The 144,179-nt window shown below is 37.0% G+C and overlaps 5 protein-coding genes across 5 annotated transcripts; 3 read left to right on the forward strand and 2 right to left on the reverse strand.

Annotated features, from left to right (window-relative positions):
- Nucleotides 1-11,270: 11,270 nt before the first annotated feature.
- Nucleotides 11,271-86,279, forward strand: LOC127412307 (microcephalin-like). The gene is made up of 15 exons (XM_051648556.1): nt 11,271-11,417; nt 11,803-11,863; nt 18,153-18,244; nt 18,339-18,457; nt 20,230-20,317; nt 21,463-21,574; nt 21,657-21,788; nt 23,307-23,399; nt 23,502-24,662; nt 27,308-27,408; nt 41,632-41,669; nt 44,624-44,786; nt 44,935-45,012; nt 82,301-82,538; nt 83,155-86,279. Exons 2-15 carry the CDS (start codon nt 11,809-11,811, stop codon nt 83,205-83,207), a joined length of 2,523 nt encoding a protein of 840 aa, XP_051504516.1. The 5' UTR covers nt 11,271-11,417; nt 11,803-11,808; the 3' UTR covers nt 83,208-86,279.
- LOC127412312 (angiopoietin-2-like) lies at nt 45,147-68,779 on the reverse strand. Its single transcript, XM_051648561.1, has 9 exons — nt 67,911-68,779; nt 61,833-61,988; nt 60,469-60,590; nt 57,977-58,161; nt 56,985-57,112; nt 54,219-54,320; nt 53,424-53,590; nt 50,308-50,438; nt 45,147-48,071 (listed from the first exon to the last, which is right to left on the reverse strand). Exons 1-9 carry the CDS (start codon nt 68,184-68,186, stop codon nt 47,911-47,913), a joined length of 1,428 nt encoding a protein of 475 aa, XP_051504521.1. The 5' UTR covers nt 68,187-68,779; the 3' UTR covers nt 45,147-47,910.
- Nucleotides 86,280-88,337: 2,058 nt separating the features above from the next.
- On the forward strand, nt 88,338-121,296 carry LOC127412315 (1-acyl-sn-glycerol-3-phosphate acyltransferase epsilon-like). The gene is made up of 8 exons (XM_051648563.1): nt 88,338-89,134; nt 102,493-102,559; nt 105,664-105,779; nt 106,502-106,591; nt 107,003-107,093; nt 111,700-111,861; nt 117,958-118,081; nt 118,990-121,296. Exons 1-8 carry the CDS (start codon nt 88,916-88,918, stop codon nt 119,213-119,215), a joined length of 1,095 nt encoding a protein of 364 aa, XP_051504523.1. The 5' UTR covers nt 88,338-88,915; the 3' UTR covers nt 119,216-121,296.
- A 15,028-nt stretch (nt 121,297-136,324) lies between these two features.
- Nucleotides 136,325-139,772, forward strand: LOC127412324 (transmembrane protein 14A-like). The gene is made up of 5 exons (XM_051648576.1): nt 136,325-136,443; nt 136,564-136,645; nt 137,002-137,103; nt 137,211-137,298; nt 139,586-139,772. Exons 2-5 carry the CDS (start codon nt 136,570-136,572, stop codon nt 139,617-139,619), a joined length of 300 nt encoding a protein of 99 aa, XP_051504536.1. The 5' UTR covers nt 136,325-136,443; nt 136,564-136,569; the 3' UTR covers nt 139,620-139,772.
- Nucleotides 139,773-139,797: 25 nt separating this feature from the next.
- Nucleotides 139,798-143,301, reverse strand: LOC127412320 (glutathione S-transferase 3-like). Its single transcript, XM_051648572.1, has 6 exons — nt 142,839-143,301; nt 142,069-142,120; nt 141,769-141,901; nt 141,502-141,643; nt 141,236-141,361; nt 139,798-140,228 (listed from the first exon to the last, which is right to left on the reverse strand). Exons 1-6 carry the CDS (start codon nt 142,923-142,925, stop codon nt 140,097-140,099), a joined length of 672 nt encoding a protein of 223 aa, XP_051504532.1. The 5' UTR covers nt 142,926-143,301; the 3' UTR covers nt 139,798-140,096.
- Between the last annotated feature and the right edge of the window lie 878 nt (nt 143,302-144,179).

A 144,179-nucleotide genomic window follows, 5' to 3' on the forward strand; every position in this document is an offset into this window, starting at 1 on the left:
GTTGAGTCAGGCTGACTGCCCCCTACTGACATGGCTTGTAAATAAATAAAGTTATATGTACTTCAAGCTTAAGTTGCTCCGATGGTAGGAAAATACTTATTTTTATTACAGAATTTATGTTCATAATATGTTGCTTGCGAGTGTGTGTGTGTGTGGGTGAGAATGAAAGTGAGAGAAAGAGTGAGTGAGGGAGTGCGAGGGTGCTTTCCAAATAATTTTCAGATAATATAGAATTTTTTTGTCACTCTTATCTGGTTTACTTTGCCAATGTCTTTGTTTTATTTGGTTATTTTACTGTGGTAGCCTGTATATCTCTTTTAAATAACTTAAATAATTTGGTGAAGTGATACCCTGACGCGGTCAAGACCTGGAACTACTTCATAGCTGTGCATTTACCTTAGAACTTCTGTCAACCAATTAGAGTCAAGCATTCAACTCTGTGGAAGGCTATAATAACACCATATTACTGTAATAACACCATGGTTAATTACATCAAAACTATGGATTCCACCAAAAGCATGGTAAAAATATTACTATAGGAAAACCATGGTTAATTTTCATACAGGTTAGTCTTCCAAGACTTTGGCAAAAGGAGCGATACAATAGACCTTTTTCACACTCGGGATTTGGAACACGGAAGTAAACGTTTGCAGGGTAAACTTCGAAATCCGTGAATGGGAGTGAATGGGAGATCACAGCAAATATTATTTTAACTTACCCATTTGCTCCAAGACCAAAAGACAAAATCCACTATTACATTTGAATGAATTTCCAGAATAATAAAAAAATAGAGAGCGGTGGATTAAGACAGTCAGATGGGAGAAGATGCCAGATTTACTGTCACTCTCTCAGCAGCTGTCATAGAATCCACCTCACAGCTGTGGTAACTCATTTTTTTAAATTAATTCCAGGGTAATATGACACAAAGCATAATGTTATAAATCAACACTCAATATTTTAAAATGTATAGTATAAAAAAAATTGTGGAACCGTGTCATCACAGTCTGTGAAAAAGGTCTATCTCTAAATTGAGAAATATGTGAAGAGTCTCATTTCAAACAAGAATGAACACTGTTCAATATTATTATTTTTATTTCACAAGTGGGTCTCTTACAATAGATAACTAAGCAAGTATGTCTTCTGAGTTTACAATTAACCTCTGCTTACCAATTTCTAACAGTGCAATATCATTTATAGCATGGAACTAAAAATAAGGGAAATGACAAACTGAAAAATAGTACAGTACAGTGTTTTACAGTAAAATAAATAAATAAATAAAATGTTTCTGACAGCCAATTAAATATAATAATAGGCTGATGGTTGCAGTGTATGCAAGCACTTAAGCAACAACATGATACCAGACTTTGTATATTTTAATAAAATAGTAAACAGTACTGAAGATTGGCTGTTAAATATCCGATAATGACTCAAATTTAGCTAAATGTTGCACTATAAACATTTCAGGTTTTTAGCTATCTTGTGTCTGTTATTATTTTGTTAATAATTCATTGTATTTTAGCTGTTGGAATAGTTCTCTAGTGATAATTGAGAATTTCTTACTTCACTCTGATTCCTATTGATACCTAACCTCTATTTCATATTTTCCATGGATATATGGAACTCGTAGCATGTGACAGCTAACCGATGTATGGTTGCATGTAGTTTTACCAAATGCAAACATACTGCAGAAACATTTATTCAGAGAATTCTGTCATTGCCATCCTTAGACATTACATGTGTTGTCTGTTGGTGCCAAGTTATCAGCGGGCTAAACTGTCCCTATTGTTTTGTTACATGATACATTTTATCCATCATCATTTTCATCATAAAAAAATAAAATAAAAATGTTTTAATTTTTTTAATCATTTATTTTATTCTTCCTCCTACCACTGCATCAGCCATTGCCACTGCCAGTGTTGGGTAAGTTACTTAAAAATAGTAATCCACTACAAATGACTAATTACAGTATTTCTATAAAAAATGTAATCAGATTACTTTACTAATAACTTTATTGAATAAGTAATCACATTAATACTTACCTTTAAGTTACTTTCTAAAACACTTTTCTGCTCAACAAATTCAAAATAATGTATTTCTTTCTTTCTTGTTCATTGTTACACACAAGTCATACACTCAGCACCTCATATTTCTCCTTCGCAAAGACTCATTTACGGGGCCATAATTCATGTATTCTACATAAATAATATATTGTAAATAGTGCTGTCAGTTGCTTAACATTTTTATTCGCAATTAATTGCATAATATTTTGTAGTTAATCGCGATTAATCGCAGATATTTATAAGTGCTGAAATTTGACTATATACTTCTTTTCTTGTCAAAATGTATTTATTTCCATCTTAGGAAAGAAAAGAAAAGAAAACAATATCTAGCAATATAATGCTTTATTAACATTTTCCAAACAAAGCCTTACATAATATGAAGACAATGCACTAAAATAGCACCAATTCAAGTAAAATTAAACATTTCCCAAAGTCTAAGGGGGAGTTTGAAAAAACTAGTCCCCACATAGGTTGTATAATCATTGCTGTGGGCATTAAATCTCTTAAACTCTCATCCTCCACAAAATTAATTTGCCGGTAGACAGTGGCTATCCACTTTGTTACAGCAATTGTGAAGCTGCGTTCATGATTCGCATCAGGGCATCAACTCCAGCATTGTGCACCGCTTTGAAATCCACATGAAAAGCGTTTGCAAACAAAAACGTCTCATTCTACGTTCTGGTGATAATTAAGACTTTACTTGCTTATGTGTCACTTGACTTGACTTATATAGGCAGAAAAATACTTGATTTCTATCAAAAGTCCCATCTGGGCTTGCTTTGTGCATCAAATAGTGTTAAGAGTATCTTTCTCCATTATTTTATCACTGACAGGGAAGCGCTGTTAAAGATTCTTTTATTTATTTAGATAACAGCCTCCACGGCTCTAACATAAGAGAGAGTGTAACGGTCAACTAGAGCGTTAAGAGTGTGTTCCGTCCATGGAATGTCTATGTGACCGCTGCGTTATGCAATGCTATGCTAAGCTTGTAGGCTCTACATAATAGAAGGCCTCTGGCGCTGTGGTGTGTGTGTCAGTGTAATGACTCCAGATGGACACATTACAAAGGTTCCGCCCTTCACACCATTGTTTATGCTGTATTAACGGTAAATGCGTTAATTGCGATTAAGAAAAATTAACACGTTAAACTTTTTATATTAATTGCATGTGTTAACGCATTAATTATGAGTGTTCTAATTGTAAATAAGCAAAACCCTATAATGTACATAAAAGTAATTAAATTAATTGAAAGTCAGTAACTGTAATCTGATTACAAGAATTTAAAATGTACTACATTACACTACTTTTTTTTTTTTACTAAAAAAGTAATTAGATTACAGTTACTAATTACTTTGTAATTGGATTACACCCAACACTGGCCACCGCTAGACTTGTTTTGGACTTCAAAGATGGCGCCGGCACTGTTGCATGACGTCATCACATTCCATGATCAAGGGCGTAGATTTGGCTTGAACACTGGGGAGTTGCAGCATGAAGCATTTACATGTTTCCACTGATCATGGTATAAATATTGGGGGGGGGGTTGTACTTGCTTGTTTTGATTATTAGGGTGGTTACCTTCCTCCCATCCCCCCCTGGAACCTATGCCCTTGCCTAAGATGATCTGTTTTTATTGGTCTGGCATCTATTGTTTAAGCTCTTGTGATTAGACACAACTTTACTGGCCCCACCTGCTCTTGCATCTGGATTTACAAATGTACAGATGAGTTTTGCTATAGGTTTATCACAAAACTTGGGGAAAAAAACTTGGCAAAAGTCAAGGCGTGAAGATTTTAAAGTCCCTGTGAAGTGCCTTGACGAGTAAGATTTGGTGTACTGATGTATTTCCTACTAAAACACACACATACCAATTTCCACTGTGCTGCTCTTGCCAGAGCCACTTACTGGAGAAGCTTTAGAAGCAATCTCAATACAACCAGATTTTCCAAAAACTTGAGAACCAAATGATGATCTCAGTGACAACATTAATCCATAACCAGCCCACAAACGCACACAGCACATCACGGTCTTTGCTTACGAAAAGGCTGGAGCCGTTGTGCAAGTCAAATGGAGATGAATGAGAAACAAGCAAGTAAAATATTATATATTCATGTTTTGAATCACAATATACTAAACATAAAGAATAAAGAACACTTACTGGAGTTGTACATCACAAGAAACCTCTGGCTGCACAAAGAATATAAATAAACTTCAGCAACTTTCCTTGCGTGCCGCTCCCGCATTGGCACATCCCATTCAGAAGTGGTCATTCCAAGTCAAGCCAAGTCAAGTGGCTTTTATTGTCATTTCAACCATATACAGCTAGTACAGTACACAGTGCAAGAAACAACGTTCCTCCAGGACCATGGTGCTACATAAAAACAACATGAAACAACATAAAACAAACACAGAACTAAAAGACCTACACATTTCTACATAAAGTGCATGTGCAAACATGTGCAAACAGTACAAGACGGTTTGCACCTATGCCCTATTCCCTTTGAAGACAATCATCCTCCACTGTGAGAACTTAGGTTGGCTGAAAGGTGATAACGGTCAGTCAGAACTCACTTTTGAAGAGATTCTCATTGGAAATTCTATTTGGAACAACACTACAGCATGGATTGTGCTCCCTTTGAAGTGACCTGTGAAGGTATGATCAGCACCAGTTAGAACACAGACAGACGTGCTAAACAGTTTTAAGGTGATGGTGTTTTCTCATATAGCATTTGATTGGACAAGGTTTCTCAACCTCTATGTGACATCATGGATGTTCCTGAGTCTGTTTTGCAGAGGAGAGAGACAGTAGATTTGAAATGCTTATATGTTCTGAAAATGAATTTTGTCAATATTTAGAAGCACACTAGTATATAGATGACCTTAGACTAAAAGCAGTGTATGTGGCAATTCAATGCCTGTTGAATAAATATCTGTACATACTGTATATATACAGTCTTGGAGAAAATATAATAAATTGTATGAGTTGGCTCATACAAAAATGTAAAACTTTTACTCCCATAGAGAAAGTTTAACCCTTAACCTAAACCTAACCATAAAGTCTAACCCCTTACCCAATCCCTAAACCTAACCATGATTTTAATAGGAAAATAACTTTTGCGTTCCACAGAAAAAAGGAAACATCAGGGTTTGAGATGAGACGAGGGAAGCGTTTTACAGGTTATTGACATAAATCAGTCATTTGTTTCGCATAAAAAAATCAATACACAGTTGCGTTTCTTAAAATAGGGTTGTGTAGGAGGATGGCTAAAACTTGATACCTGCTTTGTATCTATTTGAAATTCTGTTTGTTGATTGGTTGGTCTGTATGTGAATAAAAGTCGTTATTTTATCGTATGAGCCATATTTTACAATATGGTACGATTTTGAAAAGAAAAATATCAATATTTAAGTCCTTTTTTACTATCAGTTTCAACTTTCACATTCTTCTTCTTTTGTTTTTGGTGATTTGCATTCTTCATTCATATCGCCACCTACTGGGCAGGGAGGAGAATTATAGTAAAAAGGGACTTAAATATTGATCTCTTTCTCACCCACACCTATCATATCACTTCTGAAGACATAGATTGAACCACTGGAGTAATATGGATTATTTTTATGCTACCTTTATGTGCATTTTGTAGCTTCAGAATTTTGGTACCCAATCAGTTGCATTGTATGGACCTACAGAGCTGAGATGTTCTTCTAAAAATCATAATTTGTGTTCACCAGAAGAAAGAAAGTCATACACATCTGTGATGGCATGAGTGTGAGTAAATAATGGGTGAATTTTCATTTTTGTATGAACTATGTTTTAAACAAAAAAAACAAAAATTGTTATTACCAAAGTACATAGTGCATAGTGTATTACTAAGGTATAATGTGTAAAACCATGGTAAAACAATTGCACATAAGCGTATAATAAATGGTTACTTTGGGCCTATGTATTTATGACACAGTTGTGTCTGCTGCATCTACTGTATGCATAATCTGTGGTCAGTTTAATAGTGTGCCAGGACATTTTGAGATGCTAGTCTGCCAGTACACCATGTAAACAGAGGCAAAGTGGATATGCTATGAACATAGAAGGACACAGCTGTGCAGAAGAGCTTTGGGCAGATGGCGAGAGCTTTCTTTACTTGCTTTGTTCACTGGTCAATCGTGCATACTGCCTTTTTTCTTTTATGGTCCTGTCGATTCTGTGCCAACTGTAGCGTAGAGGAGAAAAGCTAGCAGTTGTCCCACCTATCAGCTTTTATAAAACCCTGTGCCCATTCACTTTAGTAACATAGTATCAAGCTGTCTCTGAGCAACTGTGCTTCATGCATCGGTTCTCTGGTAGCTAAAACCCACCTTTCGCCAGAATTAATTGGATTACAGGTAGATGCCAATGCATGCCAACATGGACAAGAAAGCAGCTGCCAGTGCTTTGAGAGTTCTGGCATCACAGTGCAATCAAAGGCATCCCTAATCAAAGTGTTATGAACCAGACTTGAAACAATGACAGGTTCCTCACTAGCTTTTCAAATTTGTCCTGTCTATTAAAGCACGATGTTTCAATGCACTAGAAAATAAAAGCAAACTGGAGTGTGTTTTCCAAAAGCATCATAAACCAACTATGGTCACAAGTTTGATGGTTACCAACATACAGTAGTTCAACGATTTGGTGTTTTCCCGAAACCTGGAACTACTGCTCTCCGCCTGTGGTTAAAAGAATAGTTCCTTGTTAGTTTGCTGTGTGGACATCATTTCACTTCACTGAAGCTTCTTTATCTTTCATTCTGTCAAGTCTTTGACCACGTTTACATGCATTTAATAAAATGGCTTTTTCTGGGGTTTCGCTGAAAAGTGCTGTAAACACAAATGCAGCCATTCATGGGATTAAAGGCTGCTAAAGGAAAGTGCTTTATCACACACGGTTTCTGTCAGAGAATACTGCTTTTAAGTGTTAATGTTAATACATAAGTGCCGTTTATATGTTTTTGAAGAGTGCGCATGTGTGTATGTGCTCAAGTGCATGGGGGGAATCCCGAAGTTTGATGTAGAGGGAAAACCATCTATTGCAGCATATATATCTGCACAGTGCATGCAGCTTTCCTGTCTTCAGCAGCTTACTCGCATTAAACGGCTTTCTGGTGTACATGTAAATGAGCTTTTATCATTTAATATTTGCGTAAGTTATCACTCCACCTGCTGCGTAACGTCATAAATGACAGCCCTTTGTTGTTTGTTGAACCAGCGTGGTTGAAACGATAGATGTGCCACATAGTTACTATGGTTTTTGAGAAACAGTCATCACTTGCTAGTTAATTTCTCCAACAATGCATCATACTATGGTGTTTAAGCAGTGAGTTACGAAGTTGTATGGGAAACACACCCCTGATCAGCAATATAAGTGCTTTAATAGCACGTGTTACATTTATACTCCCCTACCTAATTCACAAAAACAGTTTTGATGCTGTAGTTCATTTGTTGAAGTCAGGTTAATGCGCAAGAACTCATTTCAGAGATATCTGAGGTGTTATTTGTGGGTGGGACATGTCCCCACCAATTTTGTTCCCACCACTTTTTAAAATAGCTTTCATCTGGTATGTGTCCAATACAGAGAAAACCTCTCCAGTTCTTCAGTTGGAGTTTCCACTTTGTTTGTGTGTTATTTTTATGAGTGATGACCCGGCACTGGAAATTCTTTATTTTGAATGTTATGACGAGTGCTTGTTGTTTCTGTTATCAGTGGCGTTGGGTGTGAGCGGTATGAGCACTCAACTCGCTTCGCAAATCGACACCGAACGGGCAGGGGGGAGAATTTATAGTAAAAAAAAAAAAAAGGACTTAAACATGGAACTTTTTCTCACCCACACCTATCATATCACTTCTGAAGACATTGATTAAACCACTGGAGTCTTATGGATTACTTTTATGCTGCCTTTATATACTTTTTGGACCTTCAAAGTGCTGGCCACCATTCACTTGCATTATCTTGTATGGACCTATAGATCTAAAATATTCTTCTAAAAATCATTGTGTTCAGCAGAAGAAAAAAAAGGTCATACACATCTGGGATGGCCTGAGTGTGAGTAAATGATGAGAGAACTTTAATTTTGGGGTGAAATATCCCTTTAAATTAAGTGCTGAACTATGTATTTTTCTACTTTCAGGACTGACAGGCAGATGTAGAGAATTAATGTAAATTAATTATGTGAAATATTTATTTGAGTGCTTGAATTGGCCATTAAGAACTATTAAAACAGATCATTTAAAATAATCTTTTACTTTGCATAAGTTCATTATGTTTTGCAACTTCCCCTACTTAAACAAACATGTATCCATCGTTTGCACTTAACTTGTGCTATAGTGACCTCTACTGACAGAGTATGTACTTATAAAAACAATTTGCACTTGAACCCATTAGATCAGTGGTTCTCAACCAGGGGGCCGGGACCCACTAGGGGGCCTCAAGTTGACTTAAAACTTATTTAAAATAAGAAATATTAAAATAATTAAAATAATTCAACTTAATTAAAATGCTAAAAAAGATGTATGCCCACAAATTATAAACAGACTTTTTCTGAAACTTCTTTCTGAACATCTCATGAACAGTTAAAACTGTCTCATTGAGCAATAATTATGTGCAATACACAGTTTAGTCTATTTATATGTATCCAACATACCTCTTCTGCCATACATTCCCTTGCGCTATCTGTATATAACAGATTTGTATTTGTATTTTTACATACGTGTGTGTGTGTGTGTATATATATATATATATATATATATATATATAGTCTTATTGTGTATTCTATATATATTTATATTTTCTATTCACTTTTTATTTTTGTCCTATTTTTATTATTATCTCTGTCTTGTTGCTGTATTGTTTGTGCACTGGAAGCTTCTGTCACCAAGACAAATTCCTTGTATATGTAAGCATACTTGGCAATAAAGCTGATTATGATTATGATTCAAGAATCAAAAATGATCCATGATTAATTATTTTAATCACACAAACATCTAGTTTTGAGCTAGGGGGCCTTCAAATATTGTCTTGGACAATGGGGGGCCTTGGAGTCAAAAAGGTTGAGAACCACTGCGTTAGAAGACATATACGATTCACATAACAAGGATCATTACTTTATGATTCTTACATAGGACAAATACAAGTTCAGCTTCAAAATAATTTATTGGCATGACTGTTTTTTACACAATATGAGCCTCATTCATGAAACACAAGCATAGCAAATAACTGTAAATCATTCGTAAAACCATTTTAGCGTAAAGCTTGAAAGCATAAAGTCTCACGCACTGAAGTGAATATGATAATTTAGTTAAGGATTTACACAACATATTGTTCTGCTCATTTCCCCCAAATGAGGCCAATATTGGCAATAAAAACAACAACAACAACAACAACAGTGACAGTGACAGAAAAATAAGATGGTAATAATAATAATATACAATAATAAAATAAAGTGAGTAAACTTTCAACCAGGGTCGGGAGGGTTACTTTTGAAATGTATTCCACTACAGATTACAGAGTACATGCTGTAAAATGTCATTTGTAACGTATTCCGTTAGATTATGCAAGGTCAGTAACTTATTCTAAATACTTTGGATTACTTCTGCAGCACTGGGAGATTTTTTCACTTGTTTTGACTATAAAAACTCAGTACAGTAAGACAAAATACACATGTTAAAAATACATTCTCTGAAAAACCTAAATATCTTATGCAGTGTTGTTTCTAAAACAAGATAAATCTAACTGATCTTGTTTTAAAGATTTTTAGATATTTTTACAGGAAAACAATTCAAAAATTATTATCAAGAATATGATTTTTGCCCTAATATCAAAGGTCTTACTAGAAAAAAAGAAATTATGATCCAACGTGAATTTTCTTGATAAAAAAATATGATCGTGCCTGGTAACATGTGCAGGTAAAATGGCTAGAAATAGCATTTTAACTTAGTGTAAAGCTGACAATTTACACAAGGTTTATTTCTATTTCTTCTGCTCCAAACTTACTTCAAACTTACTTCTCTGTCTGCTCGTATGAATGTAACACATCATAAGAAAGTGTTTCACCGCTGTTCAAATGCACTTTGGATCGCATCATTTATACGTATAAATGTCTTCCATCTGAAAGGACTAAATATTAAATGAAACAAATGACAATAAAATGCAAAGTAATCTCTTCAGTAATCAAATTTTTTTTTGAATGTAACTGTATTCTAATTACCAATGATTCAAATTGTAACTGTAGTGGAATACAGTTACTTATATTTTGTACTATAATACGTAATCCCGTTACATGTATTCCATTACCCCCCAACCCTGCTTTCAATAAAACATTACTGAACATTAACCCTTGTGCATCAAAAAAAAAAAAAAGTTACTCAGAGGTCCTTAAAGGACAAAAATGTCCACGTCAAAAAACTGCCATAATAATATTATATATTAATATTATTTTCCACTTTCAATGAGTTAATTTTTTTAACCAACATCAGTCCTGATCATAACTACCAAATATTAATTCATTTCAGGATTTTAACTAACCCTAACCCTTTAAATGCCAGTTTGTTTACATAATGCTGCTGTTGTTTTTTACACACATTTCTCAATAACACATACAAAACACACTTTGACATTCATACCAACACTCCCAAACAATTTTAGCTGCATCATTTATTCAATTGGCTTGCAGTGTTCTATAATACAGGAAATAGGAAAAAAGCATGTATTTGCTCCATAGGCTAAACATGAGAAAAATGGTGCTATCTGGTGAAAAATATAAAAAATTTACATTTTAAAGCCAGGGCTCTGGATTGAAAGCATAATATCATAGAATTCATGATTTTATGCTTTAATGGCACTGGGATCAAATATTGCCGTTTTAATGGGTTTCAATGGGGACATTTTTGTCCTGAAGGTTCTGAGTGTAACTATTTTGTGTACACAGTGTATTATAGATGTATTATAGGAACTGAGGTTGAAATACCAAAGTTACCCCCAAAAATACACACCTTTGCCAAAATGATCGAAAAAAACAAAAATGAAAAAGACAAAATGTCCCGAAGGTCGCACAAGCGTTAAGAAAATTGTACTGAACAAATCAAAGCAAATTCAAAATACTCTCATTAAAATTCATATGGCAAGCGGCCAAAAGGTGTGAACCAATGGGGGCAAAGAACGTCACAGAATTCCCATCATGCGCTGCAAAAGGAACTATTAGCGCGAAAAAAAAAATCCCCACACTCCTCCGTTATAGCGGCGAATGATCAAATGAAAACAGTTTTGCATGTTTTCTAAATAAAAACAAAGATTCACACGATAACGCAACGATCATGGATACTTCATCAGTAAAGGTGAGTGATAAACAGCGCTGTGTGCTTTTCATACCGACAGTCTAAACGTTGTAATGACACAGACTCTAGTATATGCTGCGTTTCATCAGCTGCAACATTAAAACAGTTGCTTTAAAAAAATAAAGTTACATTGCTATTCTTGCTCTTGCTTTACTTTACTTTTACTTCTATTAAAGTCGACTTCGTGGTTTCACCTTCCACCAGAAGAATGTTGTAATCTGGCATTTACATATAAACATGTTCCTCATTTTGACAAGTGCTATTAAAGATTTAGATGGTCAAAAGAAGTCAGTGTGTTTGACTTAAGTAACCTCTGTGATGGATGCAAATGACATCTGTTTGGCCTTTTATGATTGTTTTTTTTTCCCCCTGTGTTTTTGTGCAGGGTTAGATGAGACCTTCAGAGTCAATCATGACAGGAAGCATTTCCACTACAGTCCTTAAAGGTATTGACTTTATTAACTCTTTACATTTTAGGGTCATTATCAAAATATGGTGACAAATATGTTGCTTGACTTTTTAGTCATGAAAAATATTTCAAAAGACATTATTCCATAACCTTTTATTAAATGATATGAAATAGCTGGACTCTTTATTGTTTGACACTTTTTTTTTTTTAGAAAAAAAAAGAGAGAGAGAGAGAGAGAAAAAAAAACACTTGTTCCCTTCAGCTGGTACACCACTTGTATGACATTTACAGTTATTTATGTGTTTATTTTTTTTTTACTCGTTTTGTCTTTGGTCAAGCATTAGTGCAAGGCCTAATCAGTGTGCAAAAAAGAAAAAACCAAGTAATTCATAATTTAAAAAGAATGTTTGTTCCTTGATTTCATGTCATTGGTGTTATAATAGACCTTTTTCACACTTCGGGTTTTGGAACGTGGAAGTAAGCGTTTGCAGGGTAAACTTCAACAGCGGTGAATGGGAGATCACAGCAAATCTTAATTTCACTTACCCATTTGCTCCAAGACCAAAAGACAAAATCCACTATTACAGTTGAATGACTTTCCAGAATAATAAAAAAATAGAGAGCGGTGGATTAAGACAGTCAGATGGGAGAAGATGCCAGATTTACTGTCACTCTCTCAGCAGCTGTCATAGAATCCACCTCACAGCTGTGGTAATTCATTTTTTTAAAAACTAATTCCAGGGTAATATGACAGAAAGCATAATGTTATAAATCAACGCTCAATATTTTAAAACATGATTATATAAAAAAAGTTTACTAGATTTACACTACTAAATAAGGGGGAAATGCGTCATCACAGTCTGTGAAAAAGGTCTATATCAACTTCCAAGGTCAAAGTTCATAGGAAGAAGAGGTTGGTTTTCCCACCATGTTGAAAAAGTTATTAAATTAAATTATTTATTTTTTCCCCCACATGACATTTAAATATGTCATTGGTGTTACATTGTTTAAAGTTCATGTGAGGTTTTTATTGAAAATGGTTTTTTATTTTTTTTTATTTCACATTAATATTTATTGATTTTAGTCTTATCAGTGGTGTGTTTTGTGATGCTATCAACACCCTCTTAAAAAATTGATCTTTTAAAGGAGACCTATTATGCCCCTTTTTACAAGATGTAATATAAGTCTCAGGTGTCCCCAGAATGTGTCTGTGAAGTTTCAGCTCAAAATAACCCAGGATCATTTATTATACCATGTTGTAAATGCCTCTTTTTGGGTGGAATCAAAAACACGCTGTTTTTGTGTGTGTCTCTTTAAATGCAAATGAGCTGCTGCTCCCCTGCCCCCTTTCCAGAACAGGGCTGTGCCTTTACAGCTCCTGCTTCGGATACTATAGCAACAACAGATGTACATGTAAATACCAGAGTGTTTTTCAGCCATTTAGCAGCGAGGGATGAGCAACACAAAATATACTGTAATGACGTTAGCCATGCGCTATAACGAGACATGACATTTTAGGGGGTTGTCTTGCATCATGCGATTTGCAAACATTCACCAAATATAAAGTGCGATACTTACATCTTCAGGATATAAAGCTGGAACACGAACAGTTGGTACTGATCCATGCTTGAGAATCAAATATTTAGAAAATCCTGCTTTATATTGACCCTCATTCACAAAGCAGTCAGGTGTAAAATGATTTGCTCAAACATACTCAAATTTTGGTATGTTTTGGGGCACATTTGCTTCAAAAACAAAACTTGTCCACCGCGTCTTCAGTGGCTCTGATGCCAGGAGTACATGAAGACTCTTATGTTCACTTTTACAGCCTACAACAGAACACGTATGACGCTTATGAAGCTGAGACATTATTCTTCTCAATGTAACTGCTCCAGCATGGAAAAAAATGGCGGACTGTGTGTCGATCATTCAGGGGAGGATCTATGATAATAGGATGGAGTCCGTCACCAGTCGTGGGCGAGGCCTGCTCTAAAGTGACGTCACTTTAGAGCGGATACCAAAACCAGTCATTTTGAGACACTGTTTTTGATTTATAGAAATATAAGAAAGAGGAGTGGGTGGACTTTTAACATTGTAGGGTGGTTGTGCACACACACTGCCGACTCACATTTATGTTCAAACACCATGTAAAAGTGAATTTTGCATAATAGGTCCCCTTTAAAAGAATGTCACTGGAGTTACAACCCTTCATTCATTAAACAAAATGGAGTAATAAAATAAAGAACAACAGTCAAGAAAAATGTCAGTATTTTAAAAGTAAACATTTTTGAGAATGACCACTAACATTATGAATCATACCCACTTATATCAGTGAACATACCATTTTTGTGAAATGACATTTAAAATTATACATTAAAATTTTTTTATCTATATCTAAACTCCTCTCACTTTCAACAGCTTTTATTTCAGCAAACTTAACATGTGTAAATATTTGTATGAACATAAAAAGATTCAACAACTAAGACATAAACTGAACAAGTTTCACAGACATGTAACTAACAGAAATGGAATAATTTGTCCCTGAACAAAGGGGGGGTCAAAATTAACAGTGAGTATCCGGTGTGGCCACCAGCTGCATTAAGTACTGCAGTGCATCTCCTCCTCATGGACTGCACCAGATTTGCCAGTTCTTTCTGTGAGATGTTACCCCACTCTTCAACCAAGGCACTTGCAAGTTCCCGGACATTTCTGGGGGGAATGGCCCTAGCCCTCACCCTCCGATCTAACAGGTCCCAGACTCAGTGGGATTGAGATCCGGGCTCTTCGCTGGCCATGGCAGAACACTGACATTCCTGTCTTGCAGGAAATCACGCACAGAACGAGCAGTATGGCTGGTGGCATTGTCATGCTGGAGGGTCATGTCAGGATGAGCCTGCAGGAAGGGTACCACATGAGGGAGGAGGATGTCTTCCCTGTAACGCACAGCATTGAGATTGCCTGCAATGACAACAATCTCAGTCCAATGATGCTGTGACACACCGTCCCAGACCATGACCATAACGGACCCTCCACCTCCAAATCGATCCTGCTCCGGAGTACAGGCCTCGGTTTAAAGCTCATTCCTTCGACGATAAACGCGAGTCCAACCATCACCCCTGGTGAGACAAAACCGCGACTTGTCAGTGAAGAGCACTTTTTACCAGTCCTGTCTGGTGCAGTGAAGGTGGGTTTGTGCCCATAGGCGATGTTGTTGCTGGTGATGTCTGGTAAGGACCTGCCAACAAGACCTACAACAGGCCTACAAGCCCTCAGTCCAGCCTCTTTCAGCCTATTGCGGACAGTCTGAGCACTGATGGAGGGATTGTGCATTCTTGGTGTAACTCGGGCAGTTGTTGTTGCCATCCTGTACCTGTCCCGCAGATGTGATATTCAGATGTACCAATCCTGTGCAGGTGTTGTTACATGTGGTCTGCCACTGCGAGGACAATCAGCTGTCCTTCCTATCTCCCTGTAGCGCTGTCTTAGGCATCTCACAGTACGGACATTGCAGTTTATTGCCCTGGCCATATCTGCAGTCCTCATGCCTCCATGCAGCATGCCTAAGGCACGTTCACGCAGATGAGCAGGGACCCTGGGCATCTTTCTTTTGGTGTTTTTCAGTCAGTAGAAAGTTCTCTTTAGTGTCCTAAGTTTTTATAACTGTGATCTTAATTGCCTACCATCTGTAAGCGGTTAGTATCTTAACAACCGTTCCACAGGTGCATGTTCATTAATTGTTTATGGTTCATTGAACAAGCATGGAAAACATTGTTTAAACCATTTACAATAAAGATCTGTAAAGTTATTTGGATTTTTACAAAATTATCTTTAAAATACAGTGTCCTGAAAAAGGGACATTTCTTTTTTTGCTGAGTTTATTTATTTTTCATCCCTTGTTCTCACTTTGAAAATATGAAGTGCAATATATTACTAATTCCTGTTAAATCATGTAGCCTACCGTTTGTGGCCAGTTGTTTTTTTTTTTTGTTTGTTTTTTGAGAGTCAGTGACATGATGCTTTGTCTTTTTGTTAGGATCAAGGGTTAGTTGACCCAAAAATGACAATTGTGTAATCATTTACTCACCCTTATGCCATCTCAAACTTGTATGACTTTCTTCTGCGGAACACAAAGATATTTTGAAGGATGTATGATGTGTTTTTGTTAGGGGTGTGAATCTTTGGGTTGTAAGCGAATCGATTCATGGTTCATAGGTTTTTGTTTTGTGATGTTTTTGTGGCTAAGTTTACCCACAATTAAAGCATTTTATTTCAGTTGTGGCCAAGCAACGACTTGGCAGCTGCATCAAATAATTTATATGCTTTTGACTTGAGAAAAGAACACTTTTGCAAGCTGTCATTTGCTCGCGATAGACAGTGGCGTCCGGAGGACAAATCAGACTAGGGATGCTCTGATCAGGATTTTTGCAGCCAATACCGATCTTCTTGTCAGCTGACTGGCTGGTACCGATCCTGATTATTTCACCTTTTCAATATTTTGTAAGCTAACAAAATATTTTCTATATTAAGATAGCCCTATAACAATTAAGCTTTGTGTCAAACTAAAGACAAGCTGATGAGCCAAAACATTATGACCACCTACCTAATATGCTTATGGTCCTCCGCGTGCCACCAAAACAGCTCCGACCCACCGAGGCATGGACTCTACAAGACCCCTGAAGGTGTCCTGTGGGATCTGGCACCAAGACATTAGTAGCAGATCCTTCAAGTCCTGTAAGTTGCGAGCTGGAGCCGCCGTGGATCGGATTCCATCGGAAATCATATTTCAAGATCGATGCATGTGAATCGGAAGGATTAATAATCGATGCATTGAGAGAGTGAATCATTACCCCCTAGTTTTTGTCCAAACTATGTAAGTCAATGGGGTCCAACACTTTCAAGTTCCAAAAAGGACATGAAGGGAGCATAAGGGTAATCCATACAACTCGAGTGGTTTAATCCATGTTTTCTGAAGCAATACGATCAGTTTTGGGTGAGAAACAAACCAAAACTTAAGTCTTGACATCCGCATTCTCTTTGGCGTGTTAATGAGAGAAGCTTGTTCACACACACTTCCATGTGCTTTACCTACACAAAACAGACACATTGTTGCCAGGTTTGTAGTTTTTACATCCTGTTGGGCTATTTTGAAAATGTAGTCGTGGGTTAAAATGATAGTCGCAGGTTGATCTTTTTTTGTTTTTTAGATATTTAAAAAATGTACAGTGATTGCCAAAAAGTTGATGATGAACACTAGAAAATGAAACTTCATCTTATTGATGTATAATTAATGTGTTTACCATACTTTTTAGACACCACTGTAACACCATAGTATTCATTAAAGCACCTTGGTGATACCATGGTGAAGGAATATGCTAATCATATTAATATACATCTCATATTGATGTTTAACCACTTGCGGCACCAAATAATCTCTGTCTTCAAACCTGCACTGTGTTCCAATCAGGCTGGATGGCAAGATTTAAAGTAAATAAAGATTTAAAGAAATAGTTCACCCAAAAAGGAAAATTCTCTCATCATTTACTCACACTCATGCCATCCCAGATGTGTGTGTCTTTCTTCAGCAGAACACAAATGCAGATTTTTAGAAGAATATCTCAGCTCTGTAGGTCCATACAATGCAAGTAAATGGTGACCAAAACTTTGATGCTCATAAAAACTTTGAAGCAGCATAAAAGTAATCCATATGACTCTAGTGGTTTAAGTCATGTCTTTTGAAGTGATCCAATCAGTTTTGTGTGAGAACAGACCAAAATATAACTTTTTTTTTTTTTTCATTATAAATTTTGACATCGGCAGTCTCCTTGGTGATCAAGATTTCAAGATCGATAACACTTCCTAGCACCATCGAGTGCTCTGCGACATGCGTCAAGCAGTAGGAAGTGTAATCGAGCTTGAAATCATGATTGTGTCCAGGGACTGCAATGGCAAGATGTACAGTGAAAAATTAGTTATATTTTGGTCTGTTCTCACCCAAAACCAACATCATAGATGGCATGAGGGTGAGTAAATGATGAGAATTAACATTTTTGGATGAACTATTAACTTAAGTTGGTCCATTCTACATTAAAACTAAATTGTGGTGCTTAAAGTCAATGTCTTGGTGATGTAAGTTGTAACCCTTCTTGCGTAGAATTATGTGCATAATTTTTCATAGGACTGAAAACATAAATGCAAAGATTTAATTTCTAAGAATTTGGCACATCCATTTTCAACGACTTATCAACTCTTTTTCCTTTTCCTCATCTCGTACATCCTTATTTGTCATTGTCTGTTATTCACCATTTGCCATCTGTCTCCCTGTAAAGATGTGGTGGCGTATGTTGACGTGTGGTCTGCCAGCAAGATGGAGGATTACTCCAATCCATTCATCCAGCAGCTGCAGGACATGGGTGCAGAGGTGAGGACACTTTATTTGTACAGTCGAGTTTGAGTGAAATTTAAAGATGTATTGAGATAATTGTACAATAAATGAACATCTTTTGAAATCACAGGTATCTAAGACGCTCAACAAACAAGTGACCCACGTAGTCTTTAAACATGGCCGCCCATCCACATGGAAGAAAGCCCAGAAAATGGGTGTGAGGATTGTGTCCGTCCAGTGGGTGGCAAGGTGAGATGAGACACACATTATCAGTAATCATCTGCACATTCAGTTCAATATCCAGAAAACCAGCAGTTAAAATAAAAAATAAATTATATATATATATATATATATATATATATGTGTGTGTGTGTGTGTGTGTGTGTGTGTGTATTAGACCCCTTCATTTTTTTTCACATTTTATGTTGCAGCCTTATGATAAAATGCTTTAAATTATTATGCTTTTTTCACATCAATCTACACTCCATACCCCATAATGACAAAGCAAAAACCTGATTTTTGATAACTTTGCAAATTTATTAAAAAGATAAATCTGAAATATCACATTGACAGAAGTATTCAGACCCTTTGCTATGGCTCTTGAAATTTAGCTCAGGTGCATCCTATTTCTCTGGATCATCTTTAAGATTTTTCTACACTTTGATTGGAGTCCACCTGTGGCAAATTCAGTTGATTGGACATGATTTGGAAAGACACACACCTGTTTATATAAGGTCTCACAGCTGAAAATGCATATCAGAGCAAAAACCAAGCCATGAGGTCAAAGGAACTACCTGCAGAGTTCAGAGACAGGATTGTGTTGAGACAGACCTGGGTAAGGCTACAAAAACATTTTGGCTGCATTGAAGGTTCCCAAGAGCACAGTGGCCTCCATAATTCTTAAATGGAAGAAGTTTGGAACAATCAGGACTCTTCCTAGAGTTGGCTGCCTGGCCAAACTGAGTGATTAGAGAAACTTGCAGAAGGACAACCATCACTGCAACACTCCACCAATCTGGGCTTTATTGCAAAGTGGCAAGACGGAAGCCTCTCATCAGAGCATGACACATAAAAAAGCACCTGAAGGACTCTCAGGCTGTGAGAAACTATATTCTTTGGCCTGATGAAACAAAGATTGAACTGTTTGGCCTCAGTTCCAAGCGTCATGTCTGGAGGAAAACAGGCACCGCTCATCACCTGTGCAATACCATCCCACAGGTGAAGAATGGTGGTGGTAGCATCATGTTGTGGGGGTGTTGTTCAGCTGCAGGGACTGGGGGACTGGTCAGGGTTGAAGGAAAGCTGGATACAGCAAAATACAGAGATATACTTAATGAAAACCTGGTCCAGAGCACTCAGGAACTCAGACTGGCCGAAGGTTCACCTTCCAACAGAGCAAAGACAATGCAAGAGTGGCTTAGGGACAATTCTGTGAATGTCCTTGAGTGGCCCAGCCAGAGCCCGGACTTGAACTCAATCGAACATCTCTGGAGAGACCTGAAAATGGCTGTCCACCGATGGTCCCTATCCAACCTGACAGAGCTCGAGAGGATCTGCAGAGAAGAATGGCAGAAAAATAGAAGAAGTCTCCAAATCCATGTGTGCAAAGCTTGTCGCATCATATCCAAAGACTGTAATCGCTGCCAAAGGTGCTTCAACTAAGTACTGAGTTAAGGGTCTGAATACTTATGTCAGTGTGATATTTCAGTTTTTTCTTTTTAATAAATTTGCAAACTTATCGGGTTTTTGCTTTGTCATTTGTAGACTGATACAAAGGCTGCAACATAACAAAATGTGAAAAAAATGAAGGGGTCTGAATACTTTTTGAATGCAGAGTGTGTGTGTGTGTACACATTGCCCTGTTCTATATATAGATATACAGCATGTTGGTGCATTTCAATGACTCTATCAGTGATCTTGTTTGTTGCATTTCTTTATATGACCTTTAGATGTCTCTGGCCCACAATACAGTCTTTCCTTGTTTATTCTTTTTTTTTTTTTTTTTTTTTCTGTGTTTGCAGATGCAAAGAAAGTGGAGAACATGTAGATGAAGATCTTTTCCCTGCTCAGAATGAAGTGTCCAAACAGCATTTTCTGAATAAAAGAACAGTAAGAAGCTTTAACATAAATTTCAAAATATGTCAATTCTTTATTTAGCTGATTACTACTGAGCCCCTAAAAGGATAGGGAAATTTAATTTCTAGGACAGTTTTGTGTTCCCTCACAATAATTAGTTGGGTTCTCTTTAAATGTACATATTTTATTTTTTTATTTATTTTTATTTTTTATTTTTTTTAAAGATATGTCATAACACTAATTTTACTAAAGTAAAAACACAAGTTGTGCATTTTTAGGGGGGATTTTATGGTATTTAAACCTTATTTAGCTCTACATTTCACCATTTATTTTCATATAAAATAAGCGCATTTTATGTTATCTTCACTTCAATAAAGTGGCAAAAAAATTCTAAAATAATAGTGTCAAAATATCAAAATACTGTATGTGATGCATTGTGGGTCTCTGGTGACATCTGCTGGAATAAAAATAACAATGTCATGAAATCACAAATATGTCCAGTAGATGGCTTCAGTGCTCCATGCATTGGCTGATTTCATGCGTGCGTTTGTGTGTTTTCTGTATTGTAGATGTTTTAAAGTCTCACATCTTCATTTATGTGTGATTTGTTTTCTGCATTATGTCTGATTTATTGATTTTTATCTGACAAATAAATAACAGAATGCTCTGTGTTGTAGTTTTTCCCATTTATTTCCTATGGTGGGTAATTTTTGACCCAGAACAACACGAGTGTTACTTTTTTAGTCACAAAGCCTCAACTAATTGTATTCAGTCCAAATTTCTTTTGCTGTGTTCAGATGGCAAATGTAGGAAAAGTAACCAAGTTTTAGACCACTGAAATGAAGGATACCATTTTTATTAAAGAAACAAAAGGAAAAATGGGTCAAATATGACCTGAACAGCACATGAGGGTTAACCATTATATTTGTAGTAAAACCATAGGAAAACTAAAACTATGGTAATAAAAATTATAATCATTCTGCCAATAAATTCCAATTTCAGAAAAAACTTCATTAATTCAAGTTTGAATTCCACACCTTTTTGTAACCTCAAAGTAAAATTCAGGAATTGAATTTGTATTTAAAAGTCAATCTCAATGAAATTGTGAATAACGCTCAACCCCAAGTTCACGTGTCATTATAGAAATCGTTATTGCTTTTGTTTGTTTGTTTTTGCAGCACCGTTGCATGCAGCCAAGAGATATTCCTGCAAAAACCCCTGAGAATGACAGACGGATGAAAAGAAAACTAGACAAGATGATGGAAGGCCTGATCTCCTCATCCCCTGTCGGTAAGGGCAGGAAAAGTTTCTTTCAACAATTCAACAGATTTGTGAGATTTGGTGTTCATTTGTGGTTTTGTTTTCGATCCAGTTTCTGACACGTCACCGTTCATTATTGATGAGGAGAACGGAATATTGTACAGTCCCTCTTTAAAGCGCTCTGACAGCATGGCTCAGCGTCTGAGAGAAATGAGAGCTCAACGTGAACATCTCTCACCCACTGGTATAGAACTACTTTTTCTTTTTGAGTAGTATTGTGTTTACCAGAACTTTGTACTGTATCTAAGACTGCAACTTACAGCTATTTTAATAATTGATTAATCTGGCCATTATTTCTTTAATCACATTTTTAAAAAAACAGATTCTATTTCTTATATCTTATTTTTTAAAAAGAACAACATTGTTTTTGTCATCAATTTTTTTTTTGCTGGCCTGGTTGGGCCAGTGGTTCAGATTTCAGAAGTTTTCTTTAACAGAAATGTTAAAACTAATTTGGTTTTTAATGGAATTATACAACTATAAGTTCATAAATGCACATTTGCTGGAAAATTATACAAACCATTACTGATTATTGGCCTATAAATATTAAACCATTCTAAATGGAACTTCCAAGACTTTCACAAGTCATTCAGTTTCAACAACTCATCTATGTTAGCCAGCTTGATAATGTTACCTTGGGAAATATTTAAATTGGCAGAATTTATAACCACAAGGTTTATTAATATGTCGCAGAAAACCAAATGTTTTAGTTTGCAAGGCATAAAAACAGATGTACAGTAAATATAAGGTTTAGCAACAACACAGCAGTGGCTCTCACGCTCTCTCACATCTTGTCCAATGTTCTACTTAAAAAAATAAATAAAATAAAATTGCAACATGAAGGCTTTAGGAACAATTATGAATGTATGCTATAAATGGTATTTAAAATATAAACAGTGCATTAGAAAAATAAACAAAACAAAAAACAACTCTTTACACACTTTGAAATCAACTTAAATTAATTAGCTTAACTAAATTAACAATAAAAATAAAGAAAAACAGAACCACAAACTAAAGGTTAACTGGTTTGGAGTAAAATATAATTACTTGCATTACATGTTGGATTTCGATTAAACATGGCTATTTTAAAACAAGTTTGTTGTCCAATAACAAATGTTTTAACAAAATAAATATTTAAGTTGCTATATTTGGTGCATGTGTGCATTCTATGTGAAGCATGTGAGGTTACATGGCGAATTGCTGTTTTGCGAAATGCGAATCTTCACATGACTTAATTTATAGCATTTGCAGATCAAATATAATTGGAAAATGTGAGTTATGCAATGGGGAAAAACGCCTTCCAACTGCTTTGAACCACACAAGCAATCTGTCGAAGCGCCCGATACTGTAACGTCCATGTGAAACTATGTTCTTGTGACTTTCTTTGAAGCATTTAATATAAAATTGGGTCAAGCACTTTTTTCTGATTCGTCTTCCTCTGTGACCTCCCCTATTTTTCAAATGAGTTGGTCCATAGAAATGTATTATTCCTACTACCTTTAAGTGACAGAAATGTAGGTTCTCCGTGCCCCAGCACACATACCTGGGGAATCGATAGATTGACTATTTGTATTGTTTTTTGCTGATTCATCATTGCAACCCTAACTGAACCAGAATCTTATGTTTCTCAAGTACATACAATTTTTATTTTTATTCCAACTTTTATTCCATTGTTGTAAAATTGTTTGTTCTTGCCTCTCAGCCTCACAGATGCAGGACAGCGGCTCAGGATCTGATGTGTCTTTGAGACCTTCTCTGGGTGCCTCACCAACTCTCTCTTTCTTGCAACAGTTAGGTCAGGGAAACCAAAATCATGTATTTATATTTGGTAATTGGATAGAAATGTTGCATGTTACATGAAACTGAAAACGTTAAACCACCTCGCTTTTTCTTACAGAGGATGAGCCTTTGGAAGAGCATTTGGATTGTTTCTCAACTTCTCATTATCACTCCTCAAAGAACAAAGATGAAAGGGAGAACCAGAACTGGAATAAAGAGAGAACAGCGAAAATAGCTAGTAAACAAATTAACCAGACACCTGAATCAAACACATTGGCCATGTGTACTCTGTCCAGTGTTGAAAGAAATCCTAAAGTCCTATCGTTATCTACAAAACGATCAAGAAGATCCTCTGTGAACAATACTGGAGGAAAGAAGCAGGCCACTTTAGAGAGTTTTGTTCATAAAACATCTTCTGAATGCGAACAAAACTCAGACCTCAAATCTCAATCTGAAACTGAAAATACTGAAAGATCCAGAGGGTCATCTGGTGGTCCTGAAAGACCTGAAAGTTCCTTGCCTGAAAACCTTGTAAAAACAAATAAAGTCAAATTGATACAGCACTCCAAAGAAGTGCAGACCAACTCCAAACGTGCCAACTCCAGGAAGTCCTCTCCAGCAAGCAGCTGTGTCACAGAAAATGAAAATATTGTGCAAAAAATTGAACCAAGCACTCACAAACCTGTTCCTAAAGTCTCCAAGTCTCAACAAACTTTTTCTGCATTCCATTCAGCAGACATGCTTGGTAATCCTCCTAGTAGAGAAGTTGATGATGGTGAGGTGTTTGATGACTTATTCTCGCCAGCCAACAACGCCCCCAAACAGAGTGTTGTTTTATGTGGCTCAACCTTAGAAGCGGTGCGCCTGTCCCCTTTTGACCTGGTGGATTCCAACAAGAAGAGAAAGGGTGGCAGAAAGCGGAAACACGAAAATATTGAACTTAAAGACATAATAATTGGCTCATCAGGAGATAAAATAGAGGAAACATCCATCGTCCCAGAGACGCCCGAATCAAGGCCTCAACGTTTGTGTGTGGGGATGCCTGAGGTACCAGAGACGCCCAGGGTTGTAGAAACAAAACATGAGCCATTGCAAAAGAAACAAAGAGGACGAACCAGACTTAGCTCTGTTCTCTCTGAAGGGGAAGATGGTAAAAGCTCAGTTAAGCCAAGTCCTGCTGATGAAAAGAAGGTACCGATAGCTGCCTCTCTGGCGTCATCCACAGCGGTTAACGTCAAGTTGCAAATACAGAAGGATCTCGAGACGGACCCTAAACATGGTATTGACAAGAGATCTATGGGTTTAAAAAGTGTGTGAATTTTATGATGTGAATTAATAAAGTATTTGACGAGAATAATGAAGTTAAAAAATTGAAGATTTTTGGGGATGTAAAGTGGCCCCAAAAATATTTGCACACTTAAAGGCGATGTCATTTTTTTGATGTTAAAGAAAGTCTCCTACTCAAGTTAAATATGCGGAGACAACTATAAGTAAGCCATTTGTAGGTTGATTCCTCCAAAAAGGTGGAAAATCTGTGGCATAGTCAAAAAATAATTATATTTGTTTGAGCAGCTTGACATAGCATCTTGACCTCATTTCAAGTCCAAAAGCTACTGACTACGGTTGGCAAATTTTTGGTATGTCTCATTTCTTAAGTTTTATCTATATATTAGCATTACATTGCCCATCGGCCACTGTGTTTGCTACTTATCAACATCGTCCATTAAAAAAACACTTACACTGGCCTAACTAATGGTGTGAGTTATAGGAGTTACAATGGCAGGGGAAGTGTTAAAAAAAATAAAAAAAAACCCTGTAAAAACGGTCATTATTTTTGCAATTCCATTTGGTGCAAATTTTATTTTAAGACTAGTGTTGAAATACACTCACCTACCACTTTATTAGGTACACCTGTACATCTACATATTCATGCGATTATCTAATCAGCCAATCATGTGGCAGCAGTGCAATGCATATAATCATGCAGATACAGGTTAGGAGCTTCAGTGAATGTTCACATCAACCATCAGAATGGAGAAAAATGTGATCTCAGTGATTTTGACCGTGGCATGATTGTTGGTGCCAGACGGGCTGGTTTAAGTATTTCTTTAACTGCTGATCTCCTGGGATTTTCACACATAACAGTCTGAATGGCCAGACTTGTTCAAGCTGACAGAAAGGCTACGGTAACACAGATAACCACTCTGTACAACTGTAGTGAGCAGAATAGCATCTCAGAATGCACAGCATGTCAAACATTGAGGTGGATGGGCTACAACAGCAGAAGACCACGTCGGATTTCACTTCTGTCAACCAAGAACAGAAAGCTGAGGCTGCAGTGGGTCTACCATCTGTGTACCTCAGCAGAAATCGAGATTCATCAGACTAGGCTATGTTTTTCCAGTCTTTAACTGTCCTGTTTTGGTGAGCTTGTGTCCACTGCAGCCTCAGATTTCTGTTCTTGGCTGACAGAGAGAACCTTGATGTGTAGATTAACAAAAGCTCCTGACACGTATCTGCTTGATTTTATGCATTGCACTGCTGCCACATGATTGGCTGATTAGATAATTGCATGAATAAGTACAGTAGATGTACTGGTGTTACTAATAAAGTGGTTGGTGAGTGTATTTATCTACCAAATTTTGGCCAACTTGTGATTATCGGCATCGACTTGCCAGCTTAGCAAACAACGTGAAGTGCTGATTCGCCCTTGTTTCAATTCCAAAAGTCTTGTTTACGGAAAATAAATATGTTGAAAGATATGATTTTAGTGAATTTTGAGTGAATTGTAAAATAAGTGTTTGTTTGATTTCAATGTTTTGTTTGTTTCATTTGTTAATTTTTATATTGCCATTATATCACCCATCAGACACATTGTTTTCTAGATATCGGTGTAAAAAAAAAACACATTTCGAGCCACTACATTAAGGAATGTATTGGTACAACTTGAGCTCAATCAACAGCATTTGTGGCATAATGTTAATTACCACCAAAAACCGTGGTTACAGTAAGACCCTTTCAGTGGATGTCAATGAGGCCACTCCATAAACAAAAGTATAGGCACAAGACAAACATTTTAACTGTCAACATGATTTTAGTGTGATAGAATCACTGATTTACCAGCATTAAGATGTTTACCAGATTACAAGGTTTACTGGTGCTATGTCATCATGACAACGAAGTTGTAAAATTGGATATAACGTTACAAGGATAAGGTTAGTAAGCGATTTTATCACACTAAAACCATGTTAACACAGCAAAGTTTATTTTAATGTTTATGGGTTCACTTCCATTTTAAGTGCCTTACTGTGCTAAGAAACCTGTGCAAAGTTTAGGGGGACTGGCTTTATACATCCACTAAAATCACCTTGAGACAGTTGTTTTAAGTCACTGCAAACATAGCTCAGAAAAGTTAATCTAGTTTTGAATTCTAATCCAATGCAATGAAATTCATGGATTTTTAAGTGTAGCTAAAGCAACCAAATGCCTTTCGGAGCATATTGGAAGTACACTGGACCTTGTTTATCTGTAAATACAGCTGAAGTTATACATTTGAAAATGTAAAAGCCTCACATCAGAAGAAACATTTGCATTCTAGAGGCTTCATTCAGATTGATACTAAACTCAATATCTGTGCAATATATCCTCAAAGGGAATTTGCTGCTGTTTTGTGATGTTGTGAAACCATGCTGAACTGTGATAAGATGGAATTTATGTACTTAAAATTTTCTTATACTTAAAGGAAGGCAATATCCTTTGTATTAGTTGAAGAAACTCACAATAAAGCATGCTTTTAAAATCTTGCACTGTAGACCAAACCTTGAAGAAATGAGCTTATCTGCAGCTCAGCTGTGCCACTACGCACCTGCGGTGTGCTGCTCTCATCTGAATTCAACTTTCTTTTTTTCTTTTGCATAATTTCAGTTGTAGGCAAAGAAAATAGAAGCACAACTGATGGGCTCAATGAGAGAAGTTCTGAAATGTGTACCAAATGGGCAACTATGAAAAAGGACAGATACATGAAGGTAAAGTTGTACAGTTTTTTTTTTTTTTTTCGTTTTTTTTTTTTTTCTTGTTTTGTAGATTGTATTAAAGACCTAGTCTTTGAATTCATGTAATGTAAATGAAACAAACTTTATGAGACAGAAGTACAGTAGTAGGAGTAGTTTGTCTTTTGGCAGTGATCCATTTTTACACTTTTAATTGAGCAAGCTGACAAGGTATTGTCGCAAGTCATCTCACTCACTTCCTCTCGTTGGTTAAGGTTTTTTTTTTTTTTTTTTAAACTTAAACCAAAACTAGACTTTCATTTCTGAAACTGACAGTGATGGTTTAGCCCAGTGGTTAGTAACTGGTTTTGCTTCAGGGCCCAGATTTGTAGTGGTGACTGAACAGTACCAAAATGATTGAACAAAAGTAAACTAAAATGTCTTAAAATTAAGCATTGAAATATACAGTATTAATATTAGGACTGTATATGGGTGTTTCTTCAACATGTGACACTTTTAGAGCTGTGGATATAGTGTGTATAATTTTATTCATGAAATAAAATGTCCACCATCTTTGTCTTGCCGAGGCTAATTTCATAGCTAACATTTTATGTATCCTAAATACACAAAATTAAATAATATTTTCACAGTTTTTGGTATAAATAAAGCTTGACTGGAAATGACGTCCAATAAAAATATTCTGTTCACATGTGATATTTACCTTGATTTTTCTTTTTCTTCAACTATCACTTCATCTCATATTTCATCTCAAGCACGCTCTTTATTGACAACTGTGGGACAGTCATAATTTTTTGAAAAATGTATAGAAATAATTTTCCCACAATAAATATTTAATTGGTTCATGGTTATGTCACTGTTGAGGTTGTCATAGTTTTACACATGTAAGACGTTTTCATTTTTAATAGGTTCTTCTAGTTTAATACTGAAGGTCTGGGTCAAGGCTAAAACTGTTAAAATCTGTACATAAAAGGGATTTGAAAAGTACCAAAAATTAATGATGAAGGCCTAGTAAAAAAAAAAAAAAAAAATCCAAATCAAGTTTTAATGTGACCTTCATAGAAAAATCTTCTGACAAAAACAGAAAAGGTGAAATCTATGTGTTTTAATAAGTCACCCTCTGGTACATGAAAGTGCTCAATGTTGAAGAAACCAATCATTTACAGCACAAAACCCATTGTATTTCCACATTAACAAGTGAATCAGTATTTAACATAGTCTGTTTTCTTTTACCTTGTGTAGCTGTATCCATGGTTTTCGAGGGTAAAGGCATGTCACACAATCTGTCCATGTTTTCATCTGCCTAATTTGGCTAGCCTCTATTAAAGGAATATTCCAGTTTTAAGCTTATTCGACAGCATTTGTGACAATGTTGATTACTCGTCCCTCCTTTAAAAAAAAACAAAAATTGAAGTTACAGTGAGGCACTTACAATGGAAGTGAATGTGGCCAATTTTTGGAGGGTTTAAATGCAGAAATGTGAAGCTCATAATTTTATAAAAGCACTTGCATTAATTCTTCTGTTAAAAGGTGTATTATTTGAGCTGTAAAGTTGTTTAAATCATCATTTTTACAGCCGTTTTAGGGTTTGTTGACATTAAATCTTCATAGCTGTACTGAAGTTGTAAAATTGGCCAAAAATTTACTCAGAAAAGTTTAATAAGTGATTTTATCACACTAAAATAATGTTAATACACATATTGTTTACGTCTTGTGGCTATTCTTTTGAAATGGTGAGTATTTTAATGTTTACATATTGGCCCCATTTACTTCCATTGTAAGTTCCTCACTGTAACCCAGATATTTGCTTATTTTAAAGAAAAGAGGGGCAAGTCAAAATAATTTTTATGTGGTAATCAACATTAATCCACAAATGCTGTCGATTGAGCTTAAATTTAGGGTTATGACATGTGACAGCCTTTGAATTAGCCATGTCCCGTCATTCCAAAACTCCGCACTCCAAAGACCAAAACCGAGCAAAAGAGCAGCATTGTTTGTTCCTGTGGCTGTCAAATTCAACAGTTCAACATATATATATTCATAAATATTATGAATCACAGCCTCAATGTTCCACTTCAAATACAACACTATGAGAACAAGCAAAATGATTGACAGGTGAAAAGCGTAGATATCTACGGTCCGCGGACGCATTTTTGTATGCTGTTTACAAAGTCTAGAGCTGTCACAGAGTCCGGTGAGATATCTCAAAACCCTTATTTCATTCATATGATAGGAAAGTTTTTTGGAAAAATGTTTGCATACTTTTCCATGAAAAAAAATCGCTTACAACACCTTTATTGAACCCGGAATATTCCTTTAAGGGACTGATTTGTGGCAAAATGCCGTAGAGTTCAATTTGAGGTCTGCAACAACACTAAGATTTTTCTCCTCCCTTTTAAAAGTTGATAAGCCTGTTTTTGGCTGCACAATTAATCAAATAAATAATTGAGATTACAGTTGCCACAATAAACTAATTGTGGAAAGAATCAATTATAGCAGTCAGTGTAGATCTACTCATGCTGCATCAAACTTTTCGATTTCATTTTCTATTTAACATGGTTTTGTTTGCAGGGGTTTAGCAATTTAACTGAGCATTGTAAGTTGCTCACTTCTCTGTATAATTTATTCAATATTTTAGTAACTGTTTTATTTTTAATTCCACTAAGAGTGCCAATGTGAACCTGACTGTTGAGGCACTGTCTTAATTTACTGATAAAGCGGCTATAAAGTATTTTAGAAACAATTCCCTACATAAAAAATATGTCATGCATTTGATCCACCCAACTGTATTGTAATATAACTGATCAGAATTACAATATGACGGGAAATAATCGACAATTATGATATAGGGTTTTATATACTGTATATGATTATCTGCTTTTAGCATTCATGACCCTATCAGAACAGACCTGCAACTCATTTTTGGATCAAGACCTACTCTTAGAAGTATATCCTTCTATAAGAAATCCTGGATTCAGGGTTTTCACGGTCATGAAAAACCTGAAAATATCAGAGAAAATTAAAATGATTTCCAGGCATGGAAAATTCATGAAAATCAATAAAGTCTTACTAGGTCATGTACATTTCTATATTGAATATAAATTTTTTCTCATTATGCATTGGCTTAAAATTGCTCTTTGTGAGTGTAGTCTCTATAAAGTGATTTTAAAAGTCCTTATGCCGAAATCTGACAAGAAAGGTAATGGAAAAGTCATGAAAATCCATAGATCAAAAGGAGTGGAAACCCTGTGGATTCCAAGCAACTGTTTTGTATGTGTAATATTTTGCCCTTTTTACAATTTAATTGGCCTTTATTTTATAAACAAGAAGAATTGTGCTCTTCATAGTATTCTACTCAGGGTTCCCATGCGTCCTGGAAAACCTGGAATTTTGCGATGCAGTTTTCCAGTCGTGGAAAAATAGAAAAATACCTAAATGTCCTGGAAAATACTTGAGAATAATAAAACTGTTTGACTTTGTCGCTAAAAAGGTTTTTGTTACATGTACAAAAACATGGTAATGATCAGGACTCGGGATAGGGGTCAAATACACACATATGTATAATTTTGTCACTGTTGCCGGTTTACTGTCATAAACAAAGCCCTGTCACGTACATTCTCTGCTCATCTGCTGTCATCTCTGCTTTGCTCCGACGAAATAGTTTAAGTAGTGCAAAATCTATATATATATATATATATATATAGATAGATACAAAAAACATTTAATTTGTTAAAGGTCGGAATGCTCCTAAATTAGCCGTAAACACTTCATCGCATTCTGTCAAAAGGTCCAATAAACCACAAAAGGCTATACAATTTCATTAAATAAATATTAAATCTGCGTGTGCTGCATCATGGTCATCAGGTACGCTGTGTGTGTGTGTGTGTGTGTGTGTGTGTGTGTGTGTGTGTGTGTGTGGTAGTAGTAGTAGTAGATGACAGAGCAGATCGTTCTGAAGCGTGCAACACATACAGACTATATTTATCTAATTATATCTCAGCTCTCTGGGGTTTAATAATCACACTGAGAGGTGAGAAACTACCATCAAAAACACACAGAAAAGCCAAAATAAAAGCTCGATTTAAATGGACGCGTGAAATGGGGATAAAAAACAAAAATATTATACTGCTATAGAGTAGGGTTGCTCCGATAGCAACATTTTGGCTTCAGAATGATACCAGCCCTGGTACCTCGGTATCGATACTAAATCGATACTATAATCAACAAATAAAAAGCCTCAGAATTTTGATGAAATTACACAGAAAATGACTTAAGATTACAGCATGAAGTCTAACAGATGCAAATTATGCATTTTCTGTTAAAAATTTTCTGGATTCCATGTTAAATGTTTTAATTAAATGTAAAGATCAAATGGTGTTTAATCAAATTGATATATACAGTTTTAATCAATAAAAATATAATAATTATAATGTATTTTTAGTTTTTTACAAAAAATTGCAATTTTGGTAAAATAAAATGCTGCACAACAGAGCTTCACAGTATTAATGAAAATATTAATGAAAAAAAATCTGGTCACGTGTCAAAAGGCTGCTTGCGTTTGTGATACTGCTTACAAATAATAATAAACATTTAATATTATATAATTGTTATTATGAGTATTATTGCTACTTTTTGAATATTACATTTTTATACAGTAGTTATATTTTTCTTCAATTTCACGCATTCATTTGTATAGACTTTTATTTTGACAGACCTTTGAGTTATTCCTGTTTTTTCCTGGTTACTTATATCAAGCTTACCATTAATGCTGGGATACTCCCGTCACAACGCTGGAGCTGAAATCTCCAGAGCTGCACTGGAGGAGTTTGTTTAAGTGCTAACAGCAGTGTGTTGAGTGTGTGTGTGTGTGTGTGTGTGTGTGTGTGTGTCATATGACAGAGCAAGCGGCACCTCTTCTTTCTATTCCGTATATTATTTCATTAAATGACATCCTTCTGCTGTTTAATGATCACACTTGGCCATATCCAGAGGTTTTTTATTTTATTTTCAAATTGTCATTGATTTCATCTCAAATTTGTCACATCTCATATCATTTTGCTAATGACAGCATACTGTAATACGGTACTGAAATTAGCAACAAGATGATATAATACCGTTTTAATTTTTTGGTATCGCGATACTTCGTTTGTACCGGTAAACTGCACAACCTTACTATAATGTAATTTTTACTGTAATTAAATAATAATAACAACGTATTAAAGAAATCGTTCACATCTGTGATGTTCTATTGTGCAGCACTTCATTTGATTAACATCTCTGGTATTTCAAATTTTGTTGTGAGGATTTTGTATAATTTTATTTGGTAAAAATAAATACATTTAGATAATTCTGTTTTATTTGAATAAAGAATGAATTCATTTAATTAGAAATTATTTTGATAAGATGTAATTAAGCTGTCGAATACGGAAATTCCGAAAAAATAACCATCCAATAAACACTATACACTCCATGACCTCTCGTGTGTTTTTTCTTAAATATTATAACCGTAGGGCACATAAAATGTCCTGGAAATCTGTGCCTTGAAAAGAGTGGGAACACTGCTACTGTTGGTTCCTGCTGAAGATGAAGCTTTATCCTTACGCCTCTGTCCCCATGGAGCGGTGTAGCACGGCCCAGTAATGGAGCGTAGTAATTGGCTTTGAAGCAGTTGTTATATGCATGTCTCTTTGTTGCCTTCCTGACTTCCTGTGTGTTCTCTTTGCGACTGTGACATGCACCTGGCCATGTTCTCTTTTTGCGTTCCCTCAGCCTGAACAAAACTCCCTACTACCGCAGAGCTTTCATCTGTAGACACCATCTCTGTTTGATTTAATTTCTGCTTGAACTGTGTCACTGAGCAAATTCAGCTTTATCAGAAGTTCACGTGGGGTTTATTCCATTGTGGTGAAGAACTCACAGATGGCGTTTGTCATTATTTGCATTGCCTTACCTCATCTTTGATTTGAGTTGAATATACCTATTTGCGATAGCAGGTAGACTGTAGATGAAAGTATCGGAGTGGATGACCTCACCGCAGATCCTAATGTCAGGTGTGATCAGCCATGCATTTTTTTTTTTTTTTTTTTTAATGATAGTGAAAGTCACAAAGGCCCTGTTTACACTTGGAAACATTCATTTCTGGCATTCCTATCACAAGTGAGCCACAAATAGGGTCTAAAGTTTTTCGTGCTCCGATTACTCAAAACACATTCGGAAGTCGTCAGAAACGCTACATTGTGACTACATTGCATTTTTAGTGTAAATGCCAATGTATCCTCATGCATCCTAGACAACAAAGAAGGGCTACCTGTTCACCAGTCAATCAACCACTGCACTAAAACAAGGTCTTACCACCTATTTCCTGTTTACGGTTGTTACCAAGAAGGCTGATATATACTGTGAGTGCTCAATCCTACTTTTAGCCAAACACACCTAAACCACCAAGTCAAGGTCTTCTGTTACATCAAATCCGAAAGTCCGAATTTTTAACTTTCTATTTGAAAAAGTGCAATAGAATGGCACTTGAATTCGGACCGACTCAGAAACTAAAAGCACAGTAACACTAGGCTTTGAGCATGCAAAATAATTTCAGACACTGCAATAGACAGGATATGATGTCACGCTCAAGAGCTTCTGGTTTTATAAAAAAATCTAATATTCAAAATGTTAAAATATACCATCTACTTGCTTTCCTGCAACAATAAAAACATGCAGCTTTGAAATATGTATTTTTGGTATTGAGCCAAGAGGTCAGTGTGTGATGTTTCAATCTTTTATTGGCCACACGTCTTCTCGTCATCCAAATTCGTGGGTGAGAGTTCAGCAAACTTGAGCTTTGGTACGCAGCAGTATAATACATTTTGGCATTACTGGTCTCCTGCATTCGGATGTGTTTGAAAAGTGAGTGCAGCGCGAAGTGTTTTTTGGGCGGTAGCATTGCCATTTAATGCACTTTTCTGCCATCGGGCCAAATGGTTCTCATGGCGGAACAGTGCAATTCTGTACCGATCTGGGCTCGTTGGCATTGTTACGGTTTCTTTGCACTGTGAAAATCAGGATTAAAATTGGCTGACTGAGTAAGTGAAAAATCATGAGTTGCCACATCTCTAAAGGGGTTCCGCCGTGCTTCCACCTGTTTTCTGTCCTGAGTATGGTTAGCTAACCGTGCTGAGTAATCTGGGCCAGGAAGTGCTCAAGTGGAAATGCTACTGGAACCGTTACTCACCGCACTTTTAGTTGCCTTGTATGTCATCATCCAGTTTTTGAGCAATGGAACACCTTTTTGATCGGAAGTAGGAGCGGGGATGTGATTTTTCAGATTAATCGGTTATTCCTGTTTTTTTCCGACCTAAAAATGTGACCCAAGTGAATTCTCCATAAGCTGTGCATTCTTTGTAAGCACTTTTCATCCAAGCGAGCTTCATTAAACCTTCCCTCGGATAAAGGCACTGCTGCGTCATGCACATGCTTTAGAGCGTGTGAGACAGAAGCTACTGATTTTCATCGTCAGCACTTTATTCAAGTCAGTCAGGTTTATTTGAATGAATCCAGGGAAATAAAAGCTTAGAAATGATTGGATATAAAACAGGTTTGAACTGTTGTTGTTAGGTTAAAAATAGCTATTGTTGGGGCCTGGGTAGCTCAGCGAGTAAAGACGCAGACTACCACCCCTGGTGTCATGAGTTCGAATCCAGGGGGTGCTGAGTGACTCCAGCCAGGTCTCCTAAGCAACCAAATTGGCCCGGTTGCTAGGGAGGGTAGAGTCACTTGGGGTAACCTCCTCATGGTCGCTATAATGTGTGTTTCTCGCTCTTGGTGGGGTGCGTGGTGAGTTGTGTGTGGATGCTGCGGAGAATAGCGCGAAGCCTCCACACTCACTATGTCTCCATGGTAACACGCTCAACAAGCCACGTGATAAGATGCACGGATTGGCTGTCTCAGATTCTGAGGCAACTGAGATTTGTCCTCCACCACCCGGATTGAGGTGAGTCACTACGCCACCACAAGGACTTAGAGCACATTAGGAATTGGGCTTTCCAAATTGGGGAAAAAAAGGGGAGAAAAAAAAGCTATTGTTAAAGGGCAATTCAAGCATTACAGTCTTGATATTTGCATATTCATGTGTTTTGCCACTTTGTGACATCACCCCCCCCCCCCCCCCCCCCCAAAAAATAACATGTCCCCACCACTTTTTATATCAATGTGACAACACAATCTGTAAAAACTCAAAATTTCTGTATGCACAATACAGAAATTATAATAGCTGCAGATTGAAGCCTTGAAGGGTTGGCACTTGTGGTGAGCGGAGCGGGGCCGAGTGACGATGGTGCAGAGCGAGGCCGGGATGGACACCTGGGGCGAATTATCTCGCCCAGCTCTTGATGACTGTGGCTTTATCCCTCGCCCGCCAACACTGCAATCACCAACAGCTGGGCGAGATAATTTTCCCCAGGTGTCCATCTCAGCCTCGCTCCACACCGTCGTCGCTCGTCCCCGCCCCGCTCGCCACAGAACTCTTAAGAACATGTAATATTAAATTTTTATTAATTGTAATATTCACATTAATGTGGAAAAGCCAGCATGATCCTTTTACTCATAAGCGCCACTTACAGTACAGACAGACATTGTAGGTGAGGTCGACCGATAGTGGATTTTGCCAATACTGATAACTAAGGTGGTGGGAAAGGCTGATAACCCATTAATGGCAGATAGTTTTTTAAAATCGATTTATAGAATGTCAAAAAATATTCTTTATTTACTTTGGCGGGCAAAGACAAAGAGTCCAAAATGAAAAAAATCCCAGATTTATTGTTTAACACAAACTCCCAATAGTACCCAGAAAAATTGAAGATTTGGTATAAACAAGCCCAAAACACAATATAGAAAACGTTTTCTGGAAAATCAATAAAAAAACAAAACGATATATTAAATAACCCTATTGTAGTGCATATTTTTGGAACTCCAGTCAGTGAATTAAATACTTTCGAAATTAAAACTACTTCCTCTTTATTTGGAACAAGACAAACAATGTCAAATTAAATAAATAAAAATCAACCTTACCAAAATGCTAAATATAACAGTATGCCACATTTCAGTTTAAAATGTTGTTGACCAATATTATTATTATTACAAACTACTCAAGAAACTTAAGATCTTCTCAAAGCAATCCAACAAAGAAAATGAAACAAGTAAAAAAACATATCCAACGAAAATAAACACTTCTTGAAGAAAATAAATATCACTTGAAAAATTTATAAATAAACAATAAATGAACGAATTAATGCAGAGTTCAACTTTTGGCTTTCATAATATTGTTTTGCGTGCTTCATTTTGAGGTGGTAAAACAGAATGCTTGAATTATGAGTGATTATTGTCGTGCAAAACAGTTTGCAGGTTACATTTTTCTGCTCTGTACACCATGTCACACCTGTTTTTATAACAAGCTCCTCTTCATTTTCTGGACCTGTTTGCGAGTCGCCCCGTTCTGTGGAGATTTCTTTCACTATTGGGGGTTTTGCCAAGTCAAAAATGATTGAGTAGCGCGAGTGATCCTGCTCTGAGCTCTCCTTTCTCTGGAGCACAAATATCGGAATGCCTGCTGGATTCGCATGCACTTCGGGCCTCCATACACAGTGCATGCCACAGTCACATGAAACAATCGCGTGTCAGATGAGTATAATGTTTTGTGCTTTTAAAGCGCCAAATGCGTGATGAGGGTCATTAAATTTGCCTGGGCGACCGCAGAAAAATGTTCAATACCGGAAAAACCCTGTCCATGTTTCTTCAATTCTCTCAGTCTCATGTGAAGCCCTGCCCACTGATAGATAAGCCCACACTGCACACATGGATATTTATATATCGCGATATACACGATATAGCAATATCTCTATCGGTTGAAACTTTATATCGTCACCACGATATATATATATATCGTCATATCGCCCAGCCCTATTTCCAAAAAGCAACTATTAATATTATTCTGTAAAACCGATATATCGGTCTACCTCTACATTGTAGAGGGAAAACCATCCAAAAACACTTTGAAACCTGCAAACTTTGACCTCTGAGACATTGGTATATCTATCAAGGCAGCATTATGGATTGAATTAAGATTGAAATCGCAATATGGCCTTGCACGATTACTGCATACTGCATTGACCACTTCAGTGACAGTCAGCGATGCGTGAGCTAGCACCGCCCTCTAGCAGCTGTGTGTGGAACATGCTGAGCAGCGCATCAAAATGAGATGATCTAACGTTTATCATATTACAATTCAAATTGCAAAACTTTTCAAAGGGAGTTGTTAGCTGTGCCTTCATTTGCCAGTCACATGCCTGTAGGAGATATCAAGTAGGAATATCCCATACCTTCCTTCAGTTGGAACGTAGCATTTTTGGTTTAATTGAAAATTGACAGGTGTGTTGACACTAAACTGCAGCGGAATACAGCTATACCAAAAATGTGCAGTGTTACGATTTTAGCATTTTACAAAATTAGGTTCCTGACCCTGGTGACAATGTACAAAATTTGGATACGTCCATAAATGCAAGATGAGTCATCAATATTTATGGTCAGTGAAGTGTTCGTAAAAGTCGTTTAAAAGCAATGCTTATTTTTGCAACTCTATATGTTGATGCTAGTGGCGCAGAAATTATTACACACTTCAACTTTGACTTTGATGTAGATGCTGTCATGTGGGCTGCTAGACTTGCTTGCAATCCTTCAAATCTAATCTATAAAGTTTTTGATAGTTTTGTTGGGAAAGGCCAAAACAGAGGTTGACCCTCCTCTCTGTGAATAAAGGCCTCATATCAGAGTGCATGTACTGGCCACCAATGTTGATGTGTCATACTCTAAAGAATTTCCTTCATTTGTGCAGAGCTTATTGGAAACAAGCACCCATTGAAGTTCACTCCAATTCTTTGTCCTGGGTTCATGCTCCTGTACATGTCCTGTGTTCTGCACTGGCAGCAGGTCTGTACTTCAGTAGTGACAAAAATAACTTACCAAATCAGCTCAAATCTCAGCTTGTCCTTTCCACATGAGAGACCTCACTTTCCAGCCTCTTTCAAAATAAACCTTGCCTTGGCATCTCCTACCTTATAGCATCTTGCAGTCTTATGGATTTACCAGAGACATTATGTGTGGAAGAGACGAATCACACATACACACACGAATGGAAGACATTGTAATGCTGGATCGATGGCGACTGTAGTCCCTCCCATCTTAGAGTTAAGAGTCAATCGCCTTTTTGATAGAGGCAACGCAACACTGGAAGTCCCTTTGAAGTTAAAAGAGCCAGTCGCCTGTTTGTTTACTGTACAATGCACATGTGTCCAATTTATGATACCATTGTTGACAGTAGTGATGGGCATTTTCGAGTGATTTTGTAGTTGAGTACTCTGTCCCACAAAAAACAAGTAATGATTACTCAAATTAAAATGTCAGTTAAAAATATCCAGTATCTTAAAGTTACCAAGAACGGTTTTCAAAATAAGCAAACGTCGTCAACCTATGCTTTTCTTTTGAAAAAAAAAATAAAATATTTGCACTCACCTGGACTGTACATAGAAACAAATAGAGCTGTTCAGCTAGTAGTCCAAAAACCCAGAAGAGAGTTCGCCATGGGTTTTCCTATGTTTTTTATAATGGGGCTTTTCAACTTATGAGTAAATAATGTCTGTAGTAAACATTAATGGACGATATGTGGACATTTTATTCTACAACATACAGTAAATTACACACAGTCATACCTCAAACGTGAATTTGAAGCCGTATTGAATACTTTTTTAAACACACGGCAGCTTCAGAAAATACGTGTGCGGTTTGAAAGTGTGTAATTTATGTTGTAGAACAAAACATCCAGGTATTGTCAAATAATGTTTACCACAGACCTTATTTTACTCATAAGTTGTAAAACCCCATTATAAAAACCCATAGGAAAATCCAGAGGGACCCATGGCGAATTAGCCTTCTGGGTTCATCTACAAATTGACATCATGGCTAAACAGCTCTATACTGACTGCATTAGGTTAATGCACATATATATACTCTGAGTCTACATAAAGGCTATCACGTTTTTATCATTGCACATGTTATTATTCAGAAAAAACAAAGTGGTGAATGTTGGCTTTTTATAAAATGCGCTCTGCCCATGTTAAGATATTTATCAGACATACACACATACTGATCTGATAAGTTCTGAGTTCTGAGTTTCTTGTACTGCTTCGCATTTCATTTCCACCATAAAAACAGATCCTTGCATGACTCCAGCAACAGCCAATAGAGTATTTGTATTTTGAGTTATTCAATAAGAATCAAAATATTACAAGTATTGCCACACTTTGCTTGAAAGCACAGACACCATCATATCTTCTTCTCTCATGCAACACCTCTTCTCCACACATTGTAGTGGACTCATTTGTAACTGTAAAATTTGGTGAGCGATTCAGAGGAAAATTACAGTATAATTTAGCACTGCCCATGGCAAGCAAATACACAAAGGAAAATCCATTTGCAATATTCAAGTAGTGTTTTTAATAGTCGACTAGCTAGTGCAGAACGATTACTCGATTGGTTTTGGAGATTTCTTTCTTCTGGGAATAGCTGCCCAGAGACGTAACTAATATGGCCGCTAAGTGACCTGACATGCCTTAAAGGGAATTTAGATTTACTCAAAGAAACATTTGGGGGTTATCTCAGTGTTTGTTTTGCGAGGGACACTTCTTATAATGAAATATAGTGAACATAATGGCTTTTGCCCAGAAACAAAAGAAAGGCATGGTAAAATATAAAATCTCCAGTTGACCTTCCTAAAAAACATTGCTGTCCAGTCTTACTTTAGCAACTGTTGCTGTCCACTATATTGTCAGACTGTATTTTATTATCAGATATTTTTTTATATTTGTCTAATGCAAATCTATTTAGTCCCGTGTGTCTGATTAGTTTAAAACAGTGTTTTCCAAGAGGAGAAAATATGTTGATGTAACTTAATTGATTCATGCGGGATCTACATGATTAAATCATGTAAATTCAAATCATATTTTTTCCCCAGTGTGTTCCAAACCAATATGAATTTTCGTCTTGTACAATGGCTGTGTTTAGTGCCTCTCTTTAAAGCTTAAAGGACCCAAAAGTATCATAAAAGTAGTCCATGCGTCATATTCCAAGTTTTCTGAAAACGTTAAATAGTTTTTGGCAAGAAACAACCCAGAATTTGTCATATATCAGCGAAAATCTTGATGTCCCCTGCACGTTCCTGAGTGCTATGAAAGAAACTTGTTTATAGGGACTCATGTTATAATGAAGGAACTAAAAAACAACTCAATTTCTTGCGTCAACACGCGTGCCACTGTGAACAACCTTGTCTCTTAGCGCTAATGAACACACAACGAATGTCAAGATTTTCGCTGATAAATGACTTAAAATCTTCTTTTGTGTTCAGCATAAGAAAGTAAGTCATACTGGTTTGGAACAACATTAGGATGTGTACAGGTTTTTAATTTGAACTATTTCTTTCAACACGGGCCTTGGCTGATGAACAGATTTTTCCTCAATTCCATTATTTACACAGGTTAAAAGTTTTGTGAACATGCCTCAGTATAATTCAAGTGAATCAGAAATATAGTATATTTGACATGAAAACTTCAGAGGCAAATTATACAAATTGTAAATGCTGTTACAACATTCCCTTTTTTTTTTCAACCACAGAAATATTTCCTCCTAGAACAGTTGTACGTCAGATTTTACAAGTCATGTCTTTAACTTTTATTAACCGGAATGATCATGACACCTGGCCATGTGTTTGTGTCATGTGTCAGAAAGCATCTTTGTAAACATGTTATGTATAAAGCAGTTTGAGCTGCCCTGCTCACTGATGGATGTAAACCTCAGCTTCCTGTAGGGGAATAGAAAGGAAGGCCATTCATGTGTTTGTACTTTGGAGCTGTTGTACAGGGGACGGATGAAGCTGTGCCACACTGTTCTGTGCTTAAACTGCTTCCCCTCCCCGTATGGCCTTGGGCTTTCATTTCCTCTTCGTTCACCAAATATGCAGATATCCGGCATGTGTTTACTAGTTTATGCTGCCTACATCAAAACAACAGCCCAAGAGTACGTGTATCATAGGTGGTAAAAGTTAGTTGCATAAAATAAAAAAATAAAAATACATTTTCAGTGTATTAGTGAACAGAAGTGAAGTGCAAAATATTCTATCAGTTTTTTCTCTTTCTTTCTTTCCAGAAATATAGATCCTTGGTAATGACAAGCATGCCCACTGAGTAAGTACAGTATCTGTATTTGTCTATTCTGTAGTTCTTTATCTAAAAAAATGAAATTTATGTCATAATATATTCACCCTCATGTTGTTTAAAGCCGTATTACTTTCTTCTGTGGAACACTACTGTAAATAAGATGTTAGAAGTTTAGGTAGTGACTGAGGCTAACATTCTGCCTAACATCTCCTTTTGTGTTCCACGGAAGAGTGAAAGTAATACGTGTTTGAAACAAATGGCTCATTCTATAATTTACGGTACATTCAATGTCCATTGATGATAATTATATATTTTCTAACCATTTTCTTCAGAAATATCCCATTTTATCCATTAAGGGAAAGCATGTTATAATATCATGTGCACCCTATGTTTTGTTTTGCTTGAAATTATCATGTTTCTTAATTGACGGTTTTTGCGTTGTCCGTGTTTGAAGTGAGTGGGTCTTAATTTCAAAATAATGAATAAAAAATGTGTCAACATTATCTATATTTTATTTATTTTTAAATTCTAAACACTTCAGAAAAATAGTATTTTTTTTAGATTGAGTTTGATACTTTAATAAAGAAATATTAAATGTTACTCATGTCCAAAAAAGTTCTATCAACTATGTTACTAAACAAATACCCCCCTGAAACTAAGAAATGGTGTATCCTAAAACCATGTGACCAGCATCATGTGATGTCATTTTCCTCTGTGGGGGACATTTTGAACACATATTGGCGAGTATCCTTTCATTTTTTTTTTTTTTTTCTTCTCAATATTTTAACTACAATAGCATATTGTCAAGGAGTATATTAATTGACTGTCAACTATGTTGGGTACATTGTTATGATTTGCAATATTTTTATGATTTTAACTAAAATATATATTACATTTTTAGGTTAACCTAAAAGGCAAGGCCTGCCATTGAAATTATGAGTCAAAATGGGGGAATTGCCAACTATGTTACCTGTCAACTAAGTTACCCCAGGTCAAATCTTGGGTATCATAGTTGATGTGACCCTACTGTGTCCACTGATGTCCACTGATGATGATAATTATTGTCCATTGATCAGTTTTTTGTCATAATTTAAGCCTGTTTGTGTCAGAGGACACTGAGGGTGTGTGTGCCCTCATGCATGTGTGTGTGCATGCATGTGAATTATGATGATTAAGGGACATTTCATTGATTTTACAAAATTACTAGATATTGGTCCTTTGCAAGTTCAAACAGAGATCTTTTTATGTAAATGTTGTCATTGTATTTTGTGAAAAAAGCAGGATATTGCTTTTTCAACTGTTTCTATCACTGTCAACTATGTTGCAGCGGATTTTTGTTTTTACATTTCAATAGAATAGACATAAGAACCCTTAATTATGTGTGTTACTTGAAGTATAGCATTTGATCAGTCTGTAATGGCATGCAGTTGGTCTGTAACATAGTTGACAAACTCACTAGGGAAAACGTCCTTTCCCTTATAATATCAATAAGGTGTTTAATGCTCATGTACAAAAATGTTCCGTCAACTATGTTACTAAACAAATACCCCCCTGCAACTAAAAAATGGTGTATTCTAAAACCATGTGACCAGCATCATGTGATGTCATTTTTATGTGATGGCTTTGCAACTAGTAGATATGTTACAGTGAAGAAATGTATTAACTTAAACCAATAGAAAGCACTGTGTTTTTATGCTTTTTTTTTTTTTTTTGTTGTTGTTGACATGAAATGTAACCCCAATTATAGAATGAGCCAAATGATTGAAGTGATCATTTTTATTTTGGGGATTAAATTCTATCTATCCAAGCAAATGAGCTACCTTTTTATAAGTTTTGTAGTTAAAGGGATAAACTTGTTCTGTTTTTATTGAAAATTATGAAAACTCCTGCAAAAACAAATCTAAATCAGTGATTCTCAACTAGTTTTGCTTCAGGACCCAGATTTTTATCTTGGACATCAAGTGGCGACCCAAAACGGTACCAACATTCTTTATCAATCAAAAGTAAACAAAAAATCTCCTTAAAAAAAAAATAAAAAATAATAATATTTATGAGCTGCATATAGTGCAAAATTACACTTTATGATAAGGTTGTATTAGTTAACTATATTATTATTAATAATTATTATTTACATTATTAACATATTAATTATTATTAACATGAACTAACAATAAATAAAACTTTTCCTGCACTTCTTTACCTTGTTTAATGCTAATTTGGTAACACTTTACAATAAGGTTCTATTAATTAACATTATTAAATGCTTTAGGTATCATTGACTAACAATGGACAATATCTTTTTTTAATTATAGCATTTATTAATCTTGGTTAATGTTAATTTATGCAAAAAATAAAACAGTTGTTCATTATTAGTCCATGTTAGCTTATAATGCATTAAATAATGTCAACATATACAAATTTTGATTTTAAAAATGTATTACTATATTGTGAATTTAATATTAACCAATATTAATACATTTTTAGTTACCAAATTTGTAACATGAATGTTGCTTTAATTTTCTCGGCACCCATTATTCACCAAAAAAGCATTCATAAAACCACATTATGGTGGGCACAAACCAATCTTATCCATGTTGCAAGTGAGTCCAAATTTTATGCAGTCTTGCATAGTTTTGTTCATGGTTTCTGAGGATAAGAGCATGTCACGCAAACCTGTCCATGCTGACATCTGCTTAATTTGCACCAGAATACATGGATCACATCCTTTCATTTTTAATATGAAAAGTGTTATCACATCTGTTTTAAAAGTGATAAGCCTATTTATATAGCTGTCCTAACTATACTTGATTATATCAGACAGCAGACCTATCTGAACAGTGCTGCAATCCACAAGATCTAAAATATACTAAAAACACCTTTACCTGAAACCTTTGGAAGGTGTTAGGTTTAAGTTATGTAATGTTTAAATAGAATATACCTAAGTGGAAATTAAGACGATTTATGTTTTGTGTGTGTTTTAGGAAGCAGGAGGTCGTCTTCCAGTTGGTCAGGACTCTGGGTGGCTTTACAGTGGTAGATAACGTGTGTGAAAGCACCACTCATGTGGTGTCCGGCAGCCCACGACGGACCCTTAATGTCCTGCTGGGCATCGCACGAGGCTGCTGGATCCTCTCCTTTGAATGGGTGTGTAAAGTCCATATGGCATTGCATGTATTCAGGAGTATGTAACTGTGATGCATTTGTTCCAAGAATTGAATGACATCATTCCGGTACAAGATTGAGGTGATAATTAATATGCAGTTTTATTATATTGTTTCCCTTATCTGTGCAGATCTTGTGGTGTTTGGAGCACAGGCAGTGGGTTCCTGAGGAACCTTATGAGCTTTCGGATCATTTCCCTGCTGCGCCTGTGAGTACACACATTTCTATAATAGATTTAATCTCATGAAACCTATCAAGAACATGTCCAGTGAACATGAATAAGAATGTCATTTCACCCCCCCAAAAAAATACAAATATATATATATATATATATATATATATATATATATATATATATATATATTACCTATTGAAAATGTTTTTCTGGGAATAATTCTTACTATCTTTATGCCAAATTTTCATAATTGTTTTCACAAAAACAGTTAATACCAAATAATACCTTAATGGTTTATTCTGTGTCCTGACAATTAAAAAAATAGAACTGTCCTTTCAAGTAAAATAACATATCGTTACAATATTTCAGACTTGTTTAATATTTAATATTCAGTCAGAGGTGCATTGTTTCACATCAAGTTCTTGTCCTGCATGTATTTTGTGCAGAAATTGTGGACTTGATGTGAATAGGCCTTTTACAACACACATAAATACATAAAGTCTAAAATCACAAAATAAATTGACATAAGATTTGTAAGTTATATTTTAGCTGTAACAAATAAATTATTCTCTTAAAATACTAACTGTGCTTCATAGTTATAACGATTTCTACCATAACTCATTTCTGCTCCATCTCTCCAGATATCATCAATAAACAGTTAACTGAAGATGCAAACAGAATTGTACATGCACTGATTTGCTCTTATAAAAATATTTTTTAAACTAGTCCGAAACAATTATTGACAGGGATTTCAGTATGGTGAAATATGAAATTCAGCCTGGTCGTCTGAATAATCTTTAGAGTAATCTAAAATCAAACATCCCAAATATTTTTTGAGTAAAGCATGGTTTCCCTAATGTTTAAACAATTGTGCCAAGGCTACATTTCTCATGTTTTTGTTATTTTGATACTTTTTGATACTTTTATAAATGATAAATACTAGGGATGTCCCGATACTTATAATCGTGCTCATGAAAATGCTCCGATACAAAAACCGATACCATCTGATGTACGAATGTCATTCCGTAAACATTCAGCTCACAAATTAAAACCGTGTAATGTCCTAATGTGATTTTTTTTTTTTTTTTTTAAACAGCAAAGGCTGTGATTTAATGAGATAAATGTATAGTTTGCATGTGCTGTGTGCTTCAAAGTGAATGTATGGAGCAGTTGTTGTGCTGACATAAAGACACATAGTGGTCATACCTTTTAGAGCTCCTTGGCTCATACATGGAAAACACCATCATGAACATTGCACACTCTGTTTGTAGCAAATGACAGCGAGCAGACCGCTAATTCACTTTGTAGCACGAGGCACATACAGACTACATATGTATTTCATTAAATAGCAGCCTTTTGCGGTTTAATAATCACTTTGAGTCACGTAGCAACCTGCTTTTCTGGAAGTGAGAAGCTACCGTCAAGAACACACAGAAACGGATAGGGCTTCAAAATAAAAGCTTCCGCCAAAAAAAAATCTACATTTAAATGGAAGAAATGTATGACATCATGCAGTATTCACTGTAATACTCCTACTACTACTAATAATAAATCAATAGTAATTTTATTTTATTTAAGCAATATCTCAGATTTGTGATGCTCTGTTATGCAGCACTATATTTGACAAAAATAACTCCAATGTTGTATTTTGGATTCTGCTGTGAGGTTCTGTTTAAAAGCACGTCATTTGATTTAAAAAAATACAATACATTGAAAATTCCTTGTTCTGTTTTCATTTGATAACATTTTGAATGAATTTTTTTAAACGCCATTTAAAAATGAACAATAAAATAAACTTAATATGGAATTCAGAAAAAAATAAAACAAAAAAACAGGTATCGGTATCTATACTCGTACTGGTTCTCAATAATATCGGGACATCCCTAATAAATACTGATACAGTGACATGAAAAGACACAAATGTTTTAAGGTTATAACAAAGGTTATAAATATAACTGCCCATTTTTAAAGACTGCGTTGGTACTCTGATTACATAACCAGTCAAAAGACTGAACACACCTACTAATTTTTTTTTAATTATTATTACTATTTCCCACATTTTAAAGTAAAAGCAAAGTCATCAAAACTCTGCAATAAGACAAATATAGGTATGGGAATTCTCTAGTGACCAAAATAGGGTAAGCAAATATGTTAAAATCTTATATTTGGGAATTCTCTCAACCAACTTCATGAGATTCATCAGTTTCTCAGAAGATCATGAGAAAAAAATTCAGTCAAGTGCGTTCAAACTTTCACTGGTAGTGTAAATATAACTGTACATTTTTAACACTCTTTTGCAATGTTGTTTAATGAGAAATGCTATGGAGTTTGGGCCACTGTCAACATAGCCGACTGAAGAAATGGACAAGAAGATTTTATAGATCCAAAGCACTAAACCATGTGTTAATGACAGCTACAGTATATAGAGAAGCAATTTGTCAGGCAAGCTCAAAGAATCCCCTCAACATTATTGATCAAATTCACTCTTGTACCATAGTCACATTGACAATATATCAAACCTAAATTTTGTAAATTATTTGCCATTTACAATATATTACATCAAAATAAACTCTTTAGAAAATACTCATATGATTGCTTCAAATTGAAGGAAATCCTGTGAAGCATCAAGGTAGGTCAATCTGAAGACGTATGTCCCTTTTACAGCTGTTGTGACTCCTTCAGTTCATGATAATTATTCAAAATTCATTTTGACCAAAACTTTGTCCATTGGCGGTGCTCCATCCTTATGTGTTGTAGGCCATATTTGTAACAATTTAACAGCTAAACAAAGCTTTTTTCAAGTGCTTTATCTTTTGATTCAAAATCTAGTTTCGGAGGTACTTGAAGGTCAAACTTTCTCCCCACCAAATGCTTCCTTATTGGACAGGAAAGCAGTGACATCAGTTATCATTGTGGGTTGGGGCTAGAGACTCAGAAGTCTGATGGTCTTATCATCATAGTCGTGGTCTTTAGTGAATATGCCGAGCCTTTCCAGTAGTACCATTTGATGCCATTGAAACGATTGGTATTCTGCCCCTGCTGGTAGTACACACCATTGAGATTGGATGGTCCACAGGCATCGAACCACCAACCTAAAATCAACAACAACAATCTATTATTTTTCTTCTTTGGATAATCAGTTGTCTTTAATTTTGTGTAACATTATTGTAAAAATGGTAACACTTCACAGTAAGGTGTATTTGTTAACATAAGTTAATGCAGTAGTTAACGTGAATTAACAATGAATAATACTTTTTCACCACTTATTACTATTGTTAAATGTTAATTTTCACACATACTAATACATTTTTTAAATTAAAAGATGTATGTGTAAACATTAGTTAATGCATTATAAAATAACACAAATTAACAAATAACATTCTCGGGAACATGACTGTACAGTTTATTTTGTTGAACTAATACCACAGTTTAAAATATTTTCAAAAGAATCACAAAGTGAAATATGATATTTGTAAGACATCAAATACAAACGTCTCATTTATGCACGATAACTGCTGCTTTAAGCCCCAAATATCTAAAAACTTTATATCTGCCTTTACCTTAGGCAGTTTTCTAAAAGATTTGCCATTTTTTACTTGTTTGTGAGCTTGGTTGAGTGAATAATCCAATGTTATATCTTAGATGTCCAGAATAAAATATGCAGTCCTGCAGGAAAATCATACTAAACAAATCATCTGAAATATATGTTATCTACTATTAATGATAAAATGTTATACATAATCGCAAATGGGAGGATCTCAGCTTTTTAATGACACCTAGATTGAGCTTCTAGTCCACTCAGAGGCCGAAATATTTTATGGAACAATGGGGGTGGTGCATGAACTGAAAATTAGACTGAATGTCTATGAACGAGCACATCTGCGAGGGCTAAAGTGTGTTATAGCGCCACCTGCATTTCAGATGTGTGATGTAAGGTAATTATTTTTTCTAGTACTTCCTGCCATCTAGTGGAATAAAATAAGACTGGAGGGAGAAGGGGTGAAAAGAAACAGAATTACATGCTTACGAAGTTAGGACAAAAAAAAAAATATTCCATTCATCATAAGATTGTAAAGATATACAATATTATTTATGAATAATTGGAGTCTTTTTTTTTTTTTTTTTTTTTTTTTTGAGGGGTTTCTGAAAAAAAATTGACACATTTTTGGCATTAAGTCCACAGTATGTGTAAATGGTGAGCTTTTAAATTTGTGTGTGAAAAATTGCTGGCGGCAGCCCAAAAATGCTTCAAAGTTGACGAGGTTAAAGGACATTTTCATCAAAATTATATAATTATGACTAAAACAAAAAACTCTGTAAAAAAATAAAACTGGTAAATTGTTACTGTAAAACTGTATGATTTTGTCACTAACAAGGTTTTTGAAAAATTTAAAGTCCAGGGTATACTTCATTTTTCCTCGTTCCAGATCGGACCACGCCCGGCCGGCCGCGTTGCTTTTCTGACAGCAAATGAATAGGAACGCGTTCGACGCATGCACACTACAACTGCTTTGTGACACTCTTTAGTACAGTCAATGGCCAGCGCATGCGCAGACGTCGCCACGCACAGCTGAGGAGTGCATGCGTGAGCCAAGAAAATCTAGGCGGCACGCGGTTGTGGGTACCAGAAATTCACAGTGAAAAATACAGCGACCATGTTTCAGGCATTACGGAATATCATTTTGTAGCCTGTATATTTTCCAGTTCACTACCGTTTAGAGCATTTAATTGGACAAAAAAGTTTTTGCTCCATATACTCGGAGGAGAGAGACTTTAAATTTTAACAGCTTAAAGTTGATTTTCTGGAGTACATTAGCATGTAGATGGCCTCAAAGCTAACAGACATAGAATTATAAAAAACACAAAAGTCTCATTTTTATTTCATGGGCTTAAAACCTGGTAGGCTATTCGCTAAAACCTCAGGATCCTCTCATAATAGCCCATAAGATCTACTCATGTGCTGGGCAGGCAGAGGGATGTTAAGCGGTCAGGGAATATCAGAGAGGCAGTGGAGAGAACCACCACTCTAAGCTTCGTAAACGAGAGCAAATCTTCAGTTCCCAGACCATTAATGTCAGCATTTGTGAAGGCTCAATTCCCAACTGAGCTGATCAGTGATTAACTTGTCTAATTTTGCATGTAAGCCATGACCCAACTACAAAAAATGCAAGGCGCCTTCTGGGGCAAGTGCCAAGTGACAGAGTTCACATGAGGGAACTCCGAGAAATGACCACTTGAAATTAATTAGTATATACCGGGGACATATATGAAGTACAGAGTAACACATTGAGGAATTGAAAGAGGCATTTGAAGGTAACTCGCTCTTACCTCCTGAAAGCATTTGTGAGCATTTGCAAACACATTTGTCATTGTCTACATCCTTTGTGCTGAAATCACTTCCTGGCTGGCCCATGCTACTGGTTCTCCCTGCTGTTCCACTGTAGCCGTTTAGATGTATCCTATGGAATTGCAAATGTAGAAATTAGATTGGAATTATGGAATAAATTAAGTCAATTAACTGAGTAAAAAAAAAAAATTGTTATCAAGAAGAGATGACTAACAATTGCGCTATCAAAACAAATAAGAGCTAAAATGGATTTTCAGGATATAAACGCATTCTGAATATTTCATATTTATTTAAAGTGTCATTCTAAACTGGGTTGGCCGATATAGCTGTAAAATTCTCAGTATTTTTTTAGCCTCTTGATAATGTTCTATATATATATATATATATATAAATATATATATATGTATTTATTTATTGGCACCATATGGCACGCGTGCCAGCACTGGCACCACATGGCACGCGTGCCAGCATTGGCACCATAGAGGGGTAATAACTGGCACATCAGCAACGGCGAGAGAGGAGTAGACTATTTTATACAGCCATTGACCAGGAACATAAAAAATGGTACTACATGTCAAAAAGGTTGCTGACCCCTGCAGTTCGAACCAGTCTGGCCATTCTCTGTTGACCTCTCTCATCAACAAGGCATTTCCATCCACAGAACTGTCCCTCACTGGATGTTTTTTGTTTTTGGCACCATTCAGAGTCATTTCTAGAGACTGTTGTGTGTGAAAATCCCAGGAGATCAGCAGTTACAGAAATACTCAAACCAGCCCGTCTGGCACCAACAATCATCCATGCGATTATCTAATCAGCCAATCATGTGACAGCAGTGCAGTGCATAAAATCATGCAGATACAGGTCAGGAGCTTCAGTTAATGTTCACATCAACCATGGGTTAAAAATGATGATTAAGAATGAATTGATCTCTGTGATTTGGACCGTGGCATGATTGTTGGGACGTGCTGGTTTGAGTATTTCTGTAACTGCTGATAATGCCAGATGTAACACAAAAATGTGCTTAACATAACGTGAAATGTGGTTTAAAAGAATCAAGGTGTGTTTCTTAAAATTTGTTCATATATATTTTTAATAAAGCATTTTAATATATGAAATGCCACACAGAGACTTCCTTAAACATCTTTGACTGATGCAAACTAATTGTTTTGAATTTATTCATTGAAATCGACAGTTTGAACAGATTCATTGAAATAAATCACGTTCAGTGTTTTTGCAGCTGAAGTTTAAATCAGAGACGCTATACTCAAGTGGTGAAACAAGGAATAAAACTTTCTTTAGGAAACTCAATGGCCAAATAAAAAGGGCTTTAAAATCATCTCAATATTTATAATTTTGCTTAATTTTATATTGCCAGCAACATATGAGATCAGTTTACATACAAATAATGCTCTGCTTAGTTCTGAGCTTTGAAACAAAAATTAAAATTTGTCTGACAATATCTTGTTTATAGTCTCTTTGATATCATTAAAAAAAAATGGCCATTAGCTTGGAAAGAAGTCAAATGGCAAAAGTTGTCCGGAGGACATTAGGACTATGTTGTGGCATGTTTTTGCGTTACGCAGGCTATAACTATTTCCAGATGACAAAATATTTTCATTGGAGCTGTGACAATTGTGTGCCAGATCTCCAGAGAGTTCATGGCAGCATGAGTTCGAATGAATATGGGTGTTAACATGGGTGTGTACCAGATCAACAGCAAACTTGTACCTTCCTGCTGTTTTATTTCAAACAAGAGAACATACTGATAACAAATATGATATACATGGCTGAATGTATAGCATGAATCAGATCATATGCATATATATTGTATAGTATGTAACAAATTGTAGAATAAAGAAAGTGCACATATATAAACTCTGAGTCTACATAAAGGCCATCACATTTTTATCTTTTTACATATTATTCAGAAAAACAATTGTTAAGTTGGCTTTTTATAAAATGCTCTCTGCCCGTGTTCAGAGATTTTACGCACATAAAAACATACTGGTCTGATAAGCTTCCCAGTTTCTCGTACCGCTTCCCAGTTTCTTTCCACTATAAAAGCAGATCCTTGTCTGTTGGATTCCAACAAGAAACGAATATCAATATAGTAGAATTTTTAAATAATCAAAATATTACAGATATAACTAGTGCTACACTAGGCTTTACTTTCAAATCACAGATGCCATTATGTCTTCTCTCACCAAACACCTCAGTGACACATCCACAACGCCCCCAGTGGACTCAGTTGTAAATGCGAGATTTGGTGAGAGATTCATAGGAAATGTACAGTGAAATTTAGCATTGCTCACAGCAGGCAAATGCACAAAGAAGTATAAATTTCCAGTATTCGAGTAGTGATTTTAATAGTCGACTAGCTAGTGCAGAATGAGTACTCGATTACTCGTGCACATCCCTACTGCCCACTAATAGCCCCAAAGATACATTCACTGAGCACTTTATTAGAAACACCTGTACACCTACTTATTCATGCGATTATCTAAGCCAATCGTGTGGCAGGAGTGCAGTGCATAAAATCATGCAGATACGGGTCAGAAGCTTCAGTTAATGTTCACATCAACCATCAGAATGGGGAAAAAATTTAATCTCAATGATTATGACCGTGACATGATTGTTGGTGCCTGACGGGCTGGTTTGAGTATTTCTGTAACTGCTGATCTCCTGTTGACATATTTCAACAGTCTCTAGTGTTTACTCAGAATGGTGCCAAAAACATCCAGTAAGTGTCAGTTCTGCAGATGCCAAAGCCTTGTTGATGAGAGAGGACAGCGCAGAATGGCCAGACTGGTTCAAGCTGACAGAAAGGCTATGGTAACTCAGATAGCATCTCAGAATGCACAACATGCCAAACCTTGTGGCGGATGGGCTACAAAAGCAGAAGATCATGTCAGACACTTTTTTAGGACTGGAATGTGCCTAATAAAGTGCTCAGTGTGTGTATATCTGGCGTGGTATAAACGTTATAGCATTTCTACCATTGCATGTTACATACATTCATACTGCTTAACCCTAGAAAGGAGTCAGTGGTCACATAAACAGATAACTTAAAGTATTAAAGTACAAAGTGGGCCCTCACCTGTAGTTCTGTTTCTCTTCATCAAGTGAGAACTGATTATATTTGGAAAAGGCTGTATTCCCCTCCCAGTCCGTCAGATCTATCCGTAGGACGTACTTCTTTTCTTGTGTCAACTTAGAGATGAATATATTCCCCAGCCAATGTTCACCTGAGATGTCTCCAAACCCCTGATGTGGAATTACAGAAAATCCATGTATCAAAGCCGCATAAAAAGGCAGTTTAGCAATTTTGTCATTTACTGGCCCTCATGACATTCCACCTATATGCCTTCTCTCTTCAGTGTAACACAAAAGGCAAATTTTGGAAGAATGTCCTGGCCACTCTTTTCATGTATTACAAGTGAATGTGGACTGGGTCTGTCACGCTCCATAATAATAAAACAGCACCATAAAAGTATTATGAAAGTAAAAATGGAGCATTGACACTGTGCCTCACTGTGCTTTTAATAGCGACATATTAGACTTTAAAGCTACAACAGAGGGGAACATTTTGAGTGAATGGCAGGACTCTTAGCGAGAATCGGTCTGTTCCTCACACAAAGCAGTTGTTTGGCTATTGAACACTTGAAATTTAGAGCACAAGTATAGACTATTTTTATTGTGCTAAAGCTTCAAAATGGCAAAAAGTGAATTTCCCCAGTCTCTTTTATTACATGGAAAAAAAGTGGCCAGGATATTCTTAAAAAATTCACCTTTTGTGTTCCAAAGAAGAAAGAATGTCATGTGGGTTTGAGATGATAATAAGGTACGAATATTAAAAGTACAATGAGGAATGTAAGTGCCATTAAATACCTACCATTGTGTAATTCTTCCACGTTTGATGGAAATCAACAAGGCCATTGAAGCGCTTCTGTATTACTGTCCATCCGCCTCCATCTGTCTCCATGTCACAGTAAGCCTAGAAACAGAAACAGTAAATTACTGGCAACAATTCGCCTTTCACATTCATGTCCCTTCTATAAACTGAATCTTGTCATGCCCTGACATGTCTTGTCATGCCTTTCTTTCAAGTATTAACATAAACAAATAACTTTTCTTGGCCACTTTCTCTGAAAGCTGAGAAGCTTGTTAAATTGCCAGACCTCAGTTACTTCTAATGAAAGATATCTTAGGAGATGGCTCTTTTTGCCAAGGCATGTTCAGACCTAACTTCAACAACAGACTTTTGCTGACTCACTCTTCTTAAAGGAATAGTTCACCCAAAAATGAACATATAGTCATCATTTAACCCAATGTCATTCTAACCTTGTATTATTTTTAGGGCTGTTGATTTAACATGTTAATTTAGTGTGATTAATTATGTAAAAAATTGTGTGTTGTTAAATTGCTGCAATTAATCATGTCTGATCCCTGACCCGTATATAAATTCTGTAATCAAAATATGTATTTTGCTACTGTGGGACCAGTTCAAACTTATATTAGGCCAACATGTAACTTTGTGTTTTTATGAGCTGCATAAGCAGGGGACAGTGAGCGCACATCAACAAACCTTCAAGCAGCACAAGCACAACAGAATGCAGGGGATTTGAGAGGAGATTTTAACTTGATACAGCATCCTAAAAACATGACGTTTCTGATGCTGAAAACCAGTGAGATGCTCCAAAAGAATCCGTCTGACTTGTACACTGATGAGCCAAAACATTATGGCCACCTTCCTAATAGGCTGTTGGTCCTCTGTGTGCCAGTAAAACAGCACTGACCAGCCGAGGCATGATTTCTACAAGACTCCTGAAGGTGTCCTGTGGTATCTGGCACCAGGACATTAGCAGCAGATCCTTCAAGTCAGGTAAGTTGCGAGGTGGAGCTGCCGTGGATCTGACTTGTTGGTCCAGCACATCCCACAGATGCTCAATCGGATTGAGATCTGGGGAATTTGGAGGCCAGGGCAACACCTTGAACTCTTCATCATGTTCCTCAAACCATTCCCGAACAATGTGTGCTGTGTGGCAGGACGCATTATCCTGCCGAAAGAAGCCACTGTCATCAGGGAACATCATTGCCATGAAGGGGTGTACCTGGTCTGCAACAATGTTTAGGTAGGTGGCACGTGTTAAATTGACATCCACATGAATGCCCGGACCCTGGGTTTCCCAGCAGAACATTACCCACAGTGTCACACTTTCCACCGGCTTGTCTTTTTTTGTACAATGCATCCTGGTGCCATCACTTCCCCAGGTAAACGGTGCGCAGGTACACAACCATCCAAGTGATGTAAAATAAAAAGGGACTCGTTGGACCAGGCGACCTTCTTCCACTGCTCCAAGGCCCAGTTCTGACGCTTGTGTGCCCATTGTAGGCACTTTCGATGGTGGACAGGGGTCATCATGGGCACTCTGACCGGTTTGCAGCTATGCAGCAGGGTGCGATGCACTGTGTGTTGTGACACATTCCTCCCATAACCATCATTACAATTTTCTTTGACTTCTGCCACAGTAGACCTGCTGTCGGTTCGGACCAGACAGGATAGCCTCCGTTGCCCTCGTGCATCAATGAGCCTTGGGCGCCCAACACTCTGTCGCCAGTTTTTGGTTTGTCTCTCCTTGGACTACTGCCGATAGGTACTCACCACTATTGACCGGGCGCACCCCACAAGCCTTGCCATTTTAGAAATGCTCTGACCCAGTCATCTGGCCATAACAATTTGGCCCTTGTCAAAGTCGCTCAGGTCTTTACTCCTGCCCATTTCTCCTGCATTCAACATGTTGACTACGAGAACTGATTGTTCGCTTAGCATCTAATCTACCCAGACCTTAGCATGTGGCCTTGTTAGGAGATGATCAATGTTATTCGCTTCACCTGTGAGTGGTCATAATGTTTTGGCTCATCAGTGTATGTACATAGACCGACAATTAAAAAAAGCGCAGATGGAACGCAAGAACGTGTCCTGTGAAAGCGGGACAGATTGACGAACTCAGTTCCAAAGTGGACTGCTGTTGACTTTAGGCATGCTCAATGATATGCGAATAAAACACGATATATTGTCAACAGATATTGGCTCTATTCTGAAACCTACAGTGAGCTGCCTCTTTGTCTACTACTACTTTAAGCAGCTGACTTCTAAGGTAGCATCTTAACCTATATTGTACCTCATACGTGACTGATTTGGAATGCCCAACCTAGCCTACATGCCAGGAACATGTCTATGATGCCTGCCTAAAATGGCTGCCAATAGTGGTTCTTCACTAGATTTAGCAACAGAGCAATTTACTCGTTTTTACTGCCACTTTTTGTAGCCTGTTGTCTAATCAGTGCTTTACTCGTCTGCCACAATAATGCAATATATTTAAATCTGGATTATTATATTTATTTGTTTATTATATTTTGAATTATTATATCATATTGAATTGCCTTAATTTGAGGGCATCTCTCAGCAAATATTCATATGAGATTAATTGCGATTAATTTGATATGTTAATGGGCATGTTTCATTTTTGGGTGAGCTATTTCTCTAAGTGTGGAAGGACAACTTGGAAATTCACTGGACTGTTGCAACTTTTTATTGAAGCAGCTTTTGGTCTTTCACCACTTTGACTTGAATTAATGCGTTAGAGGTTGTTCTTACCTTGAATTGCTGTTTTGTATCAGGTATGGTCAATGAATAGACCCCACTTTCTTTGTTCCCTGACTTGAAAACTGCAGCACAGTCATTGTACTGTTCTGGGTTGTCTTGCATCATTGCAGAACTGCTACCTGGAAAAGAAATTTTTTGTTAAACTCATACATTGGGCTGGGCTGTATGGCAGTATATAGTGTGTAATGGTAGATTTGTATAAGATACGGTGGAGAATTTGGTATAAGGCTTATACCATGGTAGACATTTCATGATTACTAGTGGGCGATTCTCATGAAACCTGTCGAGAAAATTTCCTGGTTCAGTTTTACTCAAATCAAAAGTGACAATATATTCATGAAAGTTTCGCACATTTTACTCCCAAATTTCATTACCACAATGCGAAAAAGATGACCATTATGATATTCTAATTACCACAATGTGAAAAAAAAAGATATTTAAATTGTAAATTGTATTTATACATCATAGTAGTTCTTCCTTGGTGTACTGCCTTTCATTTTCACTGATTTTATTTAAGAAATCATTGTACATTGTGGATCCTTTTTTATTGTAATACAGTAAAAACATGACTATGCTTCAGTAATGAGAACTCCTGTCGAAGAGAACGGAAATAGTCGGAAGTAAAATTTCCAAACGAGTTACGGTAATGGGAATTGGAGGTTAAAATTAGCTTAAGTGTCCTGAAAATAATGTCAAAAAATGTGACTTTTGCTTAAAGTAGTGGATGGTGATTTTTAAAATAATTCTTGATTCAGAGATCTGGAACTATGACAAATCCAGCATATTGTGTTTACCATACTCTAATGATAATCATCTTTCTCTTTGTCTCTATCTAACTAGCAGTCTGCTTTTGTCTAGCCTTTTTCCCAAACATTTGAACAGCTGCCTGTGAGCTGGCATAATATTGTTTTGGGAGTTTGTTTTGTCCCATGTCCCATGAGCGATAACTGTTGAAATGCTGACACAGGCAGACGGTTGCTTACCCATAGAGATGGTGTTGATCAGGTTGTTGACTGTGTTCACCAGCTCCTGCTGCTTCTGCTCCATCTCTTTTATGATACTGTCCTGTTTCTCCACCTGATTCTTGAGCTGTTCCTTCTCCTTCTTCAAGTTCTCCAGCTCTGCATTTCTCTTTCCCTCCATCTCCTCCATTCGCTTCTCAAGGAAGCTGAGAAGAACCAAGAAGCTTGGTTTAAAACACTGAGCTCTTTAGCTCTGTGAAGCGTGCCAGTGTGAATTTAAGCCATGTATATACTTTTTGGATGTGTTTGTGAGATTGATTTGTCAATCACATAGCTTTAAGAGCTATGTCTAGTAAGGCTGTCAAATTAAAATTTGAATATTCGTCGAATTTAAGATTAGAATAAAACTATGCATTCGAATTTTGAATGAGTGCCAAGCCTTAAGAGCCGTTTAGACCGATTGGGTTCTTGCGCTAAAAAAGCTATACACAGCACAACTAATATAAACGTAGAACACAGGTGTTTTGAAGCACGTTTTAAAGGGTCATGAAACCCTAAAACAAATTTTTTGATATGTTAACAGATATGTACATGTTGCATATCATTGAAAGCAATAATAGCCCTCATTATGCTTATTGTTAAATGATTAGTTCACCCAAAAATGAAAATTCAGTCATTGTTTACTCACCCTTGTGTTGTTATAACCCTATATGACTTTGTTTTTCTCAACACAAAGGGAGAAATTGTGAAAAAAAAAATTATGCTCAGTGATGTCATACAATGGCAGTTTTATGGTGACCACATCTTCAAGCTTCAAAAGGACACAAAAGTATAATCCAGAAGTCTAATAAATTATTCCATGAGATTCATGATTGTTATGAAGGCATACGATAAGTTTTGGTGTGAGACAAACCGCAATCTAATGTATTATTTAGTGAAAATGTTCACTGACCATTGATCTCCTATACGCATTCATGATAGGGCATAAGAGCAACAGTTCATGCAGCCCCTTCGCGACATTGGGGCGTTCAAGTGAAAACGTATTTTGTTTATCTTAAAACAGGTCCTTCACAGCGATAGTGACAACAGAACAACACAGCATTTCTATGCCCAGCCTTATTTTTTGGAACGCAGTACTATTAAATCAAGCAGAAACATAGAGGAGTCAGTCACACCTAATAATGTCTCTGACCTGACAGCAAACGACACACGATACAAGGTATATTTTCTGTGGTCATCAGAGTTTTTGTCCTAACCAGCAATGACATTCTAATGATCGCTTATCTATTTTCATAATCACGTGGGTAACTCCGTCCTCTGTGAACTGGCACCATTCCAAAAACTTTCAAAAAATGAGGCTGGGCATAGAAATGCATCAGTTCCTCGACTACAACTCTTCAGACATGTGTAGTAAGTTCTGTTCTCTGTTTTTTGTACAGCTGTTTTATGTTGTTGCTGTCGCTGTGGAGGACCAAAACAAAACGGGTTTTCGCTTGAACACCCATTGTCGCGAGGGGGCTGCCTGAACTGTTGCTCTCATGCCCCATCATGAACGCTCACAGGAGATCAACAGTCAGGGAAAATTTTCACTAAATAATACATTTCGGTTTGTTTCTCACCAAACCTTATCGTATGCCTTCGTAACAATCATTAAATAATTTATTAGACTGTTGAATTATACTTGTGCATTCTTTTGAAGCTGAAAAGGTAGCTCCTATAAACTGCCATTGTATGACATCACTGAGCACAAATTTCACAATTTCTCCCTTTGTGTTAAGGAAAAGAAAGAAAGTCATATAGTGTTATTACATCTCAGGAGTAAACAATGACTGCATTTGCATTTTTGGGTGAACTATCCCTTTAAGGGTAAAATGGTTGTTTTTTCGTTTTATTGAGACAGTTTGTGCTTCCGGTTAAAAAAAAAAAGTCACAAATTATCACAGTCCATAACCGCACCAAAGCAAGCATGTTTGGCCGGCTGCAGTTCTCCTACTCTATCTCTCCAGACATGAAGCAGCTGTTTATGAGGGGAGGCTGTTCTGTTCAGATGGCGTGCATATCCATCATTTCTTCTCTGTGCGTCTGATCATGAACAGGATAACATGACGGCTTACTCAAAAACTGAAGACAATAATGAAAACCGAAAATTCAAAGTCAAAGCGCTCTTTTTTTTTTTTTTTTTTTTTTTTTTTTTTTTGTTTCCTTAACATAGTGCAAATGTTTTCGGGATTTAGGCCGACATGGTTTACCTGCAGTTCTGGTTTTGATGGTAATGTCTGCTCTGAGTTCTGTTCTCACTTTATTCTCAAAAGTTTAACAAAACGTCTTTTTGCACATTTGCAAACTGTTCTATTGTCTGCATTCTTCACACAATGTCCCATAATTGATATACAGCAAAGTGCCCCAAAACTGTGTTCTCCACTCATAATGTGATGTTCAGTCGTCTCTGTTGTGAGTGTGTTTTGAAAGTGAGTGATTTGTAGCTGTTGACCCCTTACCATCCAGCCAATTACCTGTTCTTTTCATTCAGTTTGTTGATATCATTTATCTGCTGCAGAATTTCTTTTTCCAGTTTGCTGGTTGAAATGGAGTTCTCAAGAAGCTTACGTTCAAGTCGAGTTGTTTGATTAATTACCTAAAGATGAAAAAAGACAGTGTTACCCACAGAAAGCATTTTAGATAAGACTCCCGCTTTAATTGTAATGGCCTTGAAAAGATGTGTCATTATGTGAACTGTTTGTCAAGGCCCAGACTGCTGAATGTTTATGTAATGACGTCAATGAAATATTTATTTACAGTATTTATTTCCATTTTCACTCGCTCTCACTGAATCCAACTCTCTTCTGAAGGTATTTTCTAGTCTTCCAACTGTACGTTTTATTTCAAAGAAGCGTTCATAAAGTCTGTCTTGAATTTAACATTTCAGACTGATCTCATAAAAATTATGTGACACTAGTGAATTTTTTGCAAAATGACATGGTCCATTATACGCGTCAGTTCTGAGGTGAAATGTCCACTGCGTGGCGCTAAAAGAGAGTTACATTTTCTACCAAACAAATTTTGTTTTTATGGGTAATATTGTGTTTTCAATAAACAAGTCAAGACATTTTTATTTTTGTAAAGCACTTATCACAGTGCATCATTTCAAATGACAGAAAATTATGCTGTAAAGAAAACTGACCTCCCTAACTTTAACCTAAACCTAACCGATAGTGTCATAAAAGCAAATGTGAGAAGAAAAATGCAAGCTTGGACTATTTTACTTGATAACAGTATGTTGATATGTGGGAAAATACTTTCGCCACAGGAAAGAAACTGGACAAGGAAATTCCAGTGAGGGGCAAAGCATGTTGGTCTATCATAAATGAGTTGGGTATTCATATAAACATGCTTATTGGGATAGTATTTTTCTCAAAGAACTAAGATGTCACCCCTGAATTATCTGTTTAAGGAACTGAACTCAGCAAAATCCTTGCCAATGAATTTAAATGGCTTTGTTGTGAGGCTTTTGAACTTGATAACATTGGGCAGGCAGTGATTTTTGGCCACATGAAGCACTGCTAGAGAACAAAGTCAAGACTGGATGCGATTATCATTTTAAGTTGAGCATAAATAAAAACGAGTAAATTGCTCTGTTGCTAAATCTAGTGAAGAACCACTATTGGCAGCCGTTTTAGGCATCATAGACATGTTCCTGGCATGTAGGCTAGGTTGGGCATTCCAAATCAGTCACGTATGAGGTACAATATAGGTTAAGATGCTACCTTAGAAGTCAGCTGCTTAAAGTAGCAGTAGACAATGAGGCAGCTCACTGTAGGTTTCAGAACAGAGCCAATATCTGTTGACGTACACATTAAACCAAAGGATTAACCCTCACCTGTGCTTCAACAGTGGTGATTTTTCTTGTTTGCTCTGCTGTCTGACTCATGATGCTGGTCCCAATCTTGATCATGGTCACTGTGTGGTTTTGCACAGCGTCATTTTGAATTTGAGCCATGTCTTGTTTGAGGTTCTCCTGGATGTAGTTCTCCAGCTGTGGAAGAGATTACATGTAAAGTATGTGAGATCATGACCAAAAGTAAAAATCATCAATAAAAATTAAGGTATAGTAATATGATTCTGTGAGACCAGGTTGGGCATTGTCACGCTGAAACAGAAAATGTACACCCCATTCTACTGTAAGTGTTTGTCCAAGGAGATTGCATAGCTGTATGCTCGATTTTATGCACCTGCTAGTAATGCGTGTAGCTGAAATCGCCAAACCTGTTAGTTAAAATAGGGTGTCCACAAATTTTTGTCCATTTAGTGTCCCACTCTGTCTGTCTGTATCTCTCTGTTTTTGCATGTATATGGTTGTGTGAGGTAGTGGTGCTCTGCTATTGTATTTGGAGGCTGAATGTAAGTTTTGCATATGGAGTTTGTTCCTGCCAGATACTATTTTTAGGTAAGAATATATAGCAAACAGCCTTCACTTCGAACAGAAACATACACCCCAAAACTGACCATCCTCAAAATGGATTCTGTTGACTTTCATGCATATCTAAGCACTATGCAACAGTCAAGTGCAGAAAATAACTTTTTCTAAGTGGGGTTAACTTGAGCTTTATTGTCACGATGAAGGTGTGGTCCTTCCATCCTTGAAAGTTTCAATGGGTAAGTGGTCTCTTTTCAAAATGAGATTGAGTGTCCTGCCAGATTTGTTACGGTCCATTGTACTTTAATTTACCTCTGGGTACCCTAAATTAATTGAGTGCATAGCTTATTTCGATGCAGTAATTAAATCTGGCATCACAATCAACAGTCATGACCCCTTTCAAAAAGGTCAAAAGGTAAACCATGTCTTAAGCTGTCAGTTGTTATAATAATCACCACTTTATGGAAATATGTGCACCTGGCAGGCAGTTCTTCTTCTTAATAGCCATGGAGCAATCTGGGTTTTCTTTTTTTTTTTTTTTTGGTCAGAAACATATTTCACACAAATAAGAATGCTTGGCCAACGTATTGTAAGCAAGCAGTCCTGTTTTATACACTTAACGTGTCATTGTGGCAGCATCAAACTTAAGTACTCAAGGGAATAATAGTTACCTTCACATATATGTACCATTAAACCAGATAATAAATCAGTGTTTTTATTCATGTAGTTAGCTATAAACTTGTTAATAAGACCTAACTTGATCAGCAAGATTTTCTTTATACTGTTGCTCCACCACGACAGATCAAACTAACCATAGAAGACAATTTTATGCTAATGTTTGCTATAGTGGCTATTGCAGCAACTCTCAGATTGTACCATCTTCTTGTGTTGCATTATGAATTAAGACTGTTAAGCGCCTGTGAAACCAGCTAAAATATAATTGTAAAATTTAAGTTAAAATGAAACTAACCGCTAAAATTGTTTCCTTGTCCATTGTGAATATTCAGTGAAGCTGTATACAAAGCACTGCTCACACAGAGGTCACTGCCAAACCAAGCAACTTCCTATTGGTCAATGCGGCAAATTCGTCTGACGAAGTTTTCCAAAATTTAAGTCCACGTGAAATCCACAAAGGGAAATTCATCGCCAACGGAAGTCCACCACACGAAATTCAGGATCGCAGGGATTCCCGTTGAGATGACTGTATTGCATCTGCAGCATTTCACTGTAAAGGTATGTGACCGCGCCTTTAGGTGGAGGTCTTTGGCCATTGCATCTGACTGTCTTATTAGCGTCTTACAACATAAGTATTTTTGGTTTTAAAATGCTGTGTCAGGAAAGGAGTTCAATTTTGAAAAGTGTGTCTCGACATCCCAGCGTTCTGTTCGATTTTTGTTGCGCTTCATCTATCATTGACGTCGCTTTAAACATCTGATAATAACTGATATATTTTCCCCTACTTGAAATAATGTCATAATAGCCTTAAATTTAAAATTCAAAATTCAAATTGTCAAATTTAAATGAACATTTTGAATTTAGTTTCTCATACCTACATTTGAGAACGCAATGATGTGTGAAATTAAGCTTGCGTAGCTAGAAGCATTTGTGTTCGTGAACTTGCTTGGTGTGTTTCAGGCCTTAAGATTCTTAGCTTCACTGTTCATTCAGGTGGACTTCTTCCTAGCGCTTTTACCGCCATAGTGCAGGGTCCACTGTTTTGCAAGTCATTCTCCATTACCTGCGGTCCAGAGCATCTTCAACTCCAATGGCACACATATCATCTTTAATACAGTCCATCCAACGTTTCTTGGGATGACCACAGGGACGCTGGCCGGCTGGATCTAAACTCATTGCCATTTTTGCTACGGAAAGCTTTCTTGCTTCGCACGGCATGCCTCATACATCTTGTCCTGGATAGGGGCAACACCTAGAACCTTCTGTACATCCATGTTGGCCTCACGATCCATTCTTGTAAGCCCCAGTGCCCATCGAAGCATTCGCATCTCCATTGCGTTTAATGCCGCCACCCACTTTTTCATCACAGGCCAGCATTCAGTGCCATAGATCGCAACCGGCTGGACTACCGACTTGTATATCTTCGAGTTTAGGCGCTACTGCATCTTGCAGTCGCATAATACTGTGGTGACTTGGTGCCATTTCAGCCAGGCAGCATTGACACGGTCTCAGGCGTCTTGGAAGGAATCGCCATCCGGCAAGATGTGTGAGGTGGGATGCTTAAAAGCGGTGACTTTTTTAAGTTCCTGGCTGCCCACAGTGATTGACCTGTCCACTTGATCTCCACACTCGAGGTACTCATTCCAGATCTGCGTCTTCTGCTCGAGGCCGGGTCGCTTTTGCAACCTTTGGAATAGTAAACAATGGCACTGTCCAGATGTTGTTGGAAAAAAATTCAGTTACTTGAATCTTAGTTCTAAAATAGATGCACTGATAGAGTGACTACACATTAGAGTTTATGCTGCATCAGAGAACGCTTTAAATCCATTGATTTCAAAAGAGATGGTGGGTCACAAGGACGTAGAGGAAAAACACAAGCATGAAAAGTAGAATATTTAAACAATTAAACACACCAATTTGCAGTAGGTATTCCTACTTGACTCCGGACTGAACCAGCTCTTTCCTCAAAATGGATCTTACAGATTCCTATCTGTCAAACAGATTTGCTGTATTCAGGCATAATCTCAAACTTAGTCGGCTCTTTATGACCACATTTACACCTTGTATCAAGATGCTTTTCGGGTGATCTGGTCACATGCGGTAAAGCGAGACACATCGCTGGTATTACAATCTCAAATGCATTCGGATTTCGAGGGCCGTGTCTCTGATTTCACGACAAAATACATCAGTCACTATGTTGCTGCATGACGATAAACCGTGAAATGTTTGAAAAGAAAAGCACAAACAAAACATGCTGTTTCTCTCAGATGTAGTTTAAATTTAATCTAAGCACAAACGCAACATTTGGAGCACAGTTATCTGTTATTTTAGTGGAGTACCCGTGTTAACTCTGCTTCAGTTGTGTGTGCTTGTCATCTGTGTCCCTGCATGTTGATATCAGACATATTGATAAAGTTCCCTGAAGTTCTCGTGCTTCACATTTTTGGATCAGATCGCTATTTCCTTTTAAAGACAAAATGCATCATAATATCGGATGTATGTACTGCCAATTGTATTTAACAATTAAATTGTGTGTTGTTAAAACTATTGCGAAAGCTATATTATTAATTAATTTTATTAAATGAAAGCTTTTAGTTTTAACTAATGACTTTTCCACTTGATCACAAAACAATTATAAAAAACAAAAATTGGGCCAATTGATGTATATAGTGCTGTCTCAATCTCAGCGGAGTGCAAATCCGATCCGTATGTTCTTTTTCCTGTATTGAGTTTCTGATAAGCCAACACTCAAACAAACAGGATGGAAATGATGAGTGACTAGTTGCATCCTCAATGAAAACATTTCTAGAATGCCAAGGGGAAAAGGAAAAACACTGAGGCCTTTGCCGTTTACTCACTTTGTTTGTCCGGAAGACCATATTACTACTACTGCACTGTTGTATGAATATTTTTAACTTTTGACAACTTCTGTAATCAGGTTAATTTTGTTTGTCTTCCTCTAATGATTCTGTCACGCCTGTTTTGTGGAGCACATCTTCACGTGAAGGCTGTCAAGACGTATCATCGGAACTGAGAGCAGGACATTCCATTGATGGTTTGTGATCTAATCAGTTGTTTACTCTTGCTCCAAAGGATCCAACTAGGCGGCTTGTATGTTGGATCTATTTACACGAAAATGCAAATACATACTGACACATTGTTTTACCGGCTGAATGAAAAGCAACTTGGCCACTTATGAAACAGATATGCCAATAGTGTGAGATTCTAGTGGCAGAAGTTTTCACAGCCAAACTAGGGGGCAATGCTTACCTCTGACTTCAGCTTAAGGTCTTAGAATGCATTACTAAGAGGAAAACACTTTCTTCTATGTTAACAGAGTGCCAAAGTTGTGTTAATTTTGCTGCCGAGAGGATGCAAGAGAGCATTTTTCTGCCATGTTACAGACCCTAAATGATGCCGTTATTAAAACGGGTCATGCCAAAAGAAAAATCTAATATTTTTTGTAGTAAAGAGAAATGGTTCACTCAAAAATGAAAACTAATCATAGTATGTAGTTTCAAACATTGACTCTTTTGGTTCTCTTTTTGAAAAATTTGGTAATATCGACTCCATAATGCCTTGAGTACTGACTGCACATGATTATAAATGCTTGCTTTACAAACATGCATTTTAAACTGAATGTTACCTCTAATGTGCTTTCCTGCCCTACAATTTTAACTGATGCCAAAATCCATTACAGCTAGAAGTATCTGTGGAACTGAAACTGATGTATGCCTTCTTTCTTTGGCAGTGTGACAGTTCATTCTGCCCACCTGCTTCTCTCTGACATCTAAAGGTTTTATGCAGGCTCTTATGGTTTGGTAGTCAATTACTTATTAACCTAAATTGTGTAAAACTGTAATACGCTCTAGAATGAGTAGAATATCTGCACCTACGTATTCAGAAGTCATTACTGTAGTTTTTTTTCTTTCTTAATTATGTCTACAATCTATTGTTACTTGTCAACTAGTCAATACAAATTTCAACATGTTTCAAACTAGCGGTTTTGCAGTTGAACCCATTTATCTGTCGTTTATCAGATTTAACATGAACTTGAAATGAACCAGGGACAAAGAGCTAAAACTTTGACTTTCATTGCAGTAAGGTCAGCCTTATTTGTGACGGTTAAGAGCACTGCTCCTTTTTCCAGTGTGGGCTAATGTAATCCAGCTCTTGGAATTTGGTAAAAGAAGCTTTGGTCAGTTTATATAATGAGATATGTCTGACTGCCCCTTCATCTTCCTTGCATCACTGATGGCATTGGAAGGAATGACGTTCATTCCTTTAAACCTTACGCACTTAATGCCGTTTCCTGATTTTAAGCCGCTTGACTGAACTGATTACATTGTACCATTGTGCGAAAAGCACATTGAAGTCATCTCAACTGTTCTCTGGCATTAAGACTTTTTTCACACTTGGGTCGATTTATTTGGTCGGAACCCAAGGTCGATTCCACCTCATCAATGTGAGTACCATTACAAGTACTGATAGCAGCTATTTACAACTGTAGCTAGGTAACGACTAGGAGGAGAAGACACTTATGAGGCAGCATTCACACTAATTCATTTTCTTTGAAAACTGTTTTCAGTTTCCATATTCATTTTCCAAAGTATGCGTTAATAGCAAGCATTTTCGAAGCACTTGCTTTCGGTGGAGGAAGATACTGTTCTAGTGTGGATTAGAGGCATAAACGTTAGAGGTAAACTTAAAACGTATTTGAAAAAGTTTTAGTAAATCCGTGGCCTGAGTTAAGAATTAGTGTTTGTCTGTTACTGATGCATTGCAAGAGAATGCAAGCTGCTCTCTAAAGGGCAATTTATTTGGAGACAAGCGAACTGAACTTGACGTCAGTCAGAGAAAACTTACCTTTTGCAGCCATTGTGTGTTGTTCTCCATGATGGTCTCTAGTTGTTCCAGTCTTTGGACTGAGCTGTCATAGTCAACCAGATCATCTCGCTGCACTTGGTTGTTGTAGGTGCTTGAAGAGCTGCCACAATTCTGTGGTTCTGGCAGCAGAAAGGTGTATGTGCATGGCCCATTCTGGATCTGGTACTGTTTTTTCTCTGTCGAATCAGAATTTGTCATAATTCCTTCTGCGAATCTAAGGCAAAAACTTAGAAATAGGATCCCAGTGTTCAGCATTTTCTTTCTTTAAATGTGTAATGTTATTTCTTATAGCTGCGCAAGTAAAAAGTCAAATTGGAGGTCTGATGTCTATGTCCACTTGACTCTCCTTGTCCAGGATTGTGCTCGTGCTGTGTGTGAGCTTCATTTATATCCCACCAAGAGCAGTAGGAGGAGACCGTGTCACCAAAGCCCTCAGTGTCACTCGTTCCCAGGCTGCTTGTACTCGTCCCTCATCGGTCTAACAGGCTGTATTCTTAACCGAGTCCTCTGTGTAGGACTGAAACTGAGGCTCCTCCCATGACCCGTGGCCTCTGATTGAAGAGAGCTGCTTGGATAAAGAGCTTTCAAGCCAGACAGGAGCTCCGAAGCTCTAATTAAACTCTTCCTGCTGGATGCTCCATCTCGCCTGCATCTGCTCTAAAGAAAGCCAAGAAAGTGGGTCAGGTCGGCAGGAGAGGACAAGGCGACAATGGTTGTATTTGTGTTTTTCTTAGAGGCTGCAGCTCAAATAGGCTATTCAGGATGCAGCTGTATAGTTCAAGTAATGCAGCTTCAGCAATGTCCATGTCACACCATATGACCACATGTCCAGGTGTTTTTTTATTTTTCCTTTGCTTTTGTCCTTCCACGTTCTCTTCTTCAAAGCACTGATCCCCCTGAATGTTTGAAGGGGCATGAAGAGGGGCCTTTAAGTTGTCACACCATCAAGATCATCCATTTAATGTCCTTGAGTTTGAGTGCAGTGGGATCCAAAAGTCTCAGACCACATTGAAAATCTAGGATTTTTGTTCCATTTAAACCTGGAAATAAACATTTGTGGTGGAAGAAAATTTGTTGCACTTTCTAGGTCTCTAATCCAATGTAATCAAATTTGTGACATTGACCATGTAAACTCCTCCGTACTAAAGGTCAGATTTCTTTGCTTTCTTGGAAGATACTTTTGGAAAATTCTCAGATCATGCTGCGTTTTAAAGGAATGTTCTGCATTCAATAGAGTTGAGCTAAATCAATAGCATTTGTGGCATAATGTTGATTACCACAAAAATGCTCTAACACAAAAATAAATTCCATTACAGTGAGAACCAATGGAATGGAATTGAATGGGGCAATTAAAATACACACTGTTTCAAAAGTATAACCACAAGACAAACATTGGATGTGTTAACATGATTTGACCTGATTTGACCGGAATCTTTCTTTACACATTTGCTACTGTATGGGTGCGATGGTGCTGAATTCCCTTATATGGAGATGGTTTGGGCATGTTTATGCAAATCACTAACTTCGGACACACTTCCTCATTTAAAATAGTCTGGATTCATTAACATTAGAACAAGGCTTGGAACAAATTCATGTACGAAATTTACGTAAAAGCCACACATTTATTAGTGAATGAGACCCATTATTTTGTCTTGACAATGAAGTTGTAATATATACTTACTGAACACCTTTACACCTACTTATTCATGTGATTATCTAATTAGCCAATCATGTGGCAGCAGTGCAGTGCATAAAATCATGCAGATACGGGTCAGGAGCTTCAGTTAATGTTCACATCAATCATCAAAATGGGGAAAAATGTGATCTCAGTGATTTGGAGAGTGGCATGATTGTTGGTGCCAGATGGGCTGGTTTGAGTATTTCTGTAACTGCTGATCTCCTGGGATTTTCACACACAACAGTCTCTAGAATTTACTCAGAATTGTCCCAAAAATATAAAAAAATAACCATGTTGCCCTTAACAATAAACATAATGGGCCTCATTCATGAAACACTAGCAGAACTCATTTTTGTGTAAATCGTTCGTAAAGCCGTTATGATGTAAATTCTCAGATTTATGAAAGTTTTCGTATTTTCAAAATGTTAGTTGGTGCAAATGAAATTTACACCTGCTCCTGACCACGTGTAAATCGTGCGTAAGACAGCCAAACGTGTTTTGTTCTTTCAGGAAAACTGTCATACTGCATTTTGATAGAAGTGAAATTAAATAAGTTATGAAAAAATTAACTAATAATTAAATGAGTGAAATTACCTAAAACAAATACCATAAATTAGTAAAGAAAAAAAAAAGTTTGTTTTCTTTTTAAACCACAGGCAATAATTATTTAGAAACGTTTCTTTACTGCTTGAATTTATTTTTTCAAAGTTTTTTTTCCTATCGTTTTTCCAGCAGAAGTGCTTGATTTTTCTCAAAAATGAATGCCCTCTAACGCAGTGGTTCTCACTCCAAGGCCCCCCACTGTCCAAGACGATATTTGAAGGCCCCCTCGCCCAAAATTAGACGTGTCTGATTCAAATTATAAATCATGGATAATTTTTGATTCTAGAAGTTTCAGAAAGAGTCTGTTTATAATTTGTAGGCATACAGTACATCTTAAATTTTTTTTAGCATTTTAATTAAGTAGGATTATTTTAATATTTCTAATTTTAAATCATCATGAGGCCACATTGGAAGTGTGCTAAGGCCCTCTAGTGGGTCCCGGCCCCCTGGTTGAGATCCACTGCTCTAACATGACTGGTTGGACAGATGTTTTTTTTTAATATGAGCTCTATAATTTAGGTTTCATAATTTAGGCATCAGTGAATCACATTCAGTTGATAACAAATGGTCAATGCTAATGCTGTTAAATCCATAAATAAACACATCACGGGCAAATTCATACACAATACAACGGGGAAAAAATAGAAAACGCCCGCACAATCGTATATAGCTTGCAAATCTGTAATATCTTACAGCATTTCGATTAAAGATCTTCCTCACGCATTCTGTTAATTTCTCTGAAGTTTCTTCCAGATGCAAGAGCTTATATCACTGTTACCATTTGGATTTACCTGAGAAGTTTTAAAAATGATGCTGGCGATGCGCTCAACAGAACCAGAGAAGGTTAATGGTGGTGGACATCCTCCTCCCAAAGTGAACAGAATTTTTTTTACACCGATGTAAAAAAAAAAAAAAAAAAAAAAAAAAGAATTATTGACTTCTTGAGATTCAACTGAGATTCATCCTCCGCCACCCGGATTGAGGCGAGTTACTACAGCACCACGAGGACCTAGAGCGCATTGTGAATTAGGAATTCCAAATTGGGAGGAAAAGGGGAGAAAAAATCACAAAAAAATGATTTTGTATGTACATAGCTGTTAACATCTAAAAAATTTGTTTTAGGGTTTCATGACCCTTTAAAGCAAAATATTTTCATACCGATTACTAATTTTGTTGTAATTAAAAATGTTGTTAAATTAGAAAAGAGCGCAAAAGCATTTTCACTAGTGATCTCAGACTTTTAGATCCCACTGTATATCTGGAACATTTTTGGGGAGAAAAGCTGAGAAGCAGCTTGTTTATAAAAGTATCTGGCTTTCATTCAGAGGACATTTGTAAAAGCCCTTCTCATGTCATTGCAATATGATTCTTGATCTCCATTAATGCAGCAGCTAAAAATATTTGTCTGAAGTTCTCATACAGTCTGATATGGTCATGCATTTCTTTTTGTGGTCATATTGCTGTTTTCTTGGAAATGAGTAGCAGCTGATTGTGTTGTGATTTTGTTTTGTCCTGTTGTTCATGGTTTCAGATGTTTCTCTTAAACCATTTTTTGTTTTGTTTTTGTTGTTGTTTGTTTTGTTTTTTGTGCATGTTACTTCCAGTTTGGCTATTAAAAATTAGTAGCTGCAATAGATTTGTGGCTTTTTTGGTGGGAAAATCATTTTGATGTCATCTCTTTACATCAGGTTGTAAAGTATGGCTTACAGATGTTGTTAAACTGATGACTGATATTTATTAAGTTAAGAAAAAGACATCTAAAAGACAACCAGATATAGACAAAAATTATTGTTACTAAATGTAATACATTGTTGTTGTTTTGTTTTGTTTTTTTTTTTGTTTTTTTGGGGGGGTGGGATTTTTCCCCCTTTTCACCCAATTTCCAATGTGCTTTTTTAAGTCCTCGTGGTCGCGTAGTGATTCGCCTCAATCTGGGTGGTGGAGGACGAATCCCAGCTGCCTCCGCGTCTGAGACCGTCAACCTGCACATCTTATCACGTGGCTTGTTGAGCGCATTGCCATGGAGACATAGCGCGCATGGAGGCTTCACACCACCCACCACGGCATCCACGCTCAACTCACCACGCGCCCCACCGAGAACACACCACATTATAGCGACCACGAGGAGGTTACCCCATGTGACTCTACCCTCCCTAGCAACCGGGCCAATTTGGTTGCATAAGAGACCTGGTTGGAGTCACTCAGCACGCCCTGGGATTCAAACTAGCGAACTCCAGGGGTAGAACTCCAGCGTCTTTTACCACTGAGCTACCCAGGCCCAAATGTAATACATTGTTTTTTATATGTTGTTTATTACAATGGAGCCCAAAATTCTGAGACCACGAGTGAAAATGCTTCTTTTGCATTTGTCTAATGTCATAAAAAAAAACAAAATCATTGCATTGTATTATTAGCATAACAATTTAAGTGAAAATATTAATTAAAATATGAATTAAAAAATTTACATGTAATAATTTCTTTGAATTTAGTTTGTCCCACTTTTTGCTTTGGTGACAGCATGATCAAAACCCGCTGATCCATTTGATTTGATGTTTGTTCCAAAGAGCATCTTCCCTCAGTCTGACCTTTTTTTAACATGGTCAGTGTCACAAATTTACTTACATCTGATTAGTAACCACAAGTTTTTATTGTTTTTAATTGTAAAATATCCTAAAACAGTTTATTTCCAGGTTTAAATTAGACTTTTGGAACCCACTGTTCACAATAACAAACATCCTACATTAGACTTATAATTAATTTATTTTTTTGAATCTTTTTTTTTTTTTCTTTTTTTTTTAGATCTGCTTTGACAATGGAAATATGCTTTCTAATGTTTTAAAAGTATTTGTTACATTTTAGGAATAACAGAAATATTATTAGGCGGCTACATCAGAGTGTTTCCTCATTGTAGATAATAGAGTATATTGGCCTGAAAAGCTGACATGGAGGAAGGGGAAGGCAGGTGTTGTGGAGGAAATAATTCCGCTCAGAGGATGTTTTGTCTATTAACCCCTTGGGTGTCTCCTCTGCTTAGATATCATGTGTCCTTGTCGTCACTTCCATTAACACCTGAGAGAGCATTGCTGCATGATGACCATCAAAGCTTCCATTCAGTGTCGAGTGCGTCACAGTTTTCAATGGAAATGCACCGGAGCAAACATGACAAAAAAAATGTTTATTTGACGTAACAAGGGTTATGTGAAGATTAGGGTGAAGTATTATGTATCTGTGTCAAAAAATATATAATTCTTCTGTTAATTTTGATCTGTTTTGTTCATTACTGTTGTTACAAAGACTTGGAGGTGCACAGATTGGTGGCCGACCACTAGGCCTGCCGGAATCTGCGCCCAGAAAGCTCTGCAGAATTCAAACATTCAACATTCACAAATTTATATATACACTCACCGGGCACTTAATTAGGAACACCTGTACACCTTCTTATTCATGCGATTATCTAATCAGCCAATTGTGTGGCAGTAGTGCAATGCATAAAATCATTCAGATATGGGTCAGGAGCTTCAGTTAATGTTCGGACTTTAATTTTTTATTCAACGATCACAGTCCCCTGGCATCCACTGTAACGCCTCTGACTCTCAACTTGTTCTAATACATTCAAAAGTGCCCGGCTCAAGAAGCATGCCGATACAGGTTTGAAGTCAGTGATGTCAAACGCCATTGGCTTTCGCATGTTTCGTGAGCGATTGCGACAAGCTCAAGTTTGGATGTATCTTTTGAATGAGATGTGATTGGTAGAGCTCCTAGCTAAGATTGGGATGTCACTGCCTTCTCGAGAGGGGGAAGATTTTTAGCTATTAAAATGTTCAGTTTCACTTTAAGTGCTTTTGTGTTTTTTTATATATATATATATATATATATATATATATATATATATATATATATATATATATATATTTTTTTTTTTTTTTTTTTTTTTTTTATTTATGTTATGGCCAGAAGACTGGGTCAGTTCATCTCTGAAACGGCAAGGCTTGTGGGGTGCTCCCGGTCAGCAGTGGTGAGTACCTACTGACAGTGGTCCGAGGAGGGACAAACCACAAACCGGCGACAGGGTGTTGGGCACCCAAGGCTATCCCATCTTGTCTGAACCGACAGAAGGTCTACTGAGGCACAAGTCACAGAAAATTTTAATGATGTTTTTGGGAGGAATGTCTCAAACACACAGTGCATCGCACACTGCTGCGTATGGGGCTGCATTGCTGCAGACTGGTCAGAGTGCCCATCATGACCTCTGTCCATTGTCGAAAGCACCTACAATGTGCATGCGAGCATCAGAACTTGACCTTGGAGTAGTGGAAGAAGTTCGCCTGGTCCAATGAGTCCCATTTTCTCTTACATCACATGGATGGCCGTGTATGTGTGCGCCGTTTACCTGAGGAAGTGATGGCACCAGCATGCATTGTGGCAAGACGACAAGCAGGTGGAGGGAGTGTGATGTTCTGCTGGAAAATCCTGGGTCCGGTCATTCATGTGGATGTCAATAAGAACACCTACCTAAACATAGTTTCAGACCAGGTACACCCCTTCATGGCAATGGTATTCCCTGATGGCAGTGGCCTCTTTCAGAAGGATAATGCGCCCTGCCACACTGCACACATTGTTCAGGAATGGTTTGAGGTGTTGCCCTGGCCTCCAAATTCCCCAGATCTCAATCCGATTGGACATCTGTGGGATGTGCTGGACCAACAAGTCCGATCCATGGCTGCTCCACCTCACAACTTACAGGACTTGAAGGATCTGCTGCTAATGTCTTGGTGCCAGATACCACAGGACTCCTTCAGGGGTCTGTTGAGTCCATGCCTCGGCGGGTCGGCATTGTTTTGGCACACGTGGAGGACCAACAGCATATTAGGCAGGTGGTCATAATGTTTTGGCTCATCAGTGTGTGTGTGTGTGTGTGTGTGTGTGTGTGTGTGTGTGTGTGTGTGTGTGTGTGTGTGTGTGTGTGTGTGAGAAATGATTGTGACTGTACTTCTATTGTTCTGTTCTTTTATTGATAATTGGTTAGGTTTAGGAATGGAGTTGGGTTAGGGGATCTTAAATATCGATATGATCACAAAATATAACTACCCTAATATATTTATAAGTCAAATAAAACATATTGCTGTTAAACGCGCGATAATATCCAAAGGTTGACAGTGATGTCTCCCTTATGAGGCTGCCCTGGTCTTACCTGCTGTTTGCATTGGGAAACAGATGTTAGAGTTTACATTAATACTGTGTCTGATGGGCCTTTTGACCACTCATATGCACAGCGGCACGACTGCATTTAACGCAAAGCTCAAATGCTCTTTTGATCGTTACATCTTTAAATCTGTATTGTTAAATCTTTATTTTAGTATCGACTTGGTACTGAAGAACCGGTTCTTTTGACATCCCTTGACATTGATATATTTGGAGACCAAATTCCAAATGATAGTCTTCTATTTACATACTGAATTATGGTCTTGGTCTAAAACCTAATAATTGGTGTAAAATGTAAGTTTATGTAACTTTAACACACTTTTATGCTGTCTTGCAAGCACTGCCATTAGGACGTCCAAATCTAGTTTGATTTCGCTTTTGGCTATCAATAAGAGTGTCATCAGATTTTCACTCCGATTTTAAATCCATTCCACAGAATCCTGCAGATTTTCCCTTATAAGCAAGGCAGAGAATGCAAAGGAAATTGCAGAGATTGCTTGTGGGGCTACTGATGACCACATTGGTGCTTGTTTAAGAGCTGCCGTCGCTCAGGTGCATGGGCTCTGAATCACCTCACAGCATTACATGTGTGGGAGGGCTCCTGTTTATGTTGGTCATTTTATGTCACAAGGAAGTTGCAGGAGGAAGGAAATTGCACAATGGCCTTCTTGTTCTTAAACAGCGTTTACAACGTGCAAAAGCTCAGTCCCTTGTATTCTGATGAGATGATTTGTCATTGCCAGGTTCAGTGGTCTGTTTTTTCCTTTTTATTAGAAAAGAGACCTGCTCACTTTGTGAAAAACACTTTTAATTAAAGCAGTAATAAGAAAACTGTTGAACATGTTTGGTGCATGAATTATTAAATCACAGAAAAACAACAACTGTTAAAACTGTCATAAAACAAGAAAATAAGCATTCCCAATCTTTTTTTCCCAGATGATTTTGACTATCTACTGCAAAAACAGTATTCGATATAATGTACTTGGTGCATTACCACTTTCATCAACCATTTTGAACTTGTCATAAATAAAAATAAAAAACACGGCGGCCTTGTCTCAAATGCCACCCTAAAGCCCTTGTGATCCTCTTCCGAGTCAACACTTTGATGTAATGCCGCATTGACTATCAGGTAATAGTTCCATTCTGTCATTATTTACTCATCCTAATGGCATTCCATACCCTTATGCTGTTTTTTCCGAGGAACACATACGAGAATTTATAAAGAATCTAAATTGCAAGTAGTCTTATGACTTATGTGCAATATTCCAAGTCTTCCCAAGCCATACCATAGTTTTGAGTGAGGTAGACTGAAATGTAATTCATTGTTCACTGTTCTTCCTCAGTTCTTCCTCTTCCTCTCAAATTAAATATGGCCCCTAAGGTGCAAATAGGATATGACTTGAAATTCATTGATTTCTCATGTGTCTCTTGACCAAATGTCACTGGCATCAAACTTAATGCAACATGTGCCATATTGGATTTTAGAGCTTCAGCAGAGGGCAGGATTTTCACAATTTTTCACAACTTAAATTTGGTGTGGGTAAGATTGTTTAAAATGATTTTTCTCACTTTGGGGTGAACTAGGGCTGCAAGGATCACAGTGACAACCGCCCCACCACAATTAAAGTTGGATCAACAATAAACCCCTGAATTATGGATTTATTGTTGATCAAACTCTAAAACGTTTGTCATTGAACACTGAATACAAATGAAACCTTTCACAAAATATCACAAAATAAACCATTCGACATGGGTAGATTTTTACCCATTATCCCGATTCTGCGTTGCATGTAAACGCTCCAGTGTTCTTACCGGCATATCCAATGTGCACATGTATTCTGAGTATGCCTGTTTACACGTTGATGCTTTGAAAAGCAGAGAATTACCCAATAATTTCAAATCTCATGTACATGCAGTTTTTTTTGTCAGATTTTTCTAATGATTTTTTTTTTTTTTTTTTTTTATCAGTCTATTGGTATGCATGTAAGTGTGCTCAGTAAATGCCAATGGCTAAAAATATTCCAGGATATCCAAATCTGTTAATTTAGCTAAACTAAAAAATTCAACACAACCCAGTATTAGTAAATTACAGTAAAACCATACAGAAGTTAAATGTTAAATAAAAAAATTAAAAAACATCACTTTGCAGTGACAACTTTGTCGATTAACTTGCTGGAAAATAAAGTCTGCAAAATGCGTAACTCGCATTGTAAAAAGGCTTTTACCATAACAATGGTAGGCCCTTAAAGGGATAGTTCACCCAAAAATTAACATTCTCTCATCATTTACTCACCATCATGCCATCCCAGATTTGTAATCCATATGACTCTAGTGGTAAAATACATGTCTTCAGAAGCGATATTATAGGTGTTGGTGGAAAAAAAAAATCAATACCAAGACCAAGTCCTTTTATTCTATAAATCTTCACTTTCTCTTTCACATTTTGAAAGTGAAAGTGGAGATTCAAAGTTTTGGTTACCATTCACCTGCATTGTTTGGACCTACAGAGCTGAGATATTCTTTTAAAAATCTTCATTTGTGTTCTGCATAAGAAAGAAAGACACACATCTGGGATGGCATGAGGGTGTGTAAATGATGAGAGAATTTTCATTTTTTTATTTTTTTATTTTATTTTTTCAGCTGTAAAATGTGAGAAAAAAATTAATTGGCTGTATAAGTTTGTCTGTAACAAGCGACATATTGTTGTTACATCACTTTTGTTATCGTGCATTCCTTTTCTGAACTTTTTACCTTTGCCTCTGTTAATGGAGCTTAAAATGTTAAGTCTCCAATGCTTCAACACTTTGCAATTCTCTTCTGACATTTTTTCAGCCGATTCTTCTGTTTTTAAACCAGTTGACACACTTGAAATCCTGCATCAGGCATATTTGTAAAACAGAGCAGATTGTCCCTTTCAGCCTTGCCACTGACCCAAGGCTGTCATGGAGCACGCTCCAGAGTTTCCCCCCAGAGCGCACTCAACAGTGATGTGAATGTGTGCCGTGCCAGCATTCTGCCTGTTAGCGTGCACTATTGAGAGAACTCAGACAGGGAGAATAGCCTGCACCGATTGGAGCCCAGGGAGCTCAAACGAGGTGCAGAAGATGCCATTGTGTAATCTTTGATGTATTACCCTGATCAACTGCAAACTGTGAGTGTCACAAGACCTTTGTTATGCACATATACCCAGCACAATGAAGTTCCCATCATTCATGTGCTGTGGAGTACTGCCTCTTGCGCTGTGCAAAATATTTTGAAGGTTAGCTCATTCCTTACACATATTTGATAGGGGTGTAAAACCTCATGAAAATTACGTGACTGTAGAATTAAGTGTTTCATTATACATATCGCTGCATGTCCACTGTGTGGTGCTAAAAGTGAGTAAAATTTTCTCCCAGAAAGATGTTTTTTTTTTTTTTTTACCCAATTTGGAATGCCCAATTCCCAATGCGCTTTTAAGTCCTCGTGGTCACTTAGTGATTCGCCTCAATCCGGGTGGTGGAGGACGAATCCCAGCTGCCTCCGCGTCTGGAACCGCCAACCCGCACATCTTATCATGTGGCTTGTTGAGCGCGTTGCCACGGAGATATAGCGCGTGTGGAGGCTTCACGCCATCCACCGCGGCATCCATGCTCAACTCACCACGTGCCCCACTGAGAACGAACTACATTATAGCGACCATGAGGAGGTTACCCCATGTGACTCTACCCTCCCTAGCAACCGGGCCAATTTGGTTGCTTAGGAGACCTGGCTGGGGTCACTCAGCACTCCCTGGGATTCGAACTAGTGAACTCCAGGGGTGGTAGCCAGCGTCTTTTACCACTGAGCTACCCAGGCCCCAGATGAGGTTTTAAGTACCCGGTCCTTTGCAACACATAGTGTAACACTCTATCAGCTCAGTTACTGTGCAATGTAATTTAAACATTCAAATGCATCGCCTAACATGTCATGTCACAAAAAGTGTTTAGATGTCATAAGATAGAATTGTGTGAGGAACAAGGAGAAAAGTGTTTATGAACTGATAATGTGTGAAAAAATTGTTGTAGCGCCTCTAGTGTTCATTTCACCAGGAAACTGCTATGATACGTACAAGTCACGTACCAATTATTTTGCAAAAATTTAGATAAACTATGTGATTCTAATAGACTTGGGGCCCTATTTTAAGAGTGCTAGCACTAAGCGCAGCGCAATGATTTAAGTCATAAGCTCAAAGTCAGTGGGCATGGCCATGAAGTTTTGGTATTTTCGTGCAAGCATGTGCTTAGTCAAGGCACAAGTGGGTTTGGTGAAATGGCCCACGCAAATAGGCTGAGTCAGTGCAATTTAATTTCTTCTCCGGTTATTCCATCATCTGCATCCTAATATATAGTCCATTCCCTCAAGCACCAGCAATATAAAGAAAGACTGCACATTTTGTGGTATCTGGCACCAAAACATTAGCAGCAGATCCTTCAAGTCCTGTGAGTTGCGAGGTGGAGCCGCCTTGCATCGGACTTATTGGTCCAGCACACCCCACAGATGCTCAATTGGATAGAGATCTGGGGAATTTGGAGGCCAGAGCATCACCATGGACTCTTCATCAGTGTGGCAGAGCGCATTATCCTGCTGAAAGAGGCCACTGCCATCAGGGATTACCATTGCCATGAAGGGGTGTACCTGGTCTACAACGATGTTTAGGTAGGTGGCACGTGTCGAATTGACGTCCACATGAATGGCCAGACCCAGGGTTTCCCAGCAGAACATTGCCCAGAGCATCACACTCCCTCAGCCGGCTTGTCGTTTTCCCACAGTGCATCCTGGTGCCATCACTTCCCCAGGTAAACGGCGCACACGTACACGGCTGTCCACATGATGTAAAAGAAAACTGTACTCATCGGACCAGGCGACCTTCTTCCACTGCTCCAAGGCCCAGTTCCGACGCTCATGTGTCCATTGTAGGCACTTTCAACGGTGTACAGGGGTCATCATGGGCACACTGACCAGTCTGCAGCTACGCAGCCCCATATGCAGCAGGGTGCAATGCACTGTCTGTTGTGACACATTCCTCCAGTAACCATCATTCAAATTTTATGTGATTTGTGCCACAGTAGACCTTCTGTCGGTTTGGACCAGACGGGATAGCCTTCGTTGCCCTCGCGCATCAATGAGCCTTGGGTGCCCAACACCCTGTCATCGGTTTTTAGTTTGTCCCTCCTCAGACCACTGTCAATATGTACTCACCACTGCTGACCGGGAGCACCCCACAAGCCTTGCCGTTTCAGAGATGCTCTGACCCAGTCGTCTGGCCATAACAATTGGGCCCTTGTAAAAGTCGCTCAGGTCTTTACTCCTGCCCATTTCTCCTGCATTCAACACGATGACTACGAGAACTGATTTTTCGCTTACCATATAATATACCCAGACCTTGACATGTGCCCTTGTTAGGAGATGATCAACGTTATTCGCTTCACCTGTGAGTGGTCAAAATGTTTTGGCTCATCAGTGTATATTAGATCATAAATACAATTGTAAATCTAAACACTGATAATAATTGAAAAATAAGCCATTACCTTTAGATACTTTAACACAATCTCTTAATTATACTTTTTTCCTTAAAATGGCTATGACAATGATTGATAGGGACTTATTTTAATGTTCTACTACATTTTAAGAGTGTGGACATGAACTTTATTTCCACCTGCTGGTGAAATCTCCAAACTGCTAATGCAGGAACTGAATTTGAGATAAGACATTAACATAAAGTTTGCAAGCCTACACCCACAGTAGTGCAAACACTCCCACCCATGCCCACTTGCGCTTTGTGCACTCATTAAATAGAGCCCCAGGTAAGTAAAAGTTACTGAATTTGCTAAAAATGTTTAAGTAAAATTTTCTCACTTATCAATCAGTCATAAAGTAGATTTTACTTTTACCATTAAGATTTACTTTTAAGTAAATTACTAAATTAAGTAAATCTTAGTCAGTTTTCCGAAGTGTAGACAGGGTCAAAATGCAAATGGTTCCCAAGTTCATGGTACATCTCGAAATAGCAGGGAATTTAACAATTGTGATTTCTAGGCCTGGAAAATCATGGAATTTGATAAAAAAATAATGTTTCTAGTTATGATCTGCTCTAAAATATTTTGAATAGAAATTACACTTTGTGAGTGCAGTCTGTAGAAAGTGGTTTTTAAAAAATACTTAACATTTTTAAATCCAATAATTACAAACACCTGAAAAAGTCATGGAACATCATGGAAGAGTCATGGAAATTACCGTCTTTACCTATTTTCAGCATTGTATGGATCCCTGATACAGATACTTTTGATGCGAACATGTTCAATTGTCCTTCCAGTTTACATTTGTGTCTTCAAAATATTCTTTTTAATAATTATGAATATTACCAAATAAATCTAATCAAACTGAACCAGATTTCATGATTTTTGGCATGATTTGTTGTCAGAGCAAATATCTACTACCTCATGTTTATTTTAGAAATATAATATTAGAAATATTTATACATTTATTTCTATTAGTTTGAAACTATTTTGAGTTTATGCAATAGCAACAGCTTTTCTACCTTATTTAGAATATCATGTAGAAATGATCTTGTTATGATCATTTTTAGTCATTTTTTTATAAAATACCTAGGTTGCATCTTTAAAGCTTCAATGATCTGTGGTCACTGCTATTTGTAACCTTTGAAATATTGCAGTTGTATATATTTTGATGTAGATTTGTGGGCTTCATTAATCATTTGTAAATGATCATAAATATAAGCATGATTTTCTGATTTGGTTAATTAAATTTTATTAGGTCTTTTGACATGAAGTATTTCATTGCTTTCCCTCTTTTTCCCGTGTTTAGGGACTTTATGGACTCATCCAATATTTTTCTCTTCTCACAGATATGCCGTCTGCAGCAGCATCTGTCCGCTGGGGAGCATCAGCAGGACCTGTTCCAGGATCAGCCGCTCATGTTTGTGTCCCCACACTCCCAGCCCCCCTGCAGCAGCCTGACTGAACTCATTCAGCTGTGTGGAGGAACCGTGTGCCGCAGTGTGCGACAGGCAGGGATCTGTATCGGAGAGTATAAGGGCAAGAAACCAGATGGGAGCCGCAGTCTGTCTGAACAGTGGGTTTTAGGTAAGATAACAGGCTGATGATGAGCAAGAAGACATTCATTATTGCACCACTAACAAAATCTGCAGAGAACCATTTCTTGGAAGTTTTTCACCGTTTTTGTGCACTGGCTGTATTCGGAATAGAATACTAGCCTACTTTGCAGTATATACTGAATACTCCGTATGAGCTATGCAAAAAAAAAACATGCTTGTTTAATTCAACGGGTCTCCAGTTACCATGAAATAAATAAAAACACTTATTTTGCTTCTTTTTTTTTTTTTTTTTTTTTATATAATTTTGTGTAAAAATGTCTGATCAAATTAATAATCAAGAAGGAAAAAATGGCTATTATTACTTTTAAGTTAATTCATCACAATGGGAATGGAAGGTCAAGTGCATTACAGTGTGGGATATACTTGTACTCAACACTAGTACTAGTATGCTGTACATTATACTGCACATTTTTGCTAAAATAATAGATGATACAGAAAACCATGCACTCAGAAAATGTGCATACTTCACACAATAGATACTAATACTGCAGAGATAGTATGAGTAGTATACTATTTTGAACATAGCCACTGTGAATTGTTTTAGTGTGCTCTGTTGTACATAACTGATCCTTTTTTCTTTGCAGATTCTGTCACACATCTCACACTAGTCCCATATGAAAATTATATTTTGGAATGAAGATCCTTGGAATGTGCCACTCGTTTATTTGCAAGAACTGGCTGTGATTTTGTTTTTAATTACTGTCAAATATTTGGATTGTATTATGTATTTGGCAGTTTAAAAGTAGTGTAGTTTTTGTAATTGTCACGTTGTTTTTATGAGCTGTCTTTTATGTTCTTGTGCTTGTTTGTAACAGGTCATTTAATAAAACTGGCTATACGAACTGTGAAACGTACTTTAAGTAAACTGCATTATGCTATTGGATTGTAAACTGTGAAAAGCATGATACGGTCATTTTTATAGACATTAGATCTCAACAAAGAGATTGTGACGTTACCATGATTTCAGAACTGTTAATGAGGCATCACTGACAATAAAAATCTGATTAACTTGACTGTGAAAAATCCCACTTTGATAAACAACGATTTTACATGTATGCAACATACTCATGGTCACCTTCACATTCCACTGGAGTGAAATGAGCCAATGCATCGTTCTTTTAATGATTCGTTTGAACCAATTCGAAAGTTTTTGTCAATCAGTGCACTATAAGGGAGGACACTGGGCATTATTAGACATTATAACTATTAGAATTCTTCTGAAAGTCTCCATTTGTGTTCTGCAGAAGAAAGTAAGTCATACACATCTGAGATGGCATGAGGGTGAGTAAATGATGAGAACATTTTCATTTTTGGGTGAACTATTCCTTTAAGGCTAATTCACACTGCCCAACAAACTGGTCATTGTGTTCACCCTGATGGCCCGGTTTGATCGCCAGTTGCAAAGAAATATGTTCTTTAATTGTAATCTTGACCAACTGTTTTGGAGATTTCGGTCTTTCCCCATTCAAGTAGATAGGAGCTGCACTTGGATGCCACTTGTTTACATAGAAAAATAGCTGCCCGAAAGCGTTCTAAAGATGGCGCGAGTGGACTGACTTGCTAAAAAGACTTTGATCCAACTGGTAAATTTACAAAGTTAGAGTTTGTTGGGGCAGTGTGAATTTGCCTTTAGACCCAATGGACCTTTTTCACATATTCCAGGTTAATATATTACAAAGTAAAAGATAATAAATTTACACTAAATAATTCAAAAATTGCAAATATAAAAAATGTTTGCTAGATTTATGCCGTTTTAAATAAGGCGGAAATGCATCATCACAGTTTGTGAAAAGGGTCCATTGACCCGCAGCTGCTGATGGTGGATTTGAACTTTTCACAAAGAAATCACACAAACTCCAACTGCAAACGTCTGTTTTTAATTTCCAAAATGCAACAACACACAAACAATTATAATTTTTCATGTATTTATTGAACACATCCCATTAAACATTCACAGTGCTGTGGAAAAATTAAGTGAACCCTTGGATTTAATAACTGGTTGAACCTCCTTTGGCAGCATTAACCTCAACCAAGCGTTTCCGGTAGCTGCGGATTAGACCTGCACAACGTTCAGAAGGAATTTTGGACCATTCTTCCTTACAGAACTCCTTCAGCTCAGTAATATTCTTAGGATGTCTAGTGCGAACGGCTCTCTTGAGGTGATTTCACAGCATCTGTAGCTCTGACTGGGGCACTCCAAAAGGTGGATTTTCTTTTTTTTTAAGCCATTCTGTAGTGGAATTACTTTGATGTTTAGGGTCGTTCACTTGCTGCATCACCCAACTTCTACTGAGCTTCAACTGGTGCACAGCCACCCTGACATTATCTTGTAGGATCTATTGATAAACTTGGGAATTCATTTTTCCCTCAATGATGGCATGCAGTCCAGGCCCCAAAGCAACTCCAATTCATGATAACTCCACCGTACTTCACCATTGGGATGATGTTTTCATTTTGCATGTGGCACACTTTTTACGCCATACGTGCTGAGTGTTCTTCCCAAACAGTTCAACCTTAGTTTCATCAGTCCACAAACATTTTTCCCAGTAGCTTTGTGGAGTGTCATGGTGGTCTTTGGCAAACTTCAGACATGCAGCAATGTTTTTGTTGGAAAGCAGCATGCCAATTTAACGTTTTCTGTATAGTAGACTCATGAACAGAGATGTTAACCAGTTCCAATGATTCCTTCAAGTCTTTATCTGTTATTCTAGGGTACTTTTTGACCTCAATGAGCATCCTGCGGTATGCCCTTTGAGTCATCTTGGCTGGAAAGCCATTTCTAGAGAGAGTAGCCACAGTACTAAATTGTCTCCATTTATAGACATTTTGTCTAACTGGGGACAGATGAATATCTAAGCTCTTCGAGATAACTTTGTAACCATTTCCAGCATTATGCAAAGCAACAGTTCTTGATCACAGGTCTTCTGAGATCTCTTTTTTTCAAGGCATGGTCCACATCAGCAGATGCTTCTTGTGAATAGCAAAATGTTCAAGTGATTTTTGTAAGTCAAGTAGCTCTAACCCACACCTCCAGTCTCGTTTCATTTATTGGATGCCAGATTTGCCAACTCCTGACTCTAATTAGCTTTTCTTGACATCATTAGCCTAGGGGACCACATACTTTTTCCAACCTACATTGTGAATGTTTGAATTATGTATTCAATATGTACAAAAACAATACAATAATTTGTGTGTTACTAGTTAAAACAGATTGTGTTTGTTCATTATTGTAACTGAAATGATAAAACTTTTTACTCTTGCCACTGTACAGATAATGTCATACTGCTAAAAGAATGTCTTTGCATTTATTTTGAATGCAGAAAGTAACATTGTTAAATTGAAAATGCCTGTTATAAATTTTGAACAATGAATATGATATTGAAGTCCATATGCTCAGAAATGGCCAGCCCAGCTAATATTAGCTACCCCACAATGTGCATTTTAGGGCCATATTCTGATCAGATAATGCTGAATGATACAAATCAGGACGCGACCATGGATGGATACAGTGTTTTGCGGGATGCATCCTTCTGTTTCCCCTTTCGTAAGTTCGGTGTCACTAAAGAGAGAGATGCTGTCTTAAATCGTGTCATACATCTCTTATTTACATCTATTACGTCTTTTCCAGTGCTGCAATAGTTTGTTGTTTATTAAAATACTTTGTTTTCTATCTATCTATCATTTCTGTATTACCTAAATGGCACAGTGTCACTACAAAAAATACAATAAAATTGCATCCAGTATTTGGCTTTTGTTTTGTTTTTTTGGTCACAGACAGTGTTGGGTAAGTTACTTCAAAATAGTAATCCACTACAAATTACTAATTGTTTCTCTAAAATGTTAATCAGATTACTTAACTAATAATTTAATTGAAAAAGTAATCACATATTACTTTACTTTTAAGTTACTTTCTAAAACACTTTTCCGCTCAACAAATTCAAAATAATGTATTTATTTCTTCCTTGTTCATTGTTACACACAAGTCATACACTCAGCACCTCATTTACGGGGCCATAATTCATGTATTCTACATAAATAATATATTAGAAATAAGCATTACCCTATAATGTACTTAATGGTAATTAATTGAATTAAAAGTAACGGTAATCTGATTACAAGAATTTAAAATGTAATGCATTACACTACTTTTTTTGTACTAAAAATTAAATTATATTAACTAATTACTTTGTAAAATACATTCAAACTGACTACACAAAGCAATTTCACTGAGGACAATTTTGTTGAGAGAATGCAAAAATGCCTTGATTTTTTAACTTTACTCAACAATTCCTTTTGTACAGTGTGGGTAGTATTGTACATTTCCATTTAACCAATTAATCACAAAAGTCTAAGAGAAATAATTGTCATCATTTAATATCATATAATTTGTTCCCATCTGTGTTCAGATTGTAGGTTCTTAATATTATGTTACTAATATTCCCCATCCAATATATTTCCTTCCACTCCATGTATCCGTGGGGGCTATCAATTCTAATGTGTTACATTTATTTTAGTAAAAGAGGTAGTACCAAGAAAAGGGTGTGCTACCTTAAGGTAAATCATTTTGAAATAACCTACATAGTTTCTTTACTGTAAATCATAGGTATCACTTTATAATAACTTAAATGAACATAAACATTATTATATTATATAATATTTAAAAGATTTAATCTGCAGCGCTGCTCATATCCACCACTGAAATCTGCTGCTCAAAAGAACCCGTGACAACTGAACAAATCTTTAAATGTAAAATCACATGATATTTTACTTAATTTACAAAACCCAAATTTTTCTGAAAAACAAAATTACAAAATTCATCTTTTAATTATTTTTTTAGCAATACTCTGTAACACTGATCTTAAGATGTATTTTGAAACCCTTTCAAACATGAGAACACAAAACCAGAAACGTATGAAAACAATACAAATTCTAAAGCTTTTCAAATTCATGTAACTGCTCAAACATTCATTTTTATTTATGTGTTTTGTATTATTATTGTTGCTATTTTTGTTCTTTATTGTATTTGACTCTCTCTGAACTCTCTGAAACGATGTAATTGAGTATTTTATGCTCTGGATTTGACCATGTTATTAACCTAAGTACAATAATAAAAAATAAAAAAATAAAAAAAAACCGTGTGACGTCAGAATTTGTAGGCGAACCCGGAAGTCTAATTCACCATGGGTTTCCTCAGTATTTTCCTCTGAGTTTTGATAATGGCAGTTTTTGAACGTGTGTGGGAAAAAAATGTCTGTGGAAACATTACTTGACGATACATTGACGTTTTGCTCTAAAACATAAATTACACACAGTCATACCTCAAACGTGAATTTTGAAGCCGCCGTGTTTTTTTTTTTTTTATTATTATTTTTTTATTTTTTATTATGTAATACAAAATTCCCGTTTGAGGAATGCCTGTGTGTAATCCAGAGGAAACCCATGATTAATTAGAGTTCCAGGTTCGCCTACAAATTCTGACGTTTTTTTTTTTTTTATTATTATTATTTTTTTATTAATGTACTTAGGTTAATACCATGGTCAAATACAGAGTATACAATAATCAATTTTCAATTTTTTAACAGTTCAGAGAGAGTGAAATACAAAGAACAAAAATAACAACAATAATACGTTTTTTGTAGGTTTTTGGACTACACATGGCTACAAGCACGGGGAGGCGTCGTCCTCGCCTTGGCAACCGTCACGTTCCCGGAAGTCGAGCTTCAGCCAGTCAGCATTCAGAATACAAGCACGTGGCTGCTGACCATTCTGCAATATGGCGGCAGAGAAAGGCGTGTGTGACTTTGCGAGTGAGCAATGTGGCCGGCTGTGTGTGTAAGAAACCGTGATTGTTTATGTTTATTTAGATAATTCACTTACGAGTAGTAAAACCGAACTCTATATTTAGATCAGCTTGAGGTTTGTGTCACGGAAATGTTCCCTGGAAGGTTTAGGAAGTAAAGCAGTACCATCTTGTCCTTTTTAGGCTACTGCAAAGAAAAGTGAAGAGTGCGCATGACCCGACAGCACTGTTTACTTCGCATTTAATTTGAGGGTATAAATGAATAGTCTCTTATTAGACTGATCATACTTTAGGAAGTGTTCTGCTGCATTGACTGGGAAGTCATGGTCAAAGCTGCAGGAAATTTCCGGAAGAAGAGCAACGCGGAATCAACTTTTTTGTCTTCCTCTTCGAGATCTTTTGCGTGGTTATTAGTTGAATCGAGACTGAATTCAGCATCAAGATCAATGCATGTCAGGCGGGGTCAGTGAGGACACCGGGTTAGTTTGAGTTTTTAGCTTCGCAGGGGTCAGATTCACTGGGGTCGTTTGAGTTTTCCAGTCAGAATGCTGCTGTCTCTGGTCGTGCACTCATACTCGTTGCGGTACTGGCTTCCAGCGGCGGTCATGCTGGGCACCGCACCGGCTTACCTGCTGTGCTGGAGCGCCTGCCGCCTGCTCACCGGTCTGCTGCCGGCCAGACTCTTTCACACTGTGGATGACCGTGTGTACTCCGTGTATCAGAGCATGGTCCTGTTCTTCTTCGAGAATTACACGGGCGTGGAGGTCAGTATGTATTTAAACACGATTTGCCTTCATTTATTTTATTCAGTTCTTACTAGTAAATGTAACTTTACACATTGTTTTTATTGGATAGAACATTCAGAATTAAAGCATGACCAAATTCATATTTAGGTAATACTGAGTCATTCATAAGAAAATGTATGGAAATATATAAATTTCTTATTGTTGAGACTTTTGACACAACATTACTATTTTACCCGCAGGCATGGGCGTAGAATACGCGGGGAATGCGGGGAACGTGTCCCCCTCACTTTCAATAAAACCCAAGTTCGTCCCGCACTTTTTCACAGGGCAAATGTGTTTATGCTGTGTCTTTCTTACAGCAAATGTCTAAATGTGTAAATGCAAAAGTTAAAATTCACTGGTCATTCACGTAATTAATTCAATACAATTTTGAATCGATATATCTTATATGTTTATGTTCGTCTTGCGCTAACATTCTGTCCCCCTCACTTTTGAAATGATTGCTACACCCTTGCCTGCAGGTAGTTTTGACAGTAGCAACATTTCCACGTAGAAATTAATCTGTCATGATAAATGCACCACTTCGTTTTGTACTGTCTTTATCCAAAATCATCTTACATCTACTTTATATACTAGATTAAAATATGCATTACACAAAGAACAACAGATGAGCCAACCCATCGTTCTTTTGAACCAGGTCTTTTAATGATTTGTTTGAACTGATTTGCAAAGTGTTGGTAAATTAGTCCAACATTGGAAGTAAAACTGAGGTGTGTGACATGTTAACCATAAATATAACTGCATTTTTACAGCCTGTTATACCATGGGTCTTTTGAATACTTGATTCTGATTGGTTGACGGACGCTAAAGTGTGCAATTATTTTTCAGTAAACACACGGCTATGAAGTAGTTTCAGTGCTTGACCGAATAACGGTTCCATATCACTTTGCCAAATTATTTCAGTTATTTTAAAGAGCCCTACAGGCTACCACAGTGAAATAACCAATTATTGTAGTTATGTACATCGGATAAAAATGACACTGACTGTAATATCCTCAATTTATTTCAATTTCAGTTGAAAAGCAGCCTTGCACTCCTCTCTCTTCTGCTCTCGTCTCAACCACACTCGCACACGCAGACACATACGCACGGGTGCACACACACACACAGAGGCTTCGCGTCATGACCGCATTACCACCTCAGGGTGTGAATTATTTTTCAATAATTCAAAGGTCCGTCATTTATTCCTTCCTTAATCGAAATCATAATGATGATGCAGCACAGTGGCTGGTTAGTTAGGCCTATGTGATGACTCAAAAGAATCAGCGAATCGTTTTAATAGAAACAAACTCATTTGTTAAAAAATGATTGTAATATACCAATGTTATTCCATTGACCGGTTCTTAAAATTTCGAGACATTACATACATGTTATATAGATTCAAATGTGTATTACACAAAGATAAACCTAAAAATATAAACATGTATCTTTTAAAAAAAACAAATGCTACTATGGCCTGACGAAAGGAAAAGGTTCATTTGAAAAAGGAAAATGTGAAAATGCCTTTCTTATAAGTTTCACAGCTGTGTCCTTATTACTTGTCAAACATTTATGAAACATTTATAAAAAAGTAAGTTCAGTAAGGTCACACATGCTAACTTCATGTCAAAACAATGATCTGTCGACTCCATCACCCAAATGTGAAGAAACTGATTGTGATTTTTAAGAAAATGTTATGTAGAATGCAAAAATGCTTTCCATTTTAAACTAAAGTGCATCATTTTAAAATCAAAATCTTTTTAGCCACTTAATATTCTGAAATCTAAAACGAGAAAAGAAACGCTTTTACAGCTACTAATGCTAATACTGCAGTACTCAAGCTTCAAAATAGCAGAGGTACCGCAGTGTTTTTCATCAATTACAGTTGTATGAACGGCGGTAATGGAATGTATACGTTCCTAGTGCCGCAACAGGGGCTGTTCACATAGGACAGACCGAAAACGCTGGGACTTCAAGACAAGCTTTTCGATATTGAACTCCTTTCAACTAGTGGTCGACCCATGTATTGCCAAGGCCGATGAATCGGCTGTTATTCTGAACTTTTTTAAATTATCGGCATCGGCAAATTTAAGCCGCGATGGCGCCTTGCTTGCATGCGAAAGAGCCGTCGGAGCATGTAAATGACCAATCACAGTTTGCTCGGCAACAGACAGAAGGGCCATTCAGACTGACTGCGTTCTTGTGTGGAAAATGCTAGCCGCAAAGCATATAACAGGATGTGTTTGTCTCTAGATGCACTTTGAAAAGTTGACGTTCTTGGTACCTTATACGCGGCGCTCCCGTGCGAGACACTGAAAAAACAGCTGGACTCGGTGCACCGTTCAAAGACGTTTGGCGCAAGTTTACATGGAAAAACAGTGGGAAACGAGTGCAGATGGACACAAAAAACAGTGTGCTGCAGGACACTGATAAGTGAGCAAGACATAACGACCAAATACCTCCACCCAAGTCATCGTCAGTGCTTGGCACAAATGTAAAAGCACATTTGTGCATTTTTATTTTAAATTCGACAAATATTCGAATATCCAATTTTAGTTTGACTGATTTGGTAGCTAGCAACACCAGAAAAAAGAAATGGCTGCTGCATTTTATACACATTTGATATGCAAAATTATTTTGTCTAATTTTCTATCGGCTGGAGGTGACAATTTCCTATCATGTATTTTCAATTCATTCTTAATTGAAGTGAATCCTAGATTTATCAATTGCTATAATGAATATTTTATATTCTTTTTTTGGTGTTGTACACACATGGTGTTGACACAAAGTTACAGTGAGGAAAACTTAATTTAAGAAGCAAGAGACTGCACCCAACTGTAATACCTCTGAACCTGTACAACAGATTAAGGCTGTTCTGGCCCATCTCTTGACTTTGCTGTTTAGATGTACAGTGACTAATGAATTGTCAGGCGTAATGTAATAATGTTTGTTAATTTCATTAACAACAATAATTATAAAGTGTTGCCCATGTCTTATTGATCTCAGGTAGACTGTTACTGCAGCTACTAGTGTTTTTCAAATTGAACTGCTGATGTTGCCTTGGTTTTCTCATGTCTCAGCTGGTCAGAAAAGCTCTGAACTGTCACATGTCAGGTCCTCATTTCCTTTGCTAATGGCTGTCATTCAACCAACAGCCAAAGCAAGGGTTTTAGAGTTACCATGCAACACTATGGCAATTACATTGACCAAAAACTATTGTGAATCTCACAAAAACACAGTCCCATCTCATTTCACTGCCATCTTTTGATCCGAAAGTGTTCTTGACAGGTTTTATCCTATATTCCTTATGATAAACCAGAATCAGAATGAGCTTTTTTGCCAAGTATGCTTACACAAGGAATTATTTTGATGACTAACAATTATTAGAATGATTATTGCAACGATTAATCATTACCCACTATTCAGCTTGTATAGCTCCTAAAGCAAATGTGCATAAGCAGTTTTAGATATTTATATTGGAAAACGAATCAAAAACCTTTTTTTCTGCATTGCATAACGGGCTAAGACTACACTCTCTCACCGTTTTGTTAACTTCGATGCATCTTTAACTCACAAAAAAACAAACTCTTCTTAATAGATCTGCATTTCGCCAATTTTCTTTACAATAAGATCCACACCGTGACATACAGTATATTATGATTCACTACGCCATCATGTTAAAATCTAGCTGCAGCAAGCGGGCGCGAGGGACAAGAAGTTTGAAACATTCTCTCGCTGTTTTTCACGCAACTCATAAAACTCTGACCTCACAGAGAAGTGCCAGTTTTGGAGTTTGTGCTTATTTACACAACTGCTTCCTTGTTATTTGAACTTCAATAAAAGATGCATTTAAGATGACGCCGGGGTGTTTCCTTTTAGGCGCTCTGGCTGGTACGTTTTCACGTCAGGACGACACTGCTTCTGTATTTACTTATTTTGTATTTTTGTACTATAATTCCCTCTTACTTTGCAATCGACATCACTTTTAATGCTGTTTGGAGTGTGTCTGCACTGTTAGCTGCATTTTCTTCCTCCATTCAGACATGAGTGGCAGTGCTGCTCTCGCATGTCATAAGTGTTTCAAATTATCTCATGATGCGTTAAATGAGATCAAATTCGAAACTAACATTTTTGTCAATTTTTTTTATTGCTGACGTTGTACATAACGTCGACTAATCGTTTCAGCCCTATATAACAGATAAAAAAAGAGAAATATACAATAGAGCTGTAACGTTGTTCGAATATTCTATATACAGATATACAGTTATGTGCAGGTGACGTAATGTATTGAAGAAGAGGTAGGATATGTTAAAGAATATAAATGAAATATGGATATAAGTAGGAATGGATGGATTGAATGTTGCACATGGTTGTATTGACAAGGAAAGTATTTGGGGCAGTTTTAACTGTTCATGAGGTGGATGGCCTGAGGGAAAAAAAACTGTTCCTGTGCCTGGCTGTTCTGGTGCTCAGTGCTCTGTAGCGCCGGCCAGAGGGCAACAGTTCGAAAAGAAAGTGTGATGGGTGAATGGGTCAAGAGTGATTCTACCAGCCCTTTTTGTCACTCTGGATGTGTACAGTTCTAGCAGGGTGGGTAGGGGAGCACCAATAATACTCGCAGCAGTCCAAACTATCGTTTGAAGTCTTCTGATGTCTGACTTGGTAGCTGAACCAAACCAGACAGTAGGGCTGAAACGATTAGTCGAAGTTATCAACAACGTTGACAATAAAAAATTGTCGATGCAAATTTTCATTGACGAATAGACGTTTGATTTCATTTAACGTAACATGAGATCACATTAAACGCTAATGATGATGCACGAGTGCAGCACTGCAGTTCGCGCCTGACTGAAGAGAGGAAGAATTACACGGCTCACAGTCCAGATGCACTCTAAACTTTCTAAACAGCTTCAGGTGATGTAGATCACAAAGTATGAGGGAATTATACAAAAATACCAAATAAGTAAATACAGAAGCACTTTCGTTGTGGAATAAGCAGAGCCAGAGCTCTTTAAAGGAAACACCCCGGCGTTACATCTTTAATGCAGTTATATTTAATGCGTTATAGCTTTATTAAAGTTCAAATAATACGGAAGCAGATCATGTAAAAAACTAGGCTTTTTTACTGCCATTTCTCTGTGTGGTCAGCACTTCTATGAGTTGCGCGAATGTCCCGATCTAAGGGGGAGAGATTGAAACTGCGCCCGTCTGAGGCACACTCTGTCGTGGGGACACTCATCCCTCGAGCACGCACGATTAATGCAGCTAGATTATAACGTGATGGCTCGTGACTTATTGAATCATAATACAGTTGAAGTCAGTTGAAGTTTACATACACTTTAGCCAAATACATTTAATCTCAGTTTTTCACAATTCCTGACATGTAATCGTAGAAAACATTCCCTGTCTTAGGTCAGTTAGGATTACTGTTTTATTTTAAAAATGTGAAATGTCAGAATAATAGTAGAGAGAATGATTTATTTCAGCTTTTATTTCTTTCATGTTCCCAGTGGGTCAGAAGTTTACATACACTTTGTATGCTTCACGGTTGGGATGGTGTTCTTCGGCTTGCAAGCCTCACCCTTTTTCCTCCAAACATAACAGTGGTCATTATGGCCAAACAGTTCAATTTCTTTCATCAGACCAGAGGACATTTCTTCAAAAAGTAAGATCTTTTGTCCCCATGTGCACTTGCAAACTGTAGTCTGGCTTTTTTATGGTGGTTTTGGAGCAGTGGCTTCTTCCTTGCTGAGCAGCCTTTCAGGTTATGTCGATATAGGACTCGTTTTACTGTGGATATAGATACTTGTCTACTTGTTTCCTTCACCATCTTTACAAGGTCCTTTGCTGTTGTTCTGGGATTGATTTGCACTTTTCGCACCAAACTACGTTCATCTCTAGGAGACAAAATGCGTCTCCTTCCTGAGCGGTATGATGGCTGCGTGGTCCCATGGTGTTTATACTTGCGTACTATTGTTTGCACAGATGCACGTGGTACCTTCAGGCATTTGGAAATTGCTCCCAAGGATGAACCAGACTTGTGGAGGTCCACAATTTTTGTTTTGGCTGATTTCGTTTGATTTACCTATGATGTCAAGCAAAGAGGCACTGAGTTTGAAGTTAGGCCTTAAAATACATCCACAGGTACACCTCCAATTGACTCCAATTAACCTATCAGAAGCTAACTGTCCAAAGGCTTGACATCATTTTCTGGAATTTTCCAAGCTGCTTAAAGGCACAGTTAACTTGGTGTATGTAAATTCTGATCCACTGGAATTGTGATATAGTCAATTAAAAGTGAAATAATCTGTCTGTAAACTACTGTTGGAAAAATTACTCATGTCATGCACAAGGTAGATGTCCTAAACGGCTTGCCAAAACTATAGTTTGCTAATATTAAATCTGTGGAGTGATACATCCTAAGTGTATGTAAACTTCTGACTTCAACCGTGTCACTGTGCATTTCTTATCGTGAAGAAAATTGGCTATGCATAGCTTTTATGAGAGTTTTTTTTTTAAAATTTTTAGTTAAAGATGGATTGAAGTGAACAAAGGTGAGAGATGGTAGTCTTCGCCCCATTATACACTGCAACAAAATACATTTTTTATTTGTTTATGTTTTGGCTTGTTTTCGAATATATACATATCTAAAACTCCTTTAAAACAACATACATTTTCTTTAGCAGCTATACTGCAGAAGAAAAATAAATTATCTGAGAATGTTAAAAATAATTATTTTACAAAGTATTTGTAAAATACAAATATTTTAAAATATCTAAAAATCCTTAAAAAAAAAAAAGATCCATATAAGATATTTAGACTTGCCTTTAGAGAATAGATCTTGAATATAAGTATATTTTGTCTTTACCGCACTCGCGGAAGTATAACCAAGTGAAAAAATACACTTATATACAAAATACACTTATATTTTAGATACATTCTCTTAAAGCAAGTCTAAATATCTTATATGTTGCTTCTCAAGTAAATCTATCTTGTTTTAAGGATTTTTAGACCATTTTAAATGGAAAACAAGACAAAAACACTTGATAACAATAGAATTTTTTTGCAGTGAATTTCTTTACTGAATTAAACTTTTCCCTTTAATTCAATGAATGTCATTTAGAGGTATTTTTAATTTTTAAATGATTTTGTCCTCTTTATTGTTAGTGAGCACATTTAATACAACCATTTAAGTCAGGGCACAAGCTGAATAATCGGTTAAGAACTAATGATTAATCGTTGCAGTTGACGAATAGTCGAATAATCGTTCGATTAATCAGTTATCAAAATAATCGTTAGTTGCAGCCCTACCAGACAGTTATAGAAGTGCAGAGGACAGACTCAATGACTGCCAAGTAGAACTGTATCAGAAGCGCCTGTGGCAGATTCACAGACCGTATATAATAGAAGTTTTATTGATATTTGCCTTTTATCATTAGAAAAGTTAATGGGAACTGTTGAGGAGAGACTGTTAATTCATGCTTCAGAGGAAGATTTATGAGTGTTCCACAGGATGCTGGATCACAAGTTGTGTGAGGTTGGTTTATTACATCTGTTTAAACGAGATATGCACATTTTTGCAGATGGTATATGATATTAGTTTTAGCAATATTTGCCTTTCTCATTAGACAAGACAGTTAACTGTTGAGGAGAGAGAGGGAGAATGAAACAGGTGATCACTTTAACATTATGAGCTCAAACGCGTCTGCCGTGGCTCTGATATGCGGACCGTTTAAATGAGACTGTTGCACACCGGTCTATTATTGTAGTACCACGATGGCGCGTAACAACAAAATGAACTGTGACTAGATATTTACATGTCTCAGTCGCTTCACATGCAAGCAGGCGATTATCAGCACCCTCAAGAAACAAATCAGCCAAAGGGGAAAATTTATATATCGGGTGATTTATCAGCCTCTGCGATATTTCAGTCAACCACTAGTTATTATTATTATTATTATAAACTTCAAGAAACTCGACATCTCAAAGCAATGCAACATCGTAAATTACTGTATACATAAGTTAAAGAAAATATCCAATGAAAATAAATGCTTCATTAGGCTCTAAAGATTTAAGTATTCTCTGTGGAGATTATATAAATATCTGAAGGCAAACATGTGGGTTTGTTTCTTTATATCTAATATCATTCAAACAGAATTTTATTAAGGGCTTTAAGGTAAAAAATAAATAAAAAAAACTCAGATGGAATTCAAATGGGTCACGTAAGTTTTGTGGTTTTTGCCGCAATATTGTGAGAAGCCAGATTGAGTAGCCAGAGTGATCCCGCTCTGCGCTCGAAATGGGAAGCCTGCTGGATTTGCGTGCGCTTGCATGCTCCACAGATATCACGCGTGACAATTATGTGAACCAAAGCTGCACTTGAGAACGTGAGAAAAATGTCATTGATTTTGCTTTGGTGGCAGCCAAAACATTTTCGTTGTCTGAAAAACCCTGTCCATGTTTCTTCAATTCTTTTAGTGTCACGTGAAGCCCTGACCACTGATAGATACGCTCACGCCACATACATGGATATTTACATATCCTAATGTATAGGGATGCACCGATACCACTTTTTCTCTTCCGATCCTGATATCGGAAATCTCAGTATCGACCGATCCCAAGCCGATACCAGTGTTGTTTTTTTGCATAATCAGTTGAGAATATCTTTACATTATTGTGTGGAACTAATTGGGTGTGCTCTTTAATATGTAAAGAAACACAAACCTCTAACTACACATTATTTCAATATAAATGTATAGCTTAATGTTTTATTTTTTTGGATTTTTCCCCTTTTTCTCCCAATTTGGAATTCCTAATGTGCTTTTAAGTCCTCGTGGTCGCTTAGTGATTCGCCTCAGTCCGGGTGGCGGAGGACGAATCCCAGTTGCCTCCGCGTCTGAGACCGTCAACCCGCGCATCTTATCACGTGGCTTGTTGAGCGCGTTGCCACGGAGACATAGCAACCGGGCCAATTTGGTTGCTTAGGTTGCTGACTGAGTCACTCAGCACGCCCTGGGATTCGAACTAGCAAGCTAGCAAACTCCAGGGGTTGTAGCCTGCGTATTTTACCACTGAGCTACCCAGGCCCCCTAAATGTATAGCTTATTAAGAAACACTTTATTATTAACTAGTATACTGGATAATGTAGCAGCAAAATTAACAGTAATTCCAGTATATGTCATCAGTAGAAAAGAAGCCCCTTTTTTTTTTTTTTTTTTCTTTCCACATTTTTTTTCAACTTGTATCTGGAATTCACATTCACACAGTTATTTTTTGGAACCCATTCAACTTAAATATTATTGTAATTAGGAAACAAATGATGATAATAATAATATTATAATAGTAATATATCTCAATCGTGCACCTTTTAGCAGGATCCACCGGTCTCTCTCTCTCTCTCTCTCTCTTCCTCACTGCCACACAGCGCTCACTATCCCCTGAGTTCTGATTACACACACCTGCATGTACCACACTTTCACACATACTCTTTGTCTGTTCTCATCGATAGTATCTCTGAGATGCCAGACTGTTCTACTATGTCAAACATACCTGTGTCTTCATTATTGCCTGCAAGTATCATAAGACTGTTGTGAGTTATCTGTTCATCGTGTCTATACCCTGTCTGGATATTATTCAACCCACTCTGCTCAACTGGATTTACTCACAATGTTTACATCACTGTTTCAATCATCTGTTCAATAAATCCTGCTACTGAGTTCATATCTCTGCCTCCGTGAGTCTCTCCGTGACACCTTTAACTTTTAAACCCTCACACTTTTATTTTGACATTCTGAACTCTCCAGGAAGTCCTGTACGTGTCTGTTTGTAGGAAAGTTCACAGTAGTTTAATTTGCTTCTTATTCATATTCTGGTAAAAAAGCACTTCCAGTGCCGTTCTAAATGCTTATTATAAGTGAACCGAACTATTGAGCATCGACATCTGAGATGTTGTTTGTGAGTAGCACTCAAATATTGTGCACCGCTGTGAAGGCTAAAAATAGCCACGATCTGTGTAAACAGAGCAGCGCCATTCAATAACGCGCAGGAGCTGCATGTGCATTTTATATATTTACTTATTAAACACAGCCTTTTGTGATTCACAGAGCTATCGCACGTCTTCAAGTGGCTTTGAATAAAATGCATGAGTCATTTGAACTACTTTGTGTTTTTATGGTTCATATGGTCATTTTTTGAGCTTGACAGTAACGAATATGACTAACACACAGTATCGGATTTGGATCGGACTCGTCGCACCGATAACCGATCCGTCTAAAAACGTCAGTATCGGAGCCGATACCGATCAAGGTATCGGATCAGTGCATCCCTACTAATGTACACGATGTAGCAATATACATAGATGTTCAAACCTTGCAAATCACTGTTTCCTGCTCGTTTGTCAATTTTTACCGGTTTATCATGTCTACTTGTATATGCTACTGCTGTGAAGTAGATAAAATGTCTAGGCTGACCTTTAAAGCAAGTCCTTTACAAATGGTTGTGGCAGTTTTCAAACAAGCATGGTTTGTTTTAAAGAACTTGGTCTAACTGTGCCTATCACCAGTCAGCAAGGATATATAATCTAACGTACTTTAGAGAGATGTTGTCAATAAATGTCTTTTATTTTTTATAAACTGATAACGGAAGGTGCGTCCAACACACCTTTCATCTTGGTTGTGAATTAGCTATGAAGTTGAAATCAAAGATCAGCCACAGCAGACAAACCATAAAGTAGTTGGTTTTCAGATTTGAATACATAAAGGAGAATGACTTCTACTGTTTTACTAATAAACATGTTAGACAGAAATCTCTGTTAGAGGTAGTAAAGACACTATTGTTGTTGTATTTTGGTAATATGTCAGTGAATCTCAAGAAAATTTAAGAACACCTAGGTTATTTCACCCCAAAATAAAAAAAATAATTTAAGTAATTACATTTTGCCTAAAGAAAATGAAGGTTATTTAAGGACCATTAAGAATTTTTGAATTTTGACATTCTAGTTATAACAATTAAGTGAAAAACCGACATATTGGCTAGGCTGATTAATCAGCCGATACTTTTGCCAGTTTAGTATTATTTGCGGTTTAACAGACGTAACAAATTTATTGCCATTTAGCATACATTTTATTTATTTTTTTATTGTTAAATGTTTAAAATATAGAATTTTAAGTAAATATTGTGTTAAATAAGTGTTCACTTTAGTGTCAGAAATTAACTTTTCCATTGAGGGGCAATATTTGCCAGGGACATTTTTAACTTTTCTGAGGGCATATTTGATCTAATCCTATGTCATCCTTTAATGTCAAATGGTTCAGTTTAATCAATTTATTAACAAATTTTCAGTCTGAAAAATATTTTTGCAATATTATGTATACATAGGCCTAGAATTGAAAGTTAAGAAATGTATTAGATGTTACAACGCAGGAATTTATTACCAGGGATTTTTTGCCCCCACATTTTTGATGGTATTTTTGCACCAAGCCCCATTAATTTCTTACTTACATTCAGCAAATGTGTTTTAATTGTCACAATGCAATACCAAAAAAAAAAAAAAAAATCGAAATGGTCCTTAAAATGGGCCAAAACATTGACCACACATGTGAAGCAAATAACTTCGATCATCTCCTAACAAGGCCACATGTCAAGATCTGACTTGATTTGATGGTAAGCGAACAATCAGTTCTCGTAGTCAATGTGTTGAATGCAGGAGAAATGGGCAGGGTAAAGACCTGAGTGACTTTGACAAGGGCCAAATTGTTATGGCCAGACGACTGGGTCAGAGCATCTCTGAAACGACAAGGCTTGTGAGGTGCTTCCGGTCAGCAGTGGTGAGTACCTACCAACAGTGGTCCAAGGAGGAACAAACTGCAAACCGGCGATAGGGTGTTGGGCGTCCAAGGGTCATTGATGCACGAGGGCAATGAAGGCTATCCTGTCTGGTCCAAACCGACAGAAGGTCTACTGTGGCACAAGTCAAAGAAAATGTTAATGATGGTTACGGGAGGAATGTGTCAACACACAGTGCATCTCTCCCTGCTGAGTATGAGACTGCGTAGCCACAGACCGGTCAGAATGCCCTTGATGACCCGTCCACCGTCAAAATCGACTACAATGGACACATGAGCGTCGGAACTGGACCTTGGAGCAGTGGAAGAATGTCGTCTGGTCCGATGAGTCCAATTTTCATTTATATCACGTGGACGGCCGTGTATGTGTGTGACGTTTACCTGGCGAAGTGATGGCACCAGGATGCACTGTGGGAAGACGACAAGCCAGTGGAGGGAGTGTGATGCTCTGGGTAATGTTCTGCTGGGAAACCCTGGGTCCGTTCATGTGGACATCAGTTTGACATGTGCCACCTACTTAAACATTGTTGCAGACCAGGTACACCTCTTCATGGCAATGGTATTCCCTGATGGCAGTGGCCTCTTTTAGCAGGATAATGCATCCTGCCACACTGCACACATTGTTCAGGAATGGTTTGAGGAACATGAAGAGTTCAGGGTGTTGCCCTGGCCTCCAAATTCCCCAGATCTCAATCCTATTGAGCATCTGTGGGATGTGCTGGATCAACAAGTCCGATCCATGGCGACTCCACCTCGCAACTTACAGGACTTGAAGGATCTGCTGCTAATGTCTTAGTGCCAGATACCACAGGACACCTTTAAGGGTCATATTGAGTCCATGCCTTTGCGGGTCGGAGCTGTTTTGGCGGCACGCAGAGGACCAACATCATATTAGGCAGGTGGTCATAATGTTTTTTGGCTCATCAGTGTATATTCTTATGCAAAATGTAATTTCTAGATTTTTGTCTTTTGATTATTGGTGTGAGGTTTTGTGAGATTCACCCATATTGTAAGCCAAACACAAAGTGGTCGATGAAAGCATTCATCACACTATAGCTCAGACAAAGACCACTTCATTGACATGCTGCATAAAACATAAGTGTCTTCACCTAATGCTTTTAAACAGCTTTACTCTGAGAGACCTGAAAGCCCCTGTGGCATAGTCAGGATCCATTGCCATAAATATTGTAGGTGAATGTTCTTGCTAAATTCTGCCTATTGATTTAATGGTTCAGATGAAGTCATGGTGTTGCAATGAATTTAAACCATTTGTTCGGGGCACAAACTCAAAATCCATATTAAATTGCTTGTTGGACCAGAGGTTGTACCATGCCCTATTACGCTGGAAAAAGGTTACGTTTAACTGAGGTAGTACCTTTTCAGGCAGGGTCAGTAAATTTCAGACAGTAATATCCTCTCAAGTCATGTTAATTCAAACTATGATGATGTTCTTTGTTGTGTAATCCATTGAAATGTATCTAAATCTCTGTCCAGATTGTCATTTATGGGGACATACCAAAGAAGGAGAACGTGGTCTACCTGTCTAACCATCAGTCAACAGGTAAGTCTTGATGTTTTGAAGTCAAACCTTACAAAATATTGGTGATTTTATACCATGACAATACCATGATTTTGGACAAAATTCAGAATTGTAAGAATTGATTTCCTATTCATGAGTTGGAATTTGAATTGATTTGGCCACACCCTACAGGGTGTTGAAGTGGAAATACAGGAAGAGGTAACTGAATTGCAATTTAAAGACATTCAACACTGTCATGGTCAAATTTTGCAACAAACTGTGAACAATTAACTAATTTTGCCCTGATGTCTACTATACGTTTGCATATACACTACCAGTCAAAACTTTAGGGTCACTTACTCATTCATTATTATAATTATTATTTATTTTATTATTATTATTATTTTCTTTTTTTTTTTTTTTTTAAATTTGGAATGCCCAATTCCCAATGTGCTTTTATGTTCTCGTGGTCATGTAGAGATTCGCCTCAGTCCGGGTGGCGGAGGACGAATCCCAGTTGCCTCCGCATCTGAGATTGTCAACCCGCGCATCTGATCACGTGGCTTGTTGAGCGCGCTGCCACGGAGACAGCGCGTGTGGAGGCTTCACTCCATCCACCACAGCAACCACGCTCAACTCACCACTCGCCCCACCGAGAACGAACCACATTATAGCGACCACGAGGAGGTTACCCCATGTGACTCTACCCTCCCTAGCAACCGGGCCTATTTGGTTGCTTAGGAGACCTGGCTGGAGTCACTTCGCACGCCCTGGGATTCGAACTAGCGAACTCCAGGGGTGGTAGCCATATTATTATTATTATTATTATTATTCCCATTTTAGAATAATAGTAAAGTCATTAAAACTATGGAATAACATAAATGGAACTATGTGAATTTTGTGAAAATAAAATCCAAAATAAATCAAAACTGTGTTATATTTTAGCATCTTCAAAGTAGTCACCCTTTGCCTAGAATTTGCAGACATGTACTCTTGACATTTTCTCAACCAACTTCTTGAGGTATCACCCTGGGATGCTTTTTAAACAGTATTGAAGGAGTTCCCATCTATGCTTGGCGCTTATTAGCTGCTTTTCTTTATTATTTGTTCCAGTTTCAAAATTTCTTTTTTTATATAAAAATTTTAGTTTTGTAATTAATTAATATGTTGGCACAATTATATTTTTGTCTACAAAACTAATTTCAAACATTTAAGCATACGCCTTCAGATCAAAAGATTAAGATCATGAGAAACATTTCAGTCAAGTGACCCCAAACGTTTGAATGGCAGTATAGATTTTCATTTTTCTATACAGAATCACTAAATGTCCACTAAATTATTTTCAGATAACTTTTTAAAAATAAATATTGACATCAAAATTTGGTGTAAATTAAAGCATTCTGGGAAAGTGCTGTTGCATGAAATGAAATGTATAAATATTTACTGGCTTCAATACAAGTTAAGCTCAGTCGACCACATTAAACTATATTAAAAAATAAATAAATACATTAAAAAGTTGTGGTTCCATTAATGGAAGTGAATGGGCCAGTCAAAAAAAAACCCTCCATAAAAATACACATTGTTTCAAAAGTATAGCCACAAGAAATTAGCATTATACACATGTAAACATTATTATTGCATTTGTTACATAAAATAACAAGTCCTCAAAACATTCACGTTGAAAATTAGCGCCCTCTAGAGGTAATGAGGTAAAAATATTTATATGAAAAATAAAAGTCTTTCATATATGGACAAGTCATATATCAAATGAAAGCTCTCATTCTCAGGTATGTGACTGTATAGTTAATTTTGTTGCCCTAATACTACAGTTTGAAATATTTCCAAAAGAATCACAAAGTGAAATATAATTTGTCATCAAATACAAACGTCTCATTTATGCTCTGATAACCACTGCTGTAAGCCCCAAATAAATTTATCTTCTAAAAAAAAAAATTAAATGTCTGTGAGCTTGCTTGGCTGAAGAATCCAATATTATATCTTAGATGTCCAGAACAAAATATGCCATCCAGAAGGAACAGCATGCAAAACATATCATCAGAAAAATATATTTTCAACAATTGATGATAAAATGTGTTATAGCAAAGGGAAGGATCTCCGCTTTCTAATGACACCTAGATTGAGCTTCTAGTCCACTCAGAGGCCGAGATATTCAATGAAACAACGAGGGTGGTGCTTGAACTGACATTTAGAATGAATGTCTATGGACAAGCACATCTGTGAGGGCTAAAATACGTTAGAGTGCCACCTACATTTCAGATCTGTATATTGTGATGGGATTTAAATATTTTTTCTAGTGCTTTCTGCCATCTAGTGGAATAAAATGAGACTTTTAAAAGTGAGGTAGAGTAAACGGAGCAAGAATTTCGTTTACATATTTAAGATTTAAATTATTTTATTTTTTTATCATAAGATTATAAACATACTAAATTATTTATGAATAATTGGAGTCTTTTTATTATTTGGGGGTTCTCTGAAAAATGAGACCAATTTTTGCAATTACTCCACAATATGTGTGAATGATGAGCTTTTAAATTTGGGGTGAAAAATTGCGGGCGGCATCCCAAAAATGCACCAGAGTATAAGGGGTTGAGGGACATATTTTCATATGTCATATTTTGTGAAAATCAACATTATACTTCAAATGAACTTGTATTGAACCTGAAACATTTCTTTAAATACAAATGCATTAATAAACTCATCTAATGTTCCTGGAAATACCACATATGGTATATGTTGTTTGTATAATAACGTTTAAGGGTTATTCATACTGATAAAAGAAACGGATTATTAAAAACTACCTTTCCAGCAGTTGTATGAATTTCATTCCATTTGAATTTTACTTTGTTAAATACAATTTTAAATTGCAATTCTGCATCATGTTTGGTACTTCATTGAAAATTTAATTAAACTGAATTTTCAAATTAAATGTAAGAAATTACATTGAAATTTAAAGTCAATTTCAATTCAATTCTGCATGGTGCACAATTCTGCATGGTAGTAGCATGGTATTCTTTAAAATACCATACAAATAATATGATAAATAGGCTAATCATTGAGGTCTACCATGTTATTGCCACCTGATACAATTATTCTACCATTTGTAAGTGTTGTGTTCTCAATTGAAGCTGATTGGATCATTGCTGACATGTTAGCCATCCGTCAAAATGCACTTGGACATGTAAGGTACGTCCTGAAGGATGGGCTGAAGTGGCTTCCACTGTACGGATGGTATTTCTCACAGGTAGTCTACACCTCTAAGGCGCTGTTTCCACCTGGTATTGAGATGCGTTTTCGGTGATCCGATCACTAGTGGTCAGCTGAGACGTATTGCTCTTGCCACCTAGTATTACCATGCATCTCAAATGCGTCTCCTGTGGCCATTTGTGTTCGGATTTTCGAAGGGTCTTGGATTTTATGACGATGTACATCAATCACTATGTCAGTGTGTTACTGTATGATAATAAACGGCAAAAAAAAAACAACATAAAAGACAATGAAAGCGGGAAAACTGTTTCTCCAAGATGCTACACTACAGTAATACACACTGAAGAAGATACGTGATGTTCTCGTCATCGTGTATGTATTCACTATTTCACATTTTTTGATTGCATGGTTACTTCCTTTTAAAGCCACATGTAACCGGCAAAGGTTAAAGTCTTGTTTTAGTGCAGCGGTTGATTGACAGGTGAGGGGTGGCGCTTCACTGCTGTACGGGACGTAATCAGAATGGATTAGCATTCACACCTCAAATACGATGTGGTCACATGCATTTTTGACTACCTCCGTATGTGGTTTCAGTGATCAGATTTCAAAGCGTTTACGCCCTGTTTACACTTGTTATCGGATCACCAAAAACGCATCTTAATAACGGGTGGAATCGGGATCTAATTCATGAGAACTGGACACATTGTGTAATTATGTGATTAAAATGAGCACTCGCAGGACTATAAATGTCATTCACAGCATGGTGGAGTGTATGTGAAGAGAAGTGCCAAATTTGATGAGAGAGCCATGAAGAAGAAACTTTTATCTCAGGCCAAACTGGGCACACCAGTGAGTATGAACTTATTTTGTCACTTTTAAAATCATATTGACTTTTTGGGTAAATATGTGACCTTTTTTCCAGACATTAAAAAGCTTCCTCTGCTTCTCTTTATTTCATTTTATTTTTTTGGCTTAAATACTTTTTCCCATGACTCTACTGGAGCTATCCAGCTGTCTCATTAAATCATACAATGTTTCTCTCATGGAGCCAAGCTCTTTCTCTTTCATCATTAGCAATGGGACTCCACGTTGTCCCCATATTTGATATTCCCAAGTTTTGTATTTTCACCCCATGAAAGAGCTGAAGAATGCCTGCCTACAGCTGTCCTGTCCCACGACTGCGAGATACCCATAATTCACTAACATGAGTAAGCCCTTCAGTCTTATGACTCTGTGTTCCACTATTTGTTTCGGATGCAGATGTATCTTGTCATCTTCCCAGAGGGAACCCGCTACAACCCAGAGCTCAAGAAAGTGATCGAAGACAGTCAGGCTTTTGCGGCTAAAGAAGGTATTGTGAGGTCATGAGATGTCTAATTATATTTTGATCATGAACATATTGTCCACATCTGCACAAGTTTTGATTCTACCCAGTGCCTAGAGTCTTTTGAATTGGCTCACCACAATGATTATTTATGATTCGTTCAGTGATTCATTCCACAAGTTACGCCTTTACGGCAGTAGGTGGCGACAATTAAGCGTCTTATGTGTTTTGAGCGAGTCATTGAATCACAGGCATTTAGTTGTTCATGAGCCCATGTATGGGAGCAAACGAGAACGATTCTTTAACTTCAAAAGATTCGTTCAAAAACACTGATTCATTCACCAGTGTAATATTAGTAGTGTGCAGTGTAATTGCTACCAGTGCAGTCTGATTGGTGAGCACTTCATGTTGATTGTTAGTAGTGGTCAACCCATATGATTTTTTTTTTATGGTTTATGCCAATACCAGTATCTAAAGAGCAGGGTGACTAATGGCTAGGGCTGTCATGATTATGAAATTTGGCTGTTGATTAATTGACAAATAATTGCGATTATGAGGATTAATTGTCATAAATTGTCTTTTTTTTTTTAAGGTGCTTGTGTGCTTCATACACCTTAAAAATTCATTTTTACATATTTAACTTCAAGCATATAAATCAAATAGTAAAAATAGGGATATATGATTTCCTTCTACAGCTTTAAAAACTTGTGAATGACGTGAACGTGATGTTTTAAATATCAAAACATTCTAAATACTTAAAATATGTCTCTTTGGTCAACTTTGGTTTTGGTCAGTTTTACATTTACTCTTGTTTTTGGAGCTCATATTTTATATTATTTTTTTCATAAAACTAAACTAGAATTTTTTTATATATTATGCAATAGTCAAATATTTCTGTCCTAATTTCTTCACTTTCACACGTTATTTTAATGCTCTGATTAAACCCACAAGCCCTTATTTCTTATGAAGCAAAACCTTTGATATTTCTTTTTAGATGAAATTATAATATAAAAGGACCAGGAACATTTACCATTACACGATCATTTAAAGTGAAACCGGAGCGCTTTGCGTTCACTATCAAAGTTGATATTTGTTTGTATATATTTTTAAATACTAAATATTTTAATGATAGATAATAAGATGAAATTAATGAATTTAAAGTCTGAATTCTTTTTAAAAATTTTTTTTTTTTAAATCAAGTATTTTGAGTATTTAAATTCAGACTTTAAAAATGTGAAGATTAGTTATTATTTTAAGATCCATTTACAAGGTTCTCTGTTGATTTTGGGACTGACACTTGGTAAAATGACAACGGCCAGTTGGGCACAGTTATTGGCTGATAGTATAAAAAATGCCAATTATCGGCCAGTTAATCAACCTGGACAATAAAGTCACGGAAAACCTGTCAGTATTAGGACATTTTAAAATTGTGTGTTCCAGGCCTGGAAATTTTATGGAAATTAAAGCAATAGAGCTGTTCAGTCATGACGTCAATTTGTAGGTGAACCCGGAAGGTCTGTGGTAAATATTACTTGACTAAATGTGGATGTTTTGTTATGCAACATAAATTACACAGTCAAAACGTGAATTTTGAAGCTGACATGCATTTTTGTTTAATTGTTTTGTAAGTATGTAATTCAATACGGCTTAAAAATTCACTACTTTTCTCATAAGTTCGAAAACCTGTCATGACCAGCTCGAAAGCCGTGACAAAGACCACACGTGGGTTAAATGCTCAAAAGTAATTTATTAAAGAATAGTATTTACACGACATGAAAAGTTTAAAAAAGAAACAAGAACCCAAAAGAACACTAGTCTGAATGGGGAAGAGGAGAGCGTGAAGACTGGGAGAGAGCCGCTTAAATGCCATGCAGCAATCACTGACACAGGTGTATCCCATTAATATTAACGAGCCAGTCTACTCCATTCACTGCCAATCTGCAACACAGAATACAAGCACAGAAGAAAAAGCAATACTGCCATAACACCCTCCCCCATAAAAGATCTATAAGAGATCTGACTAACATTAAATATCCAATACCCTGCATCATCCTACCACTCAGTCCATCCCACGACTCCAGTCCTCAGCAACCACGGCCCCTGTGGAGGCAAATAAAAATAAAAAAAAAGTGTAGGGTAGAGAGTAGGAGGAATCCACAGTGGAAGGGAAACAAACAGAAAATACAAAACTTAGGGCAAATCTGATGACTCTCGAGACTCTGACTCTTACGTGTTAAAACGTACTCATCAGCCAGCACAGCACACCACGGCAGCCATGTTGACTTTCTGTTCGTTTAGATATATAACGATTCAGGCAGGCACGGAATTTTTACACTGCTCAAGCAGTATCAGGTCACACAAACTTTCAAGTGTGTCTGCCTCAGACGCAGTACAGCTCACGGACAAACTCAACGTGAGTTTCATTCACACCCTTCATCAGAGTCCTAAACTTTTGGCGATACACCTCCAGTACCAGCTCGTAAGCTTTTAAAACTGCCGCTTTAACAGTAGCATAGTTTTTACTATCTGCCACTGATAACACCGAGTAAGCCTCTTGAGCTCTCCCAGTGAGAACACATTGCAAATGTAATGTTCGTTCTATGTCTGGCCAACCCTTAGCAACAGCTACCCGCTCAAACAATATAAAGAATGTATCGAGATCTTTTTTTGTTAAATTTGGGTAATAGTCGCAAATTTTAGACAGTGTCAAACGCTGGAAGATCACTCTGAGGGTCAGTAGACGAACACTCAATAACAAGTTTATCTGCTCGAATCAAATCTAGACAGTATTTCTGAAGCTCAAGGTTACCTTGTTCACTTTGTTGTTTTACACGCTCTAACTCAAGCTGTAATAAAAATGTTTGCTGCTCAAACGTTAAAGAGCGAGCCGAACTGCGCAGAGGTGGCAATGACGAGGCAACTGTTGCTTGACTAGGTTGTTCACCCGGAAGAACTCCTTTATCATCTAAATTTGCTTTGAGAATCTCCTTAACTGTATCTTTTAATCGTTTGTCGCCTATTTCAATCTCATAGTGTTCAGCGATTTTCAATAATTGGTCTTTAGAGCATATCAAGCATAGTTTCTGACGGAGAACGTATAAACTCTTCAGACATTTATATTTAGTGTGATTTAGTCCCCACTCCTACCTCAACCCTAGTCTTCATGCAGTTACTTGTGGTTATTTATCCTGCTGGCACAACAAAAGCAACCAGCAAGCTGACGACCCTACTGTGCCATGGACGTGCTCCTGAGACAACTGCTTCACCCACATTCACCACACAAATATAACAAAACAATTAACATTGAGCCCAACTTGTCCCAAAAGGGGATCAAGACACTTAAGCCTAACAGGGACACAAACGGTAACAAAGGCAGCTACTGCTACCATACAAAACCCCACACTGTTCGAACCAAAAGATTACTTACCTTTAACAGTGCGAAAAACAAATGACTTCAACCTAAGATAAAGATGAAGTCCAAACCGCTTTAGTCATCTCCCCGAAATGGAACAAACGAAGAATTTTCAAACAAAAGCTCCTACAAAATCTCAAATTAGGAGCAGCAAATAAATTAGAAAATTCGTACCCAAACAAACCCAACACGTGTCTCCCAAACAACGGCAGATACAAATATTCAATATAATAGCGCGACAATCAAATTTGAATCATTTGGCTGACAATCTGCAACACAGAATGCAAGCACAGATGAAAAACCAATATGGTCTAAAAGGGGCCGTAACAAACCCCATTAGGAAAATCCAGAGGGAACCCATGGCGATTTATCTTCTGGGTTTTTGGACTACTAGCTGTACAGCTCTATAGTTCACCCAAAACGAAAATTCTCATTTACTCACACTTGTGCAGTCTCAAACTCATTTGACTTACTTTCTTCTGTGGAACACAAAGATATTTTAATGTATGGGGGTTTTTTTTGTCCACATAATGGGGTCAACAACTTTCAAGGTCCGAAAAAGACACAAAGGCAGCATAAAAGGAATCCATACAACTCAAGTGGCTTAATCTCTCTTAATGTCTTCTGAAGGGATATGAATGGTTTGTGTTCAGCAGAAGAAAGTCATACAAGTGTGAGTAAATGATGAGAGAATTATAATTTTGGAGTGAACTATCCCTTTTCTTGATGCAGACAGTCCTCATCTATGTGCATCGTCGGTGCATTTTCCTGCCGTTGACTGTACTAAGTATTACAAAATCAGTCATATTCACTCGTGGTCAAAAGATTATACTTTAAAAGGCAACGGGGTCGACTGGGCGCTATCCAATCTGGAATGCAGTAAAACAAAGTATACCTGGGCCATAAAGTAAAACTTGCATAGAAGCCATAGTAATGCCTCTGAGTTTTTCTGTTTTTATTATTATTATTCATTAGTAAATAAATCTGAATCAAAATTTTTACAATTACAGATCAAGTAATCACAAACAGCTTAAAGTCATCTAAATTAGTTGGTAAAAAAAAGTGTGGGGAAACCTTTGTTTGTTCTATCATTATTGAACTTATAATTAATTTTAATTTCTGAGAGTTTTCCCCATATGCCAGACAGCCTGTAAAAAAAAGTTTGAACTAATGCATTTTTTAATTTGAATCTAAATTGACTTTTTTTCTGGCCTGTTGTAGGACTTGCAGTGCTAAAGCACATTCTAACGCCAAGAATGAAAGCATCACATGTTGCCATAGAGACCATGAGGGATCACTTGGATGCTGTCTATGACATCACAGTAGCATATGAGGGAACTCTCACAGCAGATGGCCAAAGACGTTCAGCTCCTACAATGCCAGGTGCACTCATGTCATACATTGAATTTACAAGTATACAGTTGGTCTTTTCTCTCTTCGTATAGTCAACTGAAAGTGGCACAGGAAAGAATGAGGGCACACTGATTGAGAGCTGCTCGAATACAGATATGTGAATTTCCTGTCACTTCCTGTAAACAGCGAGTGTTTAACAACACGCTATTTTCCATTGGTAGCTGTTTCCAAAAACACTGAAGCCACAAGTGGTTTCATGCAGAAAACATCCTGTTTTCCACAGGAATAAACAGTAGCAATGTTTAGGTGGCTGTGTGGATATTGTGTCTACATCCTTTTTTTTTTTCTTTGCATGTTTTCAGAAAAGTGCATGCAATAGGGTTGTCACGATACCAGCATTGCTTTGTTTCTCAATCAATTGACCTTTTTCACAGACTGTGATGACATGTTTCCACCTTATTTAGCAGCGTAAATCTCACAATTTTTTTTTTATATTGCGTGTTGATTTATAACATTATGCTTTGTGTTATATTACCATGGAATTAAAAAAAAATGAATTACCACAGCTGTGAGGGGGTTTCTATGACAGCTGCTGAGAGAGTGACAGTAAATCTGGCATCTTCTCCCATCTGCCTGTCTTAATCCACCGCTCTCTATTTTTTTATTATTCTGGAAAGTCATTCAACTGTAATAGTGGATTTTGTCTTTTGGTCTTGGAGCAAATGGGTAAGTGAAATTAAGATTTGCTGTGATCTCCCATTCACCGCTGTTGAAGTTTACCCTGCAAACGCTTACTTCCACGTTCCAAAACCCGAAGTGTGAAAAAGGTCTATTATTCAGGCAAACGGTGGGTAGTAAAATAAAGAACAAAGAAGCAAATTAAAAGCTATAGAACAAAGATACAAATGAAGTAAACAGTGTTTGAATTTTTTCAGATATCTCAACAGTTGCATCCAGTATACAAATAAACATTCAGAAAAAAAGTAGTAAGCAGATTTAAAATAAAAATACTTTTTTATATGGGGAGGCATGGTAATGTGGCATGGTAAAGTGGTTAGCCTCACAGCAAGAAGGTCCCGAGTTTGAGTCCCGGCTCAGCTGGGCCTTTGTATTTGTGTGGTTTTCCTTCCGGTGCTCCGGTTTCCCCCACAAGTCCAAAAACATGCAGGTTAAGTGAATTGGAGACTCTAAATTGCCCCGTAGGAGTGAGTGAGAGTCCCCCAGCCACTAGGGGTTGCGTCAGGAAGAGCATCCGGCGTAAAACCTGTGCCAAGTCAAATATGTGGATCACGTATGGTCCGCTGTGGCAACTCTATTGGTTACTTGCTCTATTGTTTCCAGTAATATCACTTTTAGTTTTAATACCTCTGCCTAGTTTTTGCTGACAAAAAAAAGTTTAAAAGGCTTATTAAAAAAGCTTTTTTTAAATAAGACTTTTAAAAAAAGTATAGGCTAACAAGATATTCTCTATATTAATATTAAAACAAAACAAAAAAATGAAGCTTTTCCACACCGTGATACCATGACAGTGCTGCGGAGGTCTTAAAGGAGCAGCGTGTCTTTTGCATCATGAGCGATTGGCTAATGCGGTCGGCCAAATTACCGATCACTGATCGAGTCATAGGACGTGAATATCGATCGATCGAGCATCCCTAATATTAACACAGCAGAAGTGAATAAAGTTCATCGTATAAGTGCTGTATAGTGTAAACAGCCAAAAAGCTTTATGGCATGATCATATTATAAGTGGTCTTTGCCTGCTATAAGTATAATTACAAAAGCAATATTTTTTTATGAATGTTCATAACATAAACTTGTAACATACAACACATTTCAAGTCAAACTTATTGAGTGGAAATTATAAGTCTCCAAATAAGATACACAAACATTCAAGTTTAGAGTCAGGTATAAAAATACAAATATTCTTGTGGTTTTTCACACCCAAGAAGATTGGCTACATGTGTGATAAACATACAGATGTTTCTCTCTTTCTCTCTCAGAGAGAGAGAGAGAGAGAGAGAGTTTCTGATCTATTTTAACCTTGTAGCTTTGCAAGTATTTTTCGGAATATCACAAATTTACATTGAATGTGTGTTGTTTTGTATCTTGTGCATGTGTAATGTATATAATTTCCAGCATCACTTGGAATGTCTTATAACCAATTAAAATATCTTATGGATGTTTAAAAGAATACATTGCTTTTGTCATTTTACTTGAAGCACACCTTTTATACAGTATATATTACAAATATATACAATACATTATAACTTCTGTAGATAAAATTTGATGTTGCTTGTGTTATAATGCATTTTACTCTAAGCATAACTGTGAATAGTGAAGAATCTATTATAATTGTGGTTACAATTATTTATGTGAAGTTACATATTAGAAGGTGTATTATGAGACATTCTTAATGCATTATCAGGGCTCCAGACTGCGACTAAAATGGTCCCAAATGCGACCAAAAATAATTGATTGCAACAGTAAGTGTGTGTTCATATGCAGTTTCGTCAGATATCATCTTGCAAGTTATCGAATACATCTTTAGAGTAGGGGTGTGATGAGATCTCGTGCCATGATATTTCTCGAGGTGAAAAGCTGTCTCACGATATCAGCATGATGGAGTGTGAGGGTGAAATTAGCATAGAAGATGCCCACGCCACTTTTAAATTGTTTGTGTGGCAGCATTTTAGGTACCCGGTGGAAACAATAAATGGCGACAGAGTGACAGACAAGACACGAACAAAGGCTGTCTCTCGTCTGGGGCAGTGGTGGCTCAGCAGTTAAGGCTCTGGGTTACTGATCAGAAGGTCAGGGTTCAAGCCCCAGCACTGCCAAGATGCCACTGTTGGGCCCTTGAGCAAGGCCCTTGACCCTATCTGCTCCAGGGGCGCCATAACATGGCTGACCCTGCACTCTGACCCTATAGGGCAGTGGTAGCTCAGCGGTTAAGGCTCTGGGTTACTGATCAGAAGGTCGGGGGTTCAAGCCCCAGCACCGCCAAGATGCCGCTGTTGAGCCCTTGAGCAAGGCCCTTAACCCTATCTGCTCCAGGGGCGCCGTATCATGGCTGACCTGCACTCTGACCCCAGCCTAGCTGGGATATGTGAAAAAAGAAGAATTTCACCGTATATGTGCAAATGTATAATGTGTGATAAATAAAGAAAATTATAAATTATTATTATTATAAAAATTATTATTAATTATTAATTATAAATTATGTTTGGAAGGCTGCATCCTCCGGAGGTCGCATTTGTAGGCCGCATACGTCATCGAGGCTGTTTCGTTTTTTGTTTTTTATTGGGAATGCAAAAAAGGTTAACAATTGTATAAATGTAAGTGCATATACATAAAAGGCATTGACAATAGATAAATAAAAAAAAAAAGAAACAAGACAACCTCGATGCCATTATGTAAGCACTGTAAGAAAATAGTGCCGTACACCACGGCTAACACAAGCACTATGCAAAGACACCTACAGAACCACCGCAGCTCTCAACTAAAATCAACCAGGTCTGAAGAGAGAAGCCAGTCAGTTGAGTTTGTGGCAAAACCTTTTACAGTGCTTGCATATTGTTCTGTCTTTTACTGCATATAATTCATACTCAGAAAGTAGAACTGAAGTGACATTCATTACAAGATGATTAGTTAAAACATTTCAAAATGCACCTGCATTCTTTTGCATTTTGTGACTTTTTCAGTCGAATAAAAGACTATTTTTCCAGTCATATACACTACTGGTCAAAAGTTTTGAAACACTTGACTGAAATGTTTCTCATGATCTTAAAAATCTTTTGATCTGAAGACGTATGCTTAAATGTTTGAAATGAGTTTTGTAGACAAAAATATAATTGTGCCAACATATTAATTTATTTCATTACAAAACTAAAATTTAATAAAACAAAAAAGTTTTTGAAATTGATGACTTGGACCAAATAATAAAGAAAAGCAGCCACTAAGTGCCCAACATAGATGGGAACTCCTTCAATACTGTTTAAAAAGCATCCCAGGGTGATACCTCAAGAAGTTGGTTGAGAAAATGTCAAGAGTACGTCTGCAAATTCTAGGCAAAGGGTGACTACTTTGAAGATGCTAAAATATAACACAGTTTTGATTTATTTTGGATTTTCTTTAGTCACAACGTAATTCCCATAGTTCCATTTATGTTATTCCATAGTTTTGATGACTTTACTATTATTCTAAAATGTAAAGAAAATTATAATAAAGAATGAGTGTTTCAAAACTTTTGACCGAGACGAGATTTTAACACTATATAAACTACCATTCTCGTGAACCCAGTATCGTATATCGTCTTGTCTCGTGAGCTAAGTGTATCGTCACACCCCTACTTTAGAGCGTGCACAACCACTGTGTCTCGAGCCGCTTTTCACCCATTCTGTTTCTTATGAGCTCGCTCCCCCACACGCAACAACAACAAACCCAGTGCAAGAGAGTTGTGACCAATTGACACTTTTTTTTTTTTAACCGGGTCTTTTTCATGAATCACCTGAAAAGAACTGAGGGTTTGAACTCAGGTTACCATTAGCAGTTTGAATCAGATTCACTTTCCTAGCGAATCAGCTGTCAGTTTGCTCACAACTGGGAGTGCAGACATTTCAAAATACAGAGTCCCATGTGTATTTCAGGCTTCTTTATAATGAAGTCCCGTATTGTGTACCACTTTTTTTTCTTCTGGTAATTATTGATTGGGATTGGAGTAGCACAATAAACTGCATCTGGGATTTCATTCAATTTGCACTCTTGTAGTCTCTGTTTGTGTTTTGTAGTCCAGTAACAGCACAACTATAATTGTGCTTTTATGGTTCTTCCATGCCATTTTTGGAGCTTGACAATAACGACCATGATTAACACACTGTATCAGATTTGGATCGGCTTGGTGGACCGATACCCGTATCTGAGCCGATACCAATCCGGATATAGGATCGGTGCATCCCTATCAAACAGCACTATATTTCTGCTATATGTTTTTATACAATTTTAAACACATTTTATCTTTTTATAAAAGAAATTGGTTTATATAGCCTATTGTATCCCTATGTCATATTGCATGTATAATAATGATACGACTTGACGGTGATTTAAGTTTCATGTCAGCTACATATTTTAACACTAAATTCACAACAATGAAGTTCACATCTAACGTTCAAGTGATGGTACTATGTACAAAGTGCAGTGTGTCTGGTTTCTGAGGTCGGCACAAGGAGACCATGAACTATACTGAGGAAAACTGCTGCTAGTTTAAAATTTGATGATGCTGTAAATGTCATTTTGTAGAGGGTCTTAAAACAAGATCATCCAGTTTAATCGGTCGTTGCTTTTCTCAGAGTTATTTTTGCTGCTTTGCCTGAAAGGTTTTGGCAACACACTGTTAAGAGATTTTGGTTTAAATTTTAAACAATACTTTGTTCGGGGCCTGGGTAGCTCAGTGGTAAAATACGCTAGCTACCACCCCTGGAGTTCGCCAGGGTGTGCTGAGTGACTCCAGCCAGGTCTCCTAAGCAACCAAATTGGCCCGGTTGCTAGGGAGGGTAGAGTCACATGGGGTAACCTCCTTGTGGTCGCTATAATGTGGTTAGTTCTCGGTGGGGCGCATGGTGAATTGAGCGTGGTTGCCGCGGTGGATGGCGTGAAGCCTCCACACGCTCTATGTCTCCGTGGCAACGAGCTCAACAAGCCACATGATAAGATGCGTGGGTTGACTGTCTCAGACGCGGAGGCAACTGGGATTCGTCCTCCACCACCCGGACTGAGGCGAATCACTACGCCACCACGAGGACTTAGAGCACATTGGGAATTGGGCATTCCAAAATGGGAGAAAAAGGGGAAAAATCCAAAAAAAAAAAAAAAAAAAACAATACTTTGTTCAGTCAAATATTTTCCGTATGGAGTTGGTTTACATTTAAATGGCGGAAAAAACGACAATCGAGTCTTGCAAGATCGCGTGATAATTGTACCAGATTTGTTCATTTCCTCTGACGTAGTTATCATGCTGTCTTCATAAACAGTTGCTATTTGTTGTGTTGGATCTGTTTGTTTGTCCTCATTCTGTGATGATTGTCTGAGCTGTTTGTCCATTCTCTAATTCCTGCTCTGTGTGTTTGATAGAGTTCCTGTGTAAGGAATGCCCGAGGGTGCACATCTACTTCCAGCGTGTGGATATGAGGGAAATTCCTCAAGAGCCAGTGTTCTTCCGCAGGTGGCTACATGAACGATTTGAAATCAAGGACCAGTGAGTATCTAAAATAACTCCAAGACTGTATCATCACCTGCTACATATCTGAACACTTAATCATGTTGTTTGTGGTATGTTGATGACATCAGTGATCACTGCAGTGTTCCCACGGTTAGAAAAGTCACAGATAAGTCATGGAAACTCTATAGTGAATACACATTTTTCTGTTTATTAGCTATTAAATATTTAATTAGCTAGACATTGCTCTTTGTGAGTCTCTATAAAATTAGCTACACTATAAGCTAATAAAAAATTTAACTACATCAAAGCTAGTAAAAGGTGAAGTGTTTTTTTTGCACCACCGAATGGAATTCTGCTGTTGATCTAACAAGATAGTCCCCCCTCCAAGTCGCGGCATTGGTCGAGTCAAATTTGTTGTGCCCCCCAAGGAGTGCATCTTAGTACCAACCCAGCATGGCTGGGTCATTTGGGGGCCTCGGAGGAGGCATTGCCCCCCTACATATTCTTTGTGCCTCCCCAGAAACTTCTGAAGAGACAACCACTTGCTCACTCTAAAGATCCAAATAAATAAGAGTAAATCAGACTTTCCATTACTATATGAGCGAGGACAGGTTAAGAGAGTGTGTGTATTTTCAACACATTACGACTCAAATAATATATTGCTTTTGTCTTCACTTTTACAGTTCAAAATAGCATGCACAATATATGAACATTTACCTCAAGGTCAGTGGTCTTCTAATGGCACGCTGCCATGTTACTTTCAGATAAAAATTGAGAGTTGATGCAAGAGTTTTTATACCAAGTCACTTGACTTGGTTTCAGCTGAGTTCATTATAACTCTGGTCAGAAGGTGTGTGAACCCCGTCACTGATCTGGTTTCATCAAAATAACCATCTGACATATTCAGAACATTGTTTTCAGAGAGTGTTTCTCTATCTCTGTAGGCTTCTGAAAACTTTCTACGAGTCTGAAGACCCGGAGAAAAAGTGCCAGTTCCCTGGATTAGGTCGAAGGTCACCTCTTGGTCTCACAAAGACATTGCCTTCACTACTGATTTTGGGCGGCCTCACGTTACCCATGCTGTTAACAGAGTCCGGTAGAAAACTCTATCTCAATACCTGGCTCTATGGCACTTTGATTGGATGGGTGTGGGTCCACATCAGTCCATAATCCAGCCATATGGAAAAAACATCCATCCTGACCGCTCATATCAGCACTGAGAGACTTTATAGGTTTCGTTGTTGGATAAGATACCTATTTTTATAATTTGGCTTATTTTATACTCCTAACTGGCTTTATCATATCGCATCTGGTTAGGACAAAAACACATAACATAGAGGGAACATTTTAGAAAGGTTTTGTATTAAGGTTGGGTAAATTCATAAGCGCGCTCAAACTTTTGTTAGTTGCCACTGAAATGTGTTCAATGTACCATTTGTTTAAATTTTCAGCATACATGATTATTAGGCTGTTGAATGATGAATGATTTCTGATGAGCATTTTGTTTACAGGGTCTGTTTGTATCCTTTCAAAATGTTCTAGAAAATGTTTGGGAGTATTTTATTAACGTGTAATGGTTTTGAGTGTTTGTAATAATGGTGATTTTTGTTGGTTATGCATGGGGTTTCACATTAATTTTGATTTGATGCCAAGATCTAGGAGGTCCATCAGGTATAGGCTTTTTATTGTCAGTATTTGCATTATTGTGAAATAATTCACAGATGTTTGCCAAACGTGCCAGGATATTAAAATGTTTTTGAACATTCTGTCATTATTTACTCACCCTCGTGCTGTTTTAAACCCATACACTGATTCTTTTTCAGTAGAACTCCAAATTTTGAAGATGTACATAGCTGTTATACATACAACAACAGTTCATTTTGACCACAGCTGTCAAGCTCCAAAAAGGTCAACATTGCACCATAAAAGTAGTCCATACGGCTTGCGCGCTATATTCTGAAGTTGTTCCATGGGAAAACAATTACAGCATTTGACTTTGGAATAACATAAGGGTAATGAAATAATGACATCCTTTTAACTTTGGGGCGAACTTTTCCTTAAATTATCCAGAATAATTTAAGAGCAATAGATTTAGATTATTTAAATGCTATTAGTATCTTAACTTACATGATATAAGGAGAAATCCGAGCCATTTTTTCTTTGTTTTATTTTTAGTAGTGTGTGTATATATATATCTATCTCACTCAACTGAAATCCAGTTGATTCTAGTTTTGCTATTTGACAGCAGCCAAAAACCAATTAGGATTGAGTGACAGAGCTTTCGTTTGGAATTTGTAGGCATTTCCAGAGCTTCAACAGGACACCCTCTACTGGAAGCTTGTGGCACAGCAAATGAAAAGTTTCCAAGTTTTAAAAAGCTCATATGTTCATAATCTCTTTGCTAGCCCGTTCAAATCTTCAGTGTTTTCTAGAAGATACTTTAGTTCTTCAAAAAATAAAGTTTCCCACATTAAAAAAGATTTGTATGCTCGCAGTTGAGTATGATTACCCATCGTTTATGTTGTGTCGTCTTTGAAGTCCACGATCTAAAAATATTCTAATGGGAATGGTATTTCAATGTTTTCGAAGTATGAGAAGCTCGAAAATTTAAATGAGCAAATTGGACAAATGCCTTTAGTATTGAGATAATATCAGAGTTTATAACCTAAAATTATGCTAAAAGTTTAACCCTTAAATAGCATCAAGCACTTTTACATTTAACAAATAAATTAGCATACTTCCAAATGTAAGCTTTTGCCAAAACTAACCTTAATGGCACTTTTTATATGTTTATATGTTTAAGTACAGATTGCACAATATTGATTACAGATCCATGCATGTAATGTCTCATCAATGATTTCGCTGCGGATGCAGTTAATTCAGTGGTTAATTACTATTTTTTTTTTCCTCCATGTTTTCAGTTGAGGGTTAATTGATTGCATGTTTTTTTTTCCCCTCTCTCTCTCTCTCTCTTACCCTTACCCCTTTTTCTAAAAGTATGCAATGTAACCAATAAGATGTTTTTATATGAAAAGATTCTACCTCCTCCCTGTTAATCCACATTTAAACTGTGTGTTACCATGAATGTGTAATTTGGGGGTTGATATGTGCTTCATATTTCTGTATGTTTGTAAATGGAAACTGTGACTTCATCTACAGTCATGTGTGGGCTTTCATTCACGTTAACATTGATGGCAGTGTGTCTAGTTTCCTCATTTTCTCATGAAAGAAATCACTAAACAGAACACAAAGATCTTTATTTTCAGTCTCTTTATTTCACTACCTCATTTTAGTATATGCTGATGCTTGTTTTTCCACCAATATGGCTTTTTGTTGAAATAGTTTTTGTTCTTAAATTGAAATATAATTAATACATGACATTCATTTCTGTTTGACTTAATTGGATAGATGTGGAGGAAGGCTTTCAGTGCAGTCTGGATTTTTATAATGTATATATTTTGGAAAAATGTCAAAGATTTCTCTATAAAGATGATAAACGTACAGATTTTTGGTCTTTTGTAATATTAATGGCACAGCCCCGTAAATATTAGGTTCAATTTTTTATAAAGATCCTGCTGTAAGACGCATGACAAATGATCAGTTCCATTAAATTAGACTGTAATGTTGGTGTCTTGGTGTTAGAAATTGGCTATCTACATTGGGTTAAGCTTTGTTCATGATGTGAAGTACATTTTCAAATTTCCCTATTCCCAGTTCGATCCTCAAGTCTCTGATCCATGAGATCCTGGGGAAAATACTTAAACAAATTTCTTTAAACTGGCGCTGTATTGATGCTTTAAAGACGTGTTCAAGCCGTGTTGTTTAAATAGCCGTATTAGGCCTAACGTGAGTCTGGCTATTCTCAACACAGAATTAATTGAATATCTATTGACAATTCATGCTTGTTCATATCTGCATTCTCATTCACAATAAATGATTTCTGAATAATGCTGTTTGACTTCAGGTACTGCTTATAATTGCCATTTTAGTTTTGTATTTTGAAGAAAACTATAGATGTTTTAAAAGTAACATGCAAGTCATGGGTAAGTTACTCAAAAAAAAGCAATCTGATACAAATGAGTTATTACTTCTCTAAAAATTTTAATCAGGTTCTTTTGATGATTATTTCATTGGAAAAGTATACAGATTACGGATAACTTTTAAATTACTCTCTTAAACACTTTTCACAAGGTTTTGTTTTTCCCACTCAATTAATTTAAAATAATGTCTATAGTTCTTCCTTGTTTGTTGTTGCACACCCTTCAGCTGTCACATAAACACAAACAGACATGAAAATACTTGACATGTATTATACATAATACTATTTTAGAAAAGTGTTACACAAGTAATGTACTTAAAGTAATTACCTTAAAGGTGCACTCAGTAACTTTTGTCTTTATCATCTTGAACTTACAGTGACACCTAGTGGCTTGGATGCAGCATCATTTAAAATCAATAGTTTTCAGTTTTCAGATGCCATTGTAGAAATTTAGTATTCACAGTCAGTCATGATTACTTCAATCAATGAGTGAAAGTGTCAAATAACAGGACGGTTACTGAGATTAAGCGAGTAGTATTCGGCTGATCATGTGATTCTAAAATGTGCGGACCCTCTCCATGTAGAATAAAACAGCTTTTATAAGGTTACTGATATGACTGGAGTCTTCATTTGAATGCGAGTGCTCATGATTTCCTACATATATTGCAAAATTACAATTCATGTCTTTAGGGAAAAATGACTGAGTGCACCTTTAATTAGGTTGTCAGTTGCCGTTAAACCAGTATCATGAACTTCAGACTGCTTCTCATCAATAAAGCACACAATATTGCAACCTCTTGCAGAAAACATTCACTGTGAGTATTCGGACATCAATACTTTAGCAGGCATCATTTGAAATGTTTATACTTTTTTATATACTTTATGTAAGCTTTTCATTTAGTCAAACTTAAGTTTTGACTCATGAGTTTTGCCACAGACATTTGATACAGACACATTCAAATACAAAAGTATAGCCGCAAGACATAAACATTACATGTGTTCACATGACTTTAGTGTGATAAAATTGGTTGCTAACCTAATAGGTGTAAAGTTATATCCAGTATTACAACTCTGTTGACATGGCAATGAAACCCTGTAATCTAAATTGGGTATAATGTTACACAGAACAGGTTAGTAAATTATTTTATCCCACTAAAACCCGGCTAACACTCACAATGTTTACATCTTATGGCTGTACTTTTGAAACGGTGTGTGTTTGAATGTTTTTGGACTGGCTCCATTCACTTACATTGTAAGTGCCTAACTGTTACTGCTTTTTTAAGAAAGGAAGGGACAAGTAGAAGTAATGTTTTGTGGTAATAAACAGCTTGACTTGTATTGAACCCGGAATATTCCTTTAATATGATGGTTTTTGTATACAAGGTCAATCTGTGACTGTGTTCTTATTTCAGTCTCCTGATGGTGTTGCGACTTTTGATCTTCTAAGTGTCCCACGGACAGACCACACTGGGATCTTTTACATACATGTACTAACTGAACAGCTGCAACGTTCATGCAGTAGCTGCATATCACAGTATTGTCAGTGTATAAAATGTATCTTGCACATTTCAAATAAATCAGTCCTTTTTTAGTGCCTCAGCTCTATCTGTTGACATATGAAAAATAGCTTGTAAATACGTATGCACTGATCAGCCACAACATTAAAACCACCTGCCAAATATTGTGTAGGTCGCCCTCGTGCCGCCAAAACAGCACCAACCCGCATCTCATTCTGAGATATTATTCTTCTCACCACAATTGTACAGAGCGGTTATCTGAGTTACTGTAGACTTTGTCAGTTCGAACCAGTCTGGCCATTCTCTGTTGACCTTTCTCATCAACAAGGCATTTCAGTCCACAGAACTGCCCCTCACTGGATGTTTTTTTGTTTTTTGCACCAATATATATATATATAATGTTTAATTTTACTTGTGTTAATTACATGAGTCCATGATGTATTAATAGCATATAGAGTAGTCTGCTTAGCTTATAAAAAAGTAATAGAATTTTTGCGAAGTTTTAATAAATAAAAATCAAAAAGAGTGCAGCCCTCAAGGCTAAAGGGATCCTGCTTTCCAAATTTGAGTACCCTTGTTTTAAAGACTCACAATAATTCTAAAATCCTCTTTGAAACAACAATAGCAAAGGTTTAATGTTAGGTTACTTATTTTTATGAACGTAAAATTTCCCCATGAAAATCTATTCAATAAACTGAATAGGAGTAATTCTATATCTCTGGAACAATTAAATGAAACAAAGTTTTGAACCAGTTCTACACATCAGACTTAAAAGTGATACTATATACACATGATTAGCAAGTGATCCGCCATTGATAATCAGTAAAAAATGATTATTAAAATACATTTTTAATCCGCAATCGATATCGCATCGTCCGCCATGTTTTTTCCTCCAGCTCGGAAACTCCAGTCTGCTGTGATTGGTCGACAGGATCAGTAGCGGTGACTGTTGGGTAATAGTCCGCTGTGGAGCCTGCACTGATGTGGATTCAGCTGAAGTGCGCAAGGGTGCAAAGGGGGCGCTCGCGAGCAAACCTCGGAGCGCTAAAATGTCAAATGGGACACCCTACGGTCTGTGGACTTCGTAGGAACACGAAAATGGAGGCCATGAGACCGCAAGTCCACATCAAGAGTGCTTCTCAATCGGAAGGCTGCAGCCTCATTAGGCTGGATATCTCGGCTGCTACGTCATCAAGCACCATCGAAGGCCGTCTCAATTGTGAGGACACTTGGAAGGTAGCCTGGTTTTACTGCCTTCGTTTGCCATATTTTGGAGGATGCATCGGGTGTATCCTTCGTGGCCTTCAACCACCCACAATCCTTTGGACATGTCCCAAATCATTTTAAAAAGGAAAACGAGTCACGTGACCGCCGAAGTGGAAACCTTAATGACGCAGCTTACTTTTTTACTCTCTCTTCGTTTTTATTCGCATTTGCAGCAATGAAAATATGTAGGAAAAAAATGAAAGTAGTTTAGACTATACAACAAATTAGAAGATACAAAGAACAAATAAATAAATAAATAAAATTAACAAAATTACATTTACATGAATTTGAAAAGCTTTAAAAATGTTATAGTTTTTACAAGTCTAGGGTTCTGTTTTTTATATTTGAAAGGGTTTAAATAAAATTCTAAGATCAGTGTTGCAAAATGTATTATATAAAGGCTTTTTTTTTTTAGGGCCTCTAGCTTTGTGAATAAAACATTTTGCTAAAATAATTAAGGGATTAAGGATATATTTCTCGTTTTCTGAAGTATATTGGTTTTCTAAATAAAGTAAAATATCACATGGTTCTAAGCATATGGTTTGCCATGCACACTTACTAGTGTCTCATTCTAGCACTGAATGCTAAGGAGTCTAGCCTACAATCTCAAAAGGAATGGTCTAGGAAAGATAGAGCCTTATTAGGCTGCAGCCTTCCATTTTAGAAGCCCCCCAAGTGTGCCATTTGGGCCAGGCCCAAGTGTATCTGTCTGTCCAGCAAGATGACAAGGAACACCCACTACATGACACGCCCACTGCAAGTAATGCCCCCCTTAGATCATAAAGCGATTCTATTGGCTAAAAGAACTATTAAAAGCCAATGCGATCTCTGTATGATTCATGTTGTCTTTACTGTTTATGTATGACAAAGAATAACTTTTAAGTTATATGTCACATATCATATTATTAAACTAAAGATATAAATGGTGAAATTTAACATTTCTCTGTTCTGTTTCTCCAGTTAGCTCACAAGCTAACCGGTTAGCCTATTAGCTTAGCATGCCGCTGGCTTCTTCTCTTCTTTTTTATCACATTTCTCCTCACGGTTGCCACCTAGTGATACGGCGGTATGATAGTATTTAAAATAACTTTTTAAGGTTCACTCAGTCGTTTTTTCCTCATTAAAATGTTTTTACTTCTAAAGACATGAATTGTAATTTAGCAATATATGCATTAAATCATGACCACTCGCATTAAAATGAAGACTCCAGTCATATCAGTAACCTTATAAAAGCTGTTTTATTCTACATGGAGAGGGTCCATACATGGGGGCGGCCATGTTAAAATCACATGACCAGCCGAATACTACTCGCTTAATCTCAGTAACCGTCCTGTTATTTGACACTTTCACTTATTGATTAAAGTAATCATGACTGACTGTGAATACTACATTTCTACAATGACATCTGAAAACTGAAAACTATTGATTTTAAATGAAGCTGCATCCAAGCCACTAGGTGTCAGTGTTAGTCCAGGATGACACAAAGACAAAAGTTACTGAGTGTACCTTTAAGTTGTGGTCTATTTAAAGGTGCAATGTCATCTTGAACTTACATTAGCTATGTTTCCATCAACGTTTTTTATGTGCGTTTTGGGATATTGCATAAAAACTGCTGGATGGAAACCCCAAGATGCGAATAAATCTCCAAAATGCGTATAAAAAAATTATACTCTTGCTTGAGGTGGGTACATTTTTTATTTGATATGAAGAAATACGCATAAACTATGATGGAAACACATTTACGAAATAAACTCCTATTGAATTTGTTAGGAATAAAACATACGCATCAAAACGTTAATGTGACTGAATAACCTATGTTTGGAGTAATACATTACTGGACTAACCAGTGGGCTGATCATCACATCTGAAAGGTTGCTCTGGTCATCCTGAAATAACGGTGTCCAGAAAATCCAAAGCCTACAACTTATTTGCAGAGCAAATAAGTTGAAAACAAACTTGAACTGTATGGAATAGAAGATTTATTGACACTTATAGATCCGCACGGTATAGTCATAAGGATGGATGAACGCACATATATAGTGCTCCCAGAAGTGTGTGACGCGTTGTCGCTCCCAGACATGAGACAAAGTTCTTTACAGTGTTCTGTCTGCGTGCTCTAAACCGCCAGTATTTTATTAATAAAACACTCACAATGGCTACAATTTCTCCGGAAGTGACGATTTCATTCTTTTGAACGCCCTTGGATGGAAATGTGGCTTTATTCGCACATTGTTTTTGCGATAATATGGTTTTCGCATAAATTAAATTCACAACTTGGATGGAAACATAGCTATTGAAACCTAGCGGCTTGGATGCAACATTTTTAGCAATTAACGCAATAGTTTTCAGTTTCTGATGCCATTGTAGAAAATCCCTATTCACAGTCAGCCATAAAAGTGTCCAATATCAAGGTGGTTACTAAGATTAAGCGAGTAGTATTCGGCTGGTCATGTGATTCTAACATGGCCGCCCCCATGTGTGGACCCTCTCCATGTAGAAAGTTACTGATATGATTGGAACCTTCATCTCATGTGAGTTGTCCTGATTTTATACATATGTTTCAAAATAACAATTCATTTCTTTAGGTGCAAATCTTTTTCAATAAGGAAAAAATTTATTTGCACTGAGTGCACCTTTAATAATTGTTCAAACATTTTTTTTATATATATTATTGTTTAATCTTTGTGCTTAAGCTTAGAAATTTCCAGGCCTGGAAAAGTCATGGATATGTCATTGAACTTACAAATGTTTTGAATACAAATGTTTCTATTTATTAGTTCTTCAAAATTTAATTAGCTAGACATTGCTCTTTGATAAGCCACTATAAAATTATTTTTAAAACTTTAGTAATCACAAATGACTTGAAAAGTCCTTGAAATTCACTGGTCAGAACCAGTGTTAGGGAAGCTACTGTGAAACTTTAGTTAGCTACTCACAATTTGAAACAGTCAAGCTACTATTTTAATTGCTCCGAGGCAGGTTTCGTGGGCTTCGTTGTCCACGATTCTTTGATTGGTGGATCTTTCTCTGCTGTATCATGGGTAATGCAGCTGTTTACCATGAATTCCGCTATCAAACATGATTTTTAAACAATGAAGTTGAAATAACGCAGACTGATGGCTCCGACGGAAGCATATACCATCAGTGAACAACCTCGTAGCTCACAGTAGGTCTGTCTTTAAAGGTTTATAAATTGTATATAAATGGGATTTTTACTTCCAGAACCAGACTATTGTGCTCTATTGGTGATGGAGACATTAAAAAAAGCTCTGCATGCAAACCTCAACACTTTGTGCACAAAACACCATGACGGTGACAATCAACAGTTAATTATTTGGATTATAAACAGGTCATTTTGAGTAGAAAATGAACTTAAGACTGCACAAAACAAGTAATTACCAAACGTAACAACATAATTAACAATTAAAATGGTTTAAATAAACTTGCAAACAGTGAAACCATGCATACTTAATAAATTAATTATTCAATCCCAGTGCATGCTGGAACACCAGCTTCGAAAAGTTAAGTAAAATGTAATTATTTTATTTACCAGTGAAATTTACTCAAATTAGCAATTAAATATTACAAGGTTTTCTACTTAAGAATTAATACATGATGGTACATTGTAAAAAATAGCAAACAATCATGAAGCTAGAGCATAATTATTTTACATGTCTAAATGTAGAATTTACTTTTGAATTGACGAAATTCATGCTTAAACTAACTTATTCGATGTAGAAAAGACTTAATCTTTTCTGTTATATTTACTTCACCACAAAATCAGTGAACCCAGGTAACATCATAATCTAAATAGCTTTTCAGCAAGAGGAACTGAAAATCTTGCTGCCATCATAACAAAGACCAGGTCACATAAAAGGCAAATCCAGAGGAGAGGAGAAAAATGTTCCAAGATTATGTCTTGAATCCACTTGAAAATATGACCAGAAAATTGGTGCTCTATGGCTAATTTAATTACAAAAAAAAAAAAGAAAAGAAAAAAGAAATCATACAGTATAATCATATATGTGTTGAATTTGTTAGTCAAGTAAGAAAATAATTTCAATATGTTAAAAAAATATGAAATTTGTCTTTAGAAAAATTTAAATCTGAACTTCGATTGTTTTTAAAGTACTAGAGAAAGTTCAGAGACACTGGAAACAATAAAAATACATGTAAGATAGCTTTTTTTATTGTAAAGAATGCATGAGGCGGTGACAAATGAGCCTAGAAACACAATAAAGTATTTTCAAAGGTCAAGTCATGCGAATTTTCCAAACATAGATTGATTTCAAAAGGACACTTGGTGGCCTGCTTAGCTACTTTTGCACAACTTCACTCTTTTCACTCTGTCGTCCTTTGTCTGGTATGTTACTAACTGCCCATTCATATTATTTTGTCTCCATTCAAACTTTTCACACTTCTGCCTTGGGTGACGCTCAACAAATATCCCCCACAATCAATATTCCTTTGTCTCTATTGTGCACATTGACAGCTATCCTGTCCTGTCCTATTACCTGCCCATCCAGATTCCTCAGTGGTTCCCAAAACCTGTTCCTGAAGCCCAGTGCACACTGTGATTTTGGCCACAGATATGCCATCTGAGATACATTTGGGGAATCGTAAATTATTGTAGCTGATATGTTCCCTGAATGCCAATTGTCTTTGTGATGAATCTTAGCCCATGACAAAGATCTGACAGTGTCAGAAATTTTGGATTGCAGTCCTACAGTTTGGCTGCTCCTGGGACGACTAAATGTATGTGTGTGCAGTGGTGTGCACAGACCTGACTAAGACACCAGACTATGTGTCATAGTAAAACCACGGTATTTTGGAGTACTATGACAGTATCATGAAATATGAAAATAATCATTTAGTACCATGGCATTACCCTGGTAATGTCACAGTGTCTTCTTTTTTTTTATAGGGCTCTAATCTTTTTCTTGTCTCATCAATCTTTTCACTTCTCTCATCTCTGCACTCTCACTTTATCATTTTATCTCTGCTGCTTCCATTCTGACCTCATCACCATAGTTTTTTCTGAAGGTGATTAGCCTGCTAGTTTAAACAAAAACCAACTGGCTTTGCCTGAATCAGACAGCTCCTTCAGTTAATAGCAGTATTCTATCCACATTTTTCCTGTACGCGGAAGTGTTCAACGATTCGACTGTTTTCCGTTTCTGGTCTCCAGTGTTTTCACTCGCATCTGCGTATATTCTTAGCGGGTAATGTAATATTTCAGGTATTACATTTGTAAAAATGGTCAAAAACATGCTGATACTTCACAGAGTGGAGATAACCGTTTTTTCCTTTTTTTTATTTTTTATAGACAGTGCCTCATCTGAGTGTGTGTAGATGACATGAAGAGATGGTCAGAGGTCAGTTACATTGGTATCATTAATTATTCTGAGTTGTTATGACAGCCAACAACTGCACAAGTTGAGCCTGAAATTCATTTTGTACTGCAAGTAACAGTTAAATGGTTGTTGTTCTCCTCTGGATCGCTCGTTTTGGCAGTTTTTACTTGGCATCTTGAGACCAGAAATAGAAAACAGGCAATTACAATCATCATGGCGCCACCCAGTGATTGCTCAGGAAAACTGAGGATAAAAGACGTATTAAAATTCTATCACAGAAAACGATGCGACTGCTCCCATTATAATTAATAAAGCTGTCTACACTGCATGTGTGCGATGTCGGAAATGCGTTAGCAACTGATGAAAGCATCAATCTGTTGATGAACTTGCAACACAATACATAGAGTGGACATTTTATCTGACCTGTGTTGGTTTGCAATAATAGTTCTGCATTGGTGTGTCAGTGTCGTTCTGTGAGTACACAGACAAAATGCTAACTATATGTTTCATAAATAAACAAAAGCAATGCAAGCAATGTCATATCTGGATTCAAAAGTATTTAATAAATTATTGTAGCATCAAAAATGAGTTCAAAGTTTGTAAACATGTTTAGTTACATACTGGGGCATAGATTCCGGGGGGGATGGGGGCAGGTTACCCCCCAATAATCGAAACAAGCAAGTACAACCCCCCCATTATTTATACCATGATCAATGTAAACATGTAAATGCTTCACGCTGCAACACCCCCAGTGTTCAAGCCAAATCTACACCCTTGGTTACATATTATTTATTATACATGTTGCCTGCATTTCAGGCAGAAAATGAATGAGGAAATTAATGTATGCATGCTCTTGAGTCGCTTAAATATTAATACATAAACATGTTTTGGCATACTTTTGATGTTCCGTGCTGATAAAGAAATCATCAAAATAATTAAGAACTACTTGCCTCAATAACACAAAATTGGTGTCGTTTTAAAGACTTTACAATGCGTACAGGCAATATAACTAACACTTACCAGGTGCTTTTAAATTAGCTGACAAATTAGAAGTGTTCCATTTCCATAACTTATGAAATATGATTATTTACTCTACAAAAACTGTCAAACATACGGTCAAATCATTGTGCCGATTGGAAATTTCGCGAATAGAAAACAACACATTCACTCACATATTAAATTAATATCAAGTAATGGCCTGGAGAAAAAAGCTTTTCGAGTTTATATGCTGTAAAGAGATACTTTCTGTCGCGTTTCGCTTGTAACTTCATGAAACACAAAAGCTGTGTCTGAAATTGTTCACTCATTCACTATTTCAGATATAGTGAATGGCAGTGAGTGCACTATTTCTCAGCAGTGAGTGAACGAAATGAGTGAGTGAATTTGGACACTGACGTATACACCGAGCATTGGAGCTCTGGGAATGTCGCAGAAACATGTTACATATGAACTTTTAAAATACTTGGGCCTTACTTGTTATTCTCATTCAATAATATATTAACACAATAAATCTTCATTCTGTTTGTCATTTTTAATATATATGTTAATATAAAGAGGAAACACATTTTATCAAATGTACATTATTGTATTTATTTGTTATACTTTAGTATCTTTAAACTCCAATTCAAGCTGGGTAGCGTTTCATCTGACCAAATTATCATAACCTACATGTTATTACAGAATATTTAAATCATCCACAGAATTATCATTTCCACTGTGTGCAGTCTCCTGAGTTAAAATAATATCACATCAGGGAATTGTTTAGTAAATAAAGAATTCTTCAGCTTAATGGCAAAATTTGTATAAAATATAAATAAAGAGTACATTTTAAAATGTATCTGTATGTTTTGTCTCTCTATATGTTATGTTATTTTAATCATGCAATGATTTGTCAAAAAGTAATTTAATACATTCAGCATGAAATAAAACATTGCAGGAGTGAAGGAAGCAGTAAACTCCCAGCTCGTACATCTACCCCGCGGTGGATTATGGGCAATTAACCGAAGGTACACTCGAAATTAGGGTGCATTGTGGGTAATAATTAGTGAACAAAAGTGGTCCGAGTGGCTCACTCAGAATTCAGATACTCCAACAAAATGGCAGACACCCGAAATTGTGCACTATATAGTGGAAATATTCTTGCGTTTTGCCGCCATTTGTGAGCCAGCGTGTCAATGCCTAGCGGGGCTTGGGACATGGAGTACCAAAGGGGACAGTGGGCGTTCTCCGTGGAGGCAAATAGATCGACTTCCACTTTGCAGAATATTTCCCAAATCCTCATCACTGTCTGAGGATTAAGTTTCCATTCCCCTGGTAAGTAATGCTCCCTGGTGTGACAACAGATCCGCTCTGAAATTCAGATGGCCCGGGACGTGACACACGCAATGAGAGGAGATGACGCCCACTCCATTGGAGGAGGCATTGTGTCATGCTCATTAATTGTGTTGATCGGAGTCCGCCCTGGCAATTTATGTATGCCACTACTGTTGTGTTGTCCGAACAAATCAGAACACGGTGATTCACAATATCGGAATGAAAAGCTCTCAAAGCTAGAAAGACAGCCAGTAGTTCTAGGCGGTTGATGTGCCACACCCATTTCGCACCTGTCCAGGTGCCGAAAGTCGGGCGTCCATCTCACACCGCACCCCAACCTGTGTTGGATGCATCTGTGGTCACCACTTATCTTCTGAAAATTTTACCCAGCATAACACCCTGCTGGTAGAAGGCCGGTGATGCCCATGGTGCTAGAGCACCGCGATGCGGCTGAGGCTCCAGGCGTGATGCGGAACGTGTCGTTTAAGCCAGTACTGGAAAGGTCCTGTGTGTAACAGGCCTAACGGTATGACTGCAGATGATGTCAGTTGACACGGCTTGGAGGGGTGAGCTGGGCAGAGGTGAACTGCAACCACCTGTTCCAACAGGGGAAGCTTTGAGTAGCCTTATTCATCTGCGTGGTCCACTTTAGTTAGGATGGCAGCACCTCCGATCTGAATACGCGGAGAGTAAGGTGCATACCGGGTCTTTGTGAGCTCCGCATGGACCTCAGGGAAGAACGGTGCGCTCCTCTGGACCGCGGTCTGTTGACAACAGCCGGTTTGCAAAAACCTTCATCGAGGCGAAAATTTTCTGGCTCTCCTGGAGGGGACCACTCAAGACCGAGCTCTTCAGCCGCTCTCACGAGAATGCGAAGAAGCTCCTTGTCCATGTTGTGTTCACGTTCTTCATCCTCACTGGGGGAAGAGGCAGCAACATCCTCCGTGAACCACTCGCCTGAAGCTGCGAGTGACACAGCATCATCCCCATCGTCAGAGCCGCCAAATGTAATGAGGCTGTGTGCTCCACTAGAGGGCTGGAGCTCATCACGCGCATATTGCACAGGTGAGGATGTTAGATTGGAAGTTCGGGGAACTCGCAGGGCTTGTGCCGGCACGAGATCCGCCTCTAATTCTTCCAGCTCAACCTCACTGCTCCCCCGTGCCTCCACATGTGGTCCCTCGGGACTTAACACAGAAGAGGTGGGTGGGAGAGGCTGGATCTTCCCTCAGAACGAAGTTGATTCGTGAGTGCAAAGTCTGGAGATTCATGCCCTCGCAGTGAGGGCAGACTATCTCCATGAGAGCTGCTTGTGTGTGGGCGCGGCCCAGGCAGTGAACACTCTCTCATGCTCATCAGGTGGCGGAATGTGCCATTTGCATAGGAAAAACTTGCGGAATGACATATTTAAAAAGACACGTATCACGCAAGCTCTTTAGTTAATAATGTATATATAAAAAGGATACAGTAACTCCAGCTGGAGTGCTGTGGGAAGCAGGAAGTGTTTCGCTGAAGCGCCGCATTGATCAACAACAAGTGTCTTAAGCGAAGAACCCGTTCACCGAGAGTGTCTTCGACAGCGATGTGGAGAACTCTTCAGCGGAACACACAGAGGAGTGGTAGGCACTTCTCGGTGCAGGCACTGAGCACAGGCGACGAGTCGTCCTGTTCGCGTCTTGCTGAGAAGTTTTGTCCACTGTAAGTGTATATGGATGGCAAAGCAGAAAGGGTTCCAAGACGAATATGAAGTTCGCAGTCTTGAAGGAAGAAATTTCTGAAGAAATGGTGACTGAGCGCCCGCTTATATAGGCCAACTGTGCGCCTGAAGGGACGGGGCTCAGACACCATTGCCAATCAGAGCACTGGCGTGATTGAATAAGGGTTTCAACAAGGTCGTCTAAGAAGGAATCCCTATAATGCTTACAGCAATGTCAAGTGAACTGAATCGATAAGGAACTGACGGCTATGTTTAATAGTGAAATTAAGAGCATTTCCACACGCACAATGTGACGAGAATTTACAGGATTGGGACTAAACAGCTGTGTGGCCACAAAAAAGCTACTTGTTAGTGAGGCTAATCAGGAAGAAACTACTTCAATTTGCTAGGGAGCATAATCATTGGACTGTGGAGCAATAGAAAAAGGTAATGTGGTCTGATGAGTCCAGATTTACCCAATTCCAAAGCGATGGGTGCATCGGGGTAAGAAGGGAAGCGCATGAAGCGATGCACCCGTCATGCATAGTGCCCACTGTACAAGCCTCTGGAGGCAGTGTTATGATCTGGGGTTGCTTCAATTTGTCAGGTCTAGGCTCAGAAACGTTATGCAGCAATAAAATGATGTCAGCTGACTACCTGAATGTACTGAATGACCAGGTTATCCCATTAATGGATTTTTTCTTCCCTGACGGCACGGGCATATTTCAGGACGACAATGCCAAGATTTATCAGGCTCAAATTGTGAAAGAGTGGTTCAGGGAACATGAGGAACCATTTTCACATATGAATTGACTACCACAGAGTCCTGACCTTAACCTCATTGAAAGTCTTTGTGATGTGCTGGAGAAGACTTTACGGAGTGGTTCGACTCTCCTGTCATCAGTACAAGATCTCGGCCAAATATTTATGCAACAGAAATAAATGTTGTGATGTTGCATATGGCATTTGCTGATAAATAGTTGTATATTTAGTTATGGACCCACTAATGGGGTATGATTTCCTGTACCTGTGCCAATAAGCCATCTGGGGTTCTGATATAATTTTTTTTTCTTTTTTTTTTTTCATTAATGTAAAATACTAAATCAAATCATTTCTGTAAAATTATGCATTGCGACTATTTGAATAATGAGAGAAAAATCTAATAACAGAATCCAGTGGAAAAAATACATAAAAGGTAAACCTATTCTTATGAACTTATGAATAGACACATACTTTTATAGATGCCTATATTTTTAATTGAAGTGATGTCATAATAGCAATATACTATGGATTCATTTCGAATTATTCTACTCAATTAATCCACAGGTTATGATGACAATGAAGATGTTTGAAATGTACACCTAATTAAATGAATTATTTAATAATCACTTCATGAGGTTTAATATTTGTTATATAAAATAGGCTAATAAAAACACCACCAACAACATGCTAACAACATGAGCCTTCTGTCCCAATTCTAAGGGTCTAACTTTACCTTATCAATTCAAAATAAAAACAATATTTTTCCTTCAAAAGGAAATAAATTGTTTTGACTACAAATCCCCATTTACAAAAATATATAAAAACGTTTAATGTCCAACATAACATAAATTCACAGAACACTATTGTCCAATGACAAAAACGTTATCAAATTAACCTAAGAACCTATACTGAAATTAACTGATAGAATAAATCTCACAAATGTTGACATTCTGACTAAATGCAAGGACAGCAAGGACAGTTCCCACTTTTTGCTCTTTTCAATTACAGATGAGCGCTCAGTAACAACAAAAAGAAATGACATTATATAAAACACAAAGAATTATTAATAAACCAAAATGATGCCCTTCAGGGGTTTTCTGATAAGTAAAAAAAATAAATAAATAAATAAAAAAAAATAAAATAAAAAATAAATATATATATATATATATATATATATATATATATATATATATATATATATATATTATTATTATTATTATTTTTTAAATAAATAATAATAATAATAATAATTATTATTATTATTATTATATTCTGTAATGTATATTACAAGGATTAAAAGAAAAAAAAGATAATCACTTCCTGGTTGACGTCATCATGACGCTTCTTCCACGTACTGAACTTCGGACTGGTGCTTATCAATACTTAACAGTTTTGTTTGCTCATTTCCAGAGATTTAATCACACGTCCCTGCAGTTTACAAGCGATATTTGGTAATGTTGTTGCTGACTGTGTATTGTTGGTTTGTTATCTAGCTTCGTGTTAAATATGTGTTCAAATATGTATAATTATTATTCACTACTACGCTCATATTTGAATGTGTATTTTTCTAGCTCACAATGGCAGTGGACTGGCTGGGCTTTGCCTATGCTGCAGCGATTGCGCTGGGAGGCTTTATGGGGTATAAAAGAAAAGGTAGGATTTTGTGCTGTTGCTTTATACACTTTTAGGTAATGAATGAATCAGATCTAGATAAAGACTTCCGTTTATTTGTATGTTGTCAGCTATTCGTGGTCCTAATGCACCTTGCAGATTTATCACGAAAGAATTATAATGTTTTTATTCTTTTGTGTGTGTGTGTGGAAATGATACCATGTTAATACCGTTTTTGTTTTGGACGGGTCATTGTAAAATTATGCATGGTATTCTTTGAAGTACTTTGATGTTGCATCATATATTGGAATCACACAGTACCTATGAAAATATAAAAGTACCATATTATAGCCATAAGAGATTGGAATTATTAATATTGCTGTTATCTGATTCATCAGGAAGTGTGATGTCATTAATTGCCGGGCTCTTCTTTGGAAGCCTGTCTGCATTTGGTGCATTTAAAATATCTAATGATCCACACGATTACTGGGCCTCTTTGAGTAAGTATCAAAACTGCTAATGTTAAACCATGAGAAACACTTACCATAAGTGTTGAGTGTTTAAAATGAGCTTTGAAACTTCTTCTTTTTTTTTTTTTTAACCAAAGTTGCTTCTGGTGTGCTTGCTGTCGTGATGGGAATGAGATTTAGGAAATCGGGAAAACTAATGCCTGCCGGAATCATGGCAGGACTGAGGTAAAACTGTTCATGTCTGTGAAGTTGTTGAAGTGTCATGGAGATGTCTATTGTTATTACATAGACATCTCCAGTAGACATTACAAACAGTATTTAGCATTGAGATACAAGACCTGTCAAAAGTTTTGACAAACTTCACTAAATTGAGATTTCACATGATCTTAAAAACTGTTTGACCTAAAGTCTAATACTAATATTTTATATAAAAGATTGGATTGGATAGTGAGGGAAAAGCAGATAAAAACATCCAGCATACATGGAAACTCCTATTTCAGAGCTGCAAACTTGTAACCTTTCGGCAAAATTCGCTGTTTTGAATCCAAAATACACTGGCAGTCATAAGTTTGGAATAATGTACAGATTTTGCTCTTATGGAAAGAAATTGGTACTTTTATTCACCAAAGTGGCATTCAACTGATCACAATGTATAGTCAGGACGTTAATAACATGAAAAATTACTATTACAATTTGAATAAAATGTTCAGAACTTCTTAAACTACTTCAAAGAGTTCTCATCAAAAAATCCTCCACGTGCAGCAATGACAGCTTTGCAGATCCTTGGCATTCTAGCTGTCAGTTTGTCCAGATACTCAGGTGACATTTCACCCCACACTTCCTGTAGCACTTGTCATAGATGTGGCTGTCTTGTCGGGCACTTCTCACGCACCTTACAGTCTAGCTGATCCCACAAAATCTCAATGGGGTGAAGATCCATAACACTCTTTTCCAATTATCTGTTGTCCAATGTCTGTGTTTCTTTGCCCACTCTAACCTTTTCTTTTTGTTTTTGTTTCAAAAGTGGCTTTTTCTTTGCAATTCTTCCCATAAGGCCTGCACCCCTGAGTCTTCTCTTTACTGTTGTACATGAAACTGGTGTTGAGCGGGTAGAATTCAATGAAGCTGTCAGCTGAGGACATGTGAGGCGTCTATTTCTCAAACTAGAGACTCTGATGTACTTATCCTCTTGTTTAGTTGTACATCTGGTCTTCCACATCTCTTTCTGTCCTTGTTAGAGTCAGTTGTCCTTTGTCTTTGAAGACTGTAGTGTACACATTTGTATGAAATCTTCAGTTTTTTGGCAATTTCAAGCATTGTATAGCCTTTATTCCTCAAAACAATGACTGACTGATGAGTTTCTAGAGAAATCTGTTTCTTTTTTGCCATTTTTGACCTAATATTGACCTTAAGACATGCCAGTCTATTGCATACTGTGGCAACTCAAAAACAAACACAAAGACAATGTTAAGCTTCATTTAATGAACCAAATAGCTTCCAACTGTGTTTGATATAATAGCAAGTGATTTTCTAGTACCAAATGATCAATTTAGCATGATTACTCAAGGATAAGGTGTTGGAGTGATGGCTGCTGGAGATGGGGCCTGTCTAGATTTGATCAAAAATGACTTTTTTCAAATAGTGATGGTGCTGTTTTTTACATCAGTAATGTCCTAACTATACTTTGTGATCAGTTGAATGCCACTTTGGTGAATTAAAGTACCAATTTCCTTCCGAAACAGCAAAATCTGTACATTATTCCAAACTTTTGGCCACCAGAATATGTCATTGTCAAATATGTAATGTAATGTGATTTGATCCATAATAATAACAGTATTATGGTCTCCCGCTCTATCCTATAATGGATTAAGAATTTTTACTGTCATTTAACTAGTTGTTATCTAGCAGTAGTTTCTCTTGCAGAAAACATTCAATGTGAGTATTCAGACATCAATACTGTAGCAGGCATTATAATCTGAAATGTTTATACTTTTATATACTTTATGCATTTTATTTAGTCAAACTTAAGTTTTGACTTTATAAGTTTTGCCACAAATAAACAATACAAAAGTATAGCCGCAAGACATAAACATTACATGTGTTCACATGACTTTAGTGTGATAAAATTGGTTGCTAACCTAATAGGTGTAAAGTTATATCCAGTATTACAACTCTGTTGACATGGCAATGAAACCCTGTAATCTAAATTGGGTATAATGTTACACAGAACAGGTTAGTAAATGATTTTATCCCACTAAAACCCGGCTAACACTCACAATGTTTACATCTTATGGCTGTACTTTTGAAATGGTGTGTTTGAATGTTTTTGGACTGGCTCCATTCACTTACATTGTAAGTGCCTAACTGTTACTGCTTTTTTAAGAAAGGAAGGGACAAGTAGAAGTAATGTTTTGTGGTAATAAACAGCTTGACTTGTATTGAACCCGGAATATTCCTTTAATATGATGGTTTTTGAATACAAGGTCAATCTGTGACTGTGTTCTTATTTCAGTCTCCTGATGGTGTTGCGACTTTTGATCTTCTAAGTGTCCCACGGACAGACCACACTGGGATCTTTTACATACATGTACTAACTGAACAGCTGCAACGTTCATGCAGTAGCTGCATATCACAGTATTGTCAGTGTATAAAATGTATCTTGCACATTTCAAATAAATCAGTCCTTTTTTAGTGCCTCAGCTCTATCTGTTGACATATGAAAAATAGCTTGCAAATGTGTTTATTTATTTTTACATTTATGGACACAGTTACAGTACAATAAATCTCACTGGCAGTTTTATCAAATCATACACGTAGAGACTGCAAGACATAATATAACTGTGACTTCTGAGTGCTACAGGAGCAAGATGTACAGATATACTCTGAATGTTAAATAGTACACCAAAAGGTAAATTTGTTTGTTGAATTAAGGCAATACTGGTTTAAATGAATTAAAATGATCATTAATGGTTAACAGTATTTAATGGCTTAATTGGTCCATGAATTGGTTTTCTATGGGCGTCCTACTTAAACATGTGGCTCAGCACCTCCTTCACAGTTTTTATGTAGACCTCATCTGGTGGAGGTTTTCTGGCACTGCCAGGCTGCAGGAACTTGCTGATTGTTGGTAATGCCTTCATGCTCGCCTGAAACGCCTGAAAAACAGATGAAAGGTTATACAAAATCCTAGCATAACGTTGGCAAAAGCAAACTTGCTTTATTCTATAAATTTGGAACATAATTGAAAACGTAAAAACTTCTGCACTTGACGGTATAAAACTACAGTGCCAAAAAGTAGTGGGACAAGTTACTCAAAAAATTAATCCACTCCAATAATTACTAATTTCTTCTCTAAAATTTTAACAATTAATTAACTAATTACTTCAAATTACTAATTACTTATAGTTACTCTCTATAACACTTTCCACAGAAAGTTTGTTTTTCTGTTCAAGAAATTCAATAGTTCACCCAAAAAATGAAAATTCTCTCATTTACTCATGCTCATGCCATCCCAGATGTGTATAACTTTCTTTCTTCTGCTGAACACAAAGATTTTTAGAAGAATATTTCAGCTCTGTATGTCCATACAATGCAAGTGAATGGTGACCAAAACTTTGAAGATTTAAAAAAAAACACATAAAAGGCAGCATAAAAGTAATCCATACGACTCCAGTGGTTAAATCTATATCTTCAGAAGCGATATGATAGGTGTGTGTGAGAAACGTTCAAACAGCCCTCCTAAGTGCTCTTCTATGGGTTCTTTTTTTTATTTTTTTTTATTATTGCCGATTCGCATTCTTTGTGCATTCCTACTGGGCAGGGGGGAGAATTTATAGTACAAAATGACTCAAATATTGATCTGTTTTTCACCCACACCTTTCATATCACTTCTGAAGACATGGATTTAACCATTGGAGTCGTATGGATTACTTTTATGCTGCCTTTGTGTTTTTTTGATCTTCAAAGTTTTGGACCCCATTCACTTGCATTATAAGGACCTACAGAGCTGGAATATTATTTTTAAATCTTTGTGTTCAGCAGAAGAAAGTAAGTCATACACATCTGGGATGGCATGAGAGTGAGAATTTTTATTTTTGTGTGAACTGTTCCTTTAAGTGTCCAAATATTTTCCAGGACCAACCCTAAACAGGTAATGGAGCACCTGAAGTTTAGGAAATGTTGACAGTATTGTAGGGAAAACCTCCTGCAGCATCAAAGTGGCCTCAAGGACGTGAACATCGGCACGGCTCAACTGATTTCCCACAAGGAACTGAGAATTTGCAAGAGCCTACAAAAAAGTACCCCCCCCCCCCCAAAAAAAAACAACAAAAAAAAAATGCATAAGTTCATTCATCAAATGTGGTTACTCCTGCTGCAAATGGGAAATGCAAAGAATAGTAATGGACTCAGTGTGAGAGCTATCAGTACCTTTTCAAACACTGGAAAGAAGCGTTCTTTTGCTTTGCCCTCGACATTGTCAAGCTGTTTCTGTTTGTTCTCAGGTGGTATGAAAGGCAACATAATAATCATTTCCATCAAGTCATTGGCTCCCTCAGCATACATGTCAATCCTTCCGGAAAAAGCATACTTGTGCTGAATGACATTTGCTTAAGTGTGGCTTAAAGGAGTGGTGAAGCAAAATCAGTGAATTTAAAGGCTTTAAATAAAGCTGTTTCATAAATAATTGCTATTTACATCGCCCGCTCTTTCAGGTCCTTTCCGTAAAGGTTGTATTTTCCAGCAATGTAATTCAAGATAGCCCTTGACTGCACAAGCTGCAACCCGTCCATTTCAACCAAAGGGACCTGCTGAAACATCAGGGCTCCATCTACAATAAACAAAGGAAGAATCACAATATTATGTAGGGGAATGAAGCGATGAGACATTAGGAATTTGTTGAAAGGTACACTGAATCATTTGACAACCCAGCAACAAACATGAATAAGTTGGGTAGTTGCAGACATGGAAACAAGGTAGAATGTAATGCACACCTACCATTCAGCAGTTTTTCAAACTGCTCCCTTTTGGTCAAAAACACCTCATCAAACTGTGACGACAACACAATTGTTAATTAATTTATTGACAAAAAAAAAAAAAAAAAAAAGCATGCATATAATTACATTGCATTACATATCTATCGGTAGTCGACAGAACTTCTACTGAACTTTATTCAACACCAAGAGTTTAGGTTAAAATGTATATATGCATAAGGTAAAGTATATATCTTAAGTCATATGTGAACTGAATATATAAAATTATAGTTCGTATATTTGATCATATACAGTATATACATAATCAAATTCCATTATTATTTGGGAAAATATGTTACATATAAGATTTGTTTTGTATTTTGAAATATATGTACAAAGTATGTGACTTTTCATATTGTTAGAACCACATATAAACATAAATATTGAATATATGTGTTTTGCATATATTGCCATACATCAGATTTCTGACTGGTCATAATTTTTTTTTTTGTTTTTTTTTTCTCACAGTTTTCATTACATTTTTGTCTTCATCGGTCCGTTGTAAACGGTCCTGGGTGTGACATGCATTTTTAAAAGTACAAATATTCTAGATAAAATCAGTGCATGGATATTAATTATAGAAGAATTGGGGGAAAATCGTTAAAAAATAGTTTGTTAAATAATAGCATGCCACACCGCAGTATACTGCAAAAACTGATGTCATGTTCGCAAGCCCTGTGACTCCCATGTGATTTAATCCATGAGCAAAACTTTTTCAGACTTTATGCAACAAACCTCAACTCCAGCAGCAGCCAAAAGCCAACGGACAGACTCCATTTTTCCTCTTCCATTGAAGTAATACAACACAACCTTTCTAGACATTTTCACAGAGTAAAACAACCGAACACCACAACTTGAAGAAAGAAAAAAACTCAAGTGCGCTGCAGTTTACTGTGCTGTTAAAGTGTGTTACTGCAGCGTTTCTTATATGGCAGTTTGTGGGTGTTACGTAACACATTAGAGGACAGTGGGACAATGGGAGGTCACCAAGCGAGGTTAAGATAGTTTTGTTTTCGATATTCCAGACACATTCAGCGATAACTCTTAAACGGCTTAGAAAATACTTTTCAAAATAGTATTACTGTAAAACGTGGAGAGCTAATAATATTCTTCAAGATTGTTTTCATTATTTTCTCTCGATATTATGAGCATTTGCCTGCAAAAGCCGTCGCAATGTGAGTTAGCCCGGGAAGAGGTCCTCCTGTCACAGCGGTAAGTTAGGGACCGTGGAGAAAGTGCAATTTTCCCATTTTGTTTTCTTTTTTCTTGTTTTTGTAATAGCTTGGAGTGTGAACTGCATGTTCAATATAAACCTTCTTTTTGTAATAGCTTTTTTATTGAAATAAAAAAAAAAAAAAAAAAAAAGAGGCACGAAATCAACATCATTCAATAGAGGAGGACAGTGCGTAACTTTCACAAGAGGTTTTGTGCCTGTGTCCTTTAACAAAAAAGTTATTACAAAAAGAATTTGCACTTTCAACACGGTCCCTAACTTACCGTCGCTGAAAAAATAATGGATTTATTAATTATCGTTAATTTACAATAATTTATTAATTATCGTTATATTTAACTTAAACCATTAATTAAATATACACATTTATATATATATATATATATATATATATATATATATATATATATATATATATATATATATATATATATGTGTATGTATTTGTCCATTTAAAAGTGATTTATTATTTTATTTTGTTATATCTGACTACATTTTAAAAGAAAAAACAAATACATTTAAAAATGTCTATTAATTTGTCCATTTAAAATGGTTATTTATCATTTCAATTTTTGAATTAATCAATTGATAATTAATTACTTCATTCTTAATTGTCATTCCTGGTCCTCCATAGTATGAATGTTATAATCAGTAGCTTACTTAATACAGTCAATTTTACATCTTAGACCATCACTGTACCACAGCGGTTTTTTTTTTTTTTTTTTTTGAGAACTTGCAACATTGCAAATAATCATCCACACAAATACAAAGTGACATTCTAAATACAATGTAAATAAATAATAAATAAAACAAAATTATATGACATTATTATAATAACTCTTCAT

The sequence above is a fragment of the Myxocyprinus asiaticus genome, chromosome 21 (assembly GCF_019703515.2).
Source record: "Myxocyprinus asiaticus isolate MX2 ecotype Aquarium Trade chromosome 21, UBuf_Myxa_2, whole genome shotgun sequence".
Classification (NCBI taxonomy): Eukaryota; Metazoa; Chordata; class Actinopteri; order Cypriniformes; family Catostomidae; genus Myxocyprinus; species Myxocyprinus asiaticus.

Coding starts and splice junctions, on each gene's coding strand:
- LOC127412307 (XM_051648556.1), top strand. CDS start 11,809: ATGAGACCTTCAGAGTCAATCATGACAGGAAGCATTTCCACTACAGTC. Junction 23,400..23,501: donor CTCTTTCTTGCAACAGTTAG/GTCAGGGAAACC, acceptor TTTTTCTTACAG/AGGATGAGCCTTTGGAAGAG. Junction 45,013..82,300: donor ATCATTTCCCTGCTGCGCCT/GTGAGTACACAC, acceptor CTCTTCTCACAG/ATATGCCGTCTGCAGCAGCA.
- LOC127412312 (XM_051648561.1), bottom strand. CDS start 68,186: ATGCTGAACACTGGGATCCTATTTCTAAGTTTTTGCCTTAGATTCGCA. Junction 61,989..67,910: donor ACACACAATGGCTGCAAAAG/GTAAGTTTTCTC, acceptor TCTCTTCCACAG/CTGGAGAACTACATCCAGGA. Junction 50,439..53,423: donor GAAGAGAAACAGAACTACAG/GTGAGGGCCCAC, acceptor GCAATTCCATAG/GATACATCTAAACGGCTACA.
- LOC127412315 (XM_051648563.1), top strand. CDS start 88,916: ATGCTGCTGTCTCTGGTCGTGCACTCATACTCGTTGCGGTACTGGCTT. Junction 105,780..106,501: donor ACGGATGGTATTTCTCACAG/GTAGTCTACACC, acceptor TGTCATTCACAG/CATGGTGGAGTGTATGTGAA. Junction 111,862..117,957: donor TTCAGCTCCTACAATGCCAG/GTGCACTCATGT, acceptor TGTGTTTGATAG/AGTTCCTGTGTAAGGAATGC.
- LOC127412324 (XM_051648576.1), top strand. CDS start 136,570: ATGGCAGTGGACTGGCTGGGCTTTGCCTATGCTGCAGCGATTGCGCTG. Junction 136,646..137,001: donor TATGGGGTATAAAAGAAAAG/GTAGGATTTTGT, acceptor CTGATTCATCAG/GAAGTGTGATGTCATTAATT. Junction 137,104..137,210: donor CGATTACTGGGCCTCTTTGA/GTAAGTATCAAA, acceptor TTTTAACCAAAG/TTGCTTCTGGTGTGCTTGCT.
- LOC127412320 (XM_051648572.1), bottom strand. CDS start 142,925: ATGTCTAGAAAGGTTGTGTTGTATTACTTCAATGGAAGAGGAAAAATG. Junction 142,121..142,838: donor TGGCTGCTGCTGGAGTTGAG/GTTTGTTGCATA, acceptor TTGTCGTCACAG/TTTGATGAGGTGTTTTTGAC. Junction 141,362..141,501: donor TCTTTCCAGTGTTTGAAAAG/GTACTGATAGCT, acceptor ACTTTTTTGTAG/GCTCTTGCAAATTCTCAGTT.